General features: G+C 37.5%; 11 protein-coding genes, 5 long non-coding RNA genes, 1 other non-coding gene and 1 pseudogene across 32 annotated transcripts; 8 read left to right on the plus strand and 10 right to left on the minus strand.

The window, feature by feature from the left end:
• The first annotated feature begins 345 nt into the window (after positions 1 to 345).
• Positions 346 to 4,741, plus strand: LOC103337772 (protein NLP7-like). 5 transcript variants are annotated; one of them, XM_008240945.2, is made up of 5 exons: positions 346 to 814; positions 1,519 to 2,089; positions 2,282 to 2,329; positions 2,453 to 3,392; positions 3,541 to 4,741. In XM_008240945.2, the coding sequence occupies exons 2-5, from the start codon at positions 1,796 to 1,798 to the stop codon at positions 4,665 to 4,667; spliced, it is 2,409 nt and encodes an 802-aa protein (XP_008239167.2). In that variant the 5' UTR covers positions 346 to 814; positions 1,519 to 1,795; the 3' UTR covers positions 4,668 to 4,741. The 5 variants fall into 5 exon arrangements, with proteins under 5 accessions (XP_008239167.2, XP_088911978.1, XP_088911979.1 ...); XM_089055852.1 differs by lacking the exon at positions 346 to 814 and having other exon boundaries at positions 1,972 to 2,089; positions 2,286 to 2,329; positions 2,425 to 3,392; XM_089055853.1 differs by lacking the exon at positions 346 to 814 and having other exon boundaries at positions 1,972 to 2,089; positions 2,286 to 2,329.
• A 346-nt stretch (positions 4,742 to 5,087) lies between these two features.
• LOC103337773 (bidirectional sugar transporter SWEET4-like) lies at positions 5,088 to 8,139 on the minus strand. The gene is made up of 5 exons (XM_008240946.2): positions 7,650 to 8,139; positions 7,507 to 7,543; positions 6,551 to 6,932; positions 5,939 to 6,058; positions 5,088 to 5,641 (listed from the first exon to the last, which is right to left on the minus strand). The coding sequence occupies exons 1-5, from the start codon at positions 7,690 to 7,692 to the stop codon at positions 5,444 to 5,446; spliced, it is 780 nt and encodes a 259-aa protein (XP_008239168.1). The 5' UTR covers positions 7,693 to 8,139; the 3' UTR covers positions 5,088 to 5,443.
• A 5,200-nt stretch (positions 8,140 to 13,339) lies between these two features.
• Positions 13,340 to 17,202, minus strand: LOC103337798 (protein KINESIN LIGHT CHAIN-RELATED 1). Its single transcript, XM_008240961.3, has 3 exons — positions 16,199 to 17,202; positions 14,360 to 15,268; positions 13,340 to 13,863 (listed from the first exon to the last, which is right to left on the minus strand). Exons 1-3 carry the CDS (start codon positions 16,849 to 16,851, stop codon positions 13,629 to 13,631), a joined length of 1,797 nt encoding a protein of 598 aa, XP_008239183.3. The 5' UTR covers positions 16,852 to 17,202; the 3' UTR covers positions 13,340 to 13,628.
• Positions 17,203 to 19,648: 2,446 nt separating this feature from the next.
• Positions 19,649 to 20,436, minus strand: LOC148915271 (uncharacterized). Its single transcript, XM_089041554.1, has 3 exons — positions 20,245 to 20,436; positions 20,088 to 20,143; positions 19,649 to 20,009 (listed from the first exon to the last, which is right to left on the minus strand). Exons 1-3 carry the CDS (start codon positions 20,303 to 20,305, stop codon positions 19,884 to 19,886), a joined length of 243 nt encoding a protein of 80 aa, XP_088897680.1. The 5' UTR covers positions 20,306 to 20,436; the 3' UTR covers positions 19,649 to 19,883.
• Positions 20,437 to 22,231: 1,795 nt separating this feature from the next.
• LOC103337774 (uncharacterized) lies at positions 22,232 to 23,108 on the minus strand. Its single transcript, XR_514530.2, has 3 exons — positions 22,953 to 23,108; positions 22,797 to 22,852; positions 22,232 to 22,653 (listed from the first exon to the last, which is right to left on the minus strand). It is a non-coding gene; the product is annotated as an uncharacterized LOC103337774 (long non-coding RNA).
• Positions 23,109 to 26,822: 3,714 nt separating this feature from the next.
• On the minus strand, positions 26,823 to 30,459 carry LOC103337776 (beta-amylase 1, chloroplastic-like). Its single transcript, XM_008240947.3, has 4 exons — positions 29,686 to 30,459; positions 28,306 to 28,516; positions 28,097 to 28,213; positions 26,823 to 27,943 (listed from the first exon to the last, which is right to left on the minus strand). Exons 1-4 carry the CDS (start codon positions 30,252 to 30,254, stop codon positions 27,137 to 27,139), a joined length of 1,704 nt encoding a protein of 567 aa, XP_008239169.1. The 5' UTR covers positions 30,255 to 30,459; the 3' UTR covers positions 26,823 to 27,136.
• A 725-nt stretch (positions 30,460 to 31,184) lies between these two features.
• Positions 31,185 to 35,890, minus strand: LOC103337777 (importin subunit beta-1-like). The gene is made up of 3 exons (XM_008240948.3): positions 35,650 to 35,890; positions 32,205 to 34,630; positions 31,185 to 32,108 (listed from the first exon to the last, which is right to left on the minus strand). The coding sequence occupies exons 2-3, from the start codon at positions 34,622 to 34,624 to the stop codon at positions 31,910 to 31,912; spliced, it is 2,619 nt and encodes an 872-aa protein (XP_008239170.2). The 5' UTR covers positions 34,625 to 34,630; positions 35,650 to 35,890; the 3' UTR covers positions 31,185 to 31,909.
• A 4,821-nt stretch (positions 35,891 to 40,711) lies between these two features.
• On the plus strand, positions 40,712 to 48,797 carry LOC103337778 (uncharacterized; annotated as a pseudogene). The gene is made up of 6 exons (XR_016122091.1): positions 40,712 to 41,267; positions 41,368 to 41,433; positions 42,710 to 45,601; positions 47,156 to 47,242; positions 47,754 to 47,831; positions 47,915 to 48,797. The product of XR_016122091.1 is annotated as an uncharacterized LOC103337778 (transcript).
• Positions 48,798 to 50,282: 1,485 nt separating this feature from the next.
• Positions 50,283 to 54,185, minus strand: LOC103337779 (uncharacterized). 3 transcript variants are annotated; one of them, XR_016122301.1, is made up of 4 exons: positions 54,045 to 54,185; positions 51,759 to 53,052; positions 50,775 to 51,325; positions 50,283 to 50,673 (listed from the first exon to the last, which is right to left on the minus strand). It is a non-coding gene; the product is annotated as an uncharacterized LOC103337779 (long non-coding RNA). The 3 variants fall into 3 exon arrangements; XR_016122300.1 differs by having other exon boundaries at positions 50,775 to 50,903; positions 50,988 to 53,052; XR_016122299.1 differs by having other exon boundaries at positions 50,775 to 53,052.
• Positions 54,186 to 61,615: 7,430 nt separating this feature from the next.
• LOC103337780 (uncharacterized) lies at positions 61,616 to 67,642 on the plus strand. Its single transcript, XM_008240950.3, has 8 exons — positions 61,616 to 62,018; positions 62,140 to 62,190; positions 62,269 to 62,351; positions 63,979 to 64,023; positions 66,061 to 66,108; positions 66,575 to 66,619; positions 66,890 to 66,984; positions 67,218 to 67,642. Exons 1-8 carry the CDS (start codon positions 61,667 to 61,669, stop codon positions 67,540 to 67,542), a joined length of 1,044 nt encoding a protein of 347 aa, XP_008239172.2. The 5' UTR covers positions 61,616 to 61,666; the 3' UTR covers positions 67,543 to 67,642.
• A 21,117-nt stretch (positions 67,643 to 88,759) lies between these two features.
• On the plus strand, positions 88,760 to 91,700 carry LOC148915272 (origin of replication complex subunit 1B-like). Of its 6 annotated transcripts, none has more exons than XM_089041592.1 (5): positions 90,222 to 90,294; positions 90,806 to 90,901; positions 90,973 to 91,040; positions 91,166 to 91,199; positions 91,432 to 91,700. In XM_089041592.1, the coding sequence occupies exons 1-4, from the start codon at positions 90,241 to 90,243 to the stop codon at positions 91,170 to 91,172; spliced, it is 225 nt and encodes a 74-aa protein (XP_088897718.1). In that variant the 5' UTR covers positions 90,222 to 90,240; the 3' UTR covers positions 91,173 to 91,199; positions 91,432 to 91,700. The 6 variants fall into 6 exon arrangements, 3 of the variants coding, with proteins under 3 accessions (XP_088897718.1, XP_088897719.1, XP_088897717.1); XM_089041593.1 differs by having other exon boundaries at positions 91,444 to 91,700; XR_016122095.1 differs by lacking the exon at positions 90,222 to 90,294 and adding an exon at positions 88,760 to 88,798 and having other exon boundaries at positions 90,973 to 91,199.
• A 2,033-nt stretch (positions 91,701 to 93,733) lies between these two features.
• Positions 93,734 to 97,158, minus strand: LOC103337145 (uncharacterized). Its single transcript, XR_016122383.1, has 5 exons — positions 97,135 to 97,158; positions 96,778 to 96,934; positions 95,594 to 95,690; positions 95,144 to 95,171; positions 93,734 to 94,156 (listed from the first exon to the last, which is right to left on the minus strand). It is a non-coding gene; the product is annotated as an uncharacterized LOC103337145 (long non-coding RNA).
• A 6,035-nt stretch (positions 97,159 to 103,193) lies between these two features.
• LOC148915273 (chaperonin CPN60-1, mitochondrial-like) lies at positions 103,194 to 106,217 on the plus strand. Of its 4 annotated transcripts, XM_089041546.1 has the most exons (5): positions 103,194 to 103,249; positions 103,686 to 104,069; positions 105,611 to 105,715; positions 105,830 to 105,916; positions 106,099 to 106,217. In XM_089041546.1, exons 2-5 carry the CDS (start codon positions 104,013 to 104,015, stop codon positions 106,108 to 106,110), a joined length of 261 nt encoding a protein of 86 aa, XP_088897672.1. In that variant the 5' UTR covers positions 103,194 to 103,249; positions 103,686 to 104,012; the 3' UTR covers positions 106,111 to 106,217. The 4 variants fall into 4 exon arrangements, 2 of the variants coding, with proteins under 2 accessions (XP_088897672.1, XP_088897673.1); XM_089041547.1 differs by lacking the exon at positions 103,194 to 103,249 and having other exon boundaries at positions 103,643 to 104,069; XR_016122043.1 differs by lacking the exons at positions 103,194 to 103,249; positions 103,686 to 104,069 and adding an exon at positions 104,731 to 105,142.
• Positions 106,218 to 107,567: 1,350 nt separating this feature from the next.
• On the minus strand, positions 107,568 to 113,162 carry LOC148915274 (uncharacterized). The gene is made up of 6 exons (XR_016122118.1): positions 113,083 to 113,162; positions 111,702 to 111,772; positions 109,767 to 109,862; positions 109,341 to 109,416; positions 108,416 to 108,498; positions 107,568 to 107,856 (listed from the first exon to the last, which is right to left on the minus strand). It is a non-coding gene; the product is annotated as an uncharacterized LOC148915274 (long non-coding RNA).
• Positions 113,163 to 115,827: 2,665 nt separating this feature from the next.
• On the plus strand, positions 115,828 to 129,316 carry LOC103344076 (uncharacterized). Its single transcript, XM_089041747.1, has 7 exons — positions 115,828 to 116,120; positions 116,210 to 116,290; positions 126,939 to 126,989; positions 127,076 to 127,161; positions 128,122 to 128,166; positions 128,465 to 128,553; positions 128,758 to 129,316. Exons 1-7 carry the CDS (start codon positions 115,907 to 115,909, stop codon positions 129,164 to 129,166), a joined length of 975 nt encoding a protein of 324 aa, XP_088897873.1. The 5' UTR covers positions 115,828 to 115,906; the 3' UTR covers positions 129,167 to 129,316.
• On the minus strand, positions 122,325 to 125,427 carry LOC148915275 (uncharacterized). Its single transcript, XM_089055713.1, is given in 3 exon segments — positions 122,325 to 123,860; positions 123,893 to 125,120; positions 125,122 to 125,427. Coding segments are annotated over 3 exon segments (2,940 nt in total). The 5' UTR covers positions 125,298 to 125,427.
• LOC148915276 (small nucleolar RNA R71) lies at positions 124,701 to 124,807 on the plus strand. Its single transcript, XR_016122403.1, has one exon. It is a non-coding gene; the product is annotated as a small nucleolar RNA R71 (small nucleolar RNA).
• Positions 129,317 to 133,882: 4,566 nt separating the features above from the next.
• LOC148915277 (uncharacterized) lies at positions 133,883 to 134,468 on the plus strand. The gene is made up of 3 exons (XR_016128512.1): positions 133,883 to 133,991; positions 134,169 to 134,253; positions 134,365 to 134,468. It is a non-coding gene; the product is annotated as an uncharacterized LOC148915277 (long non-coding RNA).
• Positions 134,469 to 141,522: the final 7,054 nt, after the last annotated feature.

Below are 141,522 nucleotides of genomic sequence, written 5' to 3' on the forward strand. Positions count from 1 at the left end.
ATTGCAAGTAATATTCTCTCATAGACATAAATTCTATGTGCGATATTGTCGAAAATGTATCGATAACATGTTAACATATTTTATTGCCGAAATTAATATCGACACATTATAAATGATATATCAACAATTCATTTTTAATAAAGAATGGAGGTCTAAATTATAGCCGGACTTCTCTATTGAATTCATAATTCCACACAAGTCACGCCATGTTACTGCCACCACACCTAAGTAAGTAGTAAAAATAAAGAATAAAAGAAGAGAACAAACAAGTTCCAAGTTGTAGACTTATTTGGCAGTTGATTGCAACAGATGATTATTCCCCGGAATACTTTATCCACTATATTCACTCTCTGGTCTCAACTGCAAGTTGTAAAAAACTTAAAAAACAACTAATGGATTCCATGGAATCACACCTACCCTGCAGATTATTACCATTACTGAATCCTTCTCTTCCTCTCAAAACCTTTCTTCCTAGAGAGACAACTTTCCCAGAAAACGGAAGAAAAATCACTGCTTTCCCAGAAAATGGTCGAGCTAGAAGAGGAAAGCCAAACTCAAGCCATTCCGCCAAAGTCAAAGAACATAGTGGACGACAGAGAAGCTGCTCTCATGGAGTTTGATCTTGACCTCGATGCTTTTTGGCCGTTGGATCCGATTCACTTTCCTTCTAACCCCACGTCCCCTCCTTTGTTCTCGTCCACTGACCAGCCCTGTTCTCCTTTATGGGGTTTTCCTGATGGTGATGCAGATAATGATGATAAGCTCTCTGGACAAGTTGATCAAGCTCTTTCTGACCGTCCTCAATTCAGTTCCTGTGAGTTTTTCATATGGGGTTGTGTTCTTTTGTTTTTTTCTTTCCTGGGTCGATCAGTTTTCTCTGTCTTACCATTGAATTTGGTTTTTCTGAATCAGAAATCTTTTCGAAGTTTGTATGTTCACTGTGATAATCATAGAACTCAGCTGAACAAATCCTTTCCTGGGCAGTGTTTGAAAAATCGGCCTAGGAGGCTAGGCGGTCGTGTCCTTTAAAAAAAAATTATATAAATAGATTTTTTTTCCTGACTTTAAACATTTATTTGGTATTGAGCAATAAAATTGTACTCTTAGAATTAAACAACAAAATAGTTAATGGTCAAAAAGTGTTTCCTTTACTCGTTTCTCAATTCTCTGCAACTAAAGAGACTATACACGGTTATACTGAAAAGGTTGCATTTTTACATTCCTGCTGGGCCAGGAATTGAATTCGGAGACCTTGGTTCCTCTGAAATGAGTTCTCCTTGTTCATTTATCTTTGTTTAATTCTATCTGGTCTGAATATTCTTAGAATTTGAAGTCAAACCATCACAAAAATAAAAAGTTTATGGGAACTTTTGTCTTTTTGGCCTGAAATTCCTAGGAATTGAAAACACATTTCATTGGCTTGACATATTGCTTCAGTTAGCATTTTGCAATTGTTGAGTAGCAGTCAGGAGGTTCACTCATTTGAGTTTTCTCTCATCTAATATCACAAAAATGCAGGTATTCCTGATCCGGGAAGGGAAATACCAAGAGAGAATGAGGACAGAAGAATGCTTACATCCCCTTTTTTGGGACTGGAACCTTTTGAAAATCCCGATGCTTATTGCTTAATTAAAGAAAGATCACTCAAGCTCTGAGACAGCTCAAGGAATTGACTGACCAACATGTTCTAGCTCAGGTTTGGGCACCAGTGAAGAATGGGGGTCGATATGTGCTCACAACGTCAGGGCAACCCTTTGTTCTTGATCCTCATACTAATGGACTTCATCAGTATAGGATGGCTTCTCTGATGTATATGTTTTCTGTAGATGGAGAGAGTGATGGAATGCTTGGGCTCCCTGGCCGTGTTTTCCAGCAAAAATTGCCAGAATGGACCCCGAATGTTCAGTACTACTCCATCAAAGAGTATCCACGGCTTGGTCATGCTCAGCATTACAATGTTCAGGGAACCTTAGCTTTGCCCGTGTTTGAACCCTCTGGACAGACCTGTGTTGGTGTTCTTGAGCTCATAATGACTTCTCCAAAGATCAACTATGCTTCTGAGGTTGATAAAGTTTGCAAAGCACTTGAGGTTGGTTTATTATTTTATTTTCTGAGCATATATTAGCATTAGATATTGTGTCATGCTCTTATTTAAACAAGCTTAGTGTACTGATTTGGTAAATTGATGGCTTTTGTTTTCATTTGAATACTAATACGGTTAAATGAGTGAGCTTCAAACATAAAGAGGTTTGTGAGTGAAAAAATTTCATTTCTCCCGCAGGCAGTAAGTCTGAAAAGTTCAGAGATAAAGGATCATACGAGCATGCAGGTGAGCTGCAATAACAATGTGTGCCTAATTTGGTATTCTTTTGGAACACAAGTAAATATGGATTTCTTCTATCATTTCCTCCTCCATTCTCACAGATATATGCTTGGCACTTCTTGTAACCAGATTCAAATATGCAATGAAGGTCGCCAAACTGCATTGACTGAAATCTTGGAGATACTGACAGTGGTGTGTGAAACTCACAAATTACCACTTGCTCAGACCTGGGTTCCTTGTATGCATCGCAATGTCTTGGCTTATGGTGGTGGCCTGAAGAAGAGCTGTACTAGCTTTGATGGTAGTTGCATGGAACAGGTCTGCATGTCCACAACTGATGCGGCGTTCTACATTGTTGATGCTCCTATGTGGCATTTTCGAGATGCCTGTGTTGAGCATCACTTACAAAAGGGTCAAGGGGTTGCTGGGAGGGCATTTTTGTCCCGTAACGCATGCTTCTGCAGAGACATTACCCAGTTCTGCAAAACTGACTACCCTTTAGTACACTACGCACGCATGTTTAAGTTAACCAGCTGTTTTGCAATCTGCTTACAAAGCACTCGTACTGGAAATGATGATTACATTCTAGAATTTTTTCTTCCCCCGAGCATCACAGACAGTTATGAACAACAAACTTTGTTGGGCTCCTTATTGGCAATAATAAAGAATCATTTCCAGAGTCTCAAGGTTGCTTCTGGAATTATACTTGAAGAGGAAGGGCTTGTCGAAATGGTTCAAGCTTCTGCAAACAAGGGACTTGACTCAAGACTTGAATGTATACGTATACCCTGTTCCGCGGAAACACCACCAGGGCCTGCCATACCTAATGGAGAAGAGATGGTGCAGCTAGATTCATCAAGGCCACAGTTAATGGTGGACTTTGATCCTGCAAATGATGGGAACAATGCTGTTAATGAGGGTGGAGAAAACAATATTTCTTGTCTAGAGAATAAAGACATAAAAAAGAAATCAGAAAAGAAACGAGGAAAAGCAGAGAAATCAATTAGCCTAGAGGTTCTCCAACAATATTTTGCTGGGAGTCTTAAAGATGCTGCTAAGAGCCTTGGAGGTATGCTTATGCACTTAACATATTGTTTCTTACAATTATGCTCATGTTGTCTCAACAAATGCTAAAATCTTTATTTACAAAAAGCTAGTTTTTTTGGTTTCAGTAGGAATTGAGATAAATTGTTCTGAACGAAATTCTTGCTTTGCAGTTTGTCCTACTACAATGAAGCGCATCTGTAGGCATCATGGAATCTCCCGCTGGCCATCTCGCAAGATCAAGAAGGTCAACCATTCTCTCTCTAAGCTACAGCGTGTAATTGAATCAGTCCAAGGTGCTGAAGGAGCATTTGGTTTAACTTCTCTTACTGCAAGTCCACGTTCTGGTGCTGTCGGGTCAATTTCTCGGCCTTATATCTTAAATGGGTCTAATCAGCAAAGCTCACCAAGCTCTAAACCCAGTGAACTTCATGGAGAAAAGAAAGACTCACCCACTCCTACTACACCAGGAAAAGAGGGGCAGGCTTGGATAGAAAATCAGTTGCTAGATGGGGGGATTCTGAGTCAGAAGGAACTTCTTCTGGAACATGGCAGGTTTCTGCTAGACGATGGTAAAGGCTCAAACACATCCAAAACGGGAAGCAGCTCAAGGGAGGCGAGTGCTGGTACCCCTACTTCTCATGGATCATGCCAAGGTAGTCCTGCAAATGGAAATGCGTTGGTAAACAATCCCTTTGTTCCTTCCATCCATGATCAATGCATCGAAGTGAATGGCTTCCCTGAATCAGCAGTTCGACCACCAAAGGAACCGAATTTATCAGTTGCATGCTCAATACCCGATGCTGTGCTGATGACAGATCCCGAAGAACCATGTAGAGGAATGCTAATAGAGGATGCTGGAAGTTCAAAAGATTTGAAAAATCTGTGTCCTCAAGTAGACGCTATGGTGGACGAGCAAGTTCCAGAAGCTTGTCGTACGAACCCCCCATGTTCTGATTCCGCTCTAAAGCCATCCAACACAATGCCACATATCATAGCTAGGCAAGAAATGAAGAGTGTGACCATAAAGGCTACGTATAAAGAAGATATTATTCGGTTTCGTATATCTATGAGTTCTGGTATTGTGGAGCTGAAAGATGAAGTGGCAAAGAGATTAAAACTGGAAATGGGCACATTTGATATCAAATATGTGGATGATGACCTGGAGTGGGTTCTGGTAGCCTGTGATGCAGACCTGCAGGAGTGTATGGAAATTTGTAGATCATTAGGCATAAAAATGATCCGACTCTCGGTTCATGACATTATGTCCAATTTTGGAAGCTCTTGCGGGAGCATGTAGGAATCAGGATTAAATTGTAAATATGTCTGGTAACTCAGTTTAAGTGAGGATATAAGTACTTTTTCTTCTTCTTCTTTTTTTGTCTGACAAGAGTGTAGGTATTGGTTCTTTGAGGTTGCTTCAGTTTTGCCCCCTCATTGCCTCGATTTCAATGTGTTATTTGTTACAGTTGAAAGAAAAATCTCTACGCACATGTCAATCTGTGATTGACATGCAAGTATTTTCTGATATTACCTCCTTTAGCCTCAACATTGCAGCTGTCTGAAGTAACATTTTTAAGAGCTTGGAGCATTAGCTACTCTCTACCACCACCACAAAAAGCGAGAGACTTGTATGTCAAGTGGTGAAGGTGCCTTACAATCAGGCCATTTTTTCGATGCTCCCTCCTTAATATCTCTTGTATTAAAAAAGAAAAATATATCCACAAAACAAAAAGCTGTTTTTTATAAACAAGGCTTCTGCCTTGATCCTTGATCATCATTTCAAGGTAAACATAGATACATGGTCCTCATAGTTCCTGGTACAATTATGAAATTATAATATTTCATATGGCATAAGTATAAAGTCGCTCATGCCAGAGAGTGACACATAAAACCATGTAACCATGTATCTATCGTTATGTAATGGAACTATTTGTACCATAGTGACCATATTGTGGTCTCACACAACACAAACATAGATAAAGTCCGACCTTCATCAAAAACTTATATTTCTTTGATGGGGTCCGCTTGTCCGACTCATTGGACGGCAGCGGAGATGATACACGGCGGAGTTGCTCATGTCCCGTGGTGAGGAGCACTACCATTCTGAGTAGTACTGCCTATCTTTTTGGGTTCATCTCCGTCGGAAACCACCTCTGTCAAACTCACCTGCCTAGCTTTCCTTTCTGCCAACAGTCGCTTTGTATTCTTGTAGTATGTGGCGTAGAGAATCAGCTGGCCCGACCCAAAAAGTAAGCCCAGCCCATTGGGAATCTGAAAATGAACACACCACAGGCCCAATTTATTTTATTTTATTTTTGGGGGAAAATGGGGGCCATAGATCAAACACAAAGAAACTACAAAGATAAAAATTATTTATTCCATGAAGAAAGCCACGTGCATGTTTGCCTTTTCAGGTTTTCCCAGACCCAAAATGAGATAAGCAATAAATGCATGGAAATAAATAATTAGGAAATGTTTTTAATTATTTTAAAATATAAAATTATTTGTCCATTAATTTAGATTTTAGATGGATGGAGAATTATAATAATTAGAGTTTGAGAACTTTACAGTCAAGAAGATGTCGAAACGGATGAGAGCAAATGAAAACCAGGCAAGACCATTGGCAAAGGAAAATAACGAGAGGCAAAACGGCATGAATTCCACACTCTTTGTCGTAATCACCAATTTCTGTCACACACAAAAAACACAATAGAATTAGAATATGATAAAATGAGAAGAAATTTTTTTTTTTGGGTATTTGATATCAATATTTACAGTATTTACTATGGTATTGATAGCCGGTTGATTACTATATTAGTATTAATTTGGTCAATATTTGCTAATATTCAACGTAATATTAGCAATATACTAGGTAGGGCTAGGCTCGTAAGTCGGTTTGATTTTGAGCTAAAACCGATTATTGAACCAGCCAGTCAATTTCTGAATTACTTAACTGACTTATTGGTTCGGTTCGATTTATCAATTGAATTTCAAACAAAAACCTCACCAAATAGGTTGATATGTTCAATTTAATCGGTTTTATCGGTGCAAATGCCCTCCCCTAATACCAGATACTGTAAATTGATACTCATGCAGACAAATCAAAGCCCAAAATGATATATATATATATATATATATAAATGTATAAATGTATTTTAGAAATATGATTAGGGTAATTACCATGACAGCGAGAGGTGAAGCATACATCATGATGTTACATAGAATGCAAACGATGCCCACAATAAGTGACCTCCTCTCGTATGTATGGGCCAAAATGAGAACCGTGAGGACAAGAAGAGCCATGAGCACGAGCTCCACAAGTAAAATCAGCAGCACTTTGAGCCTCTGCTTCTTGTCAGACGCGTAGATGAGGAAGAGGATGATGTAGGAAAGCTCAATGAAAATGGCAGAGCCATTGATGGTCACCACCAGAATACTGTGGGGGTGCACCATAGGCATTCCGTAGAGGGCCCACACCATGCAGTTGGCTAGGGTTGCAAGGTATGGGGCTGGTGAGTATTGCTCCACTGAACCTTTTTTCCATATTCGAACAAAAGTCGGCCTGGAAATGAGAATTATTAGTGTACAGTGTGTTAGGACAAAAATGTTGTTAACTTCAAATATGGGAAAAAGGGATGAGGTTGGAGGTCCTAAATGAGGCAACATATCTTTTATTAATGGTGCTAAATACCCAAATGTGTGCCCTCTATATAATTCAACTTTACTTTTTCATTGGGATAAATATGAGTAAATTCCCCTTCCAACCTTAATTATGGCAAATTACAAATTTAAGATATAATTATGACTACTACCATTTATCTAAAAAGACCGTGATTGTTTGGTGATTGATACCAATTTACTCGAATATGGTTTTGTATCACTAAATATCAAGATGATACTAACAAAATATCGACTAAATATTCACAATATATCGGATACTGTAAATTAGTACCGGTATTAAACCATCTTGAGAAAAACTTAAGATAATGTAAAATCATGCATTTACCAAATTTTGTGTGCAATTCAACAAAATTTTAATACCTGTAAAATTGTTTATATTCTCTGTTTTTTTTTTTTTTTTTTGAAATATCACTCTGCCTTGAAGAATTAAAGAAATGGAGAAGAATCATGCTTACACTGGTGACAGGAACAAAATGAGTGAGATAACGTTTCCTGAAAAATAAGCAAAAATAAAAAAAATTGCCGACATCAAGTTTGAGTCTCAGAAGACAAAGCAATCTATATATACATGAAACTGAAAAGATGCTAATTAACTCACCTATGACACCGACCACGGTTCGAACAACATCTGCAGAAACCATGGCTGTGACTAAATCTAATTAATTAAGCTAACTGAAGAAGAAGGAAGAAGGAAGAAGAAGAAATAGAAAGAAAGAAATAAGGTGATGAAACTAGATGAGCTGAAAGGAGAGTGAGATGCAAGGAAGGAAGGAGAAAATGAGGAGAGGAGGATTGTCTTGTATAGTTTCGGTAGTTTGGATAGTAATTTGTAACCCTCTGAGCTGTTAGGTCACTTGCATGGCATGTATTGGGTGGTGCAACTTATAGCAACACATGTAAGAGGATCAAGTGCCCCTTAAACGGTGGATTAAGGGAATAATGCCCTTCATCCAAAGGATGAGAGAGAGAGAGAGAGAGAGAGAGAGAGAGTTTGCATTTGACTTTGGCACTACCTTCAAGATTCTCAGAACCCTAACGTTAAAAGACTCTGCTAGCAAACGTTACAGCGCTTAGAAAGCGACTTTTTTATAATAAAAAATTCTCAGAGGCTTTTTCACAGATTTAGAGCCATTATCCATTGCCTTCCCTCTGAATCCATTATTTGGGTGCATTTTTGCTATTTGGGTCCACAAAAGTCCAGTTATTAGATAATTGCTTGATTTTTTTGTGCAAATTTACAGTGATTAAAATTCACATTTTCTATTATTTAGAGGAAGCAGTAGGTTTCAATTCCATTTAACTGAAAAGAATATGTACAAAAGAGCATGAAAAAGTGGCATCGTTAAAATCTTCCGGAGAAAAACTACGTGGGATAAAAAATTCACATTTTTTACTTTTATAAAGAAAATATATATTAATTTTTGTGCCACATAGCTAGCTAGCTGGGTAGCCAAGTTTAGTTGGTGCAATTTTTGATGGTACATCTTAGATCAGATGCTCCATATAATTACGGATTTGGCTTTCTTTTTTATATATTTTATTTTCTTCTAAGAATAATTGTGAGCAGAGCAGGTGGGTCATAGATTTTTTGTTTTTTTTCAATAACTGGACGGCCATCGACTTCTTTTAAAAAAATAATATTCCAATTTATCACTGGTGAAAAGGCAGAAATTAAATTCGAGAGGTCCACATGAAGTACAATGGTGGGTGACAAGTGAGTCACACCGTCTAAGTTCGAATGTGAGTTGGTCATGCATTCAATTGACGTTGCCTATTATTGATCATGATATCTTATCTTTGTTAAGTAATTTAATTAGCATCAAGTTCAACACAAAAGCAGTTCTAATAATTTAATTATAAGAGATGTGATAAGTAAATAGGGTTAATTATAGTTTAGTACAATGTGGTTACACTCTGAAGACATGTTAATCCTTATATTTTCAATTTTTATAATTAGATATTCCGGTCTTTTAAATTTGTGTTTCCGTCGTTAGGATTTCCGTCAGATCTCACAATTAGTTACCTAGGTGGCATTATAAGGCCACATCTTCGCTTTTTTTACTTTTATATATATATATATATATATATTAACTTGATCTTGATTTGTAGCACGGGGGACATATAATCTGGCCAAAAAGAACTAATATCAGATACACAGGCATCAAGATTTCAGTTAAAGTGAGTGAGCCAGCAGTCCAAAACACGACTGATAACAGATACATATAGACTAATTAGGTCACCCTGTCCACCGAATCGACCTGAAAGCAGTCCAAAAATTTGAAAGACAGTTAACTATCTTTTTCGTTGAAACTGTTGGAATTTACTTTTCTTTTTTTGTGTGTGTGCGCGCGCGTGCGTGGAGGTTTTGTAATAATTTTTAAAGGTAGGCCTAATGGCCAATGTCCAACGCCGATTTGCATGAATAATTCTCTCTGCTTTGATACGATTCTGTTCATCAAATCATTCAGAAGGTGCCCTGCTACGTGCACAAAACAGAGAAATTGCACCAGTATTATATATAATTCCACTCTCCCTTCGATCACGATGGTAATATTCTAATGTGAATTGATGCATGTTTTGGTTTAAATTATATGTTTGAATTGGATTTCGATTCATATTCATCTAACCCTTTATGAAGGTGAACAAAAAAAGGCCTATGGATTTCGATTCATATTCATTTAGCCATTATTTACATATTATAATAATATATATGAAGTGCATTTGGATTATTTGAAGAACCCTTTTTGACTTTCAGTGCACCCCTGTCAATCTATGGCACCGTGCCACTGCCACCAGTGACGTAGAGTCACGGGTTTTTTCTATTATAAATGGTTCATGCCTTTCGTGGAAGCTTCTATTATTAAACCCAAAAACTGGTGAAATGTATGGATATTTTAATTTTTTACCCAAAAGAGTGGGAAAATAAATCACTGGATATCACTCCTCAGCTTATAATTACAGTTCTAATCTAAGCACTTCTGGCCGACAGCCCAACCCTAGCGAAAGGCTATTTAGGTCAAGAAATGCAACTTCAGCGGTACAAAACAGCCCAGGCAAGGCGTGGGCTCCATTAAGCCCTGGTAAGTCCGAAGTCAAGAACAGCCCGAGCTGTTGCATGAGGGTTGTGATGTCAGTAAAAAATTTATTTAAAAAAATAAAAAAAATTCAGAATTTTTAAAAAATAAATACCTAGTCATATTCTCCATTTCCCACACCAAAATTCTATACAAATTCCTCTCCTCATAACTCATGTGAATAGTGGTTGCCCTTGGGTTGTCATGGCAATGAGTAAAAAACCAACAAAAAAATTGCTATGACAAGCACTGTTCATGTGAATACTAACAACTCTTGCCTTCCTTTGCTTTTTGCCACGGCAAATGGGTGGAAATGCTCTAAGAGTACTCCATCGGTGGATTTTAACATGACAAAGGGCCCCTGGTGGCAAAACCTGTCCCACCAAGCATTTCCAGCCTGGGCGGAGGTGGGGTCCACCAAGACTGGGCAAGCCGCAAGCCCAAAGGCAAGATCATCCCGAGCTGCTGCCTAAAGGCACTAACGTCAGTGAATAAATTTAATGTCTTCTAACGCTACCGTGTGTGCATTATGCCAGCAAACACCAAACAAAAAGTGGTGTGCGCCACGTGGCATTTCCTGGGGAGTCCGATGCAAATTTTTTTTTCCTTCATCCAAAAAATATCAAAAAATAAATACCTAACAATATTCTTCACTTTCCAAACCAAAACTTCATACAAATTCCTCTTCTCATATCATAAGTATAAATAAAATTTATCTTATCAAAATTAATCTGATAAGTATAAATAAAATTAAGGGAGTTTCACTAAAACACCCAAAATGGGAGCTGAAATTATATAAAAAGCCCAACACCTAAAACACTTTATAAACACACCCAAAACCCATCATTACACACACTCAAAACCCATTTATAAACACACCCAAAAAATATACAATTGTTGACTTTGTGGTTGATTTTGGGTGTGTTTCTATGTTTAAATAGTGTTTGAGTTTTTTTATAAATACATGTCTAGAATTGGGTTTATTTATAAATTTGATCTCATGTCAACAATGATTACTCTTGAGTTGCCATGACAATGGGTGGGAAAACACAAAAAAAATATATATATATATATATATATATATTGATAGACACAATCCATATAAATAGTAACATCCCTTTCTTGCCCTTATCTTTTACCATGACAAATGGATGAAAGCTCTAAAGCCCCTAGTAGCCAATTTTGAAAGATTAGGATCATCTGCTAATCTTTTTGGTACTAATTTTGTGCTTTTGAATATAAATAATTCCGTTTCTTGTTTAAAATATGAGTGTTTTAGATTTAGGGTTTAGTGTTTATGATTTATATTCAACAAGTAATAACTAGAAAAGAAAAAAAAAAGTCTAAAGTGACCTAGCTTTAAACTTAGACATACAATCAACACCATACAAAAGCTTCCACAGAGAATTCAAACTCAACTTTGACACTTACTAATTGTCTCTTGAATGATGGAAGAGGGAAATTGGGAAGAACAATGCAATCTTTTGAGTCTCATGCAGAAGTTTAGCCACACAAATGCATCCAAAATCAACCTACTCATCATGCAGACCAATGGTTAAGTCACAGCACATACATACATTTGAGACATCAACTAGTGGCAGAAGAATTGAGTCTCTATCAACAAACCGGCAGTGTTTCAAATCAATGGCAAGGCTTGCATTTGCATATTAGGCCGGCATAGGGTTTGATGCGAACATATTCCTTTCATCTGTGAGATTAATGATGTATATATCTATCTGTCTGATGAATCAAATTCTGATAAAGACTAATATTTGGACTGACATGAAGGAGGAAAGATGGGACATGACTTTGTGTACAAAGAAAGTGCGAGGCTCAAAAATTTACAGCACCAAAAAGAAAAAAGAATTGGCAAATATTTCATTTCAAGTCAAGTCATAGACATATATATATAAATATTATATTCTACCATGTCGATGACCTATGGCCCCTTGTAGTGTATTATGGAACTACGTACCTTTTCTCCTAATCACTACCTTCAAATTCTTGTTCTTTGTTATCTTAATATCTAAATGAGGAATAATATTTTCTCTTCATCACTCAAGTATTTCATGCCAAGGTGTTGATGGACCCAATATAAGGCCAATGCTCATCTAATTTCATTTGTCAAAATGTTGGCACGTAATACTTTCGAATAACGCTAGGTTCGTCAAATTTATTACCAAATATGTTTATCGAACATTATGCCTTGTGCATTAGGTATAAATGATGTTACAATGTAGGCTCTCGGATTTGAGCAAGTGACAACATTATTCGGTGAGCGTATTGGTGCTGAAAAAAACTTACCTAAGGTGTCTAATAATTGATGAGAACCTTGAATTCTTTTATTTATTTTGTGTCTTTAATTATTCTCCTTTTCAAGTTGTCACATTAAAGAGAAGTCTTTGCTTTAATTGGGTTGCCATCAACCCATTAATCCCATATACCTCTTCAGCCGAAATGGCCCAGGAGCTATTTGCTTGATCCAGAGAATTAATATTGCACGAGTATTTTATATCTTGTCTGTCATAAAGAGCTGAGAATATGATTCAGTACAAATAATGGAGACCTGATTCTTAAGGAAACTGGTATTATAATGAGTGCTCGCATTTCCTGGCAAAATCATGGGCACCAATAAGTGATGTGATTTCGATTAAGGTGGTATACAAACACAAGTTGGGAAACAAAGCAAGAATGTGTCTTAAAGTTATTCAAAGTCTGACAATTAATCATTCTTATATGAAGAGGGCATATGTATTTTAAAACTTCACGTCTGTAAGTGATTTCTGACTGTGTATTATTAGAAATTGATATTTAAGTGGGTGATTATTGACTGTAAATCATTGAAAACCAACATTTGATCAATAGTTAGAAATCGCCTACACATGCGCGGTACATAGACCTTGCAAAATCCGTCTCCCTGAATAATACTAGAGAAAAAAGAAAAAAAAAAGTTCTTTAATTTGAAGTTGCCTAAAGTTGTGCTCACCCAAACATCAATTTGGGCAAAAGTGTCCATTGGTAAACTTTCTCAATGTTTTAAAATTAGTCAAGTCTGGTCCGTTTATTGATCCTCTAAAGTCTGAGGTCTACATGTACAACATCGCAGATGCAACTCGAAGATTTTCTTTGGGCTCTGCACTGCTGGGTGGCAGATGCTGGGTTGGATATTTTGTAGAGAGTACTGAGATGCTTGAAAAATGTAAGAACTCGAGAATGAGAGGGGAAAACATACATGTGAATTTTATTCACTCAAATGCATATTTTTCTTTTCAGTGAACAGCTTCAAGCTTACAATGCAGACATTCAATAAAACATTATCAGAGAAGGAAAAAAAAAATTGAGAGAAATTCAAAACTCGAGAAACAGAAAACCTCGCCAAATTAAAACTTCAAGCCTATACATGATCTTGATCTATGTTACAGAATGTGCAAGTGCAGGAGAGCAGAAAGAAATGGAAGTGGAGATCTTTTTCTTTTGAATAAAATCTTGCCGGGTTTTTCCTTTCAAAGTCTGAAGCCCAAGCCACCCCACCTCTTTGTGCCCTCTTTCTTCGTCTTCTTCGAGTTTGGATCAATAAGGTTTTCCAGTGACTTTGCTTTTCTGTCTCGGGTCCTACCTGCTTCTTTCAGAAGCTCAGTTAGTCTTCTCTTCTCATCTTCGAAATCAGGATTTGCAATTCCGAGCTTTTCTTCTCGCAGTTTAAGGACATACTCCAAAATTTCAATTGCATCTTCAACTCTGAAAAAGATCCACAAAAGATTTGTTAACAACTGAATTTTCAAGGCATAATAATCAAGTTCCTACATTTATCAGTGGCACTGGCACATTCTCGGTAAACACACATAGAATACTTGGCATAATAAAAGCAAAAGGGGCAAAGAAAATTATGTTTCCAGACTATGCAAATGATGTAAACCTGGAAGACAGACATGACTGAGGCAGTCAAAAAACCTCATTCAAGGCCAGTAACAAGATATGATAAAAGTCTGGAAAATGGATTGCAATCCACTAGTGCCAATTGTTGGGGATATGCAGGTGCTAACACCCAATTCCTGACTATCAACACCCTGGCTACAAGGGTCATACGCATTTTTCCGATTCTAAAGAAGATGAGCAACAAAGGGACAACCCATATAGAACAAAATAATAGCTTTTGCATGGAGTGTTCAAGCAAATGAGAAACATGCTACCATCTTGAGCCAAAAAAATGCAAGCAGAGGACTCAATATATTACCTCCCCATAGCATCATAGGTTGCAGCGAGATTGCTATATACTCCAAGAGTATCTTGATGACAAGGACCACACTCTTGTTCTAATATCCCCCTCGCTTCTTCAAACAACTCAGCAGCCTCATCTATCTTGAACAACTGTACACAAGCCAATCCCATCTGGTTCAGCACAACCCCAAAGAAAGGCGACTTCTTCTCTCCACTAGCTCTAAGTTTCACTATAGCACTCTCAAAAGAGCTCCTTGCTTCTTCATATCTCCCAAGCATGCAAAACATCACTCCCATCCGTGCTTCTATTCCAGCAATTGTGCTTTGCTGTCCTGGTTTATCCTCCAACAACTTCATCGCCTTCTGCAACAGCTTTAGTGCCTCCTCAGGCTCATCCATGGATTCATAAATGGCTGAAATTTCAGTCAACCCACCAGAAATCTCTTCTGCCGTTGTTCCAGGCACAGGCTTCACATATATCCTCAGGGAATTCTCACAATATGATTTGGACTCTCGGATCTTTCCGGTTCTATGATATAGGTCAGCAAGGCGAACAAAGACAGAGGCAACCGAAGGGTGGTTGTCGCCCTTTGATGACTTTAAAACAGTGAGTGCCTTCTGATAAGAGAAGACGGCCTCATCAAAGCGACAAAGAGACATGTAAATGTTACCTATGCTGACATCAATAGCAGCAACCTCATTTTCTTGCCCATTTGCAATCATTGCCATGCTGGCAAGGACAAGATGTTCAAGTGCTGATTCATAATCTCCCTTTGCCTCACATATGAGAGCCATCAGCCGGCGGTCAGCTGCCTCTTCAAGAGATGCTGGTTCACTATGAGCACGGTGAATTTCAAGAGTTTTCTTGCACAATTCTTCTGCTCTTTCAAACTGCATTGCTTGGACATGGGCCTCAGCTAAATATCTGCATATCCAACACCGGTTCACTTAAAATTCAATTACTCTAACTTTATTTCAAGCCATCACTAAAATTAGCTTAGTTCACTTGAAGAATTTAAGCATTCACTTCAAAAAATATTAACCCAAAAAGAAAAAGACACAAGACACACTCTGGGAAGCAAAACACTTGCACAACTATAATTGATACGTGGTTGATACCATTGCATCTTTAACTGGTAGCTGATTTCATAAAAGGCCCTTAAGAATCTATCCCTTTCTCCAGGGTAGATACCTGAAAACAACACTGTGTCAAGTCAATGTTTATGCCATGTATCCCAGGTGTTTCATTTCAACTTAAGCATTTCAGGAAAAGAAAGCCTTATTCTGTCCCGCCAAATTCAGTTCATATTTGCATCAACCCATATTACATGCAAATGTTTCCAAAACTTATCAATTTGGAAATGAGTTTAACAAACATGAACACCAAGGTCAATTACGCAATGAGCTTAACAATATGCTAACCTCAAGTTACAGTCAACCAATCAGTTCAATTTCTCGATTTTGCTCCAGTTTAAATAAAACTTATTTATCTTTGTTTCCTTCACATTTGGTCAAATTTGATTGTGTTCTACATTTCAAGGCCCAAATTTTCAGCCGGCATAATAAACACTGGCAGAAACTATTAACAAATTCTCCAGATTTGGCTACGCATTCTACCATAATTCTCTACCGAGTTTTTTAAACCGCACTATATATCTTCCATCTTTGACCCATTATCCAAAGAAATCTCAAACAAAAACCATTAATATTACTTCTACAAGAGAAAATAAAATAAAAGAACTAATCTTTTCAGCAATCTCCAAACAATTAAACCGATCCCTATAAGCACACACAAAAACCCATGCACGCAACCCACAAAATTGAAAATAAAAGTAAAAAGCAGCGAAATTTAGACCTGCAAGTTTCACCAACTCTGGGATCAGTGTCACCCAAAGCCTCGATCTGGATCTTCAAGCCCTCCTCATAGCACTCAATGGACCGGTCCACCTGTCCCAGCATCGAGTACGTGTCCCCCAGCTGCATGTGCCCCGAGAACGCCGCGAGCGCGTGATCCGAACCTCTCTGAACCTCGGGTACCCGAATCGCCCGGTCCAGAACCGGAACTGCTTCCTCGAACCGACCTAAGCTACAGTATATAGCCGCCAGCACGTGCAAGCTCATCGCTAGGTCCAGGCTGGGCTCGCCTTCGACGGCGCACCGCTCGAACGACTTGGAGGCCCGGACCGCATAGTCCAAAGCCTTGTTCGGGCCTTCGCCGGAGGCGATGGTGTCTCGAGCCAGCTTGAGGAGAAACGGGCCGAGATCCGGGTTGTCGAGTGAGGCATCGGCGAGAATCGGGTCGGGGGAAGCGGGTTGGGGCTTCTTAGATCGGGTGGGTGAGGGTTTGGATCGGGAGGGGGACGGGGATGGCGGTTTTTTATGGTGGGGCGAGGGGGTTTTGGAAATTGGGGCGGGTTCGGATCTTTGGGGCTGGGGTTGGGGATCCGGGACTGAGATTCGGAGCGGGGTGGAGTCGGGCGGGGTTTTGACGGAGACCAAACCCGGCATCTTCGCTGAACAAGAAGAAGAAGAGAGCTTGTGAATTGTAGAGAGAGAGAGAGAGAGAGAGAGAGAGAGAGAGAGTTTGGGTTTGATGAATAAAACAGAGAAACAGAGTGTGTTTTGGGTTAATGATGTAATTAAGTCAAGTTAATTAAAGGATTAGAACTTGCTACCATGCTCAACAAACTGATTAGTGTGGAGTGGATTTAATTATCTGAGACCGACGACTGTGGAGGAAAGAGAAAGTCACAGGAAGAGAGAGAGAGAGAGAGAAGAGAGTTGAAGATGCAGATCAGACGTCTCTCTAGACTGTGCTGGCAAAGTGTGATGGAGGTGGTGGTGGTGGTGGTTGGTTTCAGTTTATTTTTTGCGCGGGGTAAAATAGTAACTTCGACATCGGCTTTGTCCCACCGTTGGCAGCTTCTTACTGGAGGCAAGCGAATTAAATGATTGTACCGTTGTAGCAGACGCGTGGCGCTGCGTTACTGGTGTAAGGCCATGCTATTTTTTTTCCTTTTTTTTAATTTACAAGGGCCATGCTATTTATATTGTGATCTTATAATACAAGTAGAATCATGCCTGCTTAATTTGCAGTTATAATTTACTCTTTTAACTTTTGCCACTTTAAAAGTATCTCCAACAGCCTAAAAAGCTTTGAAATTCTAAAATAGGGGAGTCACGTCAAAAAAACTCTCTTCAACAACTTATTCAACCTCAGTCATTAAACCTACCTATTTCTCCCTCTTTAGTACTGGTACGTTGACTTTCGCCCTTCAAACATTTAATTTTACTTTGAAAAAACAAAACCTACCTTGAAAATGTTAAAAACATGCATTTTTTTCTTTTTATATAATAAATACAAACATTTTTCACATGTTTTCATTTTTTTCCATGATATTGCATTCATTGAATTGAAGAGTCTATTGGAGCAAAAATTATTCATGTAGCAAATAAGGCTATTCAAATTACCACGTAAATCAACAAACTTCAATTTGAAGTGTTTTATTTGTTACTACAGTTAGAGACGTTCTTAGAGCATCCACAATCATGCTCTCTATTTTCAGTTAAATTTTCGCTAAAAACATATAAAAGTTATTTTATGAACTCTCTATAAAATTTAAACTTTAATCGTGTTCTCTAGTTTAGGAAGTCATAGATGTTATAACTCTTTTTTGATTGGTCCATCTTTATTAAAAAAATAAAATAAAAAATAGTTAGCATTAAATAAAGGTTTGAAATACTCAATAAATAAATGTGGCATTAAATTATAGGGAGCCACTAGGAGTCCTTTCTCTCTCCTCAGATTTAGGAGTTTATTGAGGTCTCTCTATTTTAGGAGGTTGATAAGGAGCATGGTTGGAGTTGTATTTTTACAATTCCTCCCTAAAATTTGTCTAAGGAGGTGGTTTAAGGAACCCATTGTGGATGCTCTTAGTCTTAGTTAGCAATAGTTTTTGAACTACAACCTAGCTTATCAATTTTCTCCTGGAATTTGATTGTTTAGATTTTGTAATCGTCAAATTATATATGACCATTTCCGTGTTATTGATTCTTTCAATCAACTTCCTCCGATTTGTGTGTTAGATAGGAGCAAATTATAGAATAATGTGCATTAAGCCATTAAGAAGGTTTTGTTGTTGGTGCTGCTGGAGGCAAAATCATAGAGCTCAATAGCTTACTTATCACTAAGTTGTACACTTTACTACTTTGAGTACTTGAAAATTGAACTAATGCAATAAGAGAAGGTTAATAATTAGATTAGATTAAAAGTGAAGTGAAAATACAAGGTGTGCCCTCAAAACTCACAAAGCTTAATTTCCAGGTAAGAGAGAAAAGACAACAAAAGTAAAATGTGGCATGTCCTTCAGTTTCACCCAACCATCTTTTCTTCGTTTTTCCTTTGGAATGGAATGCCTTGCACTTTCGGTTTAATTTCTTCACCTATGTGCACCTACATGCAGTCTCCTGTTTTTATTTTCTATCATTAGATGGACTCTCTCTCTCTCTCTCTCTCTCTCTCTCTCTCTCTCTCTCTCTCTCTCTCTCATGCTGATTTTGCAGAAGTACATATATATGTTGAGACTGATAAAAAAAAAAGACCATAAATGGAACAACTGGACTTTACTTAGTTTATATATCCGTTTTGACTACATGCAAAATGCAGGAAAAAAGTAACAAAGAAGCAGCTGTGGAACATGCAAGGAAAGTTCAAGGAAGACTGAAGGAAAATGAACCAGTTGGAAAGGAGCCTGAAATCATATGTGCTTTCCTTCTCACTGGCAGAGTTGCAGAGAGGGAGCAAAGAAGAACAATTATTTGTAATATATTTTCCTTTATTTTCTTTTGTTTATTCCTTTTGCCCTGGTTTTAATTCTTGAAGAGAATACAGCTCTTGCATATTTATGTGAAAGGGTCTGCTATTTTCATGTTCTGCAGGCAACTGGATACTCCTTTCCTTACCAAAATGCTAAGCATGAAGTTAAATTTAAATTTCTTATGAATTTCACCCAATCTTGGATTTGCTTAAAAACTTACATATTCATCATCATCATATATTCTAGTCTTGTGTTGAATGAACAAGATTAATTTCCTTAGTTTTGTGACTTTAATTAACTGTCTCCTCTCTTCTGGTTGAAGAGGAAGCTCACAGCGTGACCTTATCTTTGTCTTTGATATTCATGGTTGCTCACTGTCTTAGCATCTTATAACCTGCAATTACTTACAACCCCAAAAACATATGTTTTGTTCATATGCATTCTAGGTTTAATGAAGATAAGCATATATATATATAGAGGACTTGCACTGCATAAATAGAGGTTTCACATCTCCAACATATATATATTTCTAAGATTTAATTCCAGAAAGACATTCATGGTATTCACAGTTTTCAAACTGAAAATATAAACACTCTCTCTTTCTCTCTCTCACTCACTCATGATCAGAAACACATCACATCATCACTCTCTCTTGAGGTTTTCACAAGAGTTCTCACAAGAGTTCATAGCTAGGCGGCCAAGTAGGTGATCACATCTAGATATTCAACGACCTCTACCTCCACCTTTACGTGGTTCATGCCCTGGATTGGCCCCTGGCTCCTGATAATCCAGCATTGCATCAAGTGCAAGAAGCAGCTTTCTCCCTTTCATCATCTCAATAATCTTCACCTACATATATAGATCAATAATTATTTAATTCATCTAAAATCACTAAGAAACTTCTACATAGTTTGTATATAGCTTTACCTCATGACCACTTGAGTAGGTGAGCTCTATGCCATCCTTGAAGCTGTCAGCTCTGCCTGTAAATCAAAAAAGAAGAAGAGGGTTTGGTTCATTTTTCCTACCTCAACTGCAGAAAAACTGGAACTAAAGAGATTTGCATGCTCAAACCACTTCTTACCTGAAATTGGCAAATCAAAGAGCAGGAAGAGGATGATGAAAATTTTGACTTGAGGAAGCATCTTGGCTAGGTTTTTTTTAATTTTCTTTCCCTAGCTTACTGCTGTTGTATAAGTTTCAGTGTTTGGAGGAGAAGCCCTATGGCCTGCTTTTTATGGTGAGTGGGAGGAAATGGAGCCAAAAGAGGAAGTCATGATGAGCCTTGCACAAAAGCCTTGTGACATGATTATGAAAATTACAATACCCCATTAATATTATCCCCCACCTCAAAGTCAACTGCACTTAAATTCCTTAACATCAAAAGCTTTTGTATCTCCTTTTATGTGTCACAAGAACAAGCATTAAGTGTGGAAATGTGACAGACAAATACAACGTAGCTTGTGGGTTTTGTTCACCTTTTAGAATTCACTTCCCTTTCGATCTATCTAACTATTCAATCAATTCATGCCTTTAATTTGTGGGTCACTTTCAGATGTTAGGTATCACTCCATTTATAGTTTCCTTATAGCAGTTTATAAGTTCAATTTGCCCAAAAATTTCGAGAAGAGCTTACGTGTAACGGGACAAAATCATTTTGAAAGCATCTGTTAGGTTAAAAAAGTTAAAACAGAGGGGCTTTAGAAAGAAATGCTAGCTGTGAACTTCAGTGTTATTGATCTCTGTGAAAATAGAAGTTATAGGTTTTCTTGTTCTGTCAGAATAACTTTATTTTTTTTAAATTTTGCTGGAGCCTGTAGGATTGACACACCTACTGGAATGTGCTTAAACTTAAAAATTCACATCTTTCATGAGCATGAGCCCTCTGGGGGTGGCACAAAAGTTCACATCTGGTACAATGACCCAGTACTTAAGATAAGATTAATCATAATTTAATTAGTTGAGTTGGCTCCTGACACCTGTTTTGCTGTATAAAATAAAATCACTTCCATAAGGGTTTCATGTTGATAATGCTGGCCCTTGCAAAGCAATTTTTTTAAAGTTGTAAAAATGATGAAGATTCCAATCCCATGTTGGCTTGCACAACTTGAGCTTGTCGGCTAACATCATAACAAAGGCCTACTTCCCAAACACAACAGCTTTCCTGGAAAAAAAAATAAACCCCAGATGCTCAATTTCCCAAGAAACAGAAAATTAGACGTCCTTTGGCCTTGCCTTTCTCCTTATTATAATTTATTTTGTATTTTCTTCTCATGCATACAATGGCATCCATTTTATTGTCCCAGTTAAGAATAGAACACTTGAATGTTTTCACTGCTCCAATCAAATTTTCACTGTTTCTAATTTTGTCAAATTTCTTTTACAGCTTAGCTTTGATTGCTTTTCTATCCAACAGTGGTTTCTCCTCTTGTTTTTTTGGCCATGGAATTCTTATAACGCGTCGGAAATGTCACCATTTTGCTTGCAGAAATTCTGTGATGCATATGAATGGTGGTCATCAAATCATTATATCCCAGAACTTTCTCAAGAGTTGACTTTCTGAGTTTTGACAGCTTCATATTGAAGAAAACTATAGTCCCATTACTAGGCTTAGTGCCTTCCCAGCACAATTTCTGCTAATTTGTAATTATTATTCACTGTGCCTTCACCATGAAATCTATGTGGTTGGCAAGAGCAAGATGACTCTTGCTTTGCTGTTACCACCTTTCATACAAGCTTTATAATTATACCAGCAGCTCAACATATGTCAAAGCTGCTAAATCACACAACTCTCTTACCTCTATACTCAGGGGGTTAAAATTTGAGTTGTTAGGTGCAAGGGGCTGAACCCTTTGTGTTCTATTCTCCCCTCCCCAATATCGTTTGCATCGAAGAAAACAAAACAAAACAAATCAAGGATGTTTCGTTGGATAACCTCATAATTGATTTACCTTTCATGTCGGTTGGCATCTTAGCAATGAGCTAATTGGTGTTTTGCAGCAAGTCATATCTTTGTTTCATTAATGGCAGACATAATGTAATTGCAGTGGAATTTATCAAGACTCAAGGGGTAAGAACATAGGTCAATAATCTTTGGAAGAAAATAATAGCAATACAATTGGTCTCACCATGTCAATCCTTTCTGTCACAACCAATAACCCATTTTTACATGGTGATTGGCATTGAACATATATGATTTGTGTTACTCTATCCACTTAGGAAATTATACATTTCTTCTAAATTTTTTAACCTTTTTATTTATTCCATAGTGCTTATGATATAATGATCGGATAGCCCCTCACATCCCCTCCTTATAGGCAGAGCACCATTTATTGATTGCTGTGACATTAGAGTAAGAAAATGGAAGGACAGATTTTCACTAATTACCACCACCTGGCCTCCCTTTTTCATGCCTTGGGTTTGGTATTGGCTTTTCATAGTCCAACATAGCATGAGCTGCAATGAGCTCTCTCACCTCCATGTCACCAATGACCTTCAACACAAAAACATAACACAAATTAGCAGAAACCCCACAAAAAGAAGGAAAAAGGAAGAAGCAAACAAAAAAGAAAAATGTAAATTTACTACAAAGATATTTTTATTTTCATGCATGTAAAATTAATGTAACCGAGTTACCTCGCTTGGTGGATTTGCAGGATTTATAACATGTCTAAAGCCCTTCACTCTGCTGCCTGCGGAAAATAAAATGTATAACACTTGAGCTTTCTAAAATCATATAGCAAAATTAATTAACTGATAACACATTATTAGTATCATGTTCATGTTCATCACCTGAAGAAGCGTCGAGAAAGAGCAAGAGAAGGAGAAGACAGGTTTTGATATTGGTATCCATGGTGAATTGTAAAAATGGTGGTGTTTGTTCTCAGAAGGCAAGGCACGTTGAGATTTAAGGGGCAAGGGTTTTGTTGCTTTTATATGGTTTGGAAGGGGAAGGAACTAGGGCTACTATTTCATGGTGCAACTGCAACTTACTCAAAGCTTCGAATGGTGGTGAGTTTTTTTGTGTGTACGCAATTGCTACAAAGTCAAACCACACTAACATGACTAATCTCTGTCATTATAGCTTAAACTTTTAAGACACCAAAATAGATATGGACTTGCACCTAAAAAAAATTAAAAAAAATAATATATATTTATGGATAGAAACAAAAGTGATGCTTGCATGGCTCAAACTCCATATTTTGTGTTGTGGGTTGTAGGATAAGTCACTTATCTCAAAACTGATTCAAAGTATCAAATTATAGTGGGTTTCTTCTTCTTTTTCTTTTTTTCTCTAAGTGTTCCTTTTACCAAGCTGCACTTGTCGGCTACACAATATTATGAGGGAAGAGGTACCACTTTGGTTGCAGAAACTTAATTTCTATTTTACCAATTATAATATTTGGGGGAGAAAGACTTGAACATATAAAAGCTCCTGTGTAATGGGGATATATAGCTACAAAAACTAGGGCACTCTTTAGTCGAGGGAAGTCTTATGAGCAACAGTATTTCGATAGAAAGGACTTCTACTCGTAAGCACTTTTAGCAAAAGTGTTTTTATTAGAACGTTAATATTTTTATTAAAAATTGAAGTGTTTTCTAGAAAAGCACCTAGCAAAAGGCACTGGAAAACAATTCTATGAGCCATATAAGGAAGCATTTTAAAATTTGTTCTCTCAATAATGTTGCTAGAGCGCTTTTAATTGTCATAAAACGCTTTTAGTTAGCATTTCTAAAGGCAATCTCAAAATACAGTGACTAAAACGCTTTTAATCTTCAAACACATTTCATACTCATTCTCTACGTAGCCAACAAATGAAATCAATGTCAAAGCATTTGAAGCTAGGGTTAGATTAAGTGAACCTTATAAAGTAAATGTATATTGAATTGGTCGGTCTTTGGGTGGACCACATCATGCCAATGTAAATATTATGTGCATCTCCACAATCAGAAAACAGCTGAAACACTATGGGAGGCTTGGAAGCACACAATTGAAATGAGCCCTATCATCTGTTTGTGTACCCTCATTTGGCTTTTGTCCTTTTTTTCAACTTTTTGGGGGATGCATAAAATAAGTTCGTCTTCAATTATATGGCTAAATATAGTCCAAGGTTATAAATTTAGCCCTTCAAAATATTAATTTTTTAAAGAATAGTATATGGTTAAATTTTTCATTCTCCAGTCATGCATGGCTATATTTTAGGGCCTTTCATATTTTATTATTTTGAGAAAAACTATAGTACAACACTCATACATTCCACAACTATATATTATTTAATTTAACTAAACTACTATTTAGAGACAATATTCCATATATGACACATGTACGTTGATAAGCATTTAACAAGATTTCTAATAAAATTTTGTGTCCACATGGCACGTCTTATCTTGAAGGAATCTTAATAATTTTTCAGATATGATTTTCAAGTGATACATGTCGGTCTGGGAGCAACTATTCAGATTTCTGATTAGATTTTTGTCAACGTGGCACCTCTTATCTTCATCTTCAAATGTCAATAAATGGAGTGTTTTCAATTCAATATCTCACAACTTCATCTCCTTTCTTTGTAAATGGAAGGATTGATAATGCCTTCCATAGACTCTCTGTATTTTTGTGAGATGCATTCTCAAAGACCCATACTTTTTTGGTTAGTACCCACAACGCTATCTTCGGAGACTTTTATGAAAGCCTTGCAAATATGTTCATCTTCCATTCGTGACCATTTCGTCCCTTCAAAGTCCGAGACATTTTTCAAACAACATGAATAACAAAAAAAAGTAAAGAAAATAAATTTACAGGGAATGTTTGGATGAAATGAGTGTGGAAAATTTTTGACAAAAAGAAAGAGTGGAAAGTTGTGAATAAGCAGAGAATGTGATAGAATTTGTAAGAAATGTGGAATGAAATGAGTGACAAATTTTTTGAGGTATTTATAGACATATTTTAAGTTGTTAATTTTTTTTAAAATAATAGTAAATAAAGCCAACAAAGGGAAAAAAAATTAAAAAAAAGAGATGTGTTTCAATGGTACTGACCTCCAACGGTCATAACCAAATTTTTAAACGAAATGAATTTAAAACATTTAAAAAGGTTTTAAATAATTTTTTTAAAGTAACTTTTTAATCAATAGTTCTGACCTCCAACGGTCAAAAACCAATTATATATATATATAATATAAAAATATTTTAAACAAAACGAATATGAAAATATTTTAATTTAAAAATTTAAATTAAAAAAAAACCCTAACGGCTAGCTTACATGATCAATGACGTCAACGCGCCCTTAATATTGGTTGTTGGATTTGCAGTTGCACGAGATGTATTGTGCTCTTACTCACGCATGATACTTCCTCTTTTTGGAAAGCACATGCGCTGAGCTTACAAAAAATTTGGCTCAAGCCGAAGCTGTGCTACAAGTGGTTGGAGAGTAAATGTGGCCCTCCAAATTTAAAAATTTTTTTTTATGATTGAAGATGAGTTTTGCATTATTTTAGGATATATTTGGCCTATGGCCATGACTAGAGATCACCTAAGGCCTTTCATTTGGTCAAACTATAGATAAGCCCTGCAGATCATAAGAAGATGTTACTGTTCATCTTGCATGCTTACTTTATCAAAGCAGCAACTTCTCTTCTGCATATTCTCAATCCAACTTTTTTTTCTTCTTCTTTTCTTGTGTGGTGATGGGCAGATTGCATTTTCTCAAGGCCACAAAAAGAAGAAAACCCTTTTAAACTTGACCACACAACTCTCATCTCTCAAATCAAACCCTGCTGTTCTCTACTGTCGGCAGTAGCAGCACAATATTTCCATTGAATTCCACGTGGTTTTGATGATGCATTTGATTGAAATGAAACGTTTCAAAGCTGACTTCCGTTTGAATTGATCCAATTAGGATGATGAAAATCACATCAACAAAAGTGGGCGAACCACAATGCATATTATGCATGCTTCTGTGTTTAACTTTTTCTCTGTATAATGGGATTTTTGAGGTCCATGGGGAGAGTAGGGGCTTCAAGATTTTCACCCTGCCCTACTTTTTTTTTTCATCAAATGACCAACATTTGTCCTCACATCTAATGAGAAAGGACAGTGGGGGCCTGAAGAATATTAAAATCCATGGTGTTTTTAGTATGGGAATGGGAGGAGAGTGGGGCAGTCAATTTTGATGATGATCATGTCATCCTTCTCAGGTGCTGGGGCATGTATGTACCAGTCACCATCATCATGTTTTTCATGAATTCATGTTGCAATCCAAGAGTTGATGCTTTTTAAAAAAAAAATTGTTATGAGCTGTTTGGGATCAAGAATTTTAAAATTTATTTGAATTTATTTGGTACCCTTTGGACCATAAGGCTAAAATATATTAATACATTAGAAATCATTTGAAAATGGCAGGCATAAAATGTGAATAAATAAAGAGTTATAAGCTTTTGTGCTTACTGGGGAAACAGAAAAACTAGCAAACCATATGAAGCCTTAGCGTTGAAGCAAATACCATTCTAATCAGAGGACACAGGTTCCAGCAATTTGGCTCCAAAAACAGGAGTTGGATCATTATTAGCTTAATAATTTACCGGTGTGGCCCTAACATACACATGGCATCCGAGAATTACAAGTAACAAATATCAGTAATCATCAGCTTCAAGTAAAACCAAGAGGAGAAGATAATATGTTTTTTATTTTTAATTTTTGAATTACAACTACAGTTGAGGATAAGCCAACCATTCTAAAAATATGAGGAAGGCGATGATGTATTACAAATTTACAACACATTGTAATAACTCTCTGCAGAAGAAGATGCTTATGAGAATCGTCGACAGAAAAAACGAGGCATTACTTACGACTACACATCTCACAGCAGTAGTAGATCAGAGGCAATCATGTTATGTACGTATTCACATCAAATGGGCGACGGGGATGTAAGAATATAACCACCTGTTATGAACTCTGTGTAAGCAGGGAATGTTTGATTCCTAACAATATGTTGAACCCATTCCAAATTTTGCAACGTCCGAAATGGAAGTGGGAGACCGACGTGTATCAGGCATTGCATCAACCTCTAACTTGGCTCGAAAAGCATTGGCATCAGACATTTGCCTCACAAAACGATTGAAACGAATCCAGTTATGATATTCAAACATCTTCTTGTCCATCCTCACAAAGTTGAACGAAAAAGAGGGCTTCTCTAGACCATATGAGTAAAACTTTGACATCCTTACCACCTGTTGAAACGATTGATGGTCCAAACTGGTTGTAGAAGTTTCACCTTCTAGGGGTATATCACACACCCGAGCAGCTGAGAGCAGCTGTCTGAGAAGGCCTTCTGGGCTACCGACTGGATTCATCCGTTGTTCTTCCAGATCTTGCAATTCAAAACATGAGCAGCACAAAGTAAATCCATACTTAGCCAACATGCGAGCAATTGGTAAATATCCATCTCTTAGTCTAGTATTGTAATAGCCAGCTGTTATCTCTGACGGATGAGACTGAGTGCGATAATGCCAGTGGATCCCAGCTACTTTTACTGACGTACTAGCTTCTGTGCCCCGGAAAATGGTCTCAGCCTCCCTGCATATCCTTTCACCATGCAGAAGCAGCATTCCTGAGTACCATTCAAGAAAAAAATTACCATATGGTGTAGTCCAGGATCCATGATGACTTTTGAAGAAATCTGTCTGTTCAAGATTCTGCATCAAATTGCCTGCACCAATAGGGCCCCCATTTCCCCATTCAGGCATCCCAATGGCTCTTGCACATGCATTGAGAGACGCAAGCATATACTGGCCAGGGAATTGAAGACAAAATGAAATCAATACAGGGACAACTAATATAATTATCAGGACAAAAGAGTAGCAAAGACTGTGCAGCCTCATTTGGGCAGAGGCAGAAATCCAACTATTAGCTAGTAAATTAGGTTTAAAATTTATTCATACCTTGTCATAGCACTGAAACTCTCCAAGCTCACGAGATCGCCAAGCCCATGTTAGTTTCTGGGTAGGACAAGAAGGGTATCTTAATTCACCAGCAGGACCCATCCCAACTTGAATGCGCTGCAAGGAGAGAGCAGTTATTTTTGTTATTTAGGATTATACCAATATGACCACAGCCTTAATGCGCTCAACTATCATTTCATATAACTTACTGTTATGACAACACCAAGAAAAGGCCTAAAAGTGTCTCTGAAGTTCCTCATAAAATCTGCATATGCTTGGAGAGGTGAACGTCCCAGCAAAACAGGAAGCATATCACACCCGAGTGAAACGTATTCCATATTTCTTCTTCCAAATCTGTCAGAATATGCTAAATCTGGATCTTTATCAATCTCGTCAAGTACCCACAGAGGAAGAGGAATCCTTCAATGCACGAAGGGAAAAGATTTAGCTGAGGTAGGTTTTAAACAAGCTAACAGATAACATTCATGAAAAACTTACAGCTAAAAAGTACTAATGAGAAAGGCTGACATGAAATCTTAAATCATTAATGCCACCACTATGAAATCACGGTTGGTCAGATCATCTAGAATCTCACAACTCAATCTCTAAAAAAATTCACTTTAGAAGTTATGAAGGAGATGTTAAGTCATCAGATAAAAAGCACATACTAGAACATATTTTGTAAATGTACAAAAGATATGCATTGGATACAGGACAATATTGACTAAAGTAGAACATGTAAAAAACAAATGAAGTCCTATAAAATGTCAGAATAAAATAAAGTTCCTCCATAGTTAGTGAGAACAGGAAAGGCACATCAGCCAACGGGTCTTAATTGCTGCCTTGGAAATATATCTATATGTCCCCAAGTAGTAATTACATTATCCATTATAAAGATACTCAAGGCATACCAGGGGAATTGCTTATGATATTTAGACTTAAATGGTAAATCCCAATATTCAAATCATTATTATAACCTTTTGTTACTTTCTACTTTAGATCATCTATTATATGGGAGGCACATTATATATAAAGATACCATAAACTTGCTTTAAATCAATGAACCCTTGTAGATTGGCAAATGATTCATTTTGTATCCAAATCTGAATGACACGAAAATAAAACTGTGTGACAGAATTTGAAGTTCTACTCCATTTACATTTTTCTAGTTTTTATTACCATGAACAACCAAATACCCTCAAGCCTCAACAACTTAGGTCAAAAAACACGGTCAAGGTAATGGAACTAATAAAAGAGTCCATGAAACCTATGGAGAACCAAAATGTCTGAGTAAACATGCTTCACTAGCTATTACAAGACTGGTAATCATAGATCCTATCTTTGGATTGCAGGTTCCTATCTATATGTACTTCGAGCCATTAAGAAACAATAGAGAATTCTTTAAACAAGAAACGCCAAAGTAAAACAAAAGAACCAGTTACAATATTTCTTAACGCAATCCAAATAAAGAAAACGCAAGACCTAAACTAATCCAAAAAAGAACATTCAAAAAAGACCATTGGTCAATTTATTAGAATCAAAGATTGAATTAAATAAATTAAAACCTAAAAGAATCAAAGAAAACTAACCAATGAGGGTCCTCCGGCCCAGTGCCACACTGATGAAACGCCAAGACGGCACGAACCTTCAATCCGCAGCGTCGAGCCAAAGCGACGATCTCCAAGTAGCCTTCCCAATTGTAAAGCATAGGCTGATCCCTCTCCACCAGGCCCCACCACACCTCCATGACCACGCCTTCGACTCCGGCCGCCGCGAGGGCCTTAAGCGACTGAACCATAGCCCTGGGCCTTCGCAGCAGACCCAGTGGGCCGACGGTGTCCAAAGGTAGCGTGACGAACACCGGGGATCCTTTCCGACAACGCTGGGGCGATAAGCCGTGAAAGAGCTCGTACTGAAGTTCACTGTCGTCCGGTTCACCGTTTTCCGGCTCACCGTTGTCCGGCGAGACTGAGCCTCCGGCATCGGAAGAAGTGGACTTGTTGAACCGAGCGCTGAGGGCGAGTCGGCGAGTGAGTGGGCGAGGCTTGGCTCGGTGAGTGAAAATGGACGGGATGCGAGTGAAGGTTGAGGGTGTCTCGGTGCGAGTACGGCAGAAGGAGGCGGAGAAGCTTGGAGCGGACGGAGATGCGATCGCCATTGAAGGAATCTTGGAGTTCTGGTTAGGGTTTGGGAAATGGTGGTTTGTGCTTGTTCTGCAGAAGAGAGCGAGGGAGAGAGAGTGACGGAAATGGGTTTACGGTGTGGGCGCGGGTGTATGTGCTCCACTGTCCACAACCACAGGGCGCGAGAGAGGAGACAGAGAGAGGCTCTCTTCTCTGCAATTATCGGATTTTTGGGAATGGGCTTTTACTATTAGGTCCTCTTGATTTTTATAACTATAAAATGGCCCAGGCTGGCTGCTGTGTCGTTTAATGCCGACTGAGCATGTTTCACATTCTACACGTCGACTGAGTATTTTTGACATTTTTAAGTCGCGTCATCAAATTTCTTTTTGTGATATTAACTGTTTAAAACCAATAAACAAATGTATCTAAAAATATCTCATTGAAATCGTGTGTGAAGTGAAGGGAGAAAATGAACGTTTTACCCAATTTGTTGTGTATCAATGCGTATGATATATGTTCGCAGATCTGAAAGTGTAGAATATACTTCTAATAACGTGTTTTTTTTTACTAAAGAGAATCGAATCAAACCTAGTACCCAGAACCCGGACCTATTCCGCCATCTGGGCTAACCCCAAGGGCTATACAAAGCATGTGTTTTCATTTCTACGTACTCTGACAAAAGCACCTTGCCAAACCAAGGGAGGCATGAGAATTGGGTGAGAAGACATTACTCATAAATATGCAAGAACAAATAAAAGGATTAATATCATAAGACGATTTAATAGATTTAATAAAATCTTATGTTTGACAAATCAAGGCAATAAAAAGGCCCGGACTTGACAACTTAATCTGGTGCAACCCAAATGACCAAGGGTAAAAAGAAACACAAAGAATGGGCTATAGGCTATATATATACATACAAAAAGCCCAACCAACCAACCACAAACAAAGGCAGCATAAGATTCTAAATAAGAATGCATGAGATTGGAACATTTGACTGACAAAATGAAAAATTCCTGTGAGTACAACAATGATATGAAATATGACTAAATAATATGCATGAATATTGCCCAAATATTATGCGGATGACGTCACCAATCCTACATAACGAGCAAGTATACAGGGATGACTGACTACAAAAAAGGCAGAGACCAAACTCTATCACAATTTTGACATACGATGTAACAATGCAAATACTTTTTAGACACCAAATTCTGGTGAAGGAAAGAAAAAGAAGGCCAAAAGATATAGAGGGGGAGAGAGAATGCAGACTTTACAGAACTGCTGCTGAAGGGCCCCGACTCGGCGGCTCCTGAACCAAAAACCTCCACCACCATCAACTTCAGATAGATGAAACGGGTACTCGCGGGTGTATTTCTATATCTCATTCCTCCAACACCATTGGACCAGTTTCTCTTTTTTCTATTCATCTCTTTCTGCCAAGATAGCAGAGACACAGGGGTCATCACCACCAACTTCCTCCGATGCAATGCAAGCAATAAAATTAAAAAATAACAAGAAAAAACTGACTCCCCGATGCTGATTTGGTATACTGACTGCCATTGAAGCAAACATATCAGCCCAAAAATGGTGATGACCCGACTCATGATATGCAATCCCAGACCTGACCCCAACTCAAGACACCCAAATGCATGTAAGAACAAGAATATACTAAACAGCAGCAGCCTCAAAAATTAGTTGCCCGGCTGATAGCTATCTTGACCCATTCGGCAGCTTCCTTAATCGAAGGATCATCTGACGTGAGACATTCATTTAGAAAGTCTCTGGCTGACACAGATTGCTGAATTAATGAACCAACAGCACTACCCAGTGTATCAGCTAGATCTCCAAGGAGCCCAATGGCAGTTTTTATCACGAAATCATCCCTGAAAGAAGCAAATAAAAAAATCAGAAATACTAGAACTAGTAGGAACAAAAGCAGAAAGAAAACAACCATAAACTAGAGGTTCCAGAGGTCTTACATGTCCTTCTCTATGTATAAACTATCCAAGAACTGAAGAACATGAGGTGCATAAGGCATCAATAAATGGGTCTTTGCAGAGCCCTTAAATCCTTGCAAGATGCCAGAGTACGCCTCCATAATTCCATTTCTCAATGTATTTGTGTACTCTATCATATCATCATCAACTCCGGATGTATGGGCAGATAGCTCTGCCGCACTCTGAAGCATGGGCATGGCATACATCAAATACTTCTCAAAATTCTCCCCAATTGCCAAAGCTAGATCACCAAAGCATGAAAATATGGGAGGCTTCACAGAGCGGTGCAACTGGTTGCTCGACAAATCCTTGAGGAGCTGAGTCATTATCCCATCACAAAAAGGCAATATTTTATCCTCTAAAGCCCGGCATATATCCCCCACCACACCAACTGTGATGGCACAAACCTGGTAATCCTCAAAATTCTGGAGACCCATTTCCAAGTATTTATAAAACTCAGTCATGTACTTAGCAAAATCAGCGCCTGTCGAATAGACAAGAGCTCCAATTGCAAGCATAGCCTCCTCATGAGCTGTGGCACTTTTACAAGCAAATACTCTCAAGAACAGGCCCATCATCTGGTCAGCATATTGCAAGAAGACATATTTTGTTGGTTCAGATGACCCAAGCTTCTGTATAATGACCTGCAAGCAACCACAAAGAAGGCCTTGTAATTCATTCTGCTTCTCCCTCTCATCAGATGAAAGCTTTTGTGCCTCAAGAGTCTGGTGGAGTTCCATCATAATGAGAGGAACTAACTGCATCACCATTGGAGCAGTGTCATCAGTGGAACACCTTACAACTTCATTCAGAGCTTCGTAGGCTGCAGTTCGCAGGCGGGATTCTCCAGCATCTTCTCGGTGAGTGGCATCGAGAAGGGCCTGGATGATATCCTGGAAAAAAGGAGCCAGTGGGGAGGAAGAAGGTCCAGCATCTTCAAAACCCTGGGCCAGAAAATAGAGAGCACCACATGCCTTCTCAGCAACATTTGGGACATCTTTCATGCTCTGAAGAAGAACTGTGATGATCTGTTGACAATTTGCTTGGGTAATTATGGGTGTCTCCAAAGTTGAACCATGGAGAAATTCAAATATTCTTCCAAGAGTCCATCCGGTAGTGTCTTTCACATGGTTATTTGGATCTTTCATCAAAGCATTCAGCATAAAATTCAGAGCAACATTAACTAGAGGCATGAGCTTGTCAGGGGATGGGCCTTCCAAAATAGAACCAAACGCATAGGTGGCTGCCTCTCTCTGCCTCCAATCTGGTTTTGTAATGTTCTCCTCAATAAATGGCATTACAAGTGGAACAACATCATCGCCAACTGTCCGTGCTACCAAGCCCAAGCAAGTTCCACCTGCCATTGCAACATTCCAGGCCACTTCATCCTGATCCTGATCCTCTTCTTGCTTAAGAAGAGTCTCCAATAATAAGGGGATCAGAGCAGGAAGTGCTTGCTTAATAAAATAGTAGCACGGAATAACAGAATCCCCAGTAAAATCACCGCCATATTCTTCTAAAATGTCAATCTCTTCATCACAAATTGAACTCCAGAACTCGATAGCCTGTAGTGCAACAGGTTCCTCATCTTCCTTCACAGCCTTAGCAGTAATGCTAAAAATATCTTGGATGTACGGAGCCAACTTTTCATAATAGGTCGAAGATATAGAAACAAGGCACTCAAAGGCTGCCTGTCGAATCTTTACTTCGGGGGAAAGAGTAGCCTCACATACAACTCTCACTATATAATCACGCTCCATATCATTTGAGAAATTTGCCTGAGCAAAACCCAAGGCATTATGCAAAGCTCTTGTGGCTGCAAGCCTGACATCATTATTAGTCTCAGAAGAGTTCATGCCCTGAACTACAGCAGTAAGCATTTTATTCACTTGGTCCTGCTCTACCACATCCGGGGAGACTTCCTCGCATATGTATCCAAGAGTTTCAAGAGTTGCTTGTCTAGTATGAGCTGGAAGTTGATTATTATTTGACAATAGAGCTTCGATCAGTTCAGGCCACTGTTTAAGAGGCAACTCAATCCCTGCTAGCTTTGCAACGACTTGAGATGCAGTTGATCGAGCATCATGGGCAGGAGAAGAAAGGGTCTTTAACAAACAAGCTTTGATCTGGGCCTTCACAGATGGGTCTAAGGACAACCATCTTTGTCCAAGCTCGAACTTCCTATGTTGTTCTTTGGCATCCAAAGCATTCTTAAGGATCAAACCTGCTAATTTACGACTCTCAACAGGCTTATCATCATTTGCCAATTCTCCAGCAAGAGAGAGCAAGAAACTTGGAAGATTTTGTTCTTGAAATTGTCTAAGGTTTTCTTCTGCATGCTTGCGTACATTCCCATCCACTGCTTGTGCATTTAAAAGAATTTGGGTAACTTCCATCGCCATTAGAAGCTGAAATCAATAAACCAATTAAAAAATTAATAGAAATAAAGCTCTACATATCTTGTCCAAAACAAATTGTAATCATGTATGCACTAACCAAGTAGCACTGAACAATATAGAATTCTTTAAATAACAGAGTGAATGCATTTAGGGCTAAAGAAATAAACCTTGAAACCAACAAAAATCATCCATACAATTAGTAATTTCATTCATACAATTAAGACGGTACAATCACAAACAGCTATAACAATAACTCCGAGGAACAGAGCTTTAAGAGAGGGAGATAGAGGTGCAGAGATAGACAGAAAGAGACAGAGGGAGAGGGCATCAGGGTTGAGCATAAAGAAGATTAATGACCCAAAAATCCAAAAAAAAAATCACAAAGTATTGCAGCTTATGTATCAGAATTCATTGACAATTTATTGACGGGACAACAAATCATCGATACCCAATTAACTTATGTATTCATTAATCAGCTATATCTACAACTACAAGACTCCAATTAACATTGGAATCAATCCCATATTAAATCATAACTTGGAAAACCAACTGCTCATAATGATAAATAAAAGAGAGCACCCTTTACTAATCCTCACAAAACCCAAGTTTCCTTGACTGACAAAAACATAACTAATAAGTCATTAAGTACATAATTTATTATTGCAATTCAGTCTGAGATGCTTCCCAACTCAGTGGAAGTGAAACTAGCAACAGTAGTAGTTACCAGTCAAAATTATCACACACTGAGCGTACGGATTACCTATCTAATAATACCCAAAAACAATCGTATATTCAAAACAATCGACTCCTTCACTTTCCTAAACACAATTTGAAATTCAAATTGATCACGCATCAAACACTTACAGAATCAATCAATAACTCGCTGATCCCAAGATCAAAATTGAACAAACTAAGCAAAAAACAATAACAAATCGCGGATCAAGGATTTCAGATCAGACCGACAAAACTGCAATCGGAGTGCCAGCAAATGTTATATAAAACAGAGATTGAGATTTAAGAAAACTTACCGAGTTGATGAGTGGACTCGGCGAGACAGCGAGTGAATGATGAATCCGAGTCAAAAAAGAAAACGAAGACCAAGTAGAAGAAGAAGAAGAAGGAAAGAGAAGCGGCGACTCTGAAAACCCTAGCAGAGTGTGGGAAGCAGAAAAGCAAATATGCCCAATATTTTGTAAAGCTGGGATTTGCCAAAAAACAACGATATCTGATTTTTATAGTTCCTCAGGTTTCCCACGCGCGGTCCCTCGGCGGGTTACAGCGTCAATTAAGTGGAAGTGGGTGATTGGGTGGATTTAGTGAGCCCCGGTGTTTTAGCGAGTTATCGTTTGGGAGGACGATGATTTGATTGGTCGTGTTTGATACGCGGTTCAAGGATGTGTGGGATTGGGCGTCCGTCTATTACTTAGCACCGTTATTATTGCAGTTGTTTATTCATTTTGTATGGGCTTTGATCCGCTGGAAGGCGCTAATTAGTGTTCCTTTTTTTGTTTTTCTTTTTACGCTTTTTGTTTTTTTTTTCCCTCTTTAATATAAACAATATTCTTGCTTAATTTAATCTATCTATATATATATAAAACAAAAGACAGGCTTGCAAGGGTGCAACGGTAAGTTAGGAAGAGTTTTGTTTCTTCAATTTTTTTTTTCTTCTATTTAGTTGTTGCTTTACCGTTGTACCCTTGCGAGTCTATTGTTTGGTTCTCATGTTATATAAACAAGAAACATGGTAAGAAATTTGCCTACTTATGAGTTTATGCATGCTTATTAACTTGGGAGTTTCACTAAAACACCCAAAATAGGGGTTGAAATATAAAAAAACTCAAACATATTTAAACACACACCCAAAACCCATTATTACACACACTCAAAACTCATTTATAAACATACCCAAAAAGTTGAATTTGGGGTTGATTTTGGGTGTGTTTCTATGTTTAAATAGTGCTTGAGTTTTTTTATAAATACATGTCTAGGATTGGGTTTATTTATAAATTTGTATATTAACTTCACTCGTATAATGTGTTTATTTGCTTATTTAAACTCCCGGCTATTATTTTGTCTACATATAAGTAGAAACTATGGATCTAGGAGTTTATGCTTTGTAAAAGTGTTGGTTTTGCTTCACTTACGGAGTGAGAAATTATGGGTTGGGATGCTTTTACCCTTCCTTCCTACAAAAGCAAGAAATTAAATAAAGATAATCAATTTTGGCTAAGAAGCAGGGGATCATACTTCTCTTTCTCTTTCTTTTGGTAAACCTATTGTTTGCTCTTTAAAGGTAATCAATTCTATAATTTATCCCGCTATACTATTTACTAAAAAATTAAATAAATAAAAAAGGTCCCATGTATAACCGCGCGGCTATACCTTTGGAATATAATATGTTTAAAGAGTATAACCGATCGGCTATACTCTTTTAATGTATTATATTTAAAAGGCGTATAGCCGCACGGCTAAACTATTTATTAATAAAAATTAAAAAAAAAGAACCCTTCTAGTTGCATTAATTTATAGTTTATTGATATTAATTTTCAGTCAATAATATATGAAAAATTGGTGTATAATACGTGAATTTTGTGTGTACTATTGAAAATTTGGTAAAAAACAAATATATTAAACATGAAAAATACATATGTACGTATACAATACGAGTATTAAACGTGAAAATGCTAAATTCTTTGTGTGAGTGATAACTCTGGAAATGTAAAAACTCATAAGAGGACAATAGAGACTCGGATAATAGCCTAATAGTAATGGATAATACTATTTTATTTATAATAAAAAGGGGTAGTATAGCCGAGTGGCTATATGGCTTCTTAGCTATCCTATTTATTAATAAAAATTTAAAAGAAAAGGACCCTTCTTATTGCATTAGTTTATACTTTATAGAAATTAATTTTCAATCAATAATATGCTAAAATTTGGTATATAATATGTGAATACTGTTGTGTGTATTCTTGAAAATTTGGTTAAAAACAAGTGTATTAAACAAGAAAAATACGTACGAACATGTACATGTGTATTACTTGTTGTAAGAATAAGGGAGAACACATCTGCTTTAGCTAACTTAGCGAAGTTGGTTTGTTTCCTTTCACTTTTGTTTGATAATTGCGATGTTAGTAACTGGAAGGGAACCGCATCAAAGTTTAAAAGAAAAGGATGAAAGAGACCTTTGTAAAAGGTAAAGCAGTGCTATTGGTTTTTGCTCCTATTTTTCAATTCCAACTAGGTACAAGGTTCGAAGATTGAACCACCATAGACAGTGTCAAACAACGTAACATGTACCATGATACAAGTACGTCCAGTTCATTCCTTAGCCATTTCACTCTTAATCCATTCGCGCTTGGCTTCAGGATCTTTCAATTTACAAAACATCTCTCTCTTCTTTTTACTTGAAAACAACCCCTTTGCAAACCACCACATCTTGTCCTTTGCCCCTCTTCTCCTCCTCAAATGGCATCTTGTCCTCATCATCTGTCATCTCTTCCTCATCATCAAAATCAAAAATTACTTGTCCAAGTTCGGCCCTCTCAAGAAATGATGTTTCAGGAACCAAACTTGGAAGTACTGCAACAAATCCTCCATTATTCTCATCTTTCTTACCTTGTCTTCTCCTTTTCTTCATCCCGGATGGACTTTACGTACATTGAGTAGCAACTACAGCTGATGAGAAAATTCAACAGAAGGGTCAGTTTATTAACTTGCTATATCATTCATCCATTTATCACAACGATGGAAAGAAAAAGATATAGAAAGATCACATCTTGACTTCAACAACAGTGAAAAACCTTCATGGGCACCAAAATATGACTCCATTCACAAATACACAAATTCACGCAGAAGTAGGGTAACCGAGAGAAGAATTACTTGTAGACATTTTGAAGTCTCTTTTTCAAGTGTTTGATAGAAGCACCGGAAACCTCATCTACCCTTTCCCCTTTTAGATAGCAATGGAACATTGGCTGCAGCAAAATGCACACATCAGCAGAGTAATATTCCATTTTAAGATAAAATCAGGGCAGCTTGAACAAAACGCTTAGCCCCCATTTTCCCAGAGAAGCCGCCTGTTCATGCTTTTCTGAATTATTAACTAGGATATGGTAAGAACTAGAAGCCAAATTTTGAAAGAAAAGGTCAAAACACATGAGAAAATAGAAGGATCGAATCATTTACCGTCTTGTAAATTCCCAACTTGTCCAAGCTGGATCCAGCGATATTCTATAGATAGAATAAACGTCAGATCTACTAGTTTAGAGGCATAGCAAGAAATAATATGATGATTCTTCTATACGCGGCTGCTGCATGGCGCATCATAATTACTGCATGAGCAAGCATTAATGCATAGCTAATTAAAAAATACATGAATTTTATCAGGTGCACGATTAAGTTATCTTTCACTCAGAACAAAAAGCATAGGCAAAGACAATAATTTTGATTACTTCTCAGTATCAAGGACTGTCAAATATATTCACCAACAATTTATCTATTGTTATTACAAAAGTATAGGCAACATCTTCCCTGGAATCCCAACCATTCTATAGAAAATAAACAATGTCAGGTCTATTCATTTAGTGGCACAACAAAATATAATATCTTGATTCTTCTATGAGCAACTGCTTGTCAGATCATAATTCGAGTACGGAAAACAAACCGAACATCGTTAGGTCCCGAATTCCGTGAGAACAAATTAATGCATGACATGATCAAGCGATTAATGCATAGCTAATGAAAAAGACATTTGTTTTATCATGTACCCGATTAAGTTATCTTTCACTCAGAACAAGAAGCTCAGATAAGAAGACAAGCATAGGATAAAACCCTCTATGTCTTGTTGCAGTATACATTTTTATTTCATTTCAACTGTTCAGGGAAACTCGAAGAAGAAAATTTAATTTCTTCTCAGTATCATGGAATGCAAGGTAAAGTACAGTACAGACTAAATTACATTCGGAATGTAAAAGGTCTAAAATTGTTAGCACTTTAGATTTGTCAGGATTTGTGGGACTACATTTGTATTGTTGCATACGGGGACTTCTTGTCTATGGTGATGTATTCATAATATCAGTTTGATTAAAGTAACTTCCTCTACATCGTATCAATCAAAGAAAACAATTTTTTTCCAAAGACAATGAACTAGTTCACAAAACACAATTTTGATTACTTCTCAGTATCATGGACTGTCAAATATATTCACCAACAATATTTCTACTGTTATTACAAAAGAAAAGGCAACATCTTCCCCTGAATTCCAACCAATTAAAGACTTTGGTAGACTTCGGATCAATTAACCTAATACTCAGTTCGGATTGGCCGGTACGTCGGTAGTACTGTAATAAAAACATACTAATAAAAATACAATTTATAATACATAAGTTCTTGAACAAACACACCAAATTATCCTTGTAAAATATAAAAATCCAATAGTCTAATTCATCTAAGTATGAAATCAAATAATTTAGTAACTATATCATTCGATATGTACTCAAGATGTACTAAAAGCCACTTGTGTTTATTGTTTGAACCTTTGAGTGTTCTTTTTATTGAAATCTCTACATTTATGTAAATGATTTTGACACTTGTTCCGCGCTGGGTTCTTTAGTTTTTCATGCTAAATCCAACCATACAAAAAACATAAAATTTGGATCAATAGTTGGAAAGTTATAGGTGAAAAAGGGACAAATGTCGAAACTGAAAAATATAGGAAGTTCATAAATTCTTCTCTTACCAAAAAGTGCTACAATACTCGGGTAAGTGATACAATAGTGATAAAGAAGTGATATAGTGGTGATAAAGCGGTGATAAAATAATGATAAAGCAGTGATACAATGGTGAGAAAGAAGTGATACAGTAATGATAAAGTAGTGATACAAAATATTTTTCGTATTTATTTTTGGTTTCTTGTTTTGTTTTTAAATAATAAAGTAAGTATAAATATCGATCGGTACGGGTTTACATTGGGTTAGGAATTTTGTTTCCGTTAACCAAATGAAATATTTCGGTACATCGGAAAATAATTAAAATTAAAAAATAATTATTTAACTAAACCAAACTCAACCGTCGATACGGCGGATAATTCGGATGAGATGCCCACCCCTAATTTGAGGGGCCTGAAAGTAAATGTTTTGAATCTGAATCTGACTCTGAGAGTGAGGATGAGTAGAGATATCGTCTCTGTTGCAGAAATTGAAGGTTTGGGGTGTGAATGGAATAATTGGAGAAGGGTTCGGAAGCGGAACGGATATCGATTGAGCGTGGTGAAGATGGTGTGGTGTTTGGCACTGAAGTTAGGTTTTGGATGGGTTTTTGGTGAAGATGATGAAGAAGACCTGCTGCACACGGGCTGTTGCGATTTCCAAGCAACTGCCGTATCAAAACCCCTGAATTCCTCGCCATTTTCGTCTCTCTCGCTTCGCTTCTCTTCTTTTCGGCACTCTCTCCCGCTTGGCTTCTTTTCGGTTGTTTTATGTTATATGCGCGACTGAGACATGGGCTAATCTTAGGCCATTTAAAAGGCGGTGCTTAAATAAGGCCGCCCAAAATAACGAGCCCGTCTCTCGCGAAAACAAAACACGCACGTCTTCGTTTTCACGCTCTGGAGCTCTCGTCTTCTTCTCCAGTTTCACGAGCGAGGGTCTTCATCTACCTCTCTAGTTTGCCTCAATCTCTCCTCTTCTCTCGTTTCTCCTCTCTCCTCTTCTTTTTCCACTGATTTTAGTTTTGATTTTGTGCAGATTTAACGATTGGGGTTACTTCTTACTCTCTGCAAACTTTAAGGCTTTCATTGATTTACTGTTTAGGTAACCTCTGCTAGCTTTATAGTTCATCCTTTATTGCTTCTTTGATCTTGGTTTTTTTTTTCGTTGGATTTAATTTTAATTTTTTCAGTGATTTCTAATCGCAATTGGGGAAGTAGAAGAAAAATATTTATGTGTTATATTCATATTTGTATTGGTCGTATTGTTGATTAGTTGGGATTGGAATTGTGGTCTAATTGCATTTTGCAGCTTACAATATGTGATTTTGGGTGTGTTTCTATGTTTAAATAGACCTGGGTTTTTTTATAAATACATGTCTAGAATTGAGTTTATTTATAAATTTGTATTGGATTCCAGTTTGTAGGTGGTGAAAAATAGGCTGGATTTTTATGTTCTGTGGGAGTTGGTTTTCTGTTTCAATATCACAAAGAAGGTGGGGAAGTTTTAAAATTAGGATAAATGTTGTTTTCAATCACTTTGGAGCTGAATCTTGTTTCTTGAGAAATTAAGCTTTTCTAAGACCCAGTTTTGTGTTTTGAAGCATGCTCATTTCAGTGTTCGATTCTGTGTTCATACTTCTTCTTGGCATTATGCTCATGGCTATGGAATTTTTTATTATTTTATAAAATGGGGGGGAAAACCCAAGAACAATACCTAACCACCACACATCGAGGTCTAGCAAGACCTAACAAATCATCCACCAAGAATGAACTAACCCAGGCAGGGGCCTCCTCAAAATAGCAAACCCCTAGGTCTAAGTTGTAACTCCAGTTATGGCCATATAGTCCGCAACACAATTTTTCTCTCTGTAGATATGAGCAAGCTGACATGTGCCAATCTGCCTCATGTGACTACAGCAACTATGCACCAAGGCAGCAAGTGGATGACATTGCAAGAAATATACTTGCTGGATGAGAGAAATAGCAACAGCAGCATCCATCTCTATAGCAAGGTTGGAAATACCTTTCTCAACAGCAAGCTGTAGCCCAAAATACAGCCCCCATATCTCAGCCTCCAAAATTTGCTCCTTACCCAAATTCACAGAAAAACCAGCAATCCAGTCACCTTAGGAATCACGGAGGACACCTCCTGCTCCAATAAGACTAGTGGCAGTCCTTCTAGAACCATCCACATTGAGTTTAAATTAGCCAACTGTAGGAGGATCCCAGGCAAGAAATATATGCATTCTATCAAGCTTTTGGCCAGGGATAGAAATAGAATTAACCCACTCAACAACAGCAGAATAAATAACCTCTCTGGAATTAAAAGGCAAACCCTCCTCTTCACTAAAAACTTGTTTATTTTGCCATTTCCACAGGTACCAACAAGTGAAGGCAAAAAGGATACCCCAACGAATACCATCAGGGCCTTTAACCTTTGGAAAGCAAATTACTTAAGAGCCAAGGCTTAGGCTCAGAGAGGAAGAAGTGTGCAGGTGAGTGAAGACTCAAAACAGTATCCCATACCTCCAGGCCGACATGAAATTTGACAAGAAGAATCCACATCTAGATTCCCCTTAACTCTTTGCTCATTAGGTAGTATTTTCCCCTGATAAGCAAGCTAGAAAAAGAAGTGCAGTTTAGGAGGAATCTTCAATTTCCATAAAACTTTCGAGAAAGGATCATCATCCCCAAAAGCGTGAATGTAACTATGCCTCACGGTGCAATGAGGAGGCGTCTTGGAGTCATGGTTTCAATTTCACATTATGATTAGTAGAATATGCAAATTATAGTTGGTCTACGTCCTATTAGCTTTAGACTTTAGGAAGAGTAGTTAACCAATGTAACTTATTATTTTATTAGAGCTGAAGATGCTGAATTCAGATCCATGTATCTAGAAGCTTTCAATGTATGTTGAATGAATTCTACGTGTTTGGTTCTCTAGCGGCGGAAAGGCTGACATGTTAGGGGACTGTTAGAATGTAAAAAACAACAGATGTACCACATCTGAATGGCATCTTTGCAAGAAGAATTAGACTCTTTTCAACTTTGGAAAGTGAAGATCTTGGTAGAATCTGTTGCCATGCTATTCTTGTGCCTACAAGGTTAACTTGTTGGGAGTTCACAACTTTTTCTGGTTCAATTATGGCGTGATTGAAATGAGTAGGGGCTTTACATTGATGAAGCTGATAATTGACAGAATAACCCCTCTTTCTCAATGAAGTAGGGGAGGTCAAGGGAAGATAAGCAAGTTACAACATTCATTTATGGGTCTGAAAACTAGGTAGTTGGGGTAAACTTTCATGAACTGTGCAAATGCCATGAAGAAAAAATGCTTGTGACTGTTATTTGGAATCCTGTGATAATAATAAAAAGAATAAGTTTTGGAATTTTTTGGTGAAATTTGCTAGACATACCACAATCTTATGCCATATTTTTAAACCACCTTATGTGGCAGCTGACTTGGACATGCCACGGTAGTTAAGTACTTAATGAGTTAGCTAGGTATTAATTTTATTCCTTCTTAATTAAAAAGACCAATTCAAATTTTCAGGCCTACTTCAAGTGTCTTCCTATCCATCCCCTCTCTCACTCCCCCAACTGGTTGGACTTCCATCAACGGTATCAGTTACCGGTGAAAACAAATATAAAAAGTGGTAAAGAACAAGAGGATTCTACCTCTGGATTCTGTGTCTGATCCATATACCCATTGTTTCAGTGCTGTACATCTGAAGATCTGATTTTGCAGATCATATCTCATTTTCACTGATGAATTTCCATATTGGAACTCATGCTTTCTTGATGGCAAGTACGGTTGCTTCTGGAAGTTCATGACTAGTTTCTTCACACCAGTAGAATTAGATCTATTCACGTGTGTTTATTAGACATCTGATCTCTTTCTTTTTGCAGATCCAAGTCTCAACCTTTTCTCACATTAGATCTCTTTTAATTTCATCTGTCTTTTCTTATACCATGAAATTAGTTCTCACTCAGCCGTCTCATGCTCGTTTGGTGCCTATGATTGGATTGGATTAGGTTGCTCACTAGATTTAAGGTATGTTGAAGGAGGAAATGAAGGTAGAGGTGAATGATTTTTTATTTTGTGTGCATTAGAAGGGATGAGTTATGACATGTTAATGTCCTACCATTTTGTGGGGATTCGATGGGATAAGTTTCCTTCATGAGTGATCCATTTTCTACCTTCAACTTGGACAAAATTTATTCATTTCTTCATTCAACGTGCCTTAAATCTGGTGAGTTATCTAATCCAATCCAATCCTATCCTAGGCACCAATTGAGCCCTGAATTGATGTGGCATGCATAACTTAGCTGCCACATAAGGTGGTTATGGTATAAAATTGCGGTGTGTCAAGCATTATTGCAATATAGTTGATGCAGTAACCATTACATACTAAATAAGTTCTGCAATTAGAAAGTTATCTATCATGTGTGCAAAGAATGCTGCTGTAGTTATTGTTAGATAAGATTCGGGATCTTTCACTAGAATGCATCCTAAACAGACTTGAAGAAACGTTCAGAAAGTTATTACATATGAAGTTATTTGTTTGGACCGAAAGAACAAGAAATACCCTTAGATATGGAAGATGAAAGGAGGTGTACCCTCTTCTAGCAAATTACTTGGAGTTCATCACATTGTCGTTATCTTCTATATCTGGCATTCTTGGGTCCATGTTGTTTCCTTGGGATGGCGGACCTCTGATTCACTGTGTCTTGTATTGTGTTTTGAGCTCTTTAATAAAATTTTGTTTTGTAAAAAAAACTTTTTCTTTTCTTTTCATTTTCAAGTTTTTAATTTTCAGCAATTCCTGAAATTTGTTCAACCACCATTTGAGGCACTTTTAAAACTTGAGATAATCCATCTTCATTACCATCTGCAAGAAAGAATCAAGTTGCTATGTGAGGGTATTGTTCACAGCTCTCACTAAGGCAAATCCTAATATGGTTTTCTTTGTTAGAATCAGTTATGATCCTTCTCCTTTATGCCCCATTAGGAGATAGGCCATAGTGGATTGATTTGTACCTTGATATTGTTGAAGATGTTTTAGGAAGTTTTGTTTTTTGCTTCATCCACACTGTTATTTTTCACTCACCTTTATTGTAGAAAATATTTATTGTTTTTGTTTCTACATTTAGAATAATATCCTTTTCTTCCTGTGATCATTTTGTTGAGCTGAATTGAATGTTCTGGTGTCCATACGAGTCATGCAAGAGTTGCTGCTCAAAAGCTCAAAATCCATGTCATATTCACGGTATGTTAATTCAAGTCTCTATACCTTATCAAAACATTTCTACCTTCCAAGTGCGGGTATTTGGAACATTGGATAATTATATATATATATATATATATACTTTTTTTTTTGTTTGCTATTGTTTGTATGGTTTCCAACACTAATGTGAAGATTCAAAGCATATTGGCAAGTAACTGAGTTTTCCCTTTTTTAGTCGGGAAGCTCATCCATTGTCCCATAAATTCTTGTCCAATTATACTTCCCTACTTATTTTTTATGCTAGCCTGGATGTGTCCTACTGACTACATAATGCTTTAGAATTAATTCTGGCAATGCATGCTGGTAATTTTCTACATTTATTTGGTTGCAATCTGTTACTTTTATTCTATGGCAGTGTAGTAAAATGCTTAAGAAATGGTTGATGTAGAGAGACTTTGGTATGGATGGGAATAAATTTCATGTCGGGAAGAGTGATGATAACAACTGCAGCTTTTTGAGGGGTTCTATTTTGCCAGCTAGGTTAGGTGGTAAAATGTCATGGTTCAAAAAGGGTGATGAGCTTATGGCTGTGTCAAAGACTGCGCGGCCGTCTAGTAAAAATGGAGCGACTGTTGTGGTGAGTGGTAATGGGGAAAAATTGGCAATTGACAATTTACGTATTTCAATTATTATTTTCCAAAATGGTTACTCTAATATCTCCTTCAAGGAAGAAGGCTGATAGCTTAAAAAACTCACATAGGGGTGTGTGGTATTCTTTTCCATCACCCATGCAGTGCACTGAGTAAGATACCTGAGGCAATGTTGGAATCTTAGAGTGGACTCTAGGAAATAATGAGAAGAGCTTAGTGTCTCTCAAATGCTGGAAGCATAGTGGATAGTGTCGGCAATACAGGATTGCTAGCACTAAGACCTTCTGTGTAAGGCAATGTTTGGATGAAACATTAGAGATTTTTGGGGCTTCTGGCTACCACCAGAGTACGCTGGAGCCAGTGTGGTATTGGTTTGGTTTTGGCCATGCTAGTGGGTAACAATATGGTTATCGGCATGAAGGGTAATACGTGTTGTCGATGGACAAAATTGGTTATGTAACATTTGGATTATAGTTGCTCACTTAGGAAGCTTGTGTAAGCATACAGTAAGTGTGAATTAGCTTGTGCATGTCTGAATAATCAATGGCTCATTTACGCTACACAAAAGACTCTGGTGGTGTCTTGATAGGGGTAGGATGTTGAGTTGATTTGGGCATTTGCTCGCACGATTTCTTGCGGGTTGTCTGTTACTTATGATTCACTGTAAGGGATTTAATTGTACTTATAAGCTTTTGATCCTAATGGACTTCTTGCCATCTTGTTCTATTCTTTACTTTTCTCTTTTCAGTATAATTCTTGTTTGTTATAAAAAGAGAACGCTCATCAGTTTTGTCCAATTTTTTGATGATATAACCAAACATGAAACTTAGTTTGTTGCTTACTCAAATATGTGAACTGATCTACATTGAGTCAGGGTGGGTGTTTCATCCTTTTTGGAGCATGACCTTGTTCGGGTTTCTCTTTTCTGACTGTATTACCACTGCAGTTTTGAAATCAAATGCAACATTTCTGGACAAGGCATCAACCTCAAGCTCTCCTCTATTTGACCATCAATCGAGGCATCACCATCAGGGTGAGTTCTTAACATCCGTCTCCCGTTGTTATATCTGGTTATATTTCTGATAATTGTAATCTTTTTTTCTTTTTTTGTCTCTAAAATTCGGGTCATTAAACTGTTTTCCTTAGAAAATTGCATTGCTCTTCTACCATGTATATACTATGGTCAGATTTCTCAAAAATTGTTGGAATCTCAGGCAATTTATAGTCTAATTCACCAATGACCTAAATTGAACATGAGTTCGTAATACTTGCTGATTTAATGAGTCAAATCTTCCTATGCAAGGAAATTGGCTCAAAGATTTCCACAGATTCTATTATGTAGTCTAACTTTGATGTTATTTTTGAAAAAAAAATCCCCCCGCCTTTTAATAATTGCTTTATGAACTTTCCATGTTTCAAATTTATTTATCTTGATTAACTTGGCCGTCCTGAGCATTTCAGTTACTAATTCTTTAGGGGTCTTCAAAGCAAACTCTGTTTTTGTTCTGGATGTAGATTATCTTAAATTGTTAGCTGTGTTTCAGGAATTCACATCGAACAATTTTGCTCAATTCAATAATGTGCATCTTCCCCTTCGTTCTAGGAAGCCTTTGACCAAAAAGGTGCATGTCCTCGGCACTATCTATTTGTTCTTGTACCATTTACTGTGAGAAGGGCCTGTTCTAATTATTGGAGTTAATTTCAGGATACCGTAGCTATTAATGAGTGGAGATTTTCCAAGTTAAAGGAATACTACAAGGACAGAAACATCAAAATGGAAAATGAAGCTTTTGATTGATACATGCAGAATGTGACCCTATTAGAGGAAGTGTTTTTTGTGAAATCTATTTCAACCGATAATACCACTACTGCTACTACAGAAAAAGACACTGAGGAGGTCTCAGGGTTGAAGTTGAAGTTTAGATCAAATCCAATGAGAACCAATAACTTCAGAAAAAGGATACGGCAAGTCGTTGATGAGGGATTAAAGACTTAAAAAACGTGAGTTAGATGATGGGGAGAAGGAACCAAGTGGGAACTGAATTGGATCAGGGGCCCAAAGAAGGGGAAAAATGGCGGGCCGAAAGGGCTTCTGCTCTAGGTGATCTCATTGATATGCTGAACGAGGCCCGAAATGTGGAGGATCTGAAGTTGTGCTTGGAGATGAAATCTCAGCTCTTCAAGGAACATAAATTGACTAGCACATCAGAATCTGAAGAGAAACAGCTACAAAGAATGATTTGGAACCCCGGAAAGAGTCGAATTATTCATTTCCCAAAGTTGTTAGCACTACCGAAATCGATCAAGAAACTCTCAATATCGTCTACACTCGCTTCTCTTCCCTTGAGCATATACAAGGTAGATGATCTATGATTTGAGGGAGGTGTCATAGATTAATGTAGTTTCTTCCTAGAGTTTCCTTTCTAGTCAATAATAAATCAAAGGATGCTTAGAAGTTGCTCCTGATTTGCACCGACCCTTCCAACAGGTTGGGATTGGCCACCCCCTCATAATTTAACATTTTTGACTCTGGTCATGTTCCTGAGTCAATTATACCAATGACAATCCCATCTCCCATCTTTGTGTCATGCAGAAGATTTGTGGGAGAATGAGAAGAGAGGCCTAGATAATCCCGACTCCTAGTATTTTGCAGCGTATGAAAGCTACTAGGCATGACATGAGCAACCCCGGGTAACTCTAAAACAAGATTGAACAGAAGGAATATACTCGGTAATTATAATCAGAAATTTTTTAGGCATATATGCATTGATCAAAAGTGGTCATAGAAGAGAGCACTCAATGTGAAAGTACCTGCAATCTCCTTGGCTTGAGATTCTAAGGCTCGCTGCAAAACCAGAGAAACCATGTTTGTAGCTATAGACTATTGAGCCAATGGCGGCTTCTTTGCTGTAGCATAGATTCAACCACGCATAATCAACAACCATTTTAAAATTTTACCTCGAGAGACTTAACATTAATTAAGTCATCTTCAAACAAGCAAGTTTCCAAAAACAGCATAACCATGAATCAAAGAGAATTAAGCAGCCGTCACCACACCTTTGCAATGCAGCTGGCAGACTAAAAACGAGCAAGAAAAAAAAAACTACTTGAACAAGACTAAAAATTAGAACTCTGTTCTCACAATTCAAGCTGCTTAATCAGAAGCTTAAGCACTCCTTATGGTGAAACTGAAGTAGCATGAAGTATAAAAGTTACTGATTTGAATGAAAGTAAAACTGTTAGGGCATTATTCCTGCCAACAACTGATGCCAGCATCTCATGATGTGAACTGGTTACAAGCTCGGGATGCTCATGCTACTTCTCCCCCGTATAAACTATGTGAAGCTATATATAAGATAGACAGTAATTTGTGGTAATCCTCCATAAATTAAGAAATTAGAGAGAAAGATTTCATGTTTTTGAAGCAGTACTTACTCTACTCTCGGCATCAATCGGTGCAATCAGGGTGTCCTGACCGTTGAAAACTAACAAAGGACTGCCTCAGTGAATGTGTGGCTATCTAATTGTCATAAACCTCGAGAGAGTTGAGTGTAGTTTGAAGTACTATTGTGATTTGGTGCTGGTGCAAAGTGATCCTAAAACATATGAGATTGGTTTGAATGTGAAGGTATATGATACTATTGGGAGCAAAGTGGACAAGGATCCATCTTACAGGGACGTTGGCAATTAAGGATAAGGTGTTTAAGTATATTGGTGAGGGTTCATCGTTCGCATTTGCACATGGCTTAGACTCATTATTATGTGATTTTTACTGCCTCTACTCATTGGTGTTGTAGACTGTTGTTCGCATTTGTACTGAGCCTGAAAAAATTGAGACTTTGAGTTTGAGGTCAGTTCTTGACCTTCTGAAAGATAGTCCACAAATCTAATTCTTGCCAGATTGTATTTAGCGAATGCATCTCTACTTCCAAGAAAATATAATATTAAGCATCTCTTAGCTCTTAAAACTTCTGGTAATTCAAAACATAATGATAAACAAAACAACCCACTTTGATTGAAAAGTGTTCAAAGTCATCTCTCAATACTTTTAAATTCCACATAAACGAATAATGTTTTATCAAAAGGTAAAATTCCTTCATTATAGAAACATGGGAACATGAGTAAAAATAATTTCCCAAGCTTAGGGAATGGTGTCGCTTCTAGCAAAGTACATCAAGACAGACAACTATATGATACAAACAAATTCATCTAAAATAAAATCTCAAAGGCTGGAACCAAAAGGCCACAATTATAGGCAACTATATGCTTGGTTCATCTATCATGTATTTTTAATGTAGAAAATATATCCATTCAACTGTAGAACCAACTATATGAATGGTTTATCTATCATGCTTGATATATACTTGGTCTCCCCCTTCTTGTTTCTTCAAGGCCTTGCTTTATCTGCTTTCCACTCTCTTCTTTCTTTCATTGGATCTGAGATCAAACAAGATCCATGAAATTCTGAGTTCAAAAAAAAAATCAAAATTTAGTTATTGTTTCATAACAAAAAAAATTGAAATGGAATTAGATACATTTAGAAGTATCGATAAAACAATAACAACCTTTCAAAGTAAAGGCTGTGAATGATGATAAGAATAATTCATGGTGATATAAGGATATCAAATAGCTCAACATGGATAAATGCTCAGGCCAAACTTGACTCACAAGTCAAACCATGCTTCATTCTCCAACTAAACCAGAAAAAGACAAGAATACGTATGAATATTAAGTATATCAACAATAATAAATTATTAAGGCAGATGTCATGTACTTACTTGGGTGCCTGCTCCGCACAAGTTCTTACAGAGATGAGAAAATGGATGGGATGTCCATCCACCATCCACTTAGAAATAATGAATTTAACCTCATAGCTCATTTTTTCCTTAGTAACAAGATTATCTTTGTTAGAAGTAATAGGATTATGAGCTCTCAATTGAATATGCCACATCACCACAAATTCAGCTTCATTTGCAAAGAAGCTATCCCAATAACCCTTGTATAATTTTATTGCATTCTCCCTTGCAACAAAATCGGTACTGTAAAAAGGAAGTCTCACAAACAAAAACCCAGCTCTCATCTTCTCTGTATGTGTCTTCAAGAAAGGGCTATGCAACTATAGAGACAACATGACACTAAAATTTAACAAAAATGACATCTTATCGGAGAGAATATGTCGTAAAAGTTTTAAGATGAGAATATGTCGAAAAAGTTTCAAGAGAAACAAACCATTCTTGAAAAGAAATGAGAGCTTTTCTATTGACTTCCCTCACTCGAAATAATACATACAAGAGTACAATTTGTGTTGCTTGCCAATTATCATAATGGGATTATTTTAATAAGAAAATCATGTCATTAGGCATGCAATGCAACGTGGAGAACAGATGATAGAATTATCAATCTATAGAGATTATTTACTCTTGTTTGCACACTTAGAGGAAGAGACACCAACATTAATTTTCATATTAAAAAAGATGAACAAATCCTATATAATAGTATTAAAAACGTTTTCAAAAACATACCGACATTTCAATAATAATGTGACTTACGTGACATCATTGTGCAAGATCCTGCATAAGAAATCTAGCTCCTTGGGCAATAAATCATCATAAATGATGTCAAATACATGTTCAAGCATTCCGGTATCACTGACTCCAGTCAATTAAAATTTTGGACAGCCTAATACTGCTTAGCCATATGTTATCCAGGGTGACATTCCCATGCGAATCACCAGTACAATCGAGCACATGAACAAGGGGAGAAATAATAATTACATGTAAACAGAACATAAGAAATGAGTGATATAACTAGTTACCGGATCGGTAAATGGCATTTGTTCCCTCTTCATCATTGTAACCCAAGATGAAAAGCGATGACTCTACTGGCTCAATGAAGACAATCGTAAGGCCATATGAAGTGGGGTATAATGCCTTGATGAATAGCACATAGCTTGTATTGCAAACCTTCTGTAAACTCAGCCACTTTTGCAAAATCGGATTTCCTAATGTAATGTCTGTGGCGGGAAGGCCACAGTAAGTCCCGTGGTAAACATGCAATGAGAGAGTATCATCTTCACTGTGCTTGAAAATTTCATAATGCGCATAATTTAAACAACCGAAACTGTCAGGAAGAAACATATCATGGTCATGTAGATAGACCCAATTTTGCACATCCCTAAATGAAGCAGCAACAAAATCGGGAGAAATAACATGGCTTGAAATGTGCCAATGCTAATCTATTTGTCTCCAAGCCATGTTATTTCTCCTGGCTTTGCTGCTGCTTCATTTAGAGTGGTGCAAAATCGGGTCTATCTATATGACCAGGAGAGGTTTCCTCCTGGCAGATTCCGGTTGTTTAAATTATGCACCTTACAAAATTTTCAAGCACAGTGAAGATGATACTATCTCACTGCATGTTTACCACGGGACTTACTGTGGCCTTCCCGCCATAGTACACTACATTAGGAAATCCGATTCTACAGAAGTGGCTGAGTTTACAGGAGATTTGCAATCCAGGCTATATGCTATCCATCAATGCATTATACCCCACTTCATATGACCTTACGATTGTCTTCACTGAGCCAGTAGAGTCCTCGCTTTCATCTTGGGTTACCATGATGAAGTGGAACAAACGCCATTTACCGATCCGGTAACTGATTATATCACTCCTTTCCTTTGTTCTGTTTACAGGTAATTATTATTCCTCTCATTGTTCATGTACTCGATTATACTAGTGATTCGCATGGGAATATCACTCTGGATAATATATGGCTAAGAAACAAACGCACGATATTAGGCTGTCCAAAATTTTCATTGATTGGATAACTTCCATCGCCATTTGAAGCTGAAATCAATAAACCAATTAAATTATTAATAGTACCAAAGCTCTACATATCTTGTCCAAAACAAATTGTATCATGCATGCACTAACCAAGTAGCACAGAACAATTTAGAATTCTTTAAATAACGGAGTGAATGCATTTAGGGCTAAAGAAATAAAACTTGAAACCAACAAAAATCATCCATATAGCTACTCAATTAGTAATTTCATTCATACAATTAAGACAAGTACAATCACAAACAGCTATAACAATAACTCCAAGGAACAGAGCTTTAAGAGAGAGGGAGATAGAGGTGTAGAGATAGATAGAGGGAGACAGAGGGAGAGTGCATCAGGGTTGAGCATAAAGAAGATTAATGCCCGAAAAAAATCACAAAGTATTGCAGCTTATTTATCAGAATTCATTGACAATTTATTGACGGGACAACAAATCATCGATACCCAATTAACTTATGTATTCATTAATCAGCTATAGCTACAACTACAAGACTCCAATTAACATTGGAATCAATCCCATATTAAATCATAACTTGGAAAACCAACTGCTCATAATGATAAATAAAAAAGAGCACCCTTTACTAATCCTCACAAAACCCAACTCTCCTTGACTGACAAAAACATAACTAATAAGTCATTAAGTACATAATTTCTTATTGCAATTCAGTCTGAGAAAGCTTCCCAACTTAGTGGAAGTGAAACTAGCAACAGTAGTAGTTACCAGTCAAAATTAAAACATAATACCCAAAAACAATCGGATATTCAAAACTATCGACTCCTTCCTTTTCCTAAACATAATTTGAAATTCAAATTGATCACGCATCAAACACTTACAGAATCAATCAATAACTCGCTGATCCCAATATCAAAATTGAACAAACTAAGCAAAAAACAATAACAAATCGCGGATCAAGGATTTCAGATCAGACCGACAAAACTGCAATCGGAGTGCCAGCAAATGTTATATAAAACAGAGATTGAGATTTAAGAAAACTTACCCAGTTGATGAGTGGACTCGGCGAGACAGCAAGTGAATGATGAATCCGAGTCAAAAAAGAAAACGAAGACCAAGTAGAAGAAGAAGAAGAAGAAGAAGAAGAAGGAAAGAGAAGCGGCCTCTGAAAACCCTAGCGACTCTGCTATCTGCACGCAGCGCGCGGGCGCTTTATTTTTTTAATGAGGATTGGCCAAAACGACGTCGTTTTGGACTAGGGTTTAAAAATAAAAAAACAGAAACAACTGGGCCATTTCGTGGGCTTCTATAGGGTTTTAGTTGGGTTTTATAATTCCTTTCTTACTTGGGTTTTTATAATTCCTTACTTATTTTACTTATTTGGGTTTTAATTGGGAGTTTTCTTTATTTAATTGGGTTTTGGGAATTTCTTATTTAAGTGGGATTGAGAATTCTCTTTATAAATGACCAATTTAACCTCACCCAATTTCATCAATGTGTGTATGCATCACAAGAATCCTACGTTTTTCTTTTCATTCTTGAGTGTGCCAATTCAATTTTTGAGTTTACATTGAGAAAGATATTTTTTCTTGTATTAGTAATGCAAATATAATGCGACGTTTTCATGATATGAAACCTCATCGGCAACAATTGTAATGTTATTTTTTTCAATTAATTATGAATAACATTAGTATTGTTTAAATCATAAGGATGTTTAGTTGTTGTTTTTTTTTTTGAACTCTTAGCTTTTAAAAATTGCACCTCCGTTGAAAAATTCTTAGGTCTACCGCTAGATCTAGGAGTTTATGCTTTGTAAAAGTGTTGTTTTTGCTTCACTTACAGAGTGAGAAATTATGGGTTGGGATGCTTTTACCCTTCCTCCCTACAAATTCAATAAAATAAATAAAGATAATCAATTTTGGCTAAGAAGCATGGGATCATACTTCTCTCTCTTTCTTTTGGTAAATCTACTGTTTGCTCTTCAAATGCAACGAGAGGATAGAAGTTGGAGTCTGAGGAAATCGTATTAGCAGCAATTGGTAAGGACCATAATGTGGGTTCAAATTTGGGTTGTACAATTTAGCGATTGGAAGTTTAGATATCAGGAATTCTAGGTGAGGATGTGCTTTTGAATATAATATATTTAAAAACAATATAGGCGCCTGCTATACTATTTACCAAAAAATTAAAATATAAAAAAAGGTCCTAAGTATAGCCGCACGACTATATATTTAGTATATATTTATATAAAAAAGGGGGACCCACCCAGCACTTAGGCTACCCTTTTTCTTTAAATTAAAAAAAAAAACTATAGCCGCGCCACTATACTCTTTTGATATATTATATTTCAAAAGTATAGTCATGCGGCTATACTATTTATTCAAAAAAAATTAAGGAAAAACCCCAGTATAGCCGCGTGGCTATACTATTTATTAAAACATTATAATTTTGGCAAGTTATAGTAGAAAAGTTCGGCCACTATAAAATATTTTACTATAATTTATTTAAATATTTAAATATATACTATTTTTATTCAATAATATGTGAAAGTTATGTGTATAATACGTGAATTTTGTGTGTATTATTGAAAATTTTGTAAAAAAACTATGTGTATTAAACATGAAAAATATGTATGTACGTGTACAATAAGTGTATTGTATGTTTACTTTTTATAAAAACATGTATTTTACCAAACCTTTAAGACGTGTACGAAAAAAAGAAGTATTATTGATAAATACGTATGTAGGTGTATAATACAAGTATTAAGCAGAAAAATACTAAATTCTTTATAAGGATAATAATTCTAGAATAGTTAAAAATCAAAAGGGGGAGACTCGGCTAATGGCCTAATAATAATGGATAATGCTCGAAACTACCTTTATCGATAAACAAAAATTATGAAAAAAATAAAATTCTTTTTTAAAAAGGACCCCAGTATGTATTTAAAGAGTATAGCCGTGCGGTGATACTATTTATTAAAAATATTTTTTTTTAAAAAGGTCTTAGTTTTAGCCGCTCGACTATACCTTTGAATATAATATATTTAAAGAGTATAGCTTTATTATTATTATTATTATTATTATTTATTTATTTATTTTTTAAAGGAAGGAGGACTGGCCTAGCGCCTAGGCGTCTGCCTAGCACTTAGAGCTTTTTCCATCCATTTGTCATGGTAAAGGGGAAAGGAGGCAATGGTTGTTACTATTCATATGAATAGTGTCTGCACTTGCAATTTTTTCGTTGGGTTTCCACCCATTGCCAGGGCAATTACTATTCACTTTAAATTACTTTTATTTTTTATACTTAAATAATTAATTTGGATAAGATTTTCGGTTGCCATGTGTCAATATTTATTATAAAATTACATATCATTTTTCAGATAAGATTTTCGGAAATTTTGGTTGTTGTCACATGTCCATATTTATTATAAAATTCACATCTTATATTTCAGATAAGATTTTTAGTTGCCATATGTCCATATTTATTATAAAATTCACATCTCATATTTTGGATAAGATTTTCAATTGCTACAATTGCGCCACATGTCATCTCTATCTTCTAAATCGCTTTATAAAACCACAGCCTCAACTCACACCAATCATCCATATCCTCTCCATCCTTTCATTTATCAGATTTTACAAAACATATTCTACTTTCAATGTCTTACACGAGGAGGTTGTTGGAGAGGGTCAAGTGAGAAAATGAAGAAAGAATGCACAAACGTGCTGAAGAAGAAAGGCAGTGGGAAGCACATGATGATCAAGTTTCCATGACAATGGGTATGCTCGATCGATCAAGCCAACACCACCATGGTTCACAACTCGGCCATGGCCCGAACGTGGACAGACGTAGGCACCTCCGTAAACCTACGCCTAGGGACTTCCAAAGACTTCTGCAAAAAGCCAAGGCTCGAGGTTTACTAGGCATAATTATAAGCATCGACTGCATGCACTTGCAATGGAAGAATTGCTCAACTACCTTGCAATGAGATTATAGGAATATGAAGGGAAAAATAAGTATCATTCTGGAAGTCGTTGCATCATTCAATACTTGGGTTTGGCATGCCTTTTACAGAGTTACGGGATATCAAAATGACCTTAACATGCTAGGTCAATCCCAACTTGAATACACCCTCTTTAGTCTATGTGGAATTTGTGGAATTTAGTCAAACTCAATTAAACATCATCAACTTTATAGCTCTTTTAAAATCATTTAAAATCTAAATTGACTACTCCCTCTTTAGTCTATTATCAAATGAAATCCACAACTTTTTGAATTTCCTTTAAAATTATTGAGTTTTTGAATATACCTAAACTTTTATGAAGTCTTTTAAAATCGTGATTGAATACATCCAAATTTGAATAGAGTTTAAAAAATCTGAATTTAATACACCCATAATTAAATAGAGTTCTATAAAATCGTGATTGAATACATCTAAACTTTTAAACTTCTTTAAAATATTTTAAAATCCAAATTGGATACACCTCTAATGTTTGGTTCAAGACTAGATTATTAGTGAGTTCTCAGTTGCACATAAAACATAAAGGACTAACATCATTTTACCTCCTCGAGTTTTGGGGTGATTTTAAATATGGACCACGGGGTTTCAATTTCATTAATTTACACCCCCAACGTTATTAAAAGTGACCAATTTACACCCTCCATTAAGTTGACCGTCTAGTCAAACATTAATTGATGACGTGGATACTGTAAGACCCACATAATGAATTGGTTGACCAATCTCCTATAATAATAATAAAAACCTGAAAATCAACTACATAAACTAATAAAATAAAATTAAAACAAAAACCTATCCAGCCACATTACCCTTGGCCTCCCAACCTTCTCTCTCTCTCTCTCTCTCTCTCTCTCTCTCTCTCTCTCTCTTTCTTCACCTCAAACACCATCCCATACCTAAAACTCATATCCAAGCCACAACAATGGTTGCCTCCTCTTTAGCAACATCACAAATCTAATTTTTGGTTCTACCAAATAACATAAATCTTTGATATAAAGAGAGGCAAGCTGAAATAATAAGATTGAGAGGCCCTTAACCCCATCCCTCTTGCGGCCGTCGTTGCCCCTGAGAATTTCGAAAAGCTCGACTCGAAATCTCCAACCTCACCCTTGAAGAGGCTCGGATCCTCATCAACTTCCTCCAAGACAAGCTGGTCGACTCTACTGCAGCTTTGGTTTCGCCGTCGTGGTGGCAGCGGTGAAGGCACCATCATGGTAGAGGAGAGTAGGGTAGGGAGGAGGAGGAGAGAGAGAGAGAGAGAGAGAGAGAGAGAGAGAGAGAGAGAGAGATAGGGTTGTGTCACTGGGTAGGTTTTGTTTTAAAAGAGCTAGCCTCTCTGCACGTGTTACCGCGCCTGCGATATGTTTTTTTTTAATAAAAAAAATTATTTATTTTAGAATTAAAAAAGATAATGGGTAGTTGTATTCCATAAAAATATGATCAATTATCTGATTTTTCTTAGCCAAAATGAGCTACTGAATAGCTTACTAAAATTGATATGACTGCTATGCATGGCTCGATACTGAATAAACGGGTATCCCCTAGATGGAAGAAAATTTGCTTTGAAAAAGTGTGAATTTACCATATTATCCTCATTTAATTAATAATTTCAATTCTTAGTGCCAGTTTAACATTACTTATTTGAGATGATAAGTGATTTTTAAAAAATTTTGAGAAGCCCAGCCCGTTTGGTAAACTATGAGAAAATCAGTTATTGTTAAAAATTGATGTGAGAGAAAGTTATAAGGGAAAACAGCTAATGAGGTGCTTTCATTTTCTGATTATGCAGGAATCAGTTTTGAAGAGTGTAATAACCAAATCCTAAATTAATATTTAATGATTAATTTATTCAAGGAAAAGACAATTTTACCTCGGGAATATTTTAATGGTTTAAAAGTTGAATGTTTGTTCAGGAAATAATTTGGGGATTCTAATTCTTCCATTGCATAGAGCACGTCGAGATGAGTCCGTAGACACGTAATGGGCTCAAATAGGAGTTATATTGAAGAAGTTACAATGAAAATAAGTCCAATGGCACAATAGTAATTTTTGCGAAGTCAGTTTTTAAAAATCAAAAACCTCTCTCTCTCCCTCCCCGATCCAGCCTTCCTCCCCCCCTCTCCCCACAATTTTGCAGCAGATTTTCAGATGGCGAGAACGCCGTCGTCTGGCCATCATTTTCAGCGCCACAACTTGCAAACTCTTTATCTCTATCTTCTCTACACATCTATACCAATTTCCAGCCACAAATCCAAGAGAATTAGACCCAAAATTTGAGCCAAACCCGAGCCCAAAACAAGCTGATTTATACACGAATTCATGCAAAATCTATGTGGAGTTTGTAGAATTCAGTTAAACTCAATTAAATTCCATTAAACTTCATCAACTTTATAGCTCTTTTAAAATTATTTAAAATCTAAATTGAATACACCCTCCTTAGTCTATTATCAAACGAAATCCACCACTTTATGTATTTTCTTTAAAACAATGAGTTTTAAATACACCTAAAATTTTATGAAGTCTTTTAAAGTCATGATTGAATATATCTAAATTTAAATAGAGTTTAAAAAATCTGAATTGAATACACCCAAAATTGAATAGACTTCTATAAAATCAAGATTGAATACATCTAAATTTTTAAACTTCTTTAAAATCTTTTAAAATTTAGGGTTAATCGTTTTATTAGTCCCTGAACTTAGACTCGATTTGCATTTCAGTTCTTCAATTTCCGAAATCGTTCCCATGGTCCTTCAACTTCAGTTTCATTAAGACAAATGGTATTGCCGTTAATTTTGTTAACTTTTTTGTTAAACACATGTACAAAATGGTATTTTTTTTAATTAAATTGATTAAAATATGAAGAAGAAAAAAAATTAAAGATTAAACTCTCTCTCTCTCTCTCTCTCTCTCTCTCTCTCTCTCCTCTATCCCGATTTGTACTCCCTACAAACTTTTTATTTTATTTTATTATGATTTTCTTTTATTTTATTGTTATTTTAAAAATATGATTTTTTGTTCATTTGTTTGTTTTAATATAAAAATACAATTTTGCCCCTGCATTTAACAGAAAAAAGTTTACAAAATTGACGGCAGGACCATTTGTCTTAACGAAAGTGAAGTTAAAGGACCATGGGTGCGATTTTAGAAATTGAGTGACTCAAATGAAAATTGAGTCTAAGTTCAGGGACTAATAAAACGATTAATCCAAAAATTTAAATTGAATACCCCCTAAGCCAATGTTTGGTTCATGACAGGATTATAAGTGAGTTCTCAGTCGAGCATAGAACATAAAGAGTGCTGCTAAACGAATCCTAAAATTAACTGAGTACATCCTATGATCTAAGTACACCCTAATATTTAAATCAAAATGTAAAATTAACTAAGTTTACCCTATTTAACTACCAAAAATACCCCCATTACATCCTAATACGCCATGATAAAAACTTAAAACAGCTTTTGTTTGTATGTATGTGTGTATATATATAATCTGCTTTTTGTATGCATTGGTGCAAAATGATGGAGTCCTGAAGATGAGGAAACTGGAAAAAAAAAACTTGTTGAAGGCCAGGTGAAGAATCGGGCATAACAGTTGATGAAGCCAAACTCAGTGATATAGTGATCTGCTTGATCACAAGGTTTGCCTATCCAATGTTTATTTAGTACCTTCAGTTAAATGGTATCTATTGATCTTGGCTCCACCTTTACATTATTATCTTTAATCATATTACTTGTTTGGTGCCAGATCAATTCAAGCTCCAGATTAAAGTTGAGAACAAGCATAAGCATGTTCATTTGGTGGCCAAGGATTGAAATACAGTGTGAAGTGGAGTATCTGGGAATCACACTGTAATGTCGCCTTTAAATTTGCAGCGTTGTTGGCCTTGGTGGGCTGAGGCCTCATTCAAATTCAGAATCAAATGCAGATGGTTGGCTGGAACCTTTTTTTGTATACAAATTTATAAATAAACTCAATCCTGGACATGTATTTATAAAAAAACCCAAACACTATTTAAACATAGAAACACATCCAAAATCAACCCCAAAGTCAACAATTGTATATTTTTTGGGTGTGTTTATAAATGGGTTTTGAGTGTGTGTAATGATGGGTTTTGGGTGTGTTTATAAAGTATTTTGGGTGTTGGGTTTTTTTATAATTTCACTCCCATTTTGGGTGTTTTAGTGAAACTCCTATTTTTGTATGCGGAGTCACAAGTCTAGGACTCATATTTTTTCTTATGTTTGAAAAGTTTTCAGAAATAATATCATTATTGTCATTAAATCTGCAATTCTATATTAATTCCATTCTTAACTTACCCATCTCTGGACACATTTGTTAATCCGGCTTGGCTTTATGGTTGGCCCCTCTCCCTCCCTAGTCATTCATTTTTATTATTATTGAGGTTAACAAACAAACCCCTCCAATTTGGTTGAATATGATGTGTATGGTGTATTTTTTATTTTTTTTAGAGTATGATATATTTATCAAAATTATATTTGTTTCACAATTTAATATATCTTTTTTGGTCATTGTATATTAAGGTAAAATAGTGATCTAATAAATAGTTTGGTAATAGGTGTACTTAGGTAAAATTAGTGATCCAATGAATAATTTGGTAATAGGTTTACTCAGTTAATAAGAGGAGACGAAAATGGCGAGGAATGCAGGGGTTTTGATACGGCAGTTGCTTGGCAATCGCGACAACCCGTGTGCAGTAGGTCTTCTTCATCATCTTCACCAAAAACCCATCCAAAACCTGGCTTCTGTACCAAATACCACACCATCTTCACCCCACACAATCGATATCCGTTCCGCTTCCAAACCCTTCTCCAATTATTCCATTCACACCCCAACCCTTCAATTTCTGCAACACAGACGATGCCTCTCCTCATCCTCACTCTCAGAGTCAGATTCAGATTCAAAACATTTACTTTCAGGTCCCTCAAACCTATTCCTCATACAGTGCATGGCTATGCATCAAGATGCAGTTGACAATGTTGAAGGTATGCCAATTTCTCCACCAACCTCATCCCTTCGTAATTTTACAAATATTCAAAATAGGAAATTTAGTTTTGTTGTTGATTTTAATTTTTAATTTTTTAATTTTTTAATTCCTTGGCATAGACGCTAGGTTGTCTGCGGTTTTCTACTACACAGCACCCGGGTGCCGGGCTAGTAAGTTCTAACTTCTAATCAATGAATTTTCTTTCATCAATCAAGTGATTTGCAATAAATTGCTCTCTTCTTGTGCAGCCCGTAAGTGGGTAACTCCAATCCTTGATGAGTTGTGTGAGCAATTCCAACACATAAAAATGTATATGGTTTACATGGATAAGGTAACTTTTTGAAGTGGTTTATGGTTTATTGGAAACAGTAGTTTGGCAACTTTCTTACTCCTAACATTGTTCTCTCCTTTAAATCAGATTGTTTGGGCTGAGGCATAAGTTTGGCTTGGAACCTGAAATATGGATTTAATGATTAAAAGAGTACTGCATAAGTTTAAGGAAAACAATCGCACAAGATATGAAAATCATTGATCTAATCATTGTATACTGTTTACCCATATAAGATCATTGAAATGCTTGAACAATGCGTGTGAAAAGGTTTTGTTGACAATTAAATCTTGTTTTGTTTTTCTTGTGCGTTGGTGGGATGCTTGGTTTTGTGAAATAGTTCATTGTCTTTGAAACAAATATTTTCTTTGGTTGATCACATATAGAGGAAGTTACTTTAATCAAACTGATAGTATGAATACATCACCATAGAACAAATCCTGCAAATTCCAAATATTGTGTAGTGTGTACTACACTTCACCTTGCATCTTGACTGGATGCATTAGAATATGGTTGGGAAGTATTGTTCGTGAATAGATTTTGACAGTCCATGATACTGAGAACAAATTAAATTTTCTTCTTCGAGTTTCCCTGAACAGTTGAAATGACATAAAAATGTATAGTGAAAGAAAAGGGGCTACGTTGTAAGCATAAAACCAGAGTTAGTGAAAGAAAAAAAAGTTCTTGTGAATTTCTGCTTGTGTGTGAGGCACAGGTTGTCTTGGAGTGACTCCAAGGCACCTTCAGTGTGATGTCAGAATTTATCTAATTTCTCAACCTGAAACCTTTGGTGTGATGGCAAAGGCCAGAGTGAGTCCGGATCTCTCATTTCTTCCTATCTTCCCTTACTGTTCTACATCAGTTTGGTATCAGAGCATCCTCCACCATGTTCTTACATGGTGAGAGATCCTGTGTACTAGGGGCAGATGGTCACCTTGGCAACCAACTTAAGATCATTCTACCTCAACATGTCAAACTCGAGGTCGAGTTTTCTGCAATGAAGGGAGAATGATGCAGGAGCAATGTTCAAGTTTAGTAAATGGGAATCTTTCTAGTTTCCTATGTAATAAATGCAATTTTATAAGGTTTACTGTCTTTGAGTCTCCCTATGGGACACGATTAATGTATTAGGTAATAATTATGTCTTTATAATTCCCAAGTGTGTTGATGTGGATCTTTCAAGATCGATGTACCAATTACCCTATAAAAGGGGCTACTTTGTAAGCATAAAATCAGAGTTAGTGAAAGAAAAAAAAAATTCATATGAATTTTTTATTGTGTGTGAGGCACAAGTTGTCGTGGAGTGATTCCAAGGCACCTCCGCTCAACTGGAAACCTGTGGTGTGATACCAAAGGCCACAGTGAGTCCGGATCTCTCATTTCTTCCTATCTTCCCTCATTTTCCTACATCATGTTTTTTCTGGGTGAAAGATAACTTAATTGGGTGCATGATGAAACAAATGTCTTTTTCATTAGCTATGCATTATTTGCTTGCTCATGTCATGCATTAATTTTTTTTTCCCATACTCTAATTATGATCCAACATGCAGCTCCTCATAGAAGAATCATGATATTGTATGTTGTTGTGCCTCTAAATTAGTAGGCCTGACGTTGTTTATTGTATCTACAGAATGGCCCTAACTCATTGGACATATCGGAAGATCCTTATAAGAAGGTATATGATCCCTTCCTTCTATTTTGTTTTTATCAGAAGGTTACTTTAATCAAACAGATAAGATCAATATATCACTATAGTTTATACTATTCTACATTTCACTTTTCATCTTAAATTGGTTGGGATTCAGGGGAAGATGTTGCTTTTTCTTTTGTAATAACAGTAAAAATATTGTTGGTGAATATATTTGACAGTCCATGATATTGAGAAGTAATCAAAATTGTGTTTTGTGAACTAGTTCATTGTCTTTGGAAAAAAAATGTTTTCTTTGATTGATACGATGTAGAGGAAGTTACTTTAATCAAACTGATATCATGAATACATCACCATAGACAAGAAGTTCCCGTATACAACAATACAAATGTAATCCCACAAATCCTGACAAATCTAAAGTGCTAACTATTTTAGACCTATTACATTCCAAATTTTGTTTTGTTTATACTACACTTCACCTTGCATCTTGACTGGATGCGTAGAATATGGTTGGGAAATATTGTTGGTGAATAGATTTTGACAGTCCATGATACTGAGAAGAAATTAAATTTTCTTCTTCGAGTTTCCCTGAACAGTTGCAACAAGACATAGAGGGTTTTATCCTATGCTTGTCTTCTTATTTGAGCTTTTTGTTCTGAGTGAAAGATAACTTAATCGGGTACATGATAAAACAAATGTCTTTTTCATTAGTGAAAAATGAAGCCTTGCTCGCTAAATGGCTTTGGAGGTACCCGGAAGAGCATAATTCCTTATGGCACAAGGTGATCAGGAGTAAATATTATTCGGTTGGGAATAGATGGGATGGAGTTCACCCGGGAAGAGGTACTTGTCGTAATCCCTGGAAGGATATCTCTTTGGGTTATCCTGCCTTTTTACAGTGTTGTGATCTGGTTGTGGGCAAGTAAGGGGAATTTGGTGTTGTTCTGGGAGGACTTGTGGGTGGTTGAGGGTGCTTTGAAGATTCTTTTTCCTAGACTGTATGCGCTTTCTAGCAATCATTTTGGCTGCGTTTCTAGTTTTGTGGATTCTTATGTCCACCTTTATAATTGGAATTTCGGCTTCAGGAGAAATCTTAATGGTGTGGAGGTGGATGAGCTGTCTAGGTTGCTGCATATTCTGGAAAGGGTGCGTTTGTTTCAACACCGTGATGACCGTAGGAGCTGGAAGCTCGATAGGACGGGGTTGTTTTCTTGCAAATCCTACAATTTTTTTCTGCTCAACAGTGGCAGCAGGCAACTTTCATCGTTCTTGCCCCAGATTTGGAAGTCAAAGGTTCCCCCAAAAATTAAATTTCACGTATGGCTCCTGGCACTTGGGAAGCTTAATACTTGTGATCAAATCCAAAGGAGAAGGCCTTCCTTCTATCTTTCTCCTCAGTGATGTGTTTTGTGTAAATCTCATTTGGAAAGCGTGGATCATGTGTTTCATCATTGTCCTTTTTCCTTACAAGTCTGGTGGAGTTTATTTAGGGAGTCCAGCTGAGTTATCCCTAAAGACTGTTTTGATTTCCTATGTACTAAGTTTGAGGCTTTGGGTAGGGGGAAGAAAGCCACAACTTTATGGGAGTGCTTGGTGTATGCTGGTTTTTGGTTTATTTGGCTGGAACGCAACAGAAGAATTTTTTATGATTATCAGGAAGAGGGTGTCGAGGAAATCTGGAAGAAGGCTAGATATTGGGCTGCTCTTTGGGCTTCAGTTACCCCAGTTTTTAAGGATTATAACCCTTCTGTCATTATGTTGGATTTAGTGGCGGCTGTGAAGTAAGGTTGTTTCCTTCTTTCACGTTGCCTCTCTTCTCTTCTTTGCTGTTTATTTTCTTTTGGGTTTTTTTAGGCTGCTTTTGTGTTTTGTTTTGCCTGGCTGTGGATGCCTTAACCACCTTTTCTATATATCGTTTCTATTCAGAAAAAAAAATTGTCATGCAGTAATTTGTTTTCCGTACTCTAATTATGATCCGACATGCAGTTGCTCATAGAAGAATCATGATATTATATTTTGTTGTGCCACTAAATTAGTAGACCTGACATTGTTTATTTTCTATAGAATGGCCCTGGATACCCTATTGACTTGCGTGGATTTTATTACAAAGAGGTAAATGATTCGATCCTTCTATCATGTTTTTATCAGAAGGTTACTTAAATCAAACAGATAAGATCAATACATTACCACTTCACCTTTCATCTTAAAATTGGTTGGGATTCCAGGGAAGATGTTTCCTATACTTTTGTAATAACAATATATAAATTGTTGGTGAATTTATTTGATAGTCCTTAATACTGAGAAGTAATCAAAATTGTCTTTTCGAGTTCTGAGGCATAGTCGGTTTTATCCCATGCTTGTCTGCTCTGATCAGTTTGTTCTGGGTAAAAGATAACTTAATCATGCACCTGATAAAATTTATGTATTTTTTCATTAGCTATGCATTAATGCTTGCTCATGCAGTAATTTTTTCCGTACTCTAATTATGATGCGCCATGCAGCTGCATATAGAAGAATCATCATATTATTTCTTGTTATGCCTCTAAACTAGTAGATCTGACGTTTATTCTATCTATAGAATATCGCTGGATCCAGATTGGACAAGTTGGGAATTCACAAGACGGTAAATGATTCGATCCTTCTATTTTGTTTGAATGTAAATGTCTGCACTTAGATCAGTGTTGTAATTTCTCATGTGTTCGACCTTTTCTTTCTAAATTTGGCTTGTAGTTCTTACCATATCCTAATTAATAATTCAGAAAAGTATAAACAGGCTATGCTTATCTTGGAAAATGGGGGCTAAGCGTTTTGTTCAAGCTGTGTGAATATATTTCAGCCCTGTTTTTATCTTAAAATGGAATATTACTCTGCTGATGTGTGCATTTTGCTGCAGCCAACGTTCCATTGCTATCTAAAAGGGAAAAGGGTAGATGAGGTTTCCGGTGCTTCTATCAAACACTTGAAAAAGAGACTTGAAAATGTCTACAAGTAATTCTTCTCTCGGTTACCCTACTTCTGCGAGAATTTGTGTATTTGTGAATGGAGTCATATTTTGGTGCCCATGAAGGTTTTTGACTGTTGTTGAAGTCAAGATGTGATCTTTCTATATCTTTTTATTTCTATCTTTGTGATAAATGGATGAATGATATAGCAAGTTAATAAACTGACCCCATTGTTGAATTTTTCTCATCTGCTGTACTTGCTACTCAATGTACGTAAAGTCCATCTGGGATGAAGAAAAGGAGGAAAGATGAGAATAATAGAGGATTTGTTACAGTACATCCAAGTATGTTTCCTGAAACATCATTTATTGAGATGAAGGCCGAACTTCGACAAGAAATTTTTAATTTTGATGGTGAGGAAAAGATGTATGATGAGGAAAAGATGACAGATGACGAGTACAAGAGGGCAAAGGACAAGAATCACAAGATGATGTGGTTTGCCAAAGGGTTGCTTTCAAGTGAAAAGAAGAGAAAGATGTTTTGTAAATTGAAAGATCCTGAAGCCAAGCGCGAATGGATTGAGAGTGAAATGGCTAAGGAATGAACTGGAAGTACTTGTATCATGGTACATGTTACGTTGTTTGACAGAGTCTATGGTTTAGACTTGTGTGGTGCTGGATTAAGATATGATTTTTTTTTTTGCACTTATGGGTTTGACATTTTTGTTTTGTTTTTTATATTTTAAATTGATTAAAATATGATTTTTTTGGAAAAATTGAAGAAAAAGAGAAGAAAAAAAAAATCATCAACACTAGCCCTTGAGGGGTCATTTGGCACGACGGACTGTCATGATCGAATTAAATCAACTGCTCGGATTAGTTCGGATTAGCCTAAGCTGGATTAAGTCGATCTCTGTTTGGTGTTGCGTCAGATTAAAAAGTTGGATTGTAAAAATAGTGAAGACCTATGTTTGGTGGTGTCGGACTAAAAATAATTATTTTAATATTTAATTTTAATTAAGGATTTTGGACCTAAAAATAAATAAAATTCTAATATTTTTTAAAGACTAAAAGTATCTTATCTTTTTTTTTTAAAATTATTTTTCTTTTCTCCTTGATCTCCTTTTTCTTTCTTCTGAGTCTTTTCTTCTGGGCCATTTCCTTTTTCCCTCTTTCTTCCTCTTTTCTTCTTCCCAGGCAGTTTCTTCTTTCTTTATTTCTTTCTTCCTATTCTTTCCTTTCTCTTTTCTTCTTCTTTCCCTCCATTTCACTCTCTCTTCATGCTGCCACAAATCCAATTGAATCAACCTCTCTCTCTCTCTCTCTCTCTGGTTCCATTAATTATTGGTTGTGGTGGTTTGATTGGGTGGTGATGGTGGTTGACCTGGGTATGTGGTGGTTTGTTATGGTGGTAATGATGGTTTGATTGACTGATTGGGTGATGATGATGATTCGATTGGGTCTGTGGTGGCTCGTTATAGGTTTGATGGCGGTGGTCTGACAGAGGAAAGCAAAGCAAAACAAAAGAGTAGAGACAGAGAGGAGAGCCAGTGCAACGTTGAAGAGAAAAGAGAAGAGTAGAGCAACTTTGGATAATGGCAGACTCGATCGTCCAAAACAATGACTTCGTTATTTAGCAGCACCTCCACGAAGAGAAGCGTTTTTGGTAGGTCCAGCACCTCCCTAATCCATTACCCCACTCTCTCCCTCTCCCCCTCCCCCTCCCCACCATGTTTTCTCCTCCCCTGCCCCCAACAATTCCTTCTCTCCCCCTCCATTTCTTCTCCCTCCTCCTGTGATTTCTTCTACCCTCCCCCCAAGCGATCCCATCTCTCCCCCCGACCCCGCCATTTCTTATGCCTCTTACCTCCTCCTATGATTTCTTCGAGCTTGGGCTGGGTTATTGGGTAAAAGAAAATACAAGGGGAGAGAGAGAATGAGTTTTTTCCCCTTATGTTTTAATTGATTTTTAAAAAATTATAATGACATCTTAACCCTGGATGTTTAGCTATCGAATCAAAATGGGCCATGAGGTTTTAATTTCATATCTAACATTTTTAAACTTCACTAAATTACGCCCTCCATCAACTTCACCGTTAGATTTTATGATAAATTGGTGACGTGGCAATTGTGGTACCTACGTTTATGCGGATGTGTTATGTGAAAAAATAAATAAATATATATATATATATAATTCTTTAAAAATATTATAAAATTTAAAACATGTAGAAAAAGAAAAAAAAAACATGCACCAGCAACCCCCTCTCTCCCCCAACCCCTATACCTTTCACTGCCGACACCTCGCCCTCCGTGCGGACCTTGCGATCTAACAGACCTAACGGAGGGTAGAATTTTCTCGCCAACCTTAGACAAATCCATCCCACCACCTTGGAACAACAAAAAGGGGACCAATAACAAAACCCCAGGAATTTCCAAGTCCTCTCTCAATTCTCCATTGAACAAAAACGGAGAGAGAGAGAGAGGGGAAATAGAGACGGAGATGGATGGAGTAGTTGTAGGCATGGGTAGCTTGGATTGGGGAGAGAGAGAGAGAATGGGATGGTGACTCGGAGTTCTGATGGTTGTTGTGGTGGTGGTGGCAGCATGGGAAAAGAAGATGACATAGAGGTTGCTTTGTTTATGTTTTTGAGTTTCTAGATTTTTTTAATTTAAATTTTGTTAATTTGTTATTTTATTTGTAAAATGAACTTAATAAATTTTTGGGGGTTTCACTAAAACACCCAAAATGGGGGTTGAAATTATAAAAAAACCCAAGCACTATTTAAACATATAAACACACCCAAAACCCATCATTACACACATTCAAAACCCATTTATAAACACACCCAAAAAGTTGACTTTGGGGTTGATTTTGGGTGTGTTTCTATGTTTAAATAGTGCTTGGGTTTTTTTATAAATACATGTCTATGATTGGGTTTATTTATAAATTTATATAAATTTTTTATTATTTTTTTAACGGTATTTTGACAGAATGGACAACATTGGCTAATGGAATAAAAACACAATAACTCAATTAGCCAAACTAAAAATACGGGGATTAAATTGACTAAATGAGTATAACACATGGACTATTTTAACATTTAAGCCTTTAGAGAAAGAAACTCAAAATCAACAACTAGTCATTTCTTTAATTATATTTTGCATATGAAATTCCTTTATAAAAAAAAAATATCCTTTTGCATAAATTTGTGAGATAAAAAGCCCACATTTTGGCAGCTATGTTAAATTTAGAGAGAAAAAAAAAACCAAACAATTGGATTAGATTTAGAAAAAAAAACCTAAAAAGTTGCGCTTGCATATAAATATACTTAATTAATTGACTTCGTTTTTGTCAATGAGGTCTAATCCAGTTGAAAAAGAGCTTTGACTTACAGAACGGATGTCTTACGTTCGACCTCTCATAGTTGTGTGTGTGAGAGAAATCACCATCCCTTCTAGTTTAAAGTATCGCTTGTACGAAAAAACAAAATTGACATTGTCTTTAAATTAAAGACTTTAATTATCAATTTTTTGGTTACTGTAGTTCAAATGCAGAATTTTTTTTTTGGTCGAAATCGTTTCATTGCAAACCCAAAAGGCCAAACCCAAAAACAACCAGGTCAAAACACATCAGACGAATACAGATACAAAAGGTAGCAATGGATCATAACTACAAGCAAAAGAAGGCAAAGGAAAGGGTCACAAAAATACAATAAAACATACAACAAAACACAACCTTAAAAAAATAGCAAGGAAATGATGCATCACCGCATGACCAAACAACAAGCCATCGACGCATGACCACAGCCACGGAAGAAGAACCAGTCACCAGAGTAAAGGATAGAAAATGGTGGTGGATACCCCACCACAACTACAAAGAACGCTACCATAATCCGCTAGGTAAGTGCCATGTGCACTTTAAAGGCATCCTCATCTCCGTAAGTGTCACTGATGATAGACACTAGAGGAACTGAGGAGCAGAAGTGCTGACCCTCTGAAATCTTTGGGGCAAGCGTTGGTTATTTTAAAAATAAAAACAACTCACTTGAGCCTGGTGGACTAAGCGTAACAAAGACGTCATGTTTAGTGTGGTGTGGTTTGCGGGCATGCCAGCACGGACGGCCATGCGAATGATTTGTAGATGAATGGATGGATGAGTGGATGCACTTGTGTTATTTGACTTCTTTGCAAACGATTGTTGGCCGAGAGAAGAACAAGTCTCGGCTTTTTGATTGGTGCTGGACCTTTTGAGTGTTGCTGGGGGCCTTCTATTTATAGGCTTAATAAGCGCTCGAGCTGAACCACCACTTGGGTTGTGGTTCACAATACCTTTAGAGTTTTCTTTACACGTGACTGCTTGTGATTGGCTGTGGAAAGATTGCCTCCAGTCATGAGCGCCCGAAAGTTCCTCTTGTATTTGGTCACATATACTCCCAGTTTTGAATATTTCATAAGTCACTGGTCATTTTCTTCGAACCTCGGACACTTCCATTCGGTCAGACACACAGATTCTTATGCCATAATTCCAGATGCTTGCCTTGGCAGGCCCATTCTTTTTAAGCTCAAGGCTTAAATGTCAAAACAGTCCTTGTGTTTTACTCATTTGGTCAATTTAGTCTCAGTGTGTTCAATGTGGGTAATTTAGTCCCTGTGTTTTACTATGTTAGCCAATATTGTTCATTCCGCCAAACTACTTTTAAAAGATTAGGGTTAATGACAATTTTAATACCCTGCGACTAAACCCTTAAGACATGTTAGTCCATATATATCTTCTAAAATTTTACAATTACATATCCCGGGTTTTTTATATTTGTTATAATGTGTTTCCATCGTTAGAGTTTATATAAGATCTTTATATTAGTTGCCTACTTAGCATTTATGAGTCCGACATTTTTGTTTTGTTTTTAAAATTTTAAATTGATTAAAATATGAATAAAATATTATTTTTTTGGAAAAAATGGAAGAAAAAGAGAAAACAAATCCTCAACGTCGGCCCCTCAAGATCCCTCCCCCGCCCCCACACAGCCACCCTCTACATAAACGAACCCACGTCAATTTCTTCTCCCCTCCCCCAAGGCAATCCCTTCTCTCCCCCAACCCCGCCATTTCTTATGCCTCCTCCCATGATTTCTTTGAGCTTGGGCTGGGTTATTGGGTAAAAGAAAATACAAAGGGAGAGAGAGATAGAGATAGAGATGGGTTTTTTCTTATGTTTTAATTGATTTTTAAAAATTATAACGACATTTTACCCCCTCGAGGGTTAGCTAACGTATCGAAATGGGCCATGAGGTTTCAATTTCATCAATTTCATATCCAATGTTTTTAAATTTCTATCAAATTACGCCCTCCGTCAACTTCATTGTTATATTTTCTATTAAATTGGTGACGTGACCATTGTGGTACCTACTTTTATACTGATGTATTGTGTGGAAAAAAAAACAATATAAAATTTAAAATTTTTCAAACATGTAGAAATATATATATATATATATATAAATTTGCACCAATAACCCTCGTCTCTCTCCCCCAACCCCTTAGGTTTATTGTCTTTGAGTCTCCCTATGTCATATGATTAATGTAGGGACATTCACTATTATACCCAATATAAGAGCCCAAATTATTATTAAAAAAAAAAAAAACTCATATGAAATGGACTTTAGAAACACACCCAAACCCATTTACAACATAACAAAAAAGGCTTTTAACTTATTTTAAATTACAAAACTGCCATTGATTTCTTAAAACAAACCCAACCCTAAAACCTCATTAAAAAAAGCCTAAAACACTCAATAGGGTATCAAAGTAATTTAATAATCAAAATTAAATTCAATAGGGTCAGCTGTCATTTTTTGGGTTTGTTTATAGAAATTAAATGGTGTAGGATTTATCTATATTATTAGTGCTAAAAATGGGTATATTACTAAATATCTCATTAATGTATTAGGTGTAATAAATGTCTTTAGAATTACCAAGTGTGTTAATGTGGATCTTTCCAGATTCATGTACCAATTACCCTATAAAAAAGGGCTATTTTGTAAGCATAAAATCAGGGTTAGTGAAAGTAAAAAAGAAAAGTTGTTGCGAATTTTTGCTTGTGGAAGAAGGATATATTAGTGATTTACCCTTGAACTTGTCCCTCACTTTCGATTTACCCATTATCCTTTTTTTAAAAGAAAATTAAGGATATGAACTTCTTTTTTCGACCAATTTCCCCCCTCCATCTAAATCCACAACATTTCATTCAATTTGCTGTTAAAAATGAGGGCAAAATAGTTATTTTGTACATTAAAATAAATAAAAAAACATAATAGAAACTCCAAGTCAGGGCCTACCATCATGTTTCAAGACCCAACTCCACTTCGTTGGTTGGAACTAGCTCTGCTTAATTCTTTTGGCTCCGTATCTCGAGAGATGGACAACTACATCATGGTTTCGAAAGCACTATGAAAAGCATTCCATCTGGGTTCCTCAACAATTGGGAGGAAAGGCTTCTCTCTGTAAGCTTTGTAGTAATTCTTGTAGTTATATGAGGAGCTTGTTGGGTAAGCCATGGAAGCCATTGTTTTTTGGTTTGTCTCTCGTTCTCGTTTTGTACAACCATAATTGCAGACTTGCAAATTACTTGCCGCCATTTAGTTAATGGGTTTTTTTTTCTCACCAGCACTATGAGAAGAAAATCATGGCGTGGATTATGGGCTGCAAGTCTGCAATTGTCGCCACTGCCAAATAACGACCCCCATGCGAGCCTCAAGAGAGAGAGAGAGAGAGAGAGAGAGAGAGAGAGAGAGAGAGAGAGGGAGTTAGTGGGTAGGGATTGGAGTTCGGGGTTGGGGCAGGTGGGGATAAGAAATCGAAGGGGTTTCTGGTTTGTGGTTGTTGGTTGGCTGGGGTTTGTGGGAGGGGGTGGTAAGGGTAAGGTGTGGTCATGGGAGAATTGGGGAGAAAGAAATCGAGGGGAGGCGTTGGGTTCTCAAGATTTTTTTCTTTCTTTTTTTTCTTCTTCTTTTTTTCAATTTTTTAATAAAAAAATGATTTAACTAAAATTGATGAAATGTGTTTGGGCCTAAAATTGATACACCCAGTAAAATGAAGCCCAAAATCTAAGAAAAGCCCATTAAAACCCGGGCCTCATATTGAGATAGAAAGGAGGAAGCCTGAAATAGGAAACAACCCACGTGACATCTCTGATGAAGGAAAGTCAACAATGGCAAATCATAAGAGAAGTGATTGAAAAGTTTATGCCATCAGTCGAAAAAGCCTTGAAAAATAAAATCCCTTACATATACATATATATATATATTAAATCAGAGATCTTTTTACTCTACAGAGAGGGTAATTCTCCCAAAGAGATAAGCAAGCTACAAGCTCAGAGAGAGATAAGCAGGAAAGTAGGGAGCTGTCCAGAAATAACCATCACGGGTGAAATCTCACAAGGGGCAGTTGAAATTAAGAAGAGAGATTAGGTTCTTTCTCAAGAAAAACAGGGAAGTGATTGCCTATCTGTTGAAAGCCTATCTGCCAAAACTGATAAAATCCTACTTTCTTTCTTTCCATTTTAAAAGAGAAAAAAGGGGGGAGATATCTTCTGAAAGAGATTTGCCGCCCATTATTAATTTTCACTATAAATACAAAGAGGAGTGAACAGGGTAAAGGACACAAAAATTCATCACCCAATCAAACAAAGATCCTACATAAGAAAACCCAAAAGACAAGTTCCGCAAAATCAACCAACAAGCCCACTTGAATTTCAAGTGAAACCAGCTCCAGATCAGAATTCCCAAAATCCAGATTTAAGAAGCAAGTCATTCAAAACGAGATTTCTCTCGTTACAAATTTGGTTCAGCAAAAACCAAAACAGGCAGGGTTTGAGTCTCCTCCAAATAAGGAAAACCTCAACAAAATTCACAGTCTAGCCCATGAAGCCCTCAAAATACTCCCCCTGTAGATTGAGAAACTGCATTCGCCCACTCAAAAGCTTCACAAAAGCGTGAGGTACATCAAAGCTCTGCCAGAATCAGCCTTTGGTATCGATTTACAAGTTGAAGCTTAGCAGTCAAGGTTGTCAACGGTCCCGAGCGTTTCCAGTGGCATCTCGGTCTAGTCCGAACCTTCTATCTCGACAGAAATAAAGTCCCGGCTGTCCCTTCATCTTTCTCTAGCATAAGTATTCACTGTTATATTTTTGTAAAAGGCAGTTCCGCCTAAAAAACAGTTTAAATCCCATCAACCATTCAGCCAAGGCAACCTCTTTATACTGAGATAAATTGTTAAAGTCTTCACCAGTCTGAGGCAGGAAAAGAACTTACTTGGGAGATATTCCTCACCCAAATTCACAATCGTTTGTTTGCAGAAATCAGTAACTTGGGACGCAAGTTATCCATTCCAAACTAAATGCTAGAAATTTTCTTTGGCATGCTCGCACACCAAAGAAAGCTGACTTGTTGACCAGTTTATGGTTCTCAAGGCAGTGGGGAACTTTGCCCTTCCATCATAGGAGTAAACACAAGAACGGGTGAACAATTTGGCACGCCCATGGGACTTCTCAGTATACATATTCTCATTGAGTTCTTTGCCAGTTCATGAATACTGGAAGCTCTAGCGAACCCACACCACGACATGGAAATAAACCAAGTGGCCTCGTGAAAGGGCCGGAATCGGTAGAAAGTGATGCGGCATTCAAAGACATGGCAGGCCACAGGAGCGGGAGGTCGGGACCGGCTCGGAAGGATGAACCTAATACGAGGAATCGTATTACGACAAGAGGTCACAACACAAAGGAGCCAAGATACTCTTAATAATATGGCGACCATGATGCAATGGCAGGTCAACAGCAATTCAGGGAAGGATCGAGAGGCTGCCATGGCCATAATTCCCAATCCCGATGAGGTGGTCCAAAGAACTAGACCTTCCTATGGTCCCCACCGTGATTGGCGTGGCCATATCAAGAGAATCCTCTCGCGTGGTGGGATACGAACGGGAAATCCAGCTGGACACGAAGTGGCTTTTCCTATCCAAGAACGTCGCCCCAATACGCCGTAAGGTCTGCCAGACAAGTTCCGCAGAATCAGCCAGAGCCTCACTGTTCAGCAAGCGGCCCCACAAGATCACCTATGGAAATTCTGCAGATACCTACAGCCCGAAGGATGGACCCCAATCCATTCCCTCCACCTGCAAGAGGATGGAGAGCGCAGATGGGGAAACTACCCTTATGCTAATAACGAGGAGCAGGGGGCAAGCTGGAGGAACCACCCAGGCTTGGAAGAGCCGGAGGAGCACAGGAAGAAGTTCTCGCTAGACCATATAGGCGAACCACGATTTAATCATGCCCAGCCATAACAGGGACAAAACCTCATCCTGTTAATGCTCTAAATGACGTGGGGGCATTGCAGAGGATGATCAGGGAAATGATGGAGCCTGAGGCCAGGAGGGGGGAAAGGCCCACCTATAGGAAGCCATATCCACCTTACATTGATCAGATACCCTTGTCCCCAGGTTTTAAAGTACCAAACTTCACTTTATTCAACGGAGAGGATCCTCATGCTTCATCAGTTGAGCACGTAGGCAGATTTTCTACCCAATGCATAGCCATAGAGAATAACCCACTGTTAAAGCTAAGACTTTTTGGGAACTCTCTCTGGACAAGCTTTCACTTGGTACACTAATCTGCGCAAATTCTATTCAGGACTTGTGAGCAAATGGAGAGCGTCTTCCATGACTACTATTACAGGATTCAGCCAGAAGTCACCATCGGTGACCTTGCCGCTCTCAAACAGAGTGAAGATGAACCTGCCCAAGACTTTATAAACAGGTTCAGGAAGCTCAAAATGAAGTGCCGAATCCCCATCGAAGAAAGACACTTCATCCAAATAGCTCAGGCTGCCCTCAAAATTTCTCTGAGGAAAAGATTTGATGGGATGTTTGGAGATCTGCAGAATCGCGACCAAGTACGAGGAATTGCTCGAGAGGAACAGCAGAAGAGAAACTCTTCCAAAGGCACGTATTATAAATCCCCTTCTTCCTCAATACATATGATTGAAGTGGAGTCAGAAGAAGATGCGGAGGAATCGGAGGAGAGAGAGGTTGCAGTTGCGGAAATGGCAAAATTAAAGCATCCCATCAGTTGTAAAACTCTTACAAAGCCTCCAAGGGATCAGAAGCCGCCACCATTCACAGGAGGGTTTGTTCCAAACAAACCCATGCAGAACAAAGTGTATTCCTTTGATCTGACCAAAGTAGATGCCTTGTTTGATGAAATGTTGCTACAGAAAGCAATAGAGATGCCTCACAGAATGCCCAAACCAGAAGAACTCAAGGGCAGACAGTATTGCAGATGGCACAATTCTTGGAATCATTCTACCAATAGTTGTGTTATTTTCAGAGATGTCATACAGGAAGGGATAACAGAGGAAGGTGAAGCTAGCGAAAAACCTCCATCCGTCACCACAGATCCTTTTCCCACAAGTTAATATGGTCAACCTAAATTGGCCAGAACGAAAGAAGGACAGAACAACTATAGAGGCTGACTCCAGTAGGAGCAGAATAGTTTCAAAAGAGACTATGGAAAGACCAAAAGCAACCATTTCACTGAATAATGCTCTGCAGCAGTGCAAGTGTGAGGTCGAGAGTAGTCCCGGAAAACAGGATCCGCCCACTCCAAGTGTTTTTAGGATCGAACCACGCCCCATGATAAGGCCGACAAAGAAACTACCCTAGGCCTGTCCAATCCAGCAGAAGAATGACTAAGTAGCCCAAGGATGAAATATCAATAAAAGTGCCCGGTGATAAACCTTTGGCGGCCATCATTGAAGGCGGTGGTATTCAGAAGAATGGCACCAACAATGGAGCTAACAAGAACCCAAAGGAGGAGGTTCAGAGACAAGATCGCACATTCCTCAATAACGAGAAACGCAGTGCTTCCAGAGGCCAATTCGCCAAAAAGAGAAAGAGCCGTAAATACTTCCTAACAAGCAATCTCTCAACCACGTGGTTGACGAAAGCAATCCTCGAGAAACCTTCTATCCATCCTACCTCCGCCTCAGAAGATCTACTTAAAACTCCCCAACCAGAGGAAAAAACCGATCCTATTCGGAGAAGGGCAAGAAGACTGGGTTAAGGAATATGAAGAGGAGCAGCTGGATTATGAACCATCTACAGATGACCAGAATGCGCTCCTCAAGAAGAAGCCGGGAGAATGGACGGAGGAATATGATGGAGAACACATGGATTATGACGGAGAGTTGGATGTGGCGAGGCCTTTGGTGCGAATGGAGGACTTGTTATGTGTGACCTAGGCATCCATATGGTGTTCATTCGCGAAAAGTTCGGGCGGTGGAGGGACAAGAGCACTGACGGAGACGATTTTCCCAAGAAAGTTTTGAATGCAGGTTGGCGAGCGGAAGAAATACGAGCGACAACAGGCAATCCCAGTGATGAACAACCCACAAGTACAGTCACTTTGCTTCTCCAAACCAACCAAAGAAATGGCAAACCACCTGCACTTTGTTTATAATAAGCAAACTTTGGGGGTGTTCCTATCCCCAAAACTATGGTAGATGGAGGTGCAGCCATCAACCTTCTGCCTCACAGAATCTGAGCAAAATGGGCGAACAGAAAAGGATTTAATTCAACCCACCTGACCGCCACCAATTTCGCAGGAGGCATCACCAAAACCCTTGGGATCCTGGATGTGGATGTTTTGGTAGGAAGCAAGAAGTCTGAAGGTTGCATTCTTTGTGGTAGATACTACTCTACCACTTACAATGCATTGCTTGGCAGAGATTGGATTCATCGAGTCTATGTGTTCCTTCCACTCTTCATCAACAGTTAGCTTTATGGAATGAAGAAGGCTACATGGAGATAATAGAGGCCGATCCACGGCAATTCCTACCTTCTGCCATGTGTTGTGAGGCAAGGTACTATCATGATGACCTTGGTCCTTTCACCTTCTTTGGAGTCAACCAGAACGGCCGCCCCCATGGTGTCACGGCCCAGAGGCTCATTGAAGAAGGTCTAACCAATTCGTTGGAGGATTGGAACAGACCTTTTGTTCTAAATTTCCAAAGCACTGATGTTTAGTCCCAATCAACAAGAAAAGGATCGAGCTGCAACAATCCGGTCCATTACAAAAAGATTGTTGATATACTTGGGAGGAAAGAAAGTTTTTTGCAGAATCCAGCCATCAATATGGCAGAATTCACTCATGAAAGCACGGAAAGCCGGAGGAAGAGGAACTACGGGAGGAAGTGCTAGATTTTGCACCGCCGCCTGATGACTCTGCGGTAGAAGATCCTTTGCAGAAAATAAACTTAGGAACAGGGGAGGATCAAGGCCTATCTTTATCGCGCACTATTGAAAGAACCACTTAAGAATGAACTCGTTGCACTTCTACAAGAGTTCAAAGATTGTTTTGCTTGGCATTATCATGAGATGCCAGGATTAGACAGGGAATTGGTAGAACACAAGCTGCCAATCAAGAGGGATACCTTCAGTCAAGCAGGCCAGGAAGAAGGATGTCCATGGACACAGAACTAAAAGTCAAAGAAGAAATAGAAAGGCTGCTCAAGGCAGGATTCATCGAGCTGCCATCTATGCTTTGATTGGCTAGCTAATATTGTACGTTCTAAAAGGAAAATCGGTCAGTAATCGCGTGGATTACAGTAAACCTGAATGAAGCCTCTCCCAAGGATGAGTACCCTATGCCAATGGCAGACATGCTAGTAGATGGAGCTGCTCACAACCAGATGCTATCTTTTATGGATGGCTACGCAGGTTACAATCAGATCATGATGGCAGAAGAAGACATCCACAAGACAACCTTCATGTGTCCAGGGCATATAGGTGCTTTTGAATACACTGTAATGCCTTTTGGCTTGAGAAATGCAGGGGCTACCTATCAAAGGGCAATGAATTCTGTTTTCCACGATATGATAGGACATGCCTTGGAAGTTTATATTGATGATGTTGTGATTAAATCACCAGAGGAGGGAAACCACATGACAAATCTAAGAAGAGCATTCCTAAGAATGAGGCAACATAAACTGAAAATGAACCCAAAGAAGTGCGTTTTTGGAGTTCAAGCGGGAAATTTCCTAGGATTCTCGGTCCACCAAAGAGGCATAGAGATCGACAAGAACAAAGCAAAATCCATCATAGAAGCTTTGCCGCCTAGGAACAAGAAGGAATTACAAAGTCTCTTAGGAAAAATTAATTTTTTAAGGAGATTTATATCCAATTCTGCAGGAAAGATCCAGCCTTTCTCTTCTTTGTTAAGATTGAAACAAGAACAAACCTTTAAGTGGGAAGAACAGCACTAACAAGCTTTTGAGGAAATCAAGCATTACCTCTCAAATTCACCAGTTCTGTCCCCACCAAGAGAGGCAGACCACTCAAGCTCTATATATCTGCATCAGAAGTATCCATTGGAAGTTTATTGGTTCAGGATAACAAGGAAGGAAAGGAACAGGCGGTTTACTACCTAAGCAGAACTCTAATGATGAAAAGAAAATATTCTGCAATTGAAAGACTTTGCCTAGCCTTGTACTTCAAAGCTTTGTAAAGCTCAGACATTACATGCTGCCATACACCATCTATATCATTGCCAAAACAGATCGATCAAATACATGCTAACAAGACCAATGCTAAGAGGCAGAATTGGAAAATGGACCTTGGCCTTGACAGAATTTGCCTTGAGATATGTTCCTCGAGTCACAAGGACAAGTCATGAGACTTCCTAGCAGATCATCCCGGAGAGGAGATTGAAAATATGGACTCTTTAGACATAGCAAATGCAGATCTATTAACCAGAGCTCACACCTGCCTCAACAATCCTATCTACTCAGTTCATCTTGCACCTTTGAAGTTATACTTTGATGGATCAAAACGATATAACCAAGGTGAATTGTCTTGGAAGAACCACTTGGAATCGACACTGCTACTCTTTCCAATTGGATTTCCAATGCACCAACAACAGGGCAAATATGAGGCCTTAATCATTGGCTTGGAAATGTGGTAGAACTAGGAATCAATCTGTGCAAATTGGAGATTCCATCTTTGGTTTTAAAACAAATTCTGGGAATACAAGTGCCTAAGCCCTTCTTTGGCTGTCTACTTGGTGGCGACTAGGAATCTTGACAGAATTTAGAGAAGCCACTTGGGAACATATCCCAAGGGAAGAAAATTTGCAGCCAATGAATTGACCAGGTGGCAACAGGCACAAATGCCGAAGGCGTGTGTACAAAGAATCATCGGGATAGGAAAGAAAAGCCTACCATCTGTTCATTGCGGCGGGGGATGGAGATAGATGTCAACTCTGCCACAATCACTGAAGATGATTAGAAATCCTATCATGACCTATCTCGATATCAACTTTGCCCTCTGAGAAGAGAGTCAGAATCATGGCTTTAAACTACCTTATGTGGAATGAAGATTTGGTCCGAAAGAGTAAGGATGAGGTGCTTTTAAGTTGCCTCGGAAAGAAAGAATACATGAAAGTTATGGGGGAAACCCATGAAGGAATCTGTGGAGCGCATCAAGGTGGGAGAAAAATGTCTGGTTAATTAGGAGATATGGCTATACTGGCCAACCATAATGAAAGATTGCATTAACTATTCCAGGGTGTGAATCTTGTCAAAGACACGGCCCGTCCAGCAGGCTCCATGGGCCCTATGAATCCAGTGGTAAAACCATGGCCCTTTAGAGGATGGGCAATGGATCTCATTGGTAAGATCTATCCAGGCCAGCAGCCAGGCAGCACTTTTATCATTGTTGCCACAGACTACTTCACTAAGTGGGTGGAAGCCAAGGCTGTTAAATCCACTACATCTCAAGAGATCATCATTTTCATAGAAGAACAGATTATACAAAGATTTGGCATCCCAGAATCAATCACAACTGATAGAGGATCCTCTTTCATATCTAGAAAATCTTTGGACATGGCGAGAGGCATTCAAATTGACTGCTCCAGTCCACTCCTTATTATGCCCAAGCCAATGGGCGGTAGTCAAGCAACAAAGTGATCATCAACATTATCAGGAAAATGCTTGAGAAGAATCCAAAACAATGGCATGAGAAGCTCGAGAGACTCTTTGGGCATATAGAACTTCAAAAGAGAAGCAACGGCATGACCCTATGCGTTAACCTACGGCCATGATGCAATTCTACCTATGGAGATAGGCCGTTCAGTCCCTCAATGCTCACCAACATAACTTAGGAGGAGAAACTACTCCCGTGCCATCGGAATTGGAAGGATTGGATGCGGCACTTGACACTTTCAACAAACTCTGGCGAAAACAAGTGTATCAGGGCTTACAACAAAGAGTCAAAACAAGAGTTTTGAAGAAGGAGAGATAGTGGAAAGCGGTTCTGCCCTTGGAACACATGTGGCTGGTTATGGAAAATGGTCACCTACATGGGAAGACCCTTTCATAATCAACCAAATCCTTGGAATGGGGGCATATAGGTTACAAGATAGGGACGGAGAAATTCATACTGCCCCAATCAATGGCAAATGGTTAAAAAAGTTTTATCCAACCATGTGGGATTCACAGGCTGCATACAAACAGACCCTGATAGACATAAGGCTACACTGAAGATCTTTTGATTCTTTTAAGATTACCTTTGTTCTAAAAATTATTTTAAGTTTGTTCCCTTCTGTACTTTTACTTCTACTTCTGTCCTGTTTATTTCGTCAATAGGAATTAGGAATCAAAAACTAGAATTGCAACAAAAATAAACTTTATTTAAAATAAAAAAAGTCATAGGGCTTTCCCCATGACAAGCTGTTCATCAAGAAATAATAAGAAAAGCAAAGTCAAAATCCTAATTTTCTAAGGGTCTCTTGCAGATTGGTCTTCTTGATAGAAAGTTCCTTTCGAAGCAGCACACCCTGATGAATTGAAGCCTCTGCAATCTCCAGGGCTGGCCTAGAAGCTGCAACCATGTTCTGCACAAGGAAAGTGGTCTTGGTCTTAGAGCTCAATCCAGCCCGAGCTGTCTTTGCACTTCCCGACGCTCTGCCGGTGTTTTTGAAGCTCCGCATGTCTGTTTCTCAATTTATCCACAGAGCTTTGGCTTCTTTATACCCCACAACCATCGGTCCAGATTCGCATACCTTTGCAAAATCAGCCAAGTTGGCTCATGAGTGGCCTAGAACTTCGGAGGTTTTGAAGGTAGGCTTCAGATCTTCATAACGGTCGTGAAGGTTGAGCACATCCTCGCTAAGGCAAGGCTCATCTCGAGGATAGGTTTTGGGGCCATGTTACATGCATGCGGCAGATCCAGATCCTTCATCACCGGTCAAAGACCTCCTTGCCCTCATCGGCTCTAGTTGATGGCTGCGGATCTTGATCTCTCCATTGCTTCTTCCACTTGCCCTGGACCTTATTTTGCCAATAGGGGAGCTGAGCTTTTCCAATTTGTGCTTTTCAATTTGTCTAGTGGGCATCTAGGTCCATGGCTTCAAATTTTGCCACCCGGTCACAAAAGAAGCCGTGGCAAATGAACACAAGGGAATGAATAGGCATCTGCAGAAGGAAGCACAAGTCAAAAACAAGGCAGAGACAGAAAGAAGAAGATAAAAGTACAAAAAACACTCACAGCAACAATCGGAGGCTGCAAAGGGTAGTCCTCACCGCCAAGGTCCCAGCAGTTTTTGTGTTTCTACCTGTAAAGATTTGAGGGTCGAGGGACAAAGGGACAGAACGAAACCACATAAGATGGGAAAAGGCGAGTAAGGACAGAACTCACCATAAACCCAGGAACGACATCGGCCACTTCTACTACGGTTTGGAGCAGGAACCACTTGTTTTGCACTGCCCCGTGCTCGATCCGGATTGTTCCGCTTATCCTCAGCTGGAGCAGCGAGAATGTTCCGCCTCTGGATAATCAAAGAGGCCACCTCTGAGTTAGTTAGCCTTGTCCCTATATCTTCCTGCTGCTTCCGAGCCAAGGCAATGCTCTCCGCTATCACCTCAGCAGAATTTCCTCCTACAAATGCACAAGTCGAGCATGTAATAAATCAAAGTGCAGCAGAGAACAAATACTCCCAGATATAAAGACTCACCTCTTCTTCCACTGACTTGGTTTTTTCTTGAGGCCCCTCTCCTACTTCTTCTAGCTCTTCCAGGCTCATTTTCTTGCTCCACACAAAGCCTCTCTTAGATCGTCATCCGTGCTGTATGGTGGTAGGAACGCTTCCCTCGGCCACGTATTCTTCTACAAACTTCTTTCTAAGTCTTTTTGACTTAGTAAGAGGAGGAGAAGGATTTCCAACTGCAATGTACAAAAATAAGTCAGTGAGAACAGTGATTATGAAGAACTCAAAAAGGAAATCACAAAGAATACCGAGTCATAGATCGGGCGCTTTTCTTTTTCTTTTAACAGAGAAGTGGCCTCAACAGAGTCTGTTCTACTGATCTTCCTCTTCTTCTTCTTCTTCCTCTTCTCCATCCCCGAGGGCAGCTCCGCATCCCCAAAGAGCAATAATAGAATTAACTATGCAGAAGACAAAAGTCAAGGGTCGATCCAGTAGAGGAGTAGTAGGAGAAACTGAACAAACATCACAACTTACCAAACACCTCTCCACTTTGGGCTGGTTGGCTGCCTATATTCTTTGTCAAAGAGGGATCTGAGTACAGACAGAAAAGATTAGCATCATCACTAAAAACAGAATGGGCAACAACAGACAGAATTGAGAGATTACCTTCTATAACTTGCATGTTGATGTCTTTGATGGTCTGCACCATGAATTTGTGAGTCTCTTCGTCTGTATGAACATTCCAATTGTCCCAGCCCTTAAAAAGGACCTGAAGTGCGGTGCTAGAGGCAGGCGATCACGGAATCTGGCTTTCCACCAAGCATCGAACTTCGCAGAACTCGCAGGAGTTCAATTCCCATGAAGGATAAAGGGCATCCGCACTATTGTTGATCTTATTTATCTGCACACCGGCATCTTTGTGGACCTCCAAGTCATCTCGCGCCTTCTAAGAAGAGCCCCGAGATTACGACTTCAGATGACTTGAGGGTATGAGCCGAGGGCAGCTGCGCTTGCACAAAAGTTGGGATGGTAGACTTCCGCCTAAATGATAATTTGGAGGTTCCTCCTCCGTGAGGCGATCTCTGGGTAAGGTCACACTCGAACTTCTTCCTAAAATCAGCCTGCGCATTCTTCTTCCGATCCTTCAAACGATGTCCGTGCTGGAAACCAAGGATAGGTTCTCCGATCACCACTTGCCATCTGCAGCACCTCTTGGTACAATGCCCAAGATCATCGTGTACTCATCAATTGACCGCAGGGGACTTCACGACAACAATGGTTGAGCCGTAACTGATCCTCGTGCGTAACTATATCCGAAACCTTAACTCGAAAATAGACTCGCAGCCGATCCAATCATCCGTAAGGCACCAGAGCGAGCATGATTTAGGCGGATACTCGGGTGGCGGTATGCGAGTTCTGAATAGATGGGCCGAGAATCGAGGCCCAAGTCTAACATCGCATATGATTATGCGAGCTTTTGCCGATGTCTATACTCGCGAATCTGCAGAAGAACGATTAAAACAAACTGTCACCATACAGGAGAAACAACATATGTCGCTAATCTTTGTCCTTCTCAAAGACTAAATTTTCGAGATAATTGGAGAAGGAGCAATCGTTGATCGTGGGAAATATTGAATGGCTTGGCTAGCTTCTGCTGGTCCTTCTTCCTGTGATAATCACCAACATCATCAAGGTCTTCCATGAGGCCTAAAACCAAAAATCTGAGCCATATCCAGCAGAGTTGGAGCCATGGGGCCTATACGAAAATCAAAAGTGTTACTTGGCGAATTCCGTAAACACAGAGCAAAGCGAGTGTTCTCATCCTCGCTGATAGATTGCCGGATAGGAGTATGGCGTCATAAATTCCAGCCCGCTTCCAGTGAGCCCCAAATCGAGGAAGAAGTCTGTCAATCCAATCAGCCCACTTGACGGACTATTTCTCACTTCACTGGATGGGAACGAACGACTCAAATTCTTGCTAACCCAAGAATGAGAAGCCAGAGCAGAAGAGCTCTCGAAACATAGAGGGCCTCAGGCATCCTTCTTCATCACTCTGCCATCTCGGGAGGAACGGGGCCAAACCAGTGAGGCCCCAGCACCAAGGTGTTTTCGAACAAATGGAGGACATTTTCATCTAGGTTTTTCTGGGCAAAAGGATGAAGCTTGCTCCTAACCTCTATCGCATGCTTATCAATCCCAGCCCCAGTAATATAGTCTGGAAGAACTGGAACAGAGGAAGATTGAGCACGAGATTTCGGGAAGACATTTCTCGGAATTATTCTTCTTAGCAAAAGGAAAGTATCGAAAAGCTCTGGGGAAACGAAGTTTGAAAGTACTAGGTTTTCGGTGAACAGAAGTGGTTGTCTTTTCTTCTTTTAAAGAAGCCTAAAACGTGGGAAAGAGAAGACAGCGACATGGAGAAGACAAAGCGTCATCTGATATTGACTAGCTAATAAAGGGCTAGTAACGAAAAGCTGCGCCACACGGGCACTAGATTAGTGGGGAAGCATGGTAGATGTGGGATAACGGAGGAATTTACCACGGGCCAATTTAATGGCCATGTCATTTAAGTCTGAAACTGCGTTCCAAAAACGATTCAGACTTAAGTCGTTGGGCCTAAAAATTGACACACCACCAGTAAAATGAAGCCTAAAATCTAAGAAAAGCCCAGCCCAAAACTCGGGCCTCACACCCCATTGAGATAGAAAGGAGGAAGCCCGAAATAGGAAACAACCCCACGTGACATCTCTGGGATGAAGGAAAGTCAACAATGGCAACTTGTCATAAGAAAGTGATTGAAAAGTTTATGCCATCAGTGTTCTGAAAAAGCCTTGAAAAATAAAAATCCCCCTTACGTATACATATATATATATATATTATTAAATCAGAGATCTTTTTACTCTACAGAGAGGGTAATTCTCCCAAAGAGATAAGCAAGCTACAAGCTCGAGAGAGATAAGCAGGAAAGTAGGAGCTGTCCGTAAATAACCATCACGGTGAAATCTCACAAGGGGCGTTGAAATTAAGAAGAGAGATTAGGTTCTTTCTCAAGAAAAACAGGAAAGTGATTGCCTATCTATTGAAAGCCTATCTGCCAAAACTGATAAAATCCTACTTTCTTTCTTTCCATTTTAAAAGAGAAAAAAGGGGGGAGATATCTTCTGAAAGAGATTTGCCGCCCATTATTAATTTTCACTATAAATACAAAGAGGAGTGAACAAGGTAAAGGACACAAAAAATTCATCACCCAATCAAACAAAGATCCTACACAAGAAAACCGTCAAAAGACAAGTTCCGCAAAATCAACCAACAAGCCCACTTGAATTTCAAGTGAAACCAGCCAGATCGAATTCCCAAAATCCAGATTTAAGAAGCAAGTCATTCAAAACGAGATTTCTCTCGTTACAAATTTGGTTCAGCAAAAAACCAAAACAGGCAGGTTTGAGTCTCCTCCAAATATGGAAAAAATCAACAAAATTCACAGTAGTCTCTAGCCCACTGAAGCCCTCAAAAACAGTACTCCTGCCTGCGATTGAGAAAACTGCAGCGCCCACTCAAAAGCTTCACAAAAGTATGAGGTACATCAAAGCTCAGAATCACCTTTGTATCGATTTACAAGTTGAAGCTTAGCGATCAAGTTTGTCAATGGTCCATCCAGCGTTTCCCCGGGCATCTCCATCGATCGAACCTTCTATCTCGGCGAAATAAAGTCCCTGTCCCTTCATCTTTCTCTAGCATAAGTATTCACTGTTATATTTTTGTAAAAGGCAGCCTAAAAATTTAAATCCCATCAACCATTCTGCCAAGGCAACCTCTTTATCTTGAGATAAATTGTTAAAGTCTTCACGAGGCAGGAAAAGAACTTACTTGAGAGATATTCCTCACCCAAATTCACAATCGTTTGTTTGCAGAAATCAGTAACTTGGGATGCAAGTTATCCATTCCAAACTAAGTCTGCTAGAAATTTTCAGAGCACGCCGCACACCAAAGAAAGCGACTTGTTGACCAGTTTATGATTCTCAAGGCAGTGGGGAACTTTGCCCTTCCATCATAGGAGTAAACACAAGGACAGGTGAACAAAATGTTGAGGATTTAGACAGTAGGTGGGAAATTGGAGGAAAAAAATAGTTCATCTCCTTAATTTTCTAAAAACAAAGGATTGGGGGTTAATTGAAAGTTAGGTACAAATTCAAGGGGCAAATCACTAGTATACCCATAGAAGAATCATGATATTATACTTCGTTGTAGGGGTGGCCATTATAACCAAAACAGAAACCGCGAACGGTGGTTTGGTTGGTTTTATAATAAAAATCCATGAAGTAAAAACCCGACCGGCCATGAACCGTAAGAACCGTTTAATTTTTGAAAAACCGCAAAAACCGGACCGAACATTTTAAATTATATTATTTAAAAATAAATGTTAACATGTGGCAGCGGCTGATTCTCCATTTTAAGCCCAGTCTACGCCTTGCCACACTCGATCGCTAAACCCTAACATTTCATTTCAGCCGCTCCAAATTTTTTTGGGAAATGACCCTCAGTGCCACCCCTTTGATAATTTTAACTAAAAATACCATCCCTTTCCAATTTTTTTATAACTATCAACTATAAATATAAAATTATTGTACCCTTATTGCTCTCCTAACACATTTTCTGAAATTTACCTCCCGCCCATCAGCTCTCCGTCGCTCAGTCTCTTCATCTTCACTCTCTGGTCACTCTGCTCTCACTCTCTCGTCTCTCAGCTCTAACTCTCTCATCTCTCGTCTCTCTCTCTGCCTCTCCCAAATTGTTCATCGAAGAACAACGCCATCATTCACAGCAAACAGGTACTATTCATCGAATTCTTTTACGGCTTAGGGTTTATGGGTTTGTTTGAAATTGGTTGACGGGGTTGTTTGAAATTGGTTGACGGGGTTGTTTGAAATTGGTTTAGGGTTTGGGGGTTTCTCTGAAATTGGTTTAGTGGGTTTTCTGAAATGGGTATAGGGTTTAGGGGTTTCACTAAAATTGGTTTTGCTTTAACTCTGTTTGCTAACTTAAGGGCTTGCATATTGGATATGGATAAGTTCTCTTTGTTTTTCATATTCTCTTGTGATTATTTGGAATTTCAGTTTGGGGATGAATATTCAATGTCTAAACAAAGGGCAAGGAACCATATGTGGTGTAATATGAGTTCTTTAAAAGTTTGCTATTTTGTGCTTGATCATTGTATGCTTAAAACAAAGCGGGAAATGAGTGAAGATGGGAACATGCCACCAGCAGGTGTGGTTTAGAGAAATGGGGCCATGGATTTTGCTATAAGCTAACTCTTTAAGCTTTTGCTTGTCTTTTTTGTGTATGGATAGTTAGACAACTCTGTTTATGAGGTGAACTTTTAATTTTTTAATTGTACATGTGTAAGAAACATTTTTTACAGTTTTGATGGTTTATTTATTCATTTATCTTTGATATTGATAACACATACAATACATACAAACCTCTGATTTTGTTAAGGAAAAACTGAAGGGATGGTGCCAATTTCATTAATTTCCTTACATTTGAAAGGAGGGCATATTGGAGTCATGATTGTGGTTGCCACTAATTGATAGGATGTTCCATTACATTATACGTTGAAGTCAATAAATTGTTTCCTGATGTCTTCTTGTTGAATTGTTCTGAATTAGGCTTCTGCTACTGCACATTCCTATTGTAGCTTAAGCTGTCATGATTATCATGGTTGTCACTGCCTTCCATTAAATATCTTGACATTGCTGGAAATAAACTCACTGGACTTCTCTATAAGAACATGACTTGCAATTCTGAGCTTGCTTTTGTCAATTTAGAGTAGTTTAGAATATTACTTTTGTCAGAGAAAAAAAACATGGCCTTTCATTGGCCAACTGGTCCTATAATGAGAGTTTGTGTCATAGAAGAGCTGGTTTAAATACCAAATAATACATGTTTTTCTTTTTTTTGTTCTGTTTTTGGTATTTGTTTTGTTTCATTTTCTTTTATTTGAAAAAATGAAAATTAAGCAACCTTTAAACCAGTATTCTTTTTTGGTCAACCAAGGAATTAGAATTGTCAACTTCTCTTCTTTCCTGTATCCTGAAGTTTCAAAAGAAATACTCTGTTACTACATTGGTATTATTAAGCACCAACATCTCATGTAGCTTAAACTCTATGTGCTTGCTTTGTTTAGGAGCGTTATTATCTTGCTTTGAGGCTTTAATTCTTGTCACTTACATGATTTATATGTACCTACTTTGCAGGAAAATCACTTGTTGGAATGGCAGAGGTTGAAGCAGCCATACAAGAAATGTTCCAGGCACCTCATATTCAAGTGAGTCAGATTATATCTTACTGTCATGATGAAAAATGATTTCTGTTGGTGAAACTTCTTTTGTTTAAATGGTATGTTACATCTTAGAAGAGGTAATCAATACCCTTGAGTGAGGCATATGACGCAGTGATTACTACGTTAATATGCATTCCTAATATGAAATACATGAGATCCAGATAGCTACATAGTTTTTTGGTCGAGTAACAAAGATGAAAATGGTGTCAGTTGGTGTTTGCTAAATCTTATAAGTGCCATTCTTTAAAGGAGAGCATGGTGAAAAATGGCTTTCAGGACCCAAATTATCTGATGCTTGTTTAAAGTAGTGAATTTCTGCACTAGTAGCATTCAACTCCATACAACTTTAGCTGCATAAATTGTTATTGGGTTGAAAGGAAGTTTTATTTATCTATGTTGTATCTGGAAGAACAAAAAAAAAAATTTAATAAAAATTCTCTCTACCTTCTTCAGAGATATATTAATGCTAGTTCTTTTCTTTGTTTTTTCCTGGCAGGTGATGAAAACTTCTTCCAGGCTGAGTAAAATATTTTTGACTGCCATGGTTTATGAACTCTACAAAACAGGAATGGGGGAAACTACTTTTGAAAAGGTGAACTTCTCATGCTTTCCCCTTATTGCATAAATTTACACACCTAATTGGTTTGTCTATTTCTATCACAGATTCTAAAGTTTGTTTCATGGAACATTTCATACCAACGCTGCTGGTACCTCTGCTGGATGCATTTACTGTAAGTATGACATCTCACTCCTAGAAGATTGCTTTTCACTGTGGTGCAAGTTGATTGCATAATGACAGATAGCCACCCACAGCTGTGAAACAACTTTGCGCTAATGCAGTTGTAATCTGTTGCAGAATTTGAAGAGATATTAATAGTTTAAATAAATTGGTAAGCTTTGCTTATTCTTTCATTTTTTGGGGCATAAGAATCAATATAGTATGCTATAGGTATGCATATTGTTAGCAGTTTTAGGACATACCCTAATTTGATTCCTTTTGCTGGTATTTCATTGTTCTGAGGCCGAGGCTGAGTTTGAACTATTGCATTTTGTTATATATTCCAAAACCAAAGTTATAAAAGAAAATGGTTTTCCTCTTTGTTAATTGAGAATCATCTGCAGTTATGATTTCAGATCTGTAGATAACTTGTTGTTGCTGATATTGCTACACGGGAGGAGAATATAACAGCTTGGAAAATGTGCAAGAAGAGAGCACTAACTCATACACCGAAGAACAAATTGATGAAGTTAAGATCAAATTAGTAGAATTTGTGAGCTCTCCATTATTTATAATTATAGGTAGGAAGTGTGTATATACTAGAGCAAAGATTGGTTGACTATGTAATAACAATTGAATTTTCAAGTTTTATGAAAGAAATAATTTTTACTTCGCAGGATAGTATTGTTAGGGTTCGGTGGCGATTTATTTTCCATGTCTAAATTGTAGTCTGTAATGGATGTGTGTGTATTGTATGTAGATTGACTTAATATTTCTGTCCTATTGCATGTGTATTGTACTAATATTGCCTATGTATTGTATACATATTGTATGCATATTGCCACCATATTGCATGTATATTGTGATGCTATTGCTGTCGTATTGCGATTATATTGCCCTAATATTGATTCTCTAATGTATGTATATTGGCCTAATATTGCTATTATATTGTATGTATATTGACTACAGCTCATCAATGGGTTTACGGTTTAAGCCATACTTCATTTAAAAAGAAGAAGAGGAGGAGAAAGAAACAACGTGCCTTTCAAAAACAGGCAGTCAGGTGCATCATAATTGCACCATAAGACATTGTAAGAAATTATTTTAAAAAATAATAACAACTGAAAAATAATTTACAAAAAAAGGAAGGTATGAATAAAGAGATAGAGAGCAAGAGAGCGAATAGGGGGAGAAAAAGACAGAACGAAGCTAAAGAGAGAGGCAGAGAGAGAAAGAGCTGCGCTGTAGAAAGAGAGCAAAGAGAGAGACAGAGAGTTGCACTACAGAGAGACAGAGAGATAGCCAAGAGAGAGAAAGAGCTGCGAGGGTATTTTGACGATGTAGGAGTGTAAAATGTGATTCCATTAAGGACATCGTGTCCTTTTTGTAATATGTTATAGATTATGAATATATAGTGGGAATGTGGAGTTTTTGTATTGCCTTTGGATTGCTCCCCTATTGTATTTGTATTGTTATCGTATTGCCATTGTAGTGTCATGGTATTGCCTGGTTATTGCACTGATATTTCTTTCTTATCACCTGTTTTTTCAAGTCTATCTTGTGAAGGAACTTATAAGGATATTTTGTAAAAGAAAACGCTTGATTGTATTAGTTTATTTTGTAAAGGAAAATGTTAGATCATTATTCTTTATCATATAAATAAGGTATAACAAGCACCGTATATGTATCTCTTCAATATGATTGATTCATGTTCAGCTATTGGTGTAAGAATGTGATTCCATTATTGCTTTTTTATTGATTATTTATTATTGTAAGATTGTGATTCCATTAAGAACGTCACGTCCTTTGTATAAATCAAACTCATAGTTGCTTTCCCTGCAACAAATTATATTAATTAAGAAAACCAACCAAAAAGCAATAAACGAAAACCATATGAAAGTAATGGCACGTAGATTATGAAGTGGTAACAGACATGCAATACAAAAGCAATACGATAGCAATAAACAAGCAATAAAGTGGCAATAGACACGCAATAAAAACGCAATACAAATACAATAAACAAGTTGGGCGCGGCTTTTCTTTTTCTTGTGTAATCTGAAAAGAAAAGGGGAAAGAAACAGAAATTGTCAAGAGAAACTGCAGAAAGAAATAGAAAGTGATTATATCAGACATTTCCCCTTACATTTTTCCTGCCAATGATATACATACCCTATGAAATTGGAGACATTGTTGACACTGAAAGTAGCTGAGGCATGCATCATTTTGCAAACACAATGATGAGATTGAGATATGATGCACATTTCACATTTTCCACCTTATTATAATGGAATTTTAAATTATAAATACAAAATTCTATACTGATAATGATAACCACCCCAAGCTAAGGACGGCTCGACATAAATTAATACAACTTCAGTTAGACTATGGCATTATATACATCCCTTCAAATACAATATACAAATTGCTTTTGTTTATTGTTTTTTGGTTGGTTTTCTTAATGAACATAATTTGTTGCAGGGAAAGCAACTATGAGTTTGATTTATACAAAAGACGTGACATCCTTAATGGAATCACATTCTTACAATAATAAATAATCAATAAAAAAGCAATAATGGAATCACATTCTTACAGCAATAGCTGAACACGAATCAATCATATTGAAGAGATACATATACGGTGCTTGTTATACCTTATTTATATGATAATGAATAATGATCTAACATTTTCCTTTACAAAATAAACTAATACAATCAAGCGTTTTCTTTTACAAAATATCCTTATAAGTTCCTTCACAAGATAGACTTGAAAAAACAGGTGATAAGAAAGAAATATAAGTGCAATAACCAGTCAATACCACGACACTACAATGGCAATACTATGACAATACAAATACAATAGGGGAGCAATCCAAAGGCAATACAAAAACTCCACATTCCCACTATATATTCATAATCTACAACATATTACAAAAAGGACACGACGTCCTTAATGGAATCACATTTTACACTCCTACATCGTCAAAATACCCTCGAGCAAGGAATGGGCGGAGAGGCTTCTGTAAAAGTTGAGGATGTAAAAGATGTTCTTGACTTGAAGGTGGATTAGTTACTGGCCAAAGGCTTCTTAGGAATTATTTTCCTTTCGCAACTCTCCAAGAGCTAATCCAGCCTGAGGGAAAAAACAGAGTCAGAGATACATAATTTGTTACAATGAAATTGGTTGGATGAGAATCGCATATGTGCTTCTTCAAAGGTGCATGCTTGTGCTATCTACAAACTTATATAAATTTGATGAACAATTCTTGCAAACTGGGAAAAATTCCTACTCAAAGTAAAGTACAATTATGAGTACTTCCCAAAACTTATAAATCCTAAGCACCATCCGAAGGAAGAATATATAAATAGACAAAATATCTTCTTCTAACATGTAAACAGAAAATTAGAAATTATCAAGTACAAGATTTCAAGAAAAGTCATTAACATGAATATTCAAGAACCGTGATAGGACTAATATTGGTATAAAACCTACTTTACTTTACATAGTGCATCATGATAAATTCTAGCAATATATACACTGCACAAAATAGTGACTTCTTCTATTAAACTAAAATCCTAGTTATCATTTTTACCTCCCAAAGGGATTTGAAGCTAGGATGAGTACTTCACTAATTTGTTGTTCCTATAAAACATCCAATACTTGCTTGGACAAGGTCAGCCAAAGAGTGTAAAGACTCAAAAACGATCATATACTTTTCTTGTTCAAGTAGGACATGCATTCTTTCAAGGGCCATATGAAAATTTAGTCAAACCTTCTTTCCCTTTTGAATTTCTCGTACGAAATTATAGGGTTCATAGAAATAGCCAAAATTAATTGCAAACAAGCAACCTAAAACAGAGCCCAAAATATCCAATCAGAAAAACGATCCAAATACACAAAACCAATGAAACCCATTTGAGTTCTTACACTTGAGTTTGTTGGTGACCTAAAAACAATTAGATATTGCCAAAGTTAAAAGAGATTATTCTATTTCTCCATCTCATATACTCAATCTTCAAGAGTTTCTCGTATTAAAGCATATAAAGAACTTCAAAGAAGTAAAATATTTAAGCAATATCTGAGTGATACACAAACCAACATCTACATGAATGTCAGCACCTTCTCTACGAAGACTGATACTCCTAACCTGCAAACAAATTTAATGCGTACATATATTAGACAAAAGCATTATACATTCTAAGGTATCAATAATGAGGAAAAAAAAAAAAAAGCAAGGACATCATCAGGATGAAGGACTTATGCAGGACCAAACTGATTTCCATCAGGATTAGCCCCACTAATTACAAAAACAAGCAGATATAGTAGTACCAACATTTGTAATCTGACCTATGTTGTAAATGATGATTCATGATTATTTTAATAAAACGAGCAAATTTATTACCATCATCAAAGTCAAAAGCTTTGGATTTAAAATTTACACTATCCCACCACAACAACTGCCAAGACCAAAAGGAAAGTAAAGAACTTAACTTATTAAATTGTATATGGCAATCCAAAATCCAAAGCACCACAACAAGCTTGAAAGGGATGAAAACTAAGTTTACCTACTTTTTGGTTTGCTGAAGTTTTAAGATTGACAATAAGGTCACACTTGTTCTGCTGACTCGCACTTCATCATCCTTGTTATCAAAAACCAGTGAAAAAACTAGAGTACCGAGTTATCGAATAAAAATAAAAAGTAATAAAATCCTAACTAAATCTAAATGGAATTTTCCTTGGAAGGAGGCTTTATCAGCATCTAGTGTGAGAGATACAAAGGCAAACCAAACCAGAAACTGTCCTACTCAAGGTCTCAAAAATGAAAATCATATGGTTCATAGAAATAACTGAAATTAATGGCAAAATAAGAATCCATAACAGCACCCACAATATCCAATCAGAAAAACAACTTGAGATATATAAAAGAATGAAGTGTCAACTAAGGCCCATTTTCTTGTAGTGAAAGTAGAATATAGACATGCCGACATAAATATTTATACTAGACAGAGAAGAAACTAAACAATGCAAATTTAACCCTTTGGTAATTACTCTTGAGGTGTTCTAGGTTTCTTCTTTCCTTGGTCCATGAAAATATTGGCGAACTTAGAATAGTACAGAAGATTGTTAACCTATTTGTTACAACATTTTACCGATCACAAGTTAACTTCTAAAATATCTCAGTCTAACCCATTATTTCACATTAAATGGGTTGCAACAGTGTAATAAACCACAAACAGAGAAATAAATTGGAAAAAAGTGTAACATGTTTTCAGAAAATAAACAATTTAAGTGGAGACACTGTAACATTTTAGTCATGGGCTATGTCAGGCAGTGGCACTTTTTCAAGCCATCAGACAAAGTGTAAAGCATGAGAATTATCAAACAAGCCTAATAATCTGAAGGAAAACCATTACCGATCAATACAAGATTTATGAGAATCACAAAGTAACAAAATTGTGCTGTGTCTGACCTTTCTTGTTTATTTGGAAATAGTGAAAAGATATTAATATAAGGAAAGAAAGGAAACAGTGCATAAGGGATTTAAAAGAAAAAAAGTGGCAAGGAAGGACAACTTTTGTGACCACAAATAGATGCATGTGTCTAAATCTTTTTGCAATGATCGTGCCTTACAATTTCAGCCAGCAATACCATCAAGGATTAAATTTGCAATAAGAAGGCTCAACAGAGAAATAAAAAAATACAAAAAGACAAAACCTAGAACAGAAAATTATTCACCTAGATCAGATACACACCTTGGCCTGCCTGAGATGCTAGTTCGTACATCTGGAGTAAAAATTTAAAGAATGCCTTCAAACATGGCAGGGCTAAAAGGCCTACCAGTCTCAAGAACACTTGCATCTTTGTTCTTTGAACTTGAACCACTAGGCATGTCAAATTCAGAGACGAACTCTGCAAATGCACCCAATCTATATAAATTCAAATTCAAATGGACAACATATTAGTTAAGTGATTAGCCACAAAAAGAACAAGCATAGGCAAGGTAGCTTCCTATTTTCTGAGATCAGCAATCTATATCAATTTTGTTATTTGCAAATTGCAATTCTACTAAAACCACGTAAATGCAAAGTAATCGAATAAACAAAAGAAACCTTAGGCACTTTGCGAGTTCTCAATTCCTGTGAACAAAAGGAGAACAGGATAGAAGAGCTGAGCGTTGCGTTGAGAAAGCATGATTCCCTGAATTGATTAAACCACGAGGCAACAAGACCGTAGCAACTGTAACAGGCTCATTCAAACACTTATGTAGTTCCCCCTTTACCTTAGAAACTGATAAATCATCAACCCGACCATTCTGCTCTCTGTTATGCAATTCCATACTTGGAAATTGATTGGAGAGGCTACATCAATAGAGCAAAATCAATCAGACCAATAGAAGTTTCATCCAAGCATGAAGTAATTCACAGTTAAAATACAGAAATTTCCAATCTCTCTAATTACTAAACTTCACAAAATCAGTCACAGGTTAGTGAAATTATCCTTCTCAAATGAAAACCATACAAAAAGACAAACTAATCAATAACAAATACAAAACCTACCTTAGAATCACTCGTTTTGCGCACATAACCAAATTGGAAATCCCATAAACACCTAAAGAAAAGCACGAATTTTGTCTGAGAGGATTGAGAATGAGGAGGAAGTATGTGAAAAAAGTCAGAATCGAAACCAAGAATTAGGGTTTTTTGAGGCCACTGAAGGAGCAGAGGAGAAGAGAAAGACGTCGATTGAAGACATGAAAAGAGAGGGAATTGAGAGATTGTTGAAGGGAGAGAGCATTTAACGAAGAAACCCTCTCTTTCACCTTCAAGAACCCCCTCAACAAACCCTAACATTGACTGCAGAGAGAGAAAGAGAGTCTGTTTAGGTTTTCGCGACAGAGGGAGAAAGAGAGTGGTGGTGGTCGATGGAGAGAGAAAGCGAGAGAGGAAGAGAGAACTGTGAGAGAGAGCTGAGAGAGAGAGAGAGAGCAAGCAAACGCAGAGAGAGTGAATAGGGAGCTGAGAGGGACCAAAATTTCTGTAACAGTGATATTTGTGCAATAAGTGGACAATAAATATATATTTATAGGTGATAGTTTTACAATTTTTGAGAATGGGTGGTATTTTCACTTAAAATTATGAAAATGGTGGCATAGAAGGCCATTTCCCTATAATTTACTTCCTTTTCTTCCTTTTTAGGGTCTATAAGCTTATAATTTGGGAAATAGCCTCCAATGCCACCAATTTCATAATTTTAACTAAAAATACCACCCCTTCCCAAAATTTTTAAAACTATCACATATAAATACATCTTTATTGTCGATTGATTGCACCCATATCACATTTTCAGAAATTTTGTTCTCTCCACCGACCACAGCTTCTTTTGCTTTGCAGTCGTGTCGATAATATTATGCGCTCCCTTTGAGATCTTCGCCGCCTACCACACATCCACCGGAAAGGCTCTAGCTTTCACATCGCCTTCCGCTTCTTCTCACTTGACTCACCGACCCGATGCCAACTCGCCGCGGCGTTGCAGATCGCCACTTATGTAGCCGCCGAGGATGAAGAAGGCATTGCATCTCAATCGCGGTTCCGCCCAAGAAGAGTCTTGGGTCCGGTGGGTCCATGAACGACCGACCCAATTTCACTTTGGAACCGGTGAAACTTTAAAATCGACACTGTAAACATGGGTCGAATGACTAAAATGTCACAAAGATATACAACCGAGGGACTCGATTCGTGGCTGCACTGAGCAATCAGAGGCTGCCTCGCCACTTTCGAGGGATCGCCACATGTAGTTCTTTCTCCTGGACACATGAATCGGTTTGTTTTTTGAAACTCACTCTAGGGCTGACATTTCGAGTATCCGACTCCGCTTTTACGATCTGTCAAAAACCATACGATCCTGGGAAAGTCTAGATTAACATACTTGGAATTAACTACGATCCAGCGGTTCAAACGTATTGAACCGGAAATCGCACGAGGCGAGATCCGTTCGGGTTCAAACGATATCCGAATTAAGATCCGCAAAATCTCACGTGCTCGTGAGGACTAGGAGATCATTCTAGGACTGACTGTGGTCTCCACCCTACTGCTCACGTGCGCCCACGCCGGCAGCGCGTGGTGCCTAAAGCGATAACGCTTCGCCGGAAAATCTCAACATCTCGGCTCAAGACTCTTATCCTAGGTAAAACACCCTATTTGGAGCCACTTTTGTTCTTGGACCTACCCCAAAAACTGGCCGGAAGTGGCCAGAATCTCAACCCGAAATTTGGCTAAACTTTGGATCCAAGATCGAGTTATCTACGCTAGAAATTTCTGAAATCCTACCCAACCAGCAGCTAGGGCTCGAGAAATAGATGAGTTTCCATACCTGGATCACCGGAAATGGTGGCCGGATGACGGAGAACGAGCCGGCGAAAGTTTACAAAAAAACTGTCGAACACCGCCTGTTTCGCGGCTGTTTCCGGCGACTATGGCGGCAGATAGAGGCGGCGAAGGGCTGAAGTTGGAAGAGGGATGTTTGGTGGTTCGTCTGGCACTGGTCTTGCCTGAATCGAAGGTCGGAGCTGAGAGAAAACAGCTCCCAAAGTCGGCTCATCCTCTCCCGAAAACCAGGAAAATCTGGGTTTATAAAATCTGAACTTCGAAATATTTACGGTTATGCCACTGAACTTCTTTTGATCGTAACTCCTTCGTTACAATTCCGATTTGAGTCCACTACATGTCTACGAACTCGTTTCGTCGCGCTCTACGCAACGGTACAACTAAAATCCCCAAATTCCTTCCCGGTCAAAAAGTCAACTTTTAAACTAATAAAATATTCTAGGGGTATTTTTGTCTTTTTCTCAAATAAATTAATAATTAAATATTAATTTTGGGTTTGGGTTATTACAATCTACCCCCCTTACAAAAATTTTGTCCTCGAAATTTACTTTCCCTCTAACGGAAGGGAGTGAGGGTACTGGACCCACAACTGCTACTCGTTTGCAACTATAAGTCTGAGTATCTGCATCTATAATTCAAATAATAAAATCCGAGAGCAACCTATTTATATCTGTCTACCCTCACCTTTTCGAGTGATGGGTACTAAGCCTACATCTGTTACCCGGGGTTCTCAAGTCTGTCCCTCTAGTACTGTACTCACTACTTGCATCTCAATAATCAGATCTATAGGGTAATCAATAAAATCTGAGGGCCACACATTTATATCTGAATACCTGGCTTAAGGAAATATAAAACTCTGAAAAGATCTGCTAATTTACTGAATTTCTGATAGACTTAAAACTCTGCTGCCCTTAATGATAATCACTAAAACCCCTTTTTCCCTCCGAGTATCTGACACAGCTAATGTTTGGCACAAAAGACTAATTTGCCCTTCTTAATTGTAAATTAACCAAATGCAAGTCGACTTCTCAAAATTAGAGCCTCCTGAGCATTCCCAAAAATATTCGGCCTGTAAAACAAGGATATATATTTATATAACTCATCTGCCAGCATGCATTAAATCATATCCAAATAATCAAGCATCATAATATTTTGGCCTCAGGCCACAACAATTCAAATAAATCAATCTGCTAATAAAATTCATCTCAACTTCTTGATCAACAAAGATACTCTGGCAATTCAACATGCTAACTTGTGCATTCTTATTCATGCATGACTTATCAAATAATAATTCTACCGAAAAATACTGAATGTATAACTCATCATGTTCGTAATTCTGGACTCGGAGACATCTAGTCAACTCGATCCGCACTCAGCTCCCACGATCCGGATAATGTAAGATTCGTGGGGCAACATATTTAATACCATATCCAATAATAACAATTAAAGTCATAGATAAATTAAAACAAACTGGATTAAGAGAAAATAGGCAAGCTCTGGATATCTTTATATCGACCTCACTTAAGATTTATAAATAAACATATATGTGTATATATATATATAGTGCTTGTAAAACAATTGTGATACTGAAGCAAATAGTGGTAACTGTATAAAATCCTTAATTTAGTTTAAAAGCATCTCAAAACTGAAATTCTCTCCACCTAGGCATACCCCTATATCTGATCCACATTCACGATAATCAATTCCTGGCGGTCTCGGTGACACAAAGTCAACCTGAGCCCAAATCGTGGATTCGTGGACCGTAGTCCTGATCCAGGAGTCTCGGAGACACCTCTCAATCCGAGCCAAACTAGCACCACACGGTGCGCCCGAACTCGTGGGGCAAAATAATCGATCAGGCACCACACGGCGGCCCCGAACTCGTGGAGCAAAATAACTGCATCTCAAGGCAACTGGGGGTATCCTATGGTGGGTTTGAAAACCATAATCTGTTATTTACATAAACTTTCAATAAACTGGTTTTCCACTGAACATAAAATATATCCATATATATATATATACACACACCAAAATCTGATGAAAACCAAAAATTAAATTTCTTCCTTTTCAACCCCTGAATCTATGCATCAATTACTTAGCTAGTTGGTTAACCACCTTACTCTCTGCTGAGCATATCATTCCAATAAAAAATTTATACCCTTACAACACAATTAATCACATGAACAAATATAAAGGTGATGAATAAACCGATACTTAAATACTGATCTTGCTAAACCTCAATTCTCGACATATAAGCATATAATAACATGTATAACAAGTTTTTCAACCTCAACAAATTTTTCAAATCCTTCGATAAAAAAATAAAATAAAATTGAAATAACAATTGAAAAAAACAATAATAATTGTCCAGCAAAAAATACGGATGCATAAGTAATGCGTGTCTGAAGTTAACCTAATGCTCGATACCAATTGAAGCGACTGACCCAATTTCCACTTTGGAATCCGGGTCGAAACACATTTAAAATCGACACCAGTAAACGTGTGGGTCGAAATGACTAAAATGTCAAAACAATAACACAACCGAGGACTCGATTCGTGGCTGCACTGATAGCGTAGGCTGCCTACGTACCCTTCTCGAGGATCAAGCCACACGTAGTTCTTTCCTGCTCCGGACATCGGTTTGTTTTTGTAACCTCACTCTAGGGCTGACATTTCTGGAGTATCCGGGACTCCGTTTTACGATCTGTCAAATACCATACGATCCTGGGAAAGTCTAGATTAACATACTTGGAATTAACTACGATCCAACGGTTCAAACGTATTGAACCCGGAAATCGCACAGTAGGCGAGATCCGTTCGGGGTTCAAACGATATCCGAATTAAGATCCGCAAAATCTCACGCTCGTGAGGACTAGGAGATCATTCTAGGACTGACTGTGGTCTCCACCCTACTGCTCACGTGCGCCCACGCCGGCGCGTGGTGCCTAAAGCGATAACGCTTCGGGACAAAATCTCAACATATCGGCTCAAGACTCCTATCCTAGGTAAAACACCCTATTTGGAGCCACTTTTGTTCTTGGACCTACCCCAAAAACTGGCCGGAAGTGGCCGGAATCTCAACCCGAAATTCGGCTAAACTTTGGATCCAAGATCGAGTTATCTACGCTAGAAATTTCTGAAATCCTACCCACCCAGCAGCTAGGGCTCGAAAAATAGATGAGTTTCCATACCTGGATCACCGGAAATGGTGGCTGGATGACGGAGAACGAGCCGGCGAAAGTTTACAAAAAAACTGTCGAACACCGCCTGTTTCGCGGCTGTTTCCGGCGACTATGGAGGCAGATAGAGGCGGCGAAGGGCTGAGTTGGAAGAGGGATGTTTGGTGGTTCGTCTGGCACTGGTCTTGCCTGAATCGGAGGTCGGAGCTGAGAGAAAACAGCTCCCAAAGTCGGCTCGTCCTCTCCGAAAACCAGAAAATCTGGGTTTATAAAATCTGAACTTCGAAATATTTACGGTTATGCCACTGAACTTCTTTTGATCGTAACTCCTTCGTTACAATTCCGATTTGAGTCCACTACATGTCTACGAACTCGTTTCGTCGCGCTCTACGCAACGGTACAACTAAAATCCCCAAATTCCTTCCCGGTCAAAAAGTCAACTTTTAAACTAATAAAATATTCTAGGGGTATTTTTGTCTTTTTCTCAAATAAATTAATAATTACATATTAATTTTGGGTTTGGGTTATTACAGTCCGGGTAGGGACCCGGAAAGTCCAAGCGGGTTATGATAGTGGGTGAGCTAATGAGGATCTAAATGGGGATTTCTTACGCTATGGACTCTAGAGTCAGGAGAGCTCTGCTTAGGATTTTTGCTGCTCAGGTGAGCTCAATTTCTGTGCTTTCTTATTTGTGATCTTGGTTGATCTGGTTTGATGGGTTTGATTTTATTTGGTGGGTAATGCTTGATTTTTATCATTGTGATAATTGTGATGATGGGATGGATATGGAGCTTAATTTTGCTACTGGTTTGGCCAATTTTGGATTTTGGTTTTTCTTACTTTAAAACAAAAATTGTTTCTTCACTAAGTGTAGTTCAATATGATAAAACTGACATTGCAAAATGTTTCACGAATGTTTAATTTCATAATGGGTAATTTCAAACTTTTGTAATTTCATAATGGGTAATTTCATAATGCAAAATGTTTCACGAATGTTTAATATCAACATATTAATTTGAGTGATTATGCCACAATTTAATGATTTTAGGCTCTCCTATTGTGTGTATTTAACTGGTTCATATGATGCTGTTTCTTCAGGCCTTCATTCAGAACTTGGCATTGTTTCTCACTTCATTTTACAAGGCAAGTTTGTTAGCTTTCAGATAAATATGTCGATATATTGCCTTGCCTTCGCCAGCCGTATTTGGATATGATAGTTTTGTTGTTTGGTTTATGTTGTAACAGAATCTTTAAGCTTTATCTATTGTGTTGTCTATAATTATGGTTTACTTATCCATAAAAGAGTTTGCAATTATGATTAATCTTTAAGCCTCCAATGAGGATGTTATTAGCTGTCTCCTTTTCTTTTTGCAGTCACATATTCGTGTGCTTGAAACCACACAACAGAATATAGCCGCATTGCTGATGGGTCTTGAATATCTAATAAACATTTCATATATGGATGACACTGAAGTTTTTAAGGTATAATTAATTATGATGTGCTCTCTAGCACCCACCCGAAGGCCCTATTTAGCTCTTTCTCTCTCTCTTCCCATTTGAACAATGAAGTGATAATTTGACTTGGAATTGGTTGTTTCTTCGAGCAAGATTGCTTAGAATATTAGAATTCCTTGGTTTTGGAACTGTTTGAGTTGCATCATAATTTGGATAACCCTGCAGCAGCTGCAAATATGATGGGGCTGCCGGTAATTTAGATACTTTTATCTTTGAAATTTTTGTTGTTTTGAGTTTTCTGTTTTCTACTTTGTATGAATGCTTCCTTTAGTTTTACTTGAATCCCCCTGTTTTTCTTTAGTCTATCCGACTGTAATTTATTTTTTAATCTCTTTGTAGTTGAATAAAGATGTATGGTTTGAAATTGGTAGTAGATAGGTAAGTCTTTTCTAGGTTTCCATCAACGAGAAGGTTGTCTAGGAAAAGACCAATTTATTATCTCAGAACTTGCAAACCTTCCATATTGAAAGAGACTCAACAAGTCTGAATTAGTTAGGTGTTTTAAATTTGTTTTGAAATTTTGGGGAGATTTTCAGTTGAACCTTTACCATTTTCCTATCAATAACATTCAAATCTTTTCCCAACAAATTTTGAGACAGTAGGTTTCTAAGCATTGTGTCCATGTCACTCGTGCTCATTCACGTGGACAATCACATTAGCCATGTAATGCTTCTTTAGTTTTGTTTTAAAAATGGATTTTCTGTGTATGAGTTTAGATATGGTATTGGGCAACTTTCTTGTTAGAAATTAAGTTCAGAAGCCTTTTGAAAATACTATCTACAGAAGCTTCTTAAATTTATTTTAATCTTACCAGAAACTCAGTTTCTACGATATGCTTCTTTCTTAATAGTAGAAAACGTATTGGATTATTTGTTATTTTCTTTCTTGAATGTTTTCATACTTATTTTTTGTTATTGCTGTCATTTTGATCTTGTAGATCATGAGGGAGATAATATTTGTCACACCTTGAGCATTGGAACAACTTAAACACCTTATGCTGGGCAATAGGGTCCATATCTGGTTCCATGATGGAAGAACAAGTATTGTTTGCTCTTTGTTCATCAGTTTATTTTTATGCTTAACTGAAGTCTTAATTATCTTTGATTTGATGTATAGCTCTGATTTGAGTTTTGAGTTTCATGAAATTTTCAATTATTGTACAATTCTTTAATCACAATTTCATTTGCACTTTGCATCTGCACATGGGTTGTTTCAGTCATTATTTCTATATCAGTTTGTGTTTCATGAATATAACGATTGTATATGTTTGCCTATGTTTGTTTCTAGTCAACAGCTTTGTCATAGGCATATTAGTGTAGTTACCGTATTGCAAGGGCTGAAATCTGGACGATATCAACTTCTTTTTATTCTTGTTTTAAAGTGAGGTATGTATGGGTCTTATGAAATTATTACAGAAATGTACTGGAGGGCAAATAATTTTATTTTAGTTTTTTATTCCCAAATGATACCCAAAACATGTAAGCTTCACACTATGTTAATTTCTGCAGGATGGGGAAACATTGGACAATGAGTTGGAAGTTGTTGAGGGAATGAAGCTAGACAGGGGTTACATATCCCCTTATTTCATCACCAACCAGAACAATCAGAAATGTGTAAGTTTTAGTTTGACTCAGCGATAACTATGTCTTGAAACTGTTAGAGGGCAGCACCTCAAGTCCCTTTTTGCTTGATGCTGATTATCTTCAAACTTGTGTATGTGCTGATAGGAATTGGAAAATCCTCTAATCATAATCCATGAGAAGAAAATCTCAAGTATTAATGCTGTGGTTAAAGTATTGGAGTTGGTTTTGCAGGTTAGCATTTCTCTGTCAGGTTCACTAGTTTCTTCGTTTTTACTATGAATTGGTTGACAAACTTTTGCTCTTTTTTAGAAGCAAAGGTCTTTGCATTTTGTTATATATTTCATAACCAAAGTTATAAAAGAAAATGGTTTTCCTCTTTGTTAATTGAGAATCATCTGCAGTTATAATTTCAGATCTGTAGATAACCTGTTGTTGCTGATATTGTTACACGGGAGGAGAATAGAATAGCTTAGAAAATGTGCAAGAAGGGAGAGCTAACTCATACAACGAAGAACAAATTGATGAAATTAAGATTAAATTAGTAGAATTTGTGAGCTCTCCATTATTTATAATTATAGGTAGGAAGTATGTATGTAATAAAGCAAAGATTGGTTGACTATGTAATAACAATTGAATTTTCAAGTTTTATGAAAGAAATAATTTTTACTTCGCAGGATAGTATTGTTAAGGTTCGGTGGCGATTTATTTTCCATGTCTAAATTGTAGTTTGTAATGGATGTGTGTATATTGTATGTAGATTGACTTAATATTGCTGTCCTATTGCTTGTATATTGTACTAATATTGCCTATGTATTGTATACATATTGTATGCATATTTCCACCATATTGCATGTATATTGTGATGCTATTGTTGTTGTATTGCCATAATATTGCCTCTCTAATGTATGTATATTGGCCTAATATTGCTATTATATTGTATGTATATTGACTACGGCTCATCAATGGGTTTACGGTTTAGGCCATACTTCATTATAAAAAAAAAAAAAAAAGGAGGAGAAAGAAACAACATGCCTTTCAAAAACAGGTAGTCAGGTGCATCATAATTGCACTGTAAGACATTGTGAGAAATTATTTTAAAAAATAATAACAACTAAAAAATAATTTACAAAAAAAGGAAGTATGAATAAAGAGACAGAGAGCAAGAGAGCGAATAGGGGGAGAAAGAGACAGAACGAAGCTAGAGAGAGAGACAGAGAGAAAGAGCTGCACTACAAAAAGAGAGCAAAGAGAGAGACAGAGAGTTGCACTAGAGAGAGAGAGAGAGAGAGAGAGAGAGAGAGAGAGCTGCGATAGACAGATACCAAAGAGAAAGAGAGATGTGTCAGAGAGATTGAGCTGAGTGAGCTAAGAGAACAAAATTTCTGAACATATGAAAAATCAGCAATAAGTGGACAATAATTATATTTTTATAGGTGATAATTGTAATACTATTGCTATCGTATTGTGGTTATATTGCTCTAATATTGCCTCTATAGTGTACATATGTTGGCCTAATATTGCTATTATATTGTATGTCAATGGCCATTTGGTCTAATAACAGTCTCCACTTCGTTGAAAGTAATCCTGAATTCAAATCTCATGGGCATGACAATTGTTATCCATCCTTATATTAGCATGAATTGATGTTGACTTTTGAAATGATAGTTGGAGTTGCACATCGATTCATATTCAAAAGGAAAGTAATTCTCTCCCTCAATGAATCTTCGTTTAAAAGAAGGCAGCTGTCAAATATTGGGTACAAAAATGCAAGATCCACAGTAAATTAATTGGCCACAAACCACATATTACAAAACCGGGATGATTTTTGGGATGCTTGAAAAGACAAGGGCCAAATACAACAGAAAAGAAAATCCGTTCAAGCTTCTCACTAAACATGGCTCAAGCACTCGACCATGGTTTCAATCCAAACCTACCCAACAAGGGCATACCACGTGTCCATCGTAACAGAAGAGTGGCATTTACAAAGTATGAACTGCAATATGTTTGTTTTTCTCCTAAACAAAATTGTTACTAAAATGGAACAAAAGGTCCCTAACATATAACAATACAAGCAAAGATAGTCAATTGTCATACACACAAAATTAGTCCTCATCCATCCCTGCAGGCTGATCTCTCTTACTAGGGTCACCTGCTGGTTTTGCCATTATAATCTGCAAGATAGTCAAAGCATTGTCAACAACCTTTTTTTAATGAAGGTATTAAATATTAAATAGGCTGCAATCAGATAGATTCATCATTTCTCACACATTTTCAGCTAGCCAGAAAACCCCCAGCATATAGATTTTCTATTTACTATCAAGCCTTCTGCACTGAAGCCATATTCATTATAAAAGTTCAACATTTCCCAAAAGTAACTTTCAATTTTATTTTATTTTTCCAAGTTAAAAACTAACATTTGCGACCGTTCTTTTGAGTTATAAAGGAGTTTGTGTTCTGAGTACACACGGGCATACATGCATCTGTGCCAAGTTAGGGGAACGTTGAAAAAAAATAAGAGAAAAAGACTTCACAAAAAGTATAAAAGTACAAAATTAAATAAATAAATAAAAAGAATAGTAAACTAATTCATAAAGCCTCAACTTTTATTATTATTATTTTTTTAAACTGTATGTAGTTTAGCATTTTTTCTGCTTTGGCCTCAAAGATGCAATCAGGGATTCAAAGATGTAGTTCATACCAAATTTGGTTCGTCAGGTTTAAGTAGAAGACCTGGATATGAAACTCTTACACTAGGCAACACTTTACCCTGAGAATGATTTGTATTCACTTCGTACCTTGTTAGGGTTGCTTGCCTGCATGCAATATAACCCCAAATATCAAATGTAGTTATAAAGCAGAGAAACAAATTATATAAAACAGGTCACTATTGAATGACATCATTCAAGACATCAGTGAAGCCTTACGTGTAAAGTTTTCCGCCTTATGTGTGCCCACAGTTAGAACAAGCAAGCCATGAGCATATGATAAAACTAAACTTTTACGTATCAAGTCTAAAAGAACAAATAATGTACAATAAGTAGGACCCTTTTTGCCAAAACAAAGCATATTGGAACCATATCAGCAAAGCAATAAGAATTGTCCAATTTGGAAATCTCCAACTCAATCACCAATGTCATAAATCAATATTAATAACAATTTCACGAATCAAGCACAATCTTGGATACTGCACTTCTGTTTCCGGAACATGAGCAGAAAGCTTCTATTATGATCTACAGTAGCATAGGTGTCCTATAATTCAATCCACGTTATTTGTTTTGAGCCTAAAAACAGATTATTCTTCATTCTGAAAATGCACAAACTTAACAAGAGTCCGAGACTTCCAATTTACTAGTCACATAAGACTTCCAATCTCACTCTCCTTCTCCCCTTCCCCTTTTCTCCTCTCAGAGCAAGACCAGAACGTAAAATCCAAACAGCCTATCCCACTCCTCTAGTACCTAAAACTAACCACGTAAAATCCAAAGCAGTCATTTTATATAACACTCAATATTTTCTTAGTCAAAATCCAAAACTAGTGACACTCTTCAGGTTCATAACACTCCCATTTGACAAGACAACAAGGACCAGAGGAGATCAATAGACTATGTTTCTACACATACATATAGCAAGTTATTAGTATCAACACACGTCTTACCCAATTTTTAATAGCATGTCATGTCCAGAAATGCTTCTCCGTTGCTTGTACAGAGGCATGAGACTGTCATTGCCAACTGCAAGGAAAAACATAACTTCAATGAAAACACTATAATTCCAGAGCTAGATATAGTGAAGGCTTCAAAAAACTGGTGAACCAAAATAAAAATAATCTGGTTTGTAGTTGAGATGCAAGATATAGCATCAAGAACAATAAGTATTCTTTTAGTCATATTTCAATGCAAGCTGCGGCCCAAAAATAATCATCACCTCCAGTGTGAAATACTATTATTTAAACCGGTTATCTTGAAATCAAGTATTTAAACCGAAATTATCTTGAAATACTATTATTTAAACCGAAGTTACTCAGAATACGATACAAAAAGTAAATGCACACATTGTTCAGGAAAAAGCTTGAGAAGTTCACCTTTTCAAAAGTAGTTTCCCCCATTCCTGTTTTGTAGAGTTCATACACCATGGCAGTCAAAAACATTTTACTCAGCCTAAAAGAAGTTTTCATCACCTGCCAGGAAAAAACAAAGAAAAGAATTAGCATTAATATATCTCTGAAGAAGGTAGAGAGAATTTTTATTAATTTTTTTTTTTTGGTTCTTCCAGATACAACATAGATAAACAAAACTTCCTTTCAACCCAATAACAATTTATGCAGCTAAAGTTGTATGGAGTTGAATGCTACTAGTGCAGAAATTCACTACTTTAAACCAGCATCAGATAATTTGGGTCCTGAAGCCATTTTTCACCATGCTACTCCTTTAAAGAATGGCACTTATAAGATTTAGCAAACTCCAACTGACACCATTTTCATCTTTGTTACTCGACCAAAAAACTATGTAGCTATCTGGATGTCATGTATTTCATATTAGGAATGCATATTAACGTAGTAATCACTGCGTCATATGCCTCACTCAAGGGTATTGATTACCTCTTCTAAGATGTAACATACCATTTAAATAAAGAGAGACTCCAATATAAGCCCATACAACTGATATCCCTTAGACACAAACCCATCTATCTATATAACTACGTTGAAAACCCAAATTCAAATTTAAATGACCAGTAGGATATAAGAGGTCGTAGTATTTCTATGTTTTTACATCGTTGCCACTAAACTTCATATTTTATTTATAATTTATTTCAAGCATTTCATTAACTGCCATAATTGTAATTAATATACTCCCTATTAATAGCATATCAATCACCCCATTTCTTTTAGTTGTCATTCCCTCTCACATCTCGCCCCCTAAAATTGCAAACAAAAAAAAATCTGTAAATTACATATCCAATAATGTACCTATGAAAAATATAATATAAATATATACATATAAAATATAGGTATATTATTTACCCAAAAAAAAGTCAGTTACTTTGTAATTGCGAATATTTGTCATAATTAAAAATAGGTACACAATAATTTATATAAAATATAGGTACATTATTTGAAGAGGAAAGATAGGTACATTATTAGAGGAAAAAAATTGGTAAGTTATTTGGAGAGAGAAAATAGGCTCATTTAAAAAAATTACGTTTGATAAAACAAATAATAGGTACTTTATTCAGAGAAAAAAGGCTATATTATTTATAGTAAAAAATAGGTACATTATTTAGATAAATAATAGGTACTTTATTCGTAGTAGGTATATTATTCAAATGGTAGGTACATTGGATGATGTATAATACCTAAATCCTAATTGTAAGTACATTAAAATTAATGTAGGTATATTGGAATAGATAATTATGTACACTTTTCATACTAGGTAAATTATATTTTTCATAAAACAAATAGGTACATTATTTTTTCAACATAATTAGTATGTACAGTTTTATTCATAAACAATTATAAAGTGGATTATTAGTCATGTATAATTCATAAAAAGAAAATAACATAAACATTTTATTAAACAAACCAATTACCCAAATTTGAATTTATTGTTAAATTTTTTTTAAAATGTTCCAAAATTAATTCCTACATCTATTACAACCATTTGGAGATATTTCCAAATTCAACATCTGTCATTATATACAATCCAATTAAAAACTGTTTCCATATTGATTCCTACATTAATATACAAAATGCAATAATGGCTTAGTTAGGGGTATTTTTGGAATCTGAAAAGTACAATAAATCAGATTTTATGCTTAATTAGGTAACTTGCTGAGTTGGATCCTAGTCATGGGTTTTTACTTATACAAATTGGGTATTATTTATAGGAACAAAAAGTGAAGGGTTTTAGGTATGGCAAATTAAATTTAAAGGGTGTAAGCCAAATTTACTATTAAATAAAAGAAGTTTCACCAACAGAAATCATTTTTCATCATGACTGTAAGATATAATCTAACTCACTTGAATATGAGGTGCCTGGAACATTTCTTGTATGGCTGCTTCAACCTCTGCCATTCCAACAAGTGATTTTCCTGCAAAGTAGGTACATATAAATCCTGTAAGTGACAGGAATTAAAGCCTCAAAGCAAGATAATAACGCTCCTAAACAAAGCAAGCACATAGAGTTTAGCTACATGAGATGTTGGTGCTTAATAATACCAATGTAGTAACATAATATTTCTTTTGAAACTTCAGGATACAAGAAAGAAGAGAAGTTAACAATTCTAATTCCTTGGTTGACCAAAACAGAATACTGGTTTAAAGGTTGCTTAATTTTCATTTTTTCAAATAAAAGAAAATGAAACAAAACCAATACCAAAAACAGAACAAAAAAACAAAACATGTATTATTTGGTATTTAAACCAGTTCTTCTATGACACAAACTCTCATTATGGGACCAGTTGGCCAATGAAAGGCCATGTTTTTTTTCTCTAACAAAAGTAATATTCTAAACTACTCTAATGATGCTTATGTTGCTAGATTGTGAATTTAGATAACACACTAAGACAAGAACCAACATAATAAATGGCCTAAATTCAGAGTCTTGCAACATAAGCATTTTACTGCTGCCAGATTGTCCGCAGCAGAGAACATTTCTCTACGACGTATAGTTTAAAGCTTGCTGTGACAGAATGCATTCTGGATTTTTCAAGTAATCCTAAAATGTAAAATGTTTCACCATCATAAAACTGAAAACAAAAGCAAAAAAACAAAAGTTACAAACTAGAATCAATATGATGTTAAATAACAAATAAGGTGGAATCAAATAGATTCATCATTCATCATTTCTCACACATTTTTAGCTAGCCAGAAAACCCTTGGCATATAGATTTTCTATTTACTATCAAGCCTTCTGCAACAAAAGTACATAGATTTTACGGGATGAATATTCAAAGGCATGAAGTTTAGATTCATTAACCTAATTACTTCTGGCAGAAGTTCATAAATGGGATGGATACCCGAAATTTAAAATAAACAAAAAAGCTTCCTACCTGTAATGAGTACATCAAACACAAAGCTTGATTAATTACAATTCCAATGCAGACGACCATTCACAAAAGTTTGAAATTACCCATTATGAAATTAAACATTCGTGAAATATTTTGCATTGTCAGTTTTATCAGATTGAACTACACTTAGTGAAGAAACAATTTTTGTTTTAAAGTAAGAAAAACCAAAATCCAAAATTGGCCAAACCAGTAGCAAAATTAAGCTCCATATCCATCCCATCATCACAATTATCACTATGATAAAAATCAAGCATTACCCACCAAACAAAATCAAACCCATCAAACCAAATCAACCAAGATCACAAATAAGAAGGCACAGAAATTGAGCTCACCTGAGCAGCAGAAATCCCAAGCAGAGCTCTCCTGACTCTAGAGTCCATAGCGTCAGAAATCCCCATTTGGATCCTCATCACTCATCCACCGTGAACCCGCTTGGGCTTTCCAGTCCCGACCTGCACCCATCGGACCCAAGACTCTTCTTGGAGCCCGAACCCGCGATTTGAGACCCAATGCCTTCTTCATCCTGCTGGCAGCTACGATGAGCGACCTCTGCAACGCCGGCGAGCTATTGGGCGAGTTAGGCGTCTTTGGGTCGGTGAGTCCAAGTGAGAAGAAGCGGAAGCCGATGTGAAAGCCAGGGCCTTTCCGGTGGATGTGTGGTAGGCGGGGACGAAGATCTTAGTGGTGCAGACAAGAGAGAGCAAAGACAGAGACACAGAGAGCTGCGATAGACATATACCAAAGAGAAAGAGAGCTGTGCCAGAGAGAGAGAGAGCTGAGTGAGCTAAAAGAGACCAAAATTTCTGAACTTGTGAAAAATCAGCAGTGGACAACAATTTTATATTTATAGGTGATAGTTGTGAAAAAATTGGGAAGAGGTGATATTTTTAGTTAAAATTATGAAATGGGTGGCATTGGAAGCTATTTCCCAAATTTTGTTGGGTTGTGGGCTATACACCTACACGAGAACTTGTTCGTCAAACTCACTCAACCGAGCTCTCATCACTTACTTTTGACTTCTTCTTTTTCCAGCTGTGCCTTAAATTTGCGTAAGTAGCAAAGAAAGTCATGGATCACATTTTGGACGCTTTTCAAATGCACTTTAAACACCTGTCTTTGTCTCTCCATGATTCCATTATTCTCAAATTTCTCACTAGCATTTATATATAAGAACATGGTTAGGTGTAGAATTTAGTGACTAGGTTGACAATCCACATGGCCATATACGCACATCACACCCAAACAAACTTTCATTTTGTGCTTCTACTTGGCAATATAAAATTGAAAACCATGCACCAATTTCGGATGGAGATATATTTGAGATAGACATCATACAAATGTAGTCAATACTTGTGACTTAATAGAGGACTAGCTAGTTTATAATAATAATACCGTGCATCATATATTTAAGGAATATAACATAATATTGTACCTATTATACAAGGCTTATGCCTCAAGAATGTTCCTCCTTTTACTATAGTCTAATGATAATTAATCGAAGATAAACAACTCATTAATTAAGCTTTTCGAAACTCCATCGATGCCTTTGGAGAGTTTGGCAAGATCCAAGACAGCAGATTAACACAAGTTTCAAGTAAATAGCTGGGAACATGATACAATACCATGGAATTTGGGAGAGAGAAGGTTATTATTGACATTTACTTTATTTATTTACAAACAGGAGATGACCAAAACGACGATTGCTACCAAAAAAAGGTTACTGTGTTTTCATCCAAGTCACTCAACTATTTACCAAAATATATTCCGGGTTTAATCAGTTCACAATGAGTAATGAGATTCAAATTCGAATCTTTAGATAATTTATCCACAAAAATAAAATAATCTAGTCATATAAGGCTAGCTAGCTAGACTACAAGTCTACGACCTTCTCTTCTCTTCTCTTCTCTCACATACAGTAGGTACGCCAACGGCATAAAGCTCCCTCAAGGGAGGCTAATTTCTTCTAACTAATTTACTAGTACGAGACCCAAGTCAATTTCTTCATGCCACGCGTTCCACTTCGAGAGAGAAAGACATAATGGCCCATGACCTTAAGGCATGTCACTTCGGGCTCCTCCGCCGGAACAAGTGGTGGTCGTCGACTCGTGGGAGTAGAAGTGGAAGGCGCCGTGTGGTGTTGTCAAAGGGCCTAAACAACATATGCAACCTTTTTATCTAATCTTTTCTGTACAAACAATAGACTTAGGACCAGTTTGACATTGATGTGCTGTGAAAATAATCGCTGTCAGATTTGCTGTGAGAGAAATTAGTTGTGAGACAAAGCAATTTGGCGTTTGGTAAACTTTTTTGAAAGTGTTGTTCGTACAATAATCAGTTTATGAGTGTTTGGTAAATTTTTTGTGAAAGTGTGGTGAGCAGTGTATAATGACTAAAAAGGACATTATCTTGACATGGACTATTTACACCTATCCAGAATCTAATACGGTGTACCAAACGAACCCACATACTTAGTATAAAAAATAAAAAATAAACTAAGAATTTGGCGTACAAATACTCACATTTCTATCCATTTTCCTTTTTTTTTTTCTATTAACTTTTCTTTATTTCAGTTTTCAAAATTTTACTGTAGGGTATGGGTAGATTAAAAAGTATTAAAAACAAAAGGAAGTGTGAGTGGAGAAAAGATGGGTAAGAAAATTACCTCTCTTATTTTATTTTATTTTATATATTTTTCTATATGTATAAAGAAAAATATAGAGAATAGTGAAACATTCAAAATACTAGAAATTACCCGTAGTTAGTACAAATATTAAAAATTAAAATTATTAATTAAATGAAAATAATATAATCAATTTATTTTTTTCTATTAAAAACTCTGATAATAGGTCTTATTTTTATTGAACATAATTACCAATTTTATATTTTCCTAATTCTAAAATAAATAAATAAATTTAAAACAAAAAACCCCCACGTGTAGCTAGTTTATTTATAAAATGTGGGTTGGGCTTGTTTTAAGTTTTGTTGTGTTTTTTATGGATTTTTGGTTTGGTCTTGTTTTAACAATTGTAATGGCACTTTTGTAATTTACCGAAAGCCAGGTGTTGTTTGGTTTCTTGTAAATGAGTTGCACACAGAGAGTGACGGAGAACCAGAAAACAGAAAGGAAGAAGAAAAAGGGGATCGAGTGAGACAAAAATGGCGAGGAATTCAGGGACTTTGATACGACAGTTGTTTGGCAATTGGAGAAAACCTTGTGCAGGTCTTCTTCATCATCGTCGTAAGCTTCTTCCTAGTTCCATCCAAACCCTAACCCTAACTTCAATCCCGAGTACAACACGATCTTTACCTCCCCCTTGCAAATTACCTTTGTCCTCCCCAAACCTTCATTTTAAGGAACGCTCCGATAAAGGTATCCCCCTCTTTCTCTTCCACCTTCAGCTTCTGCGTATGATTTTGTTGTTGACATTGCCAATGCCTCTGACTCACCTGTTTTTACAGGTCTTGTATTTTCAAGGCCCGCAAACATGGTGACTATTTCGAACAAGGATGACTATGACAGGGCAATTAAACAAGTTAAAGGTAATATTTTTTTTTTAAATTCTATTTTTTTTTTCACATGTAACTTTATGTAGTGTATAATTGTTGTGAAATTATTGCAAGCGCACAATTCGTACAAGTAATATAGAAATAAGTAGAGTGTCGTTCCCACGAAGACTGTAATTTCCTATTAACTACCAATTATGATTAATTTAGAAGTTTATTTGAACAGTTAATTAAGAAGATTGATTGATTCAAGAAAGCTAAAACAATTATGAAAAATAACAATTTAATTAACGATAGAAAATTAAGATGATGAGACACTAGAGCATCCGATTTCACCATAACCAATTCTACTTAATTCTTATAGCCAATTAACCCTAATTACTATCCCTGTTGACAGTTGGTTTCTCCTAATTCATTCGATATCCCCTCTCGGGCTCAACCAAAAGTATTCTCAATTAACAACCCATTCTCTCTCGAGCAACGGATTTAGAAAACTAAGAACCCATTAAGTTCTATGAGAACCTACAAGAAAACTGCATGAGTCATGTTAGTCCCTCTCGGGCACTCATTCAAGTCATGGTATTTGTTACAAGAAGCAAACACCAAACATCTCCTCTCGGTCTCCGCTTGGATCATCAATTAAATATTAGCTAGATATTTAAATCATTAAGAACAGTAACAAATACTCAACATGGGATAATAATAAGGAATTAATATAACTATAAAAATTGAGTATTCATGGTTAGGCTACATCGTAGCCCTAGCAAGGGAAATTAGTTCATGACAGAAGAAAATATAAACAAGAGAATTATTGTCATAAAACCAATTTGGCCGATGGACTTGATCTTCAGAATCTTCACAGGAACACCTTCAAAAGCTCCTCAAATAATGCAGCAGCAAATTCTTGGCTTCCTCTGATATTTCTCTGGTTGTATGAAAGTTGGTGGAAAAATATGGTAGATGATGGTGGAAAAAGGTGATCCTCTGAAGAGATCCTAGGGTGACCTTATATAGTATAAAACAACTAAACCCTACTTCAAAAAGGTCTAGAAAAACTCTCCTAAAGCAAAACAAAATCTCAAACAATTAAGGAAACAAACTAGGAAAGAATCCTTATTTGACTTGGAAACACGTCAGCCAACTTGCACGCACGTTTTGGGGTCGTTCCACTTCCTAGAAAATTCTGGAAAAATATGAGAAACGTAGCTTTATCTCTAAGCTTTCCAAGCATATATTACACACCACTAGGAAAAATCGGAAAGATATTCAAATCTTCACTCTTCCACAGCAGTGCAGTTCTGGCGGGATTTCAACTTAGGCTGTCTTGACTTGCAGGTCTGGAGCATTTGGCTTGGTAGAAAATTATGAAACTTTGATACAATGATCTTCAATGTCTTAGCTTTCTTCTACAATTGGTCTTGCACTAAAATGCATTCGAAAAGTTGATTTTCAGTTGAAATCCTTCCAAGAGCGCAGAATAGCTGAAAATAAGGAAAGTAAAGTAATAATACTCTTTTTAATTAACTTTCCCCACAAAACCTACATATAAAAGGTGTAAAAATATAGGAAATAATACACTTATCAAACTACCTCAAACCTATCTTTTGCTAGTCCTCGAGCAAAATTAGAAATTAAAACAAACACAAGACAAAAACTAACTAAACCACTTTCGCAGGTAAACTCGATGGCACTTAGCATGTGCCACAAGCCGTTAAACCTCTAGGTGTCCCTAGTAGGAGGAGTTGTGTCTCCTGAGGGTTTACCAGTCACGATACCCACAAACGTTTACTACAAAACAAAGTCGTTAAAGACACCACTTTAACAGGCTAATAAAAATCAAGGCATGCCAATCACATTTGCATCACTAAAGATATGCCACTTTAAGTAAATTGCATCATAGTGTAATGTGTAATACCAAAACTCATAACATCAAAGCTTAAAGACAACCACACTCGAATACCATGGAATTATTTCGCCTTGACTCTAATCCTCACCGGATATCACTCTTTAATTTTTCTCTCAGAATCCTAGGCTTACACTCAAATGTCACATATGTGTATGAAGTTATGTAATGGAAATCAAATATTAACACATATGCTTAGCTTGAAGAATGGCAATTTCTGAAAATAATGTCTCATAAAAAGAATCGAATACTAAGAACTAGAGTACATACCTCACCTCCAAGAAAGATTTCCCAAAAGATCAGTTAGGTCTTTTACTTTGGTTGTAATGAAAGGCTAGGTTTGGGTTAAGAAAGAAAGGAAAGGAATAACAAAAACTTAGGACATACCAAAGCATTATTCACGATCACATACACGGACAGCTCTTTTTGAACTTTTTGTACCACTCAGCGTCCAGGGATTGTGCATATTTTCTACTCCATTTGGAGTGATTTTGAACTTTTATTCTTTTGATTTGCAAAATATTTTCTTTTCTTTTATTTTCTTATATTTCTTTTTTTTCTTGCAATTTTTACACAAACACCTCGGTACACGCCAATTCTTTGGTGTAGAGCCCAACCTTCTTATTTTCATCACTTTGGCACATCCTAAGCTATAAGGTATGGCTTAGAAACGGGTTATATAGGTTAAAAGATAGTAGGAGTGATGAAGGAAGGGCTAAGTGTTTGGTTACAAAGGGGTTAATGACGCACACAAAGGGTTAGGATGAAAAGTCTTTTAGAGGGTGAAAACATGCATAGCCTAACATCATCTCTTATGGTCCATCCAACTTGGAAGCGACATACCTACAAAAATAAGAAAATTCTTTAGTATCCAATACAAACCTAATGAGAGCAATCTAATTAAGAATAAAATCGAAGAGTGTTTAAGAGTAGAAACAATGAAACCCCTCTCAAAGAAAATGGCTTTTGGCTCAATTATCTCACAAAGGTAGTCTCCACTAATATTCCATAGTCATTCGAGCATAGCAACCTTGTCCACCAAAACATTACGAGTATGGTATTGTGAAGTGCAAAGATTATAATGCAATCACCCTTCATGGCAACACGTTAGTAAAGCATTCATGATCAAAACATGGCATATACATCTCTATTAGCAAGGAAAAGTGACAACTTTAACTAGAATTTATGTTTCACAAAAACTGCTTCTTTTCAATTTTGACCTCAGATCAGTTTTCAACAATTATCTCTTAAAGTACTGCATGGATTTTGACAAGCCTTATATGCTCAGAAAATAGACAAAGAAACGCATAACTTTTCTTTAGACCAAATACCAGAAAACAGACTAGAACTGCATGAAAACTGACGTTAAATACAGAACACAGTACAGAATCGCAGAAATATTCCAGTTCCAGACCCCTGTTCAGAAAAACAGCTATAACTTCCAAACGAAAAGTCAGAAAATTACGAGCCTTATATGGCTGGATTCAGCACGAAAAACTGAAGAAGGCAACGCGGGCCAAATCTTCAATTCTATCACAGATTAAAACAGTATTATCGAAACATAAACACCAATGCTTTGCATGACTCGAAAAAGACTAAAAATGCAAAAAATAAAATGAATGTTACCCACCTCAAACCTAAATGAAACATTGTCCTCAATGTTTAAATAGAAAATAAGAGCAAGGACAAAGAATAGTAAAATAAATGAACGAGGGAAACACACAAATAAAAATTAAAAAGATAAGGAACGAAGGTACCTAGTTGGGTTGCCTTCCAACAAGCGCTTAGTTTAGAGTCAATAGCCCGACTTTTGGATGCGTTTACTTGGGATCATCGAGTAGGACGGTGCTCTCCTCCTCAAGAAATGCGGCTGTCACATAAGGTTTGAGTCGATGGCCATTAACTTTGAAAGTTGTACCGTCACGATCGTTCTTGATTTCAATTGTCCCATAAGGATACACTGTTAACACCGTGAATGGCCCAGACCAACGAGAGCGAAGTTTCCCAGGAAAAAGTTTCAACCGTGAGTTGTAGAGGAGAACGCTTTGACCCACATAAAATTCCTTCTTCAAGATGTGCTTGTCATGCCACTTCTTTGTACGGTCCTTGTAAATTTTCGCATTCTCATACGATTCATTTCGAAGTTCCTCTAGCTCATTCAATTGTAACTTCCTCTTCTCCCCTGCTGAACTCATGTCAAAATTGAGTGTTTTAATAGCCCAAAACGCTTTATGCTCCAATTCCACCGGAAGGTGGCATGCTTTCCCAAAAACAAGTCTATATGGTGACATCCCAATTGGCGCTTTGAACGCCGTTCTATAAGCCCATAGTGCATCATCCAATTTTAATGACCAATCTTTCCTAGAGGCACTCACCGTCTTTTCCAAGATTTTCTTCAATTCCCTATTCGAAACTTCAACTTGCCCACTAGTTTGCGGATGGTAGGGAGTAGACACTTTATGGGTGATGCCATATTTTGCAAGAAGGGAATTAAATTGACGATTGCAAAAATGCGTACCTCCATCACTAATAATTGCACGAGGGACCCCAAATCTTGTAAAAATATTCTTTCGTAGAAATCTGACCACAACCTTGGCGTCATTCGTGGGTAGGGCAGTTGCTTCGACCCATTTGGATACATAATCCACTGCAACCAAAATATACAAATTCCCATATGATGCCGGAAACGGACCCATGAAGTCAATACCCCAAACATCAAACAATTCCACCTCCAAAATATTATTCAAGGGCATTTGGTTTCGACTAGAGATATTTCCTGTACGTTGGCAAGGATCACACCTTGCAACAAAGTCTTGAGCATCTTTAAACAAAGTAGGCCAGAAAAATCCAGATTGTAGAACCTTGGCCGTAGTCTTGGAAGCACCATAATGGCCTCCACATGCCAAAGTATGACAATGCAATAATATGTCAGCCATCTCTGTCTCAGGTACACATCTTCGTATAATTTGGTCAGGACCGTGCTTCCACAAATATGGATCATCCCAATAATAATGTTTAATCAATGATAGGAATTTCTTTTTCTGATAAAAAGACATATGAGGGGGAAGAATACCAGAAGCTAGGTAATTTACAAAATCTGCATACCAGGGAGTGATGAATTCTTTCTCAGAGTTGATGGAAAATAATTGCTCATCCGGGAATGTCTCTAGGATAGGCCCAACATCTTCTATAACTTCATCCTCACGGACTAGCCGAGAGAGGTGGTCGGCCACCACATTCTCAGACCCTTTTTTATCTCGAATTTCAATATCAAACTCTTGAAGTAATAAAACCCATCGAATTAGTCTTGGTTTTGCTTCCTTCTTGGCGAGCAAAAATTTTAAAGCTGCATGATCCGTATACACAATTACCTTCGCACCCAATAGGTAAGAACGAAATTTATCCAATGCAAATACCACTGCTAACAATTCCTTTTCCGTAGTGGCATAGTTCAGTTGAGCATCATTCAATGTACGACTTGCATAGTGAATTACATGTAGTAATTTATTCTTCCTTTGACCCAAGACAGCTCCAATAGCATAATCACTGGCATCACACATAATCTCGAATGGTAATTCCCAATCAGGTGCCATAATGACTGGTGCAGTGGTGAGCTTTTTCTTCAATAAATTAAATGCCTCCAAACAGTCTGAATCGAAGTTGAATTCAGAATCCTTCAATAACAACTTGCAAAGAGGCTTTGTAATTTTTGAGAAATCCTTAATAAATCGACGATAAAACCCAGCATGTCCCAAGAAGCTTCGAATTCCTTTCACTGTAGAAGGGGGTGGTAGCTTTTCTATGGTCTCAATTTTTGCACGGTCAACCTCAATACCTCTTGCTGAAATTTTATGCCCCAACACAATTCCTTCTTGTACCATAAAATGGCATTTTTCCCAATTGAGAACTAAATTGGTTTCTTCACATCTTGCCAACACCAATGCCAAATTATCCAAACAAGAATCAAAAGATGAACCGAAAACAGAGAAGTCATCCATAAATACCTCAATAAATCGCTCCACCATGTCAGAGAAAATGCTTATCATGCAACGCTGAAAAGTGGCAGGAGCGTTACATAACCCAAAAGGCATACGACGATAGGCAAAAGTGCCAAATGGACATGTGAAGGTCGTTTTTTCTTGGTCTTCAGGCGCGATAGAGATTTGATTATATCCTGAGTATCCGTCTAGGAAACAGTAATAGGCATGCCCAGCAAGTCTTTCTAGCATCGATCAATAAAAGGCAGGGAAGTGATCTTTTCGTTGCAGAATTCAATTTCAATCTATGCACTCTCCATCCTGTAATTCTTGTTGGGACTAACTCATTATTTTCATTTTTTACAACAGTCATCCCTCCTTTCTTTGGCACAACCTGTGTAGGACTTACCCAACTACTATCAGATATAGGGTAAATAATACCTGCATCAAGCAATTTTAATACCTCTGCACGAACCACTTCTTTCATGTTGGGGTTCAATCGGCGTTGATGCTCCACAGATGGCTTATGCTCCTCTTCCATTAGTATTCGGTGCATACACATAGAAGGGCTAATACCCTTGATGTCAGCGATTGTCCACCCAATTGCAGTTTTATGTTTTCTCAAAACCCGTAATACTTTTTCTTCTTCAGTTTCACTCAAATTTGCAGCAATAATAACTGGTAAAGTTTCAGAAGTTCCCAAATAAGCATACCTCAAATGTGTTGGCAATGGCTTCAGAGTGAGTGTAGGTGCAGCAATCACAGAAGGTGCAGCCTTAGGAGGTGCTGCTCCTAGTGGTTCGAACTGATTCCTTTGCCTTGGATGGTATGGTTGTGATGCATCCAAATATAAGGCATATTCAGCAACCATGGGGTTGTCATCTTGGGAGGTAGCAGCATGGACCAATGTAGATTCCAATGGATGGCTCGGATTCTCCTTTTTAAATGTGTCTGAAGCAATTTCATCTATTAATTCCATGTGAAAACAATCCTCCGCTTCTCTTGGAAATTTAATTGCTTCAAAAACTTTGAATGTCGCTTGTTCATTCCCAACTCTCAAAGTTAGTAAGCCTTCTTCTACGTCAATCAGAGTGCGTGAAGTAATCAGGAATGGGCGGCCCAAAATTAGCTGCGTGTCAGAATCTTCTTCCATATCCAAAACCAGAAAATCCGCCGGAAATATGAGTGTATCAACCTTTACTAGAACATCTTCTATAATTCCATCTGGGTATGTGATTGACCTGTCCGCCATCTGCAAAGAAACAGTAGTGGGTTTAATTTCACCAATACCAATCTTTTTAGCAACAGATAAAGGTAGTAAGTTAATGCTAGAACCCAAATCACATAAAGCTCTTTCAAAGAAATTATTTCCAATAGTGCATGGAATTTTAAAACTCCCTCTATCTTTTTGTTTTGGTGGAAGCTTCCGTTGTAAGATGGCACTGCACTCTTCTGTTAGTTGGATTTTCTCGTGCTCTCCAAATTTCCTCTTCTTGGAGAGAATGTCTTTCATGAATTTTGCATAACTTGGCATTTGTTCCAAAGCTTCAGCAAAAGGAATGTTGATCTGTAACTTTCTGAACATCTCCAAGAATTTTGCAAACTGCCCATCAACTTTATTTTTTCTCAACCTCTGTGGAAAAGGGATTTGTGGGACATATGGCTTCAATTGAAGAGAAGGAATTGGTATAGAATTTTCTTCTTCTTGGGATTTTTCTGTGGTGGTGAAAATGCATGCCCCATTTCTGCCGCAGACTTCTTAGCTTCTTTTTCTTTCTCTAATGCTTCTTTTTCCAAGTCGATCGCTGTATTTACTTGCTTCCCTTTGCGAAGAGTGATTGCCTTTGCTTGTTCTTGATTTTTCGGGTTAACTTCAGGTTGGCTTGGAAATACTCCTTGGTTTCTTCCACTTATGACATTAGCTAATTGGCCAACTTGCACCTCCAAATTCTGAATAGAAGCTTGCTGATTCTGAAATTGAGTTTTTGTTTCAGTCATGAATTGGGTGGTAGACACAGTCAACTGAGTAAGAGCATCTTCCAAATTTATTTTCTTCTCTTGAGCCGGAAAGCCAGGTGGTGGTCTTTGCACATTCTGAGTATTGCTCCATGAAAAATTTGGATGGTTTCGCCAACCGGGGTTGTATGTATTGGAATAAGGATTATTCCTTTGTCGATTCAATTCTCCAACCTGATTGACTTGCTCAGCAGACGCAAATGGGTTCCCTGTGGTACACTCTGAACTTGGATGAGGGCCTGCACAAAGTTCACAACCAAAATTAGTACTAGTGTTTATAGAATTAACACTTAAAGAATCAACTTTTTTAGTAAGGTTAGAAATTTGTGCTGTTAGCAAAGCCATAGCATCGACTTCCAAGACCCCAGCTGGCTTCAGATTCATTCTCTCACTTGGCCATTGGTAGTTGTTGGATGCCATGGTCTCCAATAATTCAAATGCTTCGGTAGCCGTTTTTGCCATTAAAGCCCCTCCAGCAGCTGCATCAACTAGTGTCCTGCTTGTTTGACTCAACCCATTGTAGAAAGTCTGAACTTGAATCCAGGTTGGTAGCTCATGGTGAGGACACTTGCGCAATAAGTCTTTGAATCGTTCCCAGGCTTCATATAGAGGTTCCTTATCATATTGAGCGAATGACATGATATCTTGTCGGAATTTTGCAGTTTTGGCTGGTGGGAAAAATTTAGCAAGGAATTTCTTAGATAAATCATCCCAAGTACGGATGGAGTCTTGTGGCTGTGACAGTAACCAAAGCTTGGCTTTATCTTTCAAGGAGAAGGGGAATAGCCTTAAACGGATCGCATTGTCAGTTACTCCATTGAACTTGGACGTATCACAAATCTCCAAAAATATCGCAAGATGGATGTTGGGATCTTCATTCGGTAGACCACAAAATACAGATGAATTCTGCAGCATGGTGATCATGGCTGGTTTGATCTCAAAATTGTTGGCTGCAATAGCAGGACGTCGGATCGCTGAGGGAGTTGCCACTGGGGCCAAATTCCACGGCTCTTTCTGCTTCCTCCGCCATAGGTGTGGATGGTGGTTCCACCAAAGTGTGCTTTTTGTTTCCTTTGTTCCGCTTATGAAACGTACGTTCGATTTCTGGGTCAAGTGGTATGAGTTCTAGGGTACGAGAACGGTGCATACACGGATCAAAGTACCTGAAACAAAAAGAAGAAATTCAAATTAAACTCAGAATTAAAATATATTGATATTAATAGAAAATAAAACAGTCCCCGGCAGCGGCGCCAAAAACTTGTTGTGAAATTATTGCAAGCGCACAATTCGTACAAGTAATATAGAAATAAGTAGAGTGTCGTTCCCACGAAGACTGTAATTTCCTATTAACTACCAATTATGATTAATTTAGAAGTTTATTTGAACAGTTAATTAAGAAGATTGATTGATTCAAGAAAGCTAAAACAATTATGAAAAATAACAATTTAATTAACGATAGAAAATTAAGATGATGAGACACTAGAGCATCCGATTTCACCATAACCAATTCTACTTAATTCTTATAGCCAATTAACCCTAATTACTATCCCTGTTGACAGTTGGTTTCTCCTAATTCATTCGATATCCCCTCTCGGGCTCAACCAAAAGTATTCTCAATTAACAACCCATTCTCTCTCGAGCAACGGATTTAGAAAACTAAGAACCCATTAAGTTCTATGAGAACCTACAAGAAAACTGCATGAGTCATGTTAGTCCCTCTCGGGCACTCATTCAAGTCATGGTATTTGTTACAAGAAGCAAACACCAAACATCTCCTCTCGGTCTCCGCTTGGATCATCAATTAAATATTAGCTAGATATTTAAATCATTAAGAACAGTAACAAATACTCAACATGGGATAATAATAAGGAATTAATATAACTATAAAAATTGAGTATTCATGGTTAGGCTACATCGTAGCCCTAGCAAGGGAAATTAGTTCATGACAGAAGAAAATATAAACAAGAGAATTATTGTCATAAAACCAATTTGGCCGATGGACTTGATCTTCAGAATCTTCACAGGAACACCTTCAAAAGCTCCTCAAATAATGCAGCAGCAAATTCTTGGCTTCCTCTGATATTTCTCTGGTTGTATGAAAGTTGGTGGAAAAATATGGTAGATGATGGTGGAAAAAGGTGATCCTCTGAAGAGATCCTAGGGTGACCTTATATAGTATAAAACAACTAAACCCTACTTCAAAAAGGTCTAGAAAAACTCTCCTAAAGCAAAACAAAATCTCAAACAATTAAGGAAACAAACTAGGAAAGAATCCTTATTTGACTTGGAAACACGTCAGCCAACTTGCACGCACGTTTTGGGGTCGTTCCACTTCCTAGAAAATTCTGGAAAAATATGAGAAACGTAGCTTTATCTCTAAGCTTTCCAAGCATATATTACACACCACTAGGAAAAATCGGAAAGATATTCAAATCTTCACTCTTCCACAGCAGTGCAGTTCTGGCGGGATTTCAACTTAGGCTGTCTTGACTTGCAGGTCTGGAGCATTTGGCTTGGTAGAAAATTATGAAACTTTGATACAATGATCTTCAATGTCTTAGCTTTCTTCTACAATTGGTCTTGCACTAAAATGCATTCAAAAAGTTGATTTTCAGTTGAAATCCTTCCAAGAGCGCAGAATAGCTGAAAATAAGGAAAGTAAAGTAATAATACTCTTTTTAATTAACTTTCCCCACAAAACCTACATATAAAAGGTGTAAAAATATAGGAAATAATACACTTATCAATAATTCTATATTTTTTTAAAAAAATTTATTTATTTTTATAGATGGACTTTGGCCAGCGGTTTTCTACTGGGTTTCTTATGACCACACACCTTGTAAGTTCTAATCAATTCACTTTTATCAATCAAGTCATTCCTTGTGCTTTTGAAACCTATTTTTGGTGTACTCATATCATGTGCAGTGTGGACTTGTTCAACTTTTAAGCTTCGTAGGCTGAGGGGGGAATTCCCACATGTTACCGTATATAAGGTTATCGGTACACCTGTGGTATGTATGGCATTGTAATCTGGCATTCTCTGAACTTGAATCATTTTGGAACTGTTTTAGTCTTATTGTGAATTGTTTGAATCCCATCTTAAGCTTAAGGTGAGAACAACATATGGACGTTAAGATTAATACATTTCTGTTTTTTAATCCATGGTTTTTTGGTGACAGTAGTTAGCATTTTTTTTTTCCTTTCACTTCTTAGTTTGGTTGAATGTAAAGTTCCTTCTTTAGTAATTTCTTTGATGCAAGAAACATGCTAAAGACATCACTCCAAAGAGTCCACCACAAAACAAAAGAAAATATCGCCCCACTATTGAGAATCTAAACTGCTAAACTATTTACATTTTACTTTCCAAATACAAGCACTATCCTTTTACGCTTACGCCTTGCATCTTGACTGGATGCATATATGTCCTTTTGGTATGGATTCTAGGGAAGCAAATTGTCTTTACTTTTCCAATGCTAAGAGAAATTTTTTTGCTGAATATGAATTAACAGTCCATGACACCAAGTAGAAATTAATTTTTCTTCCTGGAGTTTCCTAGACCAGTTGTGATGGCATCCCAATGCTTAGTGCGACCATGCAACCCATGACCCAATAAATATATATTGCATACTGTTGCATAATGTTTTTCCTATCTTTATCAAATCTCCTTAATACTTTATAATTGAGCTTAAAATAAATCCCCTTGGGGCCAATGTTTCCGTTTGCATTCAACAGTCTTCGTTTGTTTTATAGGCACATATGGTATATCTCTGCTTGAATGCTTACCTGAGCGATATGCGTTCTGGGTAAAACATAAATGGTTTACCTCATAAAACAAATTTATTTTCATTATCTATGTGTTAACTGCTTCCTCGTGTGTTAATTATGTCCACATTATAATTATCATTTGCCATGCAGCCGCGTATGGAAGATTTATTGTATTAGTAGTCCTCACATTGTTTGCCTATCTGTAGAATGACATGGAGGAAATGTGGAACTATACGAAACCTGACCTAATGGTAAATGATTCATCCTTTTTTTATTTTCTTATTTAAGAAAGTTAATGTAAATGCCCATACTTTGCTGGTTCATCTAATTACTCATGTATTTAACCTTTGCTTTTAGAATACAATTAAAAAATTTGTGTTGAATTTCTGACTATATGCTAATTGATAGTTTATAATGCATAGCTAAACAGACTATACTTAGCTGGCAGGAAAGGGTCTAAGCAGTTTGATTTAGCTGAGTAAATAATTTCAGCCTTGCTTTCATCTGAAAATAGAAATTTACTTTGCTGTTGTGTGCATTTTTTTGCAGCCAGCATTCCATTTCTATCTAAATGGGGAAAAGGTAGGTGGCATTCGTGAATCTAAGAAGTTGCAAGATATTTTTGCAGATCTCTACAGGTAATTTGTTTCTTCTTTACGTTACATTTCGTGCTTTTGCATATATTGGTGCATATTGGTATTCTTTGACAGTTCAAGTTAACTTTTCTCCGAATGTGATCACTATGTATGTTACTCAATCTTTTATTTCTATCTTGTGATATATGGATGAATTCTATATCACAGTTACTAGAACCTATTATTGATGTGTACTTACTACTGAAGGAATGTCGTCCCGGTCGAAGCCACTCAACCTATGGGTTCATCTGGGATGGGGGAAAGGAGAGCTGAAAAACTTGTCATACAAGCTAAGAAAGATGAGAATGACAAAGGAAGTGTGAGGGCATTATCACAATGGAGACGTGCCGCAACACTGTCACAACTGAGAGGTGCTGAATCCTTGGCACAAGGGAGTGGTGGCCTTGTTGAGGCAGTTGAGAGCAGTACTGCACCTTCACTTGATGAAGTGATGCAGGCTGTCGAATCTTTACCTGGGGGATGTGCCAAAAGTATTTTGTGTTGGTTTGCAAGAGGGCTATTTAAATATCAACCTAAGAAGAGAGTGATGTTTTCAAAAGTGCAAGGTCCTTACTTCAAGGTTGCTTGGCTTATGCATGAAATGGCCGAGGAATAAGTTGGATCGGTGCACGTCAATTATGAATTATATTATGCTGTTGTTGACATTATGGTTTGGACTTGTGCGGTGGTTTAAAATTTGGATCGAATACCTTATGTTGTACAATTACTTGGATAATTGCAGTAGGTTTGACTGTTCTTTGGATAATTGTCGCATGTTGACCGCCTTGGCTCCTGTAGTTTTAATTTTGTCAATTTTATGTCCATAGTTTCAATTCGGATAATTTCAATTATGTGTTTCAAATTTTGTAAAATTCCTCCAAATTTGCAGTAGGTTCGACTTCTTTTTCCAGCTATGCCCAAAATTTGCGTAATTTGCAAAGAAAGTCATGGATCACATTTTGGACGCTTTTCAAATGCAATTTAAACACCTGTCTTTGTCTCTCCATGATTCCATTATTCTCAAATTTCTCACTAGCTTTTATATACAAGAACATGGTTAGGTGTAGAATTTAGTGACTAGGTTGACAATCCGCATGGCCATTTACGCACATCACACACAAACAAACTTTCATTTTGTGCTTCTACTTGGCAATATAAAATTGAAAACCATGCACCAATTTCGGATGGAGATATATTTGAGATAGACATCATACAAATGTAGTCAATACTTGTGACTTAATAGAGGACTGGCTAGTTTATAATAATAATACCGTGCATCATATATTTAAGGAATATAACATAATATTGTACCTATTATACAAGGCTTATGCCTCAAGAATGTTCCTCCTTTTACAATAGTCTAATGATAATTAATTGAAGATAAACAACTCATTAATTAAGCTTTTCGAAACTCCATCGATGCCTTTGGAGAGTTTGGCAAGATCCAAGACAGCAGATTAACACAAGTTTCAAGTAAATAGCTGGGAACATGATACAATACCATGGAATTTGGGAGGGAGAAGATTATTATTGGGAAATAAGCTGGTATAATCAGAAATCAGAAATAGTGTGCTCAAATAATCAGGCTACAAATTGTATTCTAATATAATCACTTGGGGACGTGAAATGACCGAAGTGCCCTCCATATAAAAACATATCTATTGGGGAGTTATTGGCCATGGATTGGCGACCTAACACTCCCAAACGATTTCTCGCCTCTCTTTTCATGTCTTGAATCAAGTCTTTCTTCTCCTCTGCTCCTTCAGGGCCTCAAAAAACCCTAAATCCTGGTTTCGGTTCAGACTTAGTTCACATACTTCCTCCTCCTGCTCAATCCTGTCAGAGACAAAAATAGTGATTTTTTGTAGGTGTTGCTCGGATTTCCAATTCGGTTCTGTGCACAAAACGAGTGATTCTAAGGTTGGTTATGTATTTGTTATTGACTAGTTTGTGCATTTGTATGGTTTTCATTTGAGAAGGATAATTTCAGTAACCTGTGAGTGATGTTGTGAAGTTTAGTAATTACAGAGATTGCAATAATAATGTATTTTAACTGTGAATTATTTCATGCTTGGATGAAACTTGTATTGGTGTATTGATTTTGCTCTGTGGACGATGAAGTGCCTTAAGTTGGTATTGTCATCTGGGATTGGTTCGTTTGTGATGCGTGTTTTCACTTCCATTTGATGATGCATAATTAGTGTGGGAATTTATTCTGGTGGCAATGGCTATTCCATTATAACACAGGTTTACCTCACTAGGCCCTAAATTAGCTGTTGAGTAATAATGCATGAGTAAATTTGTTGGTATCATTGCTGTTTCAGCACCTAGTAGCATAGTTTTGCACCCTTCCAGTCTTAATGGTTAATTATGTGAATTTGAAATACTAATGTAAGTTGGCGTGGGATGTTTCTTTTCCCTGTGCTATAAAACCTGCTAAATTTTGTTCTTAGTCCTTGCTTGCAGCTTGTCATATATGTCTGAAAATGGTATTTTCTTGGGCTTTAGTATCTGTTTAGAAATTTCATGTTCATCTAGCTATGTTTAGCAGTTGCAGCTGCAGTAACATTTTGACGTGTCTAGTTTGTACACAGAGTCCATAACTGCCAATACTGATGTTCCATGAGTAGACATGTATATGACTATGGTAATGAGTAGATTTTAGTACGCATTGATGCATTTGGAGTAATTGTTGTAGCCATTTCGCCAAAACCCTGTATGAAGTGGATCCGTGGTTCATGAACTTGTTTTCACACTTGGGTGGTATTTGGTTTTTGGATGGAATTGAATATAGATTTTGTAGAAGGGAATGTAGATAACAGCAGAGTGTGGAGAGAGTTGGAGAGTAGAAAAGAGGCTTCAAAACAATTCTGGTTTTGTCATATGTATATACATATATTAAATGACTTGAAAGTATTAGTTTGAGTAATGTACGTATGAAATATGGGTAACCAATGATCCATATGTATGATGTTGTTGTGCAAGGAACTCTAGAATGGCTTGTAAAGCAAAGCTTATGATTCCTGAGGATGAGAAGTACGAAGGAAAGCCATTTGCCCTTTCACACGCAAGGACCGCCATTACAACAATAAAGGCGAAGTTCAATACGCAGCAGTTACAGAGGTTCGAGGGGAGTTGTTTTGGTCATCTATTACTGATAGAGGACCTGAAGTGGAATTCACAAGTTGTCCACGGGCTGTTGATGAGGAAAGCTGATCCTAAGACAGTTACACAGGTGAACGGGATAAAATTCATTGTGGGTAACAAGTTGATACAATTCACAGCCCAACACTTTTGCCTCATCACGGCCTAAGGTCTGAAAGCTCCTTTCATTCCGAAGGCGACAAATGAAAACTGCCCTTGAAGCGAAAATACTTGAGCAATAAACCTCCCACCCTTTTGGACCTACACACTGCCTTCATTGAGTGCACAGATGATGACGATGCGTTAAAGCTTGAAATGGTCTATTTTGCCATTTTTTGCTATTGGGTACTGAAAAGCATGTGCTTATTGACATGCGCTATTTGAAGTTGGCCGAAGACTTAGAAGAGTTTGACAAGTATCCATGGGGTGCCGTGTCATATGCGATGACAAATGCTTCACTTTTGAGGGCAGTTCGCCTGATTACCAACGAGTGAAGGTGCCTCAAAACAGAAAAAAGCCCAACAAACGTGGGAAGAAGAGAGCGCAGACAAGAATGGAATGCAGTAGAGCCAGAGAGTACATCATAAGGGGGTTTGGCTTCGCTCTTCAGGTGAACACATATCCAACAATGTTTTAGTTCATTTAAATACATGTACAGATTTTGATGTTTGATTGTTGTCAACAGATTTGGGCTTTTGAAGTCTTCCCAGCATTGGAAGCATTGCATTTCACGGTCCATGAAGAGAATAGGCACATCCCTCAAATATTACATTGGAGGAGCAACACGGTGGCCCGTTTTCGGGAGGTTATGAGTCAAGTTTATGAAAACTTTGAGGTTAGTTCAGTTTGTATTACTCAGGTTATGATTAGGAACAAGTAAAAAGTTCACTGATTGATTAGATGTGTTTGAAATCGAGGTTGATGTGCAACTTCTCCGGCCGACTGATATTGAGAAGCAACAACCTTACTGGAGTTGGGGTGATGATGAGAACAATGAAGAAATTGTTCAATTGTTTGGGGATGAGGGCGAAGACAAAACCAGCACTTCTAGTGAAGAAAAAGAGGCGGATGTTGAGGAAACAACTACCCTTCCCTCCTCTTCTAAGGTGAGCATGACCTTTTTCCAATGTTGTGAACATGTAGAGAATACGATACGAAAGAAGTGGAAATAGTTTTCTTAGCTTTTGTAAGATTTCTAACTGTTGCATTATAACTTTATGCAGCAAAGGGTCTTTTAATGACTTTGGCAGGTTGAAGCATCAATTAGAAAGCACTAAGGATGAGTTAGCAAAGCTACGTAGTTCAAATCGGGGCCTTAGGAACAGAGTTCGTGACTTGGAAGCTATTGTAGACAAGAACTGTTTGAAGCATGAGAATGAGTGTGACAGAAATAAAAAGGCTATTGGGAATTTGACCCTAACAATTGCTTCAGTGGAACATTATTTTAAATTGGAGATGGAGGAGTTAAAAAAATTATATGGTGGACAAGGGCATGAGGAAGTGTGGACTGCTCAGATGAATGAAGGAGGCAGAATGAAATGTCACCCTTGAATGAACTTACTACTCCGACAACAAAGGGCCTAAAATGGACGCACAAGTTGCGGTGATGGAGGGAAGCCTTCGACCATGCATACTGAGAACGGGCTGAAATGGAAGCAACATACCTATGGTGGAGTGGAATGGGCTGAAAGGGAAGCGAAGTCCTCTGCTGATGGAGTGGAAGCTTTGTAGCCATGCATATACAAGGGGCTAAAAGGAAGCCAAAGTCCTGCTGATATTGTGGAAGGCTTCCCACCATGGAAGTCGGTCGCTGAAATTGACACTTACAGTTTGTAACAAACAAGTGCACCAACAACCTCACAAGGTTCCTACTTCGGAAGATGTGAAGGTTCCTAGTCTTGAAGAACCCCTCATTCCTAGTCCGGAAGATAGGGAAGGGTACAGAGTTATTTGTAAAACAATGTTAAATTTGTTAGAGGATTGGAATAAGAAAGAAATTGGGGGTGGGACGGAAGGCGAGGCCTCCCATGGAAACTAGTGTAAATCTGGTTGGTGATGAAGGGGACAAGGAGGCTAATGCCACGGTTCAGAAACTAGATGCGGAAGGCAAAGGATCAGACTGAAGCGGCCCGCGAAAACATTGTTGAGTCCATTCACCGATCCTCCAGAAAAAGAGGCCGACTACTGGGTTTTCATGCACAGACACCTGAGGCCCGTTTTGATCCAACACAACCCGTGGCCATGGACGATGTGAAGGCTATGATACAAGTTTGCAAGGCTTGGAAAAGTGACATCAGGTTAGGAATTGTAACTTGGCAAAACCAATATACATGTTTTTTGATGTATGCAGTCATGTACAATAACAATATCTACGTAGCTAATTGTTCGTGTGTGTGTCATTGTCATATTATGCAAGGTGTCCATTAGTTTTTTTTTATGGTTGAATTTACCTTTGCAAGTTTATTTTTTTGTAGTGCGGAGCTGGAGCTCGAACCATTTGTAGTTGGGGCAGATTTTTTTTACAAACTTGTAGATGAAACTGCATGGATGAGCTCGAGGGTAATACTTTTGAACCGTGCTTTATTTCGAAAAATTTCTGAATTGATCACTTTGAGTATGTGGCCATTATTTTTTTAATATTGAGGTCGTTGTTGTGTTGTGAAATGTCAGCACCTTGACATGGCCATGTTTCTAATACGCAAAAGACAACTCTCTCATCCTCAAGTATTTGGAACGGAGTGGACAACTGCCGAGTTTTGTCTGCAGGTATTATTGTATTCATATTATGTGTCATTCAATTTGTTGCATTGGTAGGAGTAATGTTGTTGGCTGTGTTTGCTGCATTGGATCCTGTTCATGTAACGTGTCTTTCACACTTGTTTGCAGCAATTTTTACAGCCATTTACACCGCCAAGTGCGGCGAGTTCGAGAAACAAATTGCTTCAATGACTGTTGACCCTCCCTAACTACCTCAGAAATATACACCACTTTGTCTGGGGTTCATGGCAACATGGGTATGCACAAGCATGGACGAAAGTCCGCAAGGTCTATCTCCCGTATAATGTTCGATCCCATTGGGTGGCTGTAGAAAATTGACTTTGTCGGACATATTGCCACCGTTTACGACTCAGATATCTTTTACCTCCAACACAATGCTTGTCCGATGAGGAGCCTATTACCCAGACGCTTGCAAAGGTGTTGTATGACATGAGGTTTTATGAGAAATCGGAGGTTGAAGCGGTGAAGAAAAAGGGGATTGACATGTCAACGTTTAACCCATTCACAATTTGCAGAATTTCCGATGTTCTCAGCAAAGTGATGGGTAAGCTGTGTTCATTTAAAGCACTTTGTGCATGTTGTCACGTATGTGCACTTCTAACTTCAGATTTCTGGTGGACAGACTCATGTGGCATTATAACCGTCAAATTTATTGAGTATCTCAGTGCTGGCATTCCTTTTAATACCATTGACCCAGCCAAGTTTGGCTACTACCGATTGAAGCTTGCAATGAAGGCTCTCAGGGGAGAGGCCTATGTATGAGGTAAAAGTCCATATCTGACCTCATATGAATTCACTGTTAAGGACTGCCTTCAGAATTGCCTAGTTATTTACCTACTTTGAATTATGTCGTGCGACTGAGTTGTGCTTTCAGTCTTCATTTCAGACAACTTACAGTATGTTGGCATATTTTCCAAGTTTTATGAATGCGAATGGCGACTATTGTTAATCAAAGTTTAGGGTATTGAGGATTTCAACACCGTAGATGGTAATGTACATGTTTTGCAACTGGCATCTAATTTAAGTATGGCATATGTTCTGAACTCTGACTGTGTATCATCCAAAACTTGTATCATGTTGTTTATGAAATCTCAATAGAATTACTTCTTAAAATTGCTCCAATTATTAAGACGTTCAAGTTTCCCTTTCTATGAATGCTAACTCTCGGCACATTTGGCCTTCTTATGCAGGTGGTCCTTCAGGTTCATACCCATATTGACAGACACAGATTCTGCACATGTATGTCACGTGGTTGCAGGCTGTTTCGTCGTTTTGTCAATCCTGAAAATGAATGCGATGTTTTGCCTTACATGGCACCATTTTTGACTTTGTGTACAGATGGCCATAAAGGGCGCTGATTTTGTACTATGTTGCAGGGTGTTAATTTGTGTAACGTAATTCGCCAGATACTTGTATTCCATAGTAGAAGGGCTGTACTCACGTTTCCTTTCTGACAATGCGGTTATTGACCTTCTGTACTTGACATGTTTTGTACAGGCATATAACAAAATATCCTTCATTTGGCCGAAGTTGCAGCCATATCAATTTCTTTTCCCCCACCCACATTGTAGCCGTTTTGTTTTGTGTGGTTCGGTGTAATACTTACTTTCGTATATTAATTATTTTCATCCAATCTGGACAGAAATGTTTGGGGTAGTTAGCCGAAACAATATCCCTAACCCTCTCACGGGGCATTTACAAAGCATTATACGATTTGATCAGGACATTTGATCACTGATTTGATCGGGAATTTGTCAAGCAAATTGGATGACTCAGTCAATTTGATGAATTTGGGAGTGGCTTATGTTAAAACCAAGAAATCTAACATTGGTTTCAAACAACTGTTGGGCCAAAAATTGACACACCCAGTAAAAATTAGGCCTAGAATAAAGTGCAAAAAATCAAAGAAAGATGGAAGCCCAAAACTGTAAGAGACCGTAATGAACCTTCCATCTCGGCTGAAATGGAGTTCCAACTGTATCTTCATCTCTCTAGCATGAGTATTTATTGTTATAGTTTTGTAAAAGGCAGTTCACTAAAAACAGTTTAAATTCCATCAACCATTCTGCAAGAACAACCTCTTTATACTGAGATAAATTGTTCAAGTCCTCACCAGTCTGAGGCAAGAAAAGAACTTACTTGGGAGATATTCCTCACCCAAATTCACCTATTTTCTTCTCCGGTCGCACCAAATCGTGCCCAGCTGCCTATTCATCACACCCGCCGCATATTCATCACACCGTACGCCGCATCATCACACCCGCCGCAATCTTCCACTGCCCACGAACTTCCTATTCGCCCGGCCACGAACTTCCAACTGCCTGCTACGAACTTCCAAATCTGCCCGCTACGAACTTCCAAATCGCCTTGCTCACGAACTTCACTCGCCGTGCCCCACAGAACAACCCATATGCACTAGCCCACCCGCAATTCTTCTCGTGCCAATCCAATATCCCGTGCCCGGATTAGGTGGGTTTCCACCACCCCCAAACAATTTGTTCTTCAAATGTTCGAATTTATTTTATTTTAAACTTAACTTATTCTGGAAGAGATTTCAACTATCGAGCTTTGTTTTGAATTATACTAACTGTTTTTGCAACAATATTATTTCCAAGGATTCTGCAGTTAGGTAACTCAAGCTTAGTTCAAAAAATCAAATTTGAGTCTTTCTCCTACATAAATAGAACTAACACCATCATGTTCAACCTAGAGCGGATATACTAAACCTATAAAGGGTAATCCTAATATTACTTCATCGGTGATGTTTTTTACTAAAACAAAGGCAGTATTAAAACAGATTTTATTTTCAAGTTTAGCTTTTGGAATCTCATAATTCAATTGTAAGGCTTTTCCCGACGCAGTACTTAAAGACTGTGGATTTCTTATAATACTTTGTCGGGAACAGGCCTTCTTCAATACAGTTAAGGTCGCCTCCTGAATCAAAAAGTGCGACTCTGTGAAACGTATAAATGTGGACAACTCTTTTCACTGTACAATACCACTTTCTAAACTTCACTTGTTTTACTAATTTGAAGGGCTTGCTCTCATTAATTTCATGCCTCATCTTCAAAATTGGTTGGACTTTCATATTGACTATTAGACGCAGACTCATCCTTTGCTAGACGAGTTATGAAATTCTGTTTTATTTCATAATTCTTAGTTTCAACTGTATGACTCATTTGCTTGAACTCAATGATTTCCCTGTTGACTATTTTTATCTCAGATTGTAGGTGTTGAAGGGTGCCTTCTTTTCTCTTCCTAGCCTTTTCAACTGTTGTATTTAGACTTATTTCATTAGGGATAGTTGATGGACTAGGACTTTCTTGGCTAATGCGTTTTCTTGGTTTCTTTAGGTACTCCGATTTGAGCTCAGGATTTGATACGTTACTTATTAATTCTATGAATAACTCTTCTTGCTCTTCTTGCTTAGTAAGGACTCTAAGTGATTTTGAATTACAACAGTTATCTTGCCAACAAAATTGGACTCCAGCTGAACTAGACTGGGAATCAGAGGACTGTAGGGTTCTCACTCAGTAATTGTTTACTACTGTTTCTATCTCACTTGTTTCAGAGGAGGTAGAAAGGGATCTTATAGGGGCACAAGGAGCTTATTTTTTTATCAAACATACCAATATTTAACTTTATCAAATGGAAACATTTAAATTTTTATGAATTTGATTTTTGATTGTCATTACATGTTTATTGATGGTGACTTGTAGTTATAAAAAAATTGTTTATGACATTAAGTTATGGCAAATTGTATTTATAGTATTTTCGTATTAAATTATGTGAGGCCCCAATTTAAGTTTCGCACAGGGCCCTCACAAAGTCAGGGACGGCCCTGACTGAGGGCCTAATCGAATTGGAATGTTATTCGAACCCTTATTTTGGAATCCACATACGGCATGGTATACACTTGGAAATAGAGTACATGTTAATTCTTCGTTGCGTGTATATTGGTTTTTTACTGACGTATTGGTGTTATTGTGCAACTTATTGGGTTGCTATTGCCTCTTTATTGAGTTTGTAATGCTCTTTATTGGTTTTCTAATGCTCTTTATTGCACGTATATTAGCATTGCAATGTAACCTATGCATTATTTTCGGTTGGTACTGCTATTCAAAATTGTTTGTTTTATACTGTCTTCAGTATTGGTTTTGCAATGTCATTTGACAAGTGTACAAAGTTGAACTATGTGGAAGGTAATTACGTTATAATTTGGATCTGAAATGAATGCATCCACATGACATCAATTGCTGTTTTAAAACTTCCAGCATACTTAATATAAAGAAGGCAACAGGAACAATTAGAATACGAATGCCTCCTCAAACTGGCAGAATACAAAATAAAATAACATCCCAGCGTGAACTTACAGAAAACAACATATTAAACAAACAAAACAACACAAAAGATGACCACAAACTTACTAAATACAATGTTAACAAAGATGGCACCTGAAGATTACATTATACATATGAAAAAAAGAGGCCCCCTCAAACTTACCTAATACAAAATAAATACATAAACAGGGCACCTCAGCCGCACATAATTAAAAAAGAGGCCAAGTCATACTTCCATTCCACTGTACAAAGTTTGTCCTAAACCGTTGACATGGTCATATTACAAGTCATACCTTCCGTCTGTGGATACATTTCGAGTTGCATACCCTTCACATGCGGCGACCGCGACCCATTAAATTCATGACCCTCCCACAGTGATGTCCCACTTTCCTTCTGCATCCACAATTTTTGCAAACTTCCTAAATAGTTCAAACTAGATTGCAGCTTGTTTTTGCTTCACCAGCCATTTCGCTGATTCCTTGAATACAAGAACTGCAGATGGCGGTGGGCATTTTCAATTTTAGCTCTGACACCTTTATATGTAGGAGATGCATCCGGCTTCATAACGCGCCCGAATTGTGCAGTTTTTTATGATACCCCACCTAGCTTGGCCCTCTTTAATTTTTAACACTATGTCAGCATGGAGATTTTTCTCGAGAACATGGTATTGGCTCGACATTGCTGCAAATCCTTGGGCCCAGTCTTGAGTGTCTTACACGCTGATTTGGCAGGTGTGTCATTGTCCTCCTTCAAGAATGGCAAGGGTTGGGTTTGTGGGGGTTTCGTCCATGGGTGTTGGGTATTTATCATGGGTTGGTGTGGGCATTAGTTTGCCCAAACTGAAGTAATTGTGATATTGTTGAAATTGTTGCAAGCAGGGCGGGTTTTGACGGAGTAAATGTGATGGAAATGTTGGGTGGATGCAGCTGGGTTACAATTAAATAGTGGGAGGTAATAATGAGCAGGAGAAAATGACAGTCAAGCCAATCATGGCGGGAGAAATTATGGCGGGAGTTGTTGGCGCCAATTTTTGGCGGGAGTGGTTGGCTCCAATTGTTGGCCAACACGTTACACTTGTGGTTTGTGTAATTAGGTTATTGGTTGGTGTTTGTTGTATGGGACCGTTGTTGTATTTGCAAATTATTCCTTGAAATGTCCTATTTGACCAATTTCCCTCCTGTATGAGGTACAAATGTCCCAAAAGTACAAAATGTCCCAAATTTATAAGTACGGTCAATTCACAAAGTACAAATGCAGATGTTTACAAAAACGGACCATGAAAGCATATGTGTTTCGAATTTATTTGTTGCTATCTTCCAAATAACGGATGTAGATGAGTTCCATTTTTAAATATATCGGTAAAATCCGAATTGTGAATTTTGATACTTGCAAATAAGTTCATGTGTATTCCGCCCACTTGACGTTAACTTCCCCTTGAAATGTGGGTCGGGACTGTATATGACTGTTTTCATGTTCTTTAATTTTCTCATATGGTCAACATATAGTATCGTCATTTGTAGGGAATACTGACTAATTTATAAACATTTATGTATATTTCGTTATTTGGATAATTAGGGAACTTGGTCGTCATTTGTAGTATTACTATGTGAAGACCTTGAATATTCAGATAGTATACAGTTTTTTAGTAAGGTTGTGTTTATTGTGTATTCACAGTTGTTTAGGTGTGTATATTTGTACGGGTGATTATTCCACCGTTGACATACCTTTATTCGTATTTGGTAAGGCTGTAATGGGCATCTTACAATGCTTTCATTAATTACAAAGAGGACAGGGTGCAGACTGAGCTGTAATGACCAATTTGAAATAAATATAAAACACAAAACTTCCTTTATATAAGAGGGTTTAACGTACTCATTGAATTCCATATCAAACATAGTACTCCATATATAGCAGAGCGCAAAGCTATACTAAAGCTCACCCTATTGTTGGTTACGAAGAAAAAAAACTGCCTAGTTATTTACCTAATGTTAACTGTTTTGCACGGTGCATGTGTGCAATTTCCCCATCCATAGTTGAAGATGTCAGACGTAATCCCTCCAACGACTCATGGCAGTTCGAGACCCGCCATGGCATGTCCCTTTCCCATCTCCACTGGACTCCAAATAACGATCCCACGTCATCTGGAAGTGAGGCTGACAACAATGATCCACTAGACAAAATTGCTGAAGTGAAGCAGAACTCCAATATTTGTGTGCGGCTACGGATTGGTGGGAAACGAAATGTGATATTCATGGCCAGGTGATGGGAAACTTGACGAACAAGCTGAACAATGCATATGCTAGAGAAGTGAAGCAAACAATGAAAGCCAAAAGTCGGAGGGCAAAGTTAGAGTGGTTGAAGGTCAAATTGGAAGAAACAAAGAAAGATGTCAGTGCAAAAATTCATCAGATCTCAAGAATTTAACCATGAAATGGTTGAATCTTTAACAATGGGTTCGAGATGTTCCGAGATTATGCTTCCGTCATCTCACCAGACTATAATTGGAGCCAAATAGATGTTGCTGGTGTCCGCAGCTGAATAGTGGCCAAGGAATGGTCGATCATAGCCTTGTGCACGCAATGCGAGGAAGAAGAACAAGGACATGGATCTAATGATGGACCAGAACCGCTTGGATTTTGCTAGGATCTGTGTAGCTGGGTCAGGGTAAGTACGGGTTCAAAGCATTTTGTGGACACGAAATGACTTTTGT

Source organism: Prunus mume, linkage group LG7 (assembly GCF_029339155.1).
Source record: "Prunus mume cultivar Tortuosa linkage group LG7, ASM2933915v1, whole genome shotgun sequence".
NCBI lineage: Eukaryota > Viridiplantae > Streptophyta > Magnoliopsida > Rosales > Rosaceae > Prunus > Prunus mume.

Coding starts and splice junctions, on each gene's coding strand:
- LOC103337780 (XM_008240950.3), top strand. CDS start 61,667: ATGGCGAGGAATGCAGGGGTTTTGATACGGCAGTTGCTTGGCAATCGC. Junction 66,109..66,574: donor GTGGATTTTATTACAAAGAG/GTAAATGATTCG, acceptor TTCTATCTATAG/AATATCGCTGGATCCAGATT. Junction 66,985..67,217: donor AGACTTGAAAATGTCTACAA/GTAATTCTTCTC, acceptor ATGTACGTAAAG/TCCATCTGGGATGAAGAAAA.
- LOC148915273 (XM_089041546.1), top strand. CDS start 104,013: ATGGGTCTTGAATATCTAATAAACATTTCATATATGGATGACACTGAA. Junction 104,070..105,610: donor ATGACACTGAAGTTTTTAAG/GTATAATTAATT, acceptor TAATTTCTGCAG/GATGGGGAAACATTGGACAA. Junction 105,716..105,829: donor ACCAGAACAATCAGAAATGT/GTAAGTTTTAGT, acceptor ATGTGCTGATAG/GAATTGGAAAATCCTCTAAT.
- LOC103337772 (XM_008240945.2), top strand. CDS start 1,796: ATGGCTTCTCTGATGTATATGTTTTCTGTAGATGGAGAGAGTGATGGA. Junction 2,330..2,452: donor AGGATCATACGAGCATGCAG/GTGAGCTGCAAT, acceptor TCTTGTAACCAG/ATTCAAATATGCAATGAAGG. Junction 3,393..3,540: donor TGCTGCTAAGAGCCTTGGAG/GTATGCTTATGC, acceptor CTTGCTTTGCAG/TTTGTCCTACTACAATGAAG.
- LOC103337776 (XM_008240947.3), bottom strand. CDS start 30,254: ATGGCGATCGCATCTCCGTCCGCTCCAAGCTTCTCCGCCTCCTTCTGC. Junction 28,517..29,685: donor GGGCCGGAGGACCCTCATTG/GTTAGTTTTCTT, acceptor CGTGCATTGAAG/GATTCCTCTTCCTCTGTGGG. Junction 28,214..28,305: donor TTCTTGGTGTTGTCATAACA/GTAAGTTATATG, acceptor CTCTCCTTGCAG/CGCATTCAAGTTGGGATGGG.
- LOC103337773 (XM_008240946.2), bottom strand. CDS start 7,692: ATGGTTTCTGCAGATGTTGTTCGAACCGTGGTCGGTGTCATAG. Junction 6,933..7,506: donor ATTTTGTTCCTGTCACCAGT/GTAAGCATGATT, acceptor TCTCATTTCCAG/GCCGACTTTTGTTCGAATAT. Junction 6,059..6,550: donor CTTCACCTCTCGCTGTCATG/GTAATTACCCTA, acceptor TGTGTGTGACAG/AAATTGGTGATTACGACAAA.
- LOC148915271 (XM_089041554.1), bottom strand. CDS start 20,305: ATGCTTCCTCAAGTCAAAATTTTCATCATCCTCTTCCTGCTCTTTGAT. Junction 20,144..20,244: donor CTTTGATTTGCCAATTTCAG/GTAAGAAGTGGT, acceptor TTTGATTTACAG/GCAGAGCTGACAGCTTCAAG. Junction 20,010..20,087: donor CCTACTCAAGTGGTCATGAG/GTAAAGCTATAT, acceptor CTATATATGTAG/GTGAAGATTATTGAGATGAT.
- LOC103337798 (XM_008240961.3), bottom strand. CDS start 16,851: ATGCCGGGTTTGGTCTCCGTCAAAACCCCGCCCGACTCCACCCCGCTC. Junction 15,269..16,198: donor AGAGTTGGTGAAACTTGCAG/GTCTAAATTTCG, acceptor TTGGATATGCAG/ATATTTAGCTGAGGCCCATG. Junction 13,864..14,359: donor ACCTATGATGCTATGGGGAG/GTAATATATTGA, acceptor GATCTTTTTCAG/AGTTGAAGATGCAATTGAAA.
- LOC103337777 (XM_008240948.3), bottom strand. CDS start 34,624: ATGGCGATGGAAGTTACCCAAATTCTTTTAAATGCACAAGCAGTGGAT. Junction 32,109..32,204: donor TTATACATAGAGAAGGACAT/GTAAGACCTCTG, acceptor TGCTTCTTTCAG/GGATGATTTCGTGATAAAAA.
- LOC103344076 (XM_089041747.1), top strand. CDS start 115,907: ATGGCGAGGAATTCAGGGACTTTGATACGACAGTTGTTTGGCAATTGG. Junction 116,121..116,209: donor TAAGGAACGCTCCGATAAAG/GTATCCCCCTCT, acceptor CTGTTTTTACAG/GTCTTGTATTTTCAAGGCCC. Junction 128,167..128,464: donor ATACGAAACCTGACCTAATG/GTAAATGATTCA, acceptor ATTTTTTTGCAG/CCAGCATTCCATTTCTATCT.
- LOC148915272 (XM_089041591.1), top strand. CDS start 90,241: ATGGCAGAGGTTGAAGCAGCCATACAAGAAATGTTCCAGGCACCTCAT. Junction 90,295..90,805: donor TCCAGGCACCTCATATTCAA/GTGAGTCAGATT, acceptor TTTTCCTGGCAG/GTGATGAAAACTTCTTCCAG. Junction 90,902..90,972: donor GGGAAACTACTTTTGAAAAG/GTGAACTTCTCA, acceptor TTTCTATCACAG/ATTCTAAAGTTTGTTTCATG.